The sequence below is a fragment of the Notolepis coatsorum genome (genome assembly GCF_963971535.1).
Source record: "Notolepis coatsorum genome assembly, chromosome: 2".
NCBI classification, from domain to species: Eukaryota; Metazoa; Chordata; class Actinopteri; order Aulopiformes; family Paralepididae; genus Notolepis; species Notolepis coatsorum.
In genome coordinates this window covers 49769261-49913439 of record NC_140166.1, presented here as the reverse complement: position 1 = coordinate 49913439, position 144179 = coordinate 49769261, and the positions used below count along the sequence as shown (strand labels likewise).

The 144179-nt window shown below is 45.1% G+C and overlaps 3 protein-coding genes across 4 annotated transcripts; all 3 read left to right on the top strand.

Moving 5' to 3' along the window:
• Nucleotides 1-13213: 13213 nt before the first annotated feature.
• On the top strand, nucleotides 13214-42490 carry LOC311248947 (ectonucleoside triphosphate diphosphohydrolase 2-like). Its single transcript, XM_084338191.1, has 9 exons — nucleotides 13214-13345; nucleotides 14879-14996; nucleotides 21476-21626; nucleotides 22187-22346; nucleotides 32489-32719; nucleotides 34641-34913; nucleotides 39304-39423; nucleotides 41573-41707; nucleotides 41864-42490. The coding sequence occupies exons 1-9, from the start codon at nucleotides 13226-13228 to the stop codon at nucleotides 42074-42076; spliced, it is 1521 nt and encodes a 506-aa protein (XP_084194317.1). The 5' UTR covers nucleotides 13214-13225; the 3' UTR covers nucleotides 42077-42490.
• Nucleotides 42491-68100: 25610 nt separating this feature from the next.
• On the top strand, nucleotides 68101-92378 carry LOC311222710 (uncharacterized protein CXorf38). Its single transcript, XM_084307321.1, has 6 exons — nucleotides 68101-68349; nucleotides 71456-71590; nucleotides 85688-85807; nucleotides 89806-89955; nucleotides 91009-91173; nucleotides 91477-92378. Exons 1-6 carry the CDS (start codon nucleotides 68146-68148, stop codon nucleotides 91621-91623), a joined length of 921 nt encoding a protein of 306 aa, XP_084163447.1. The 5' UTR covers nucleotides 68101-68145; the 3' UTR covers nucleotides 91624-92378.
• An 8092-nt stretch (nucleotides 92379-100470) lies between these two features.
• Nucleotides 100471-142793, top strand: lman2lb (lectin, mannose-binding 2-like b). 2 transcript variants are annotated; one of them, XM_084307261.1, is made up of 9 exons: nucleotides 100471-100663; nucleotides 101421-101539; nucleotides 103353-103470; nucleotides 108732-108814; nucleotides 109027-109047; nucleotides 111780-111941; nucleotides 114356-114470; nucleotides 136942-137061; nucleotides 139256-142793. In XM_084307261.1, the coding sequence occupies exons 1-9, from the start codon at nucleotides 100495-100497 to the stop codon at nucleotides 139396-139398; spliced, it is 1050 nt and encodes a 349-aa protein (XP_084163387.1). In that variant the 5' UTR covers nucleotides 100471-100494; the 3' UTR covers nucleotides 139399-142793. The 2 variants fall into 2 exon arrangements, with proteins under 2 accessions (XP_084163387.1, XP_084163388.1); XM_084307262.1 differs by lacking the exon at nucleotides 109027-109047.
• Nucleotides 142794-144179: the final 1386 nt, after the last annotated feature.

Genomic DNA, 144179 nt, shown 5'->3' with positions numbered 1-144179 from the left:
CGACGGATTCTCGTTCATGTCTGGGGGTGATGACGGAATGGATCTGAACATATGTAGAGGGGTCTCCCGAACGTCTGGGTGGCGCCTTCTTTTCATGTTAAGATCAACACACATATCTGCCCTTTCTCCTGGAGTAGGCATGTCGGCGTGGTTAGGGCACGGGACTGGTTCTGGTCACGCTGGTCCGGATCAGTTGAACCCGTTGTCCGCCGGGGATGCAGATCTGCTGTTCTGGTACCCTGAGGGACTTGGGCTTTTTTCAGGGGGAAAAATGCCAGGTTGGTCTGGGTGTCACAGGGTTAAGCACTATGGAGACCCTGGTTGGGTACGTTTTTTACTCAGCACTGTCGTAATGGCTTACGGCCATGCCAACCTGTACACGCTCGATCTCGTCAGATCTCGGCCGCTACACAGGTTGGTCCTGGTTAGTACTTGGTTGGGAGACCGCCTGGGAATACCAAGTACGGTGTGGTTAGGGGCGGGTTCTCCATTCTTTTTCGCTCCTCTCTCACGCATGGCGAAGAGGGGCCTGTTGGGGTGGTCTTTGACCTCCTCTGGTGACCCTGTGCTTCCCGTATCGCCAGGCCCGGTCCGAAGTAATGTTTCGTCGACCCGTAGGCCTGGGTTAACCCTTTTTTGAAAACTGAAACACTTGTACGTATAGCCGGTGTATACCCGCAGGTGTGTTTTGGAGTTTTTTCTTGAGGGGTTATAGGAACAACCACCGCATTGGGTAACACCAAGGTGGTTGATTCCCTGGTGTGTTGGAGCAGTGTCAACTCCCGGGTTCACCGGTTGAGGGTGCCCCTGCACATTCATGACGTCTGCCAATCGTGTCAGCATTCTCTGCCTCAACCCCTCTGGGTGGGGGTTTTTAAATGGAGGCTTGGTCATGCAACACCGCCAGCTTACGCTCCTTCCGCCGAGGCGGCTGTGTTCAGCTGTCCCCTCTGGCGCCTGTCTCGTCCGCAGTCTCCAGGCTAGGGTTAACAGCCTGTTGCCTGGTTTTTCCCCGGTGCGCTGCCTGCTTCCGTTGGTTAACCTTTTTTGTGTGCTTACGGCCATGCTGACTGCCTGTTCTGCAGGGTCAGTGTGCCAGGCGGTGTACTATTGGGGGGACAGGGCCCGCTCGGCTGAGGGGCCTTTGTCCGAATACGCTGGCGATGTGGGGGGCGGGGTCACTAAGTGCCCGCCTGGTGGGGTCTTGATGCTGGCATCATGGACTTCCAGGGGGTCCAGTCCCTTTGGTGGGTCTGGGTCTTCCTTCGCGCTCCGCTGCTACGGCCTCCGCTGCTACGGCCTTGCCACGGGGTTGGGTTTGCCCTTGACCCCGTGATTCTGGGGGCAGTAACGAGGTTGTTTCCTCCGTTCGTTCCCGGGTGGCATGCGGGTTGTGCGTGTGTGTAGTCGTGGGGTCAAGCCACGGTCTGCTCACCCTGTGCGTTGAGTTGCTTGAGTGCCTCTTCGCACGGTCAGGTCCGTCGCCCTCCCGTGAAGCCACCAATAGGGGGGGTGCCCTCCATTAGGGTGGGTCGGGGGGGCTCGGCCCTCCCTGATCTGATGGCTGTGGGGGGCCTCAGCGGGGTGTATATGTCGAGCTTCTAGCTCCCGCTCAGCTCCTATTATGCAACAGACGCAGAGCGGGAGCTAGAGTGATACAGAACGTTGGGTTATGAATATAACCAAGTTCTGTTAACACTAGTGGACGCTCTGCGTCTAGACGCCGCTGCGGCCCTTGATTTTTCATTGTGGTGAAATTTGTTGGGAAGGAGATGAGTGTGTGGCACCACCCCTGCTTATAGGTAAGCGGATGGGGGTGTGGCCAGATGAATGCTGGCATTTAAAGGTACATTTTGAAATTTATTCAGTGTATATATGCTGAAGCGAGATATATGCAACAGACGCAGAGCGTCCACTAGTGTTAACAGAACTTGGTTATATTCATAACCCAACGTTATGAATAGAATAGATAATAGATAGACATGATAAAAGGTACTAAGATAAAATACTATACAATGCTAAGCTTACGAATTAAAGGTAATGAGTCCTATATACACTACTATACAATATACTATACAATATACATTTTTTTTTGATCAAATTTTTTTATTATTACTTACATGAAACAAGACAACACATTAATCACAATCACAATACACAGAACTTTACAGGAAAATAACAAAAACAATAATAATACAGAATATAACAATTTATAAATTATAAAGACAAAAAGAAAAGAAAACAGAGTTCAACCTTTTAAATTTTAAATTCAAAATTCCAGGGGTACTATCTAATAGATGACCAAATAGTGAAGAACTAGCTAAACAGCTGCCCCCCAATAAAATCCCTAGTTAAATTCAAGACATCACAAAAGACAAGACAGACAAGACATTTCTATATGTAACCATACTATACTAACTATACTATACAAAAACATACATTTATGTTTTTTAAAGTGACCTTTGCTTTTTCCTAAAGTGACCTGTAGTGTGTTTGTGTGTGAGAGTGCAGGATTGATTGATTGATTGATTGAAAACTTTATTAACAGATTGCAGAATGGGTACAGTACAGTACAGCTCAATACATACAATTGTTAAGGGGATGCAGACCAGAGAAAGACTTTCGTCTTGTTTACATCAGGGTCCCCCATTTTCAATTCATCGTAAATTGTGTGTGTGGTGTTTGTGTGTGTGTGTGTGTGTGTGTGTGTGTGTATGTGTGTGTGTGTGTTTGTGTGTGTTTGTGTGTGTGTGTGTGTGTGTGTGTGTGCGTGCGTGCGTGCATGCGTGCGTGCGTGCGTGCGTGCGTGCGTGCGTGCGTGCGTGCGTGCGTGCGTGTGTGTGTGTGTGTGTGTGTTCATGTGTGCTTGTGTGTGGAGAGATCAGTGTTCAGTGGTCCTCACCCTGGCAAGAAAAGCCCAGAAGTACGACTGGCACATCCTGCACAAAGCCACAACAACACCGGCACCACCAGGCCGGCTAAACTCTCGCCATCCCTACAACAAGGCAGCACAAGAAATGCTACAGTCTATTTCTGAGGACTTGTCCAGAGACGCCTGGCTGGCAGCATCCTGGAAACGATCATGGGAGTCGGCTGGGCCCTCCCGTATACAGCGATACATCCAGGACCCAGGAGGTGGTGTAAAAGGAGACGATTTGCCACGCCATCTATGGACCTCGTTGAACCGTCTACGCACTGGAGTCGGGCGCTTCAAGTCTTCCATGAAGACGTGGGGCCTCACGGACAGTGCGGCATGCAAGTGTGGCGAGCCTGAACAGACTGCCGAGCATATAATCACCGGCTGCCCCCTCTACAGCCCGCCCTCAAAAGCTGGTCTTTTCGACGTAGGACCAGAGACGAGGGCGTGGCTGCAGGACACGGAGTTGGCCATCTGATGATACACGAAAGAAGAAGTGTTCAGTGTTCTGGTGGCCTGGGGGAAGAAGCTGAGTCTGAGTCTCTCTGTTCTTGCAGCATGTATGCGGAGGCGCTTGCCTGACCGCAGCAGCTTGATCAGGCTGTTGTTGGGGTGGTGAGGGTCCTTCATTATTCTGCAGGCTCTGGATTTGCACCTCCTGCTGTATAAGTCCTGCAACAACAACTGTCTTCTACACAATCAATTGTTTTGAGCGTTAAGTTGAAATGTGTGATGTCATTCCTTTGCAATATGGCTTTCTGGAAACTGTTAATCACTGACTTATTTTTCTTTTCTCCATCATTTCATCACTGAACTGTATTTAACCCTTATGTGGTGTTAGGGTCTCCAGCGACCCGTTTCAAGGTTATAATATGTAATAACTACCATGTAGTTGATTTTATTAGATTTTATTGACCTGACTTGACACCTGTTTTGCTCACTCACACACACACACACACACACACACACACACACACACACACACACACACACACACACACACACACACACACACACACACACACACACACACACACACACACACACACACACACACACACACACGTCCCCTCCCGTCCATGGGAACCCAATTTCTAACAATTCCTAACACAACATGAGGGTTAAAGGTGCTATATATAACATTCAGCCACTAGATGTCACACTAGAACACCAGCATGTAATTTAGATTAGATTTACATTTATTGTCATTATACAGCAAAAGTGCAGTACAACGAAAATAAGTTGGCATCTAAGCAGAGTGCAAATGTAACAGTGCAATAGTGATTAAATAAAATGATTAAGTAATTTATCCAACCAGGTGCATTCCACGCACGCAACATGTAAACAACAACATTCATATTTGACCCGCCGAAATGTTTTGAGTATTTGAGAATCAATACTTTTTTGGGCGGGAAAATCAATACTTTTATTCCACACATTTCTAAAAGCTCTGTGGATGTATTATTATTATATTTTCTTTATAAAATGTTTAATGATTACTCTACATACAAATTGTTTACCTTTAACACTTCCTGAAAAATGTGACATAACCAATTCCAACTCTTTCACTCAGTTACTCTCAAAACAAACGAGTTGTGCAAAAACAGTTGTAGCTTTGGGGCCTATGTGTGAGATTATGGGCAGTATTTACAATGTCCCGCCACAAGAGGGCGCATGAAAATGATTGTCACCGTAAGGATGAGGATGTCATGATGATGATTTAATGACATGTCAAACAGCTGCTTAAAATATACCAGGATAACGGCACCAAGTGTGTGTGTGTGTGTGCCGTGTGTGTGTGTCGTGTGTGTGTGTGATGAATTGAAAATGGGGGACCCTGATGTAAACAAGACGAAAGTCTTTCTCTGGTCTGCATCCCCTTAACAATTGTGTGTATTGAGCTGTACTGTATTGTACCCATTCTGCAATCTGTTAATAAAGTTTTCAATCAATCAATCAATCAATCAATTCAATCAATCAATCAATCAATGTGTGTGTGTGTGTGTGTGTGTGTGTGTGTGTGTGTGTGTGTGTGTGTGGTGTTTGTGTGTGTGTGTGTGTGTTTGATTGATTGATTGAAAACTTTATTAACAGATTGCAGAATGGGTACAATACAGTACAGCTCAATACACACAATTGTTAAGGGGATGCAGACCAGAGAAAGACTTTCGTCTTGTTTCCACCAGGGTCCCCCATTTTCAATTCATCAGGACATATATGACATACATGACATACAGATAGTCAGTACTGCTACATCTATACATTTATGACATACCAGATTTGCAAATACAGTACTGTTTGTGATACAGAAGGAGTCAAGAAAAGGGAGTATATACATTTGACGTAGAAACTGTACATTGGAGGAGGTTGGGTGGGGGGGGTTGGGTACACTGGGATATTGACAACCATACTGGGTAATTTACATTGGAGGTGGTTGGGGGGGGGGGGGGGGCACACTGTATAAACAAGCAAAACTGTACATTGAGGGGGGGGGAGACTCTGTACAAACCACAAATCCACAAATCATGTCAAACCCAGATTCGGCTCAAATAAGGGACTAAACACGTTTCGCAATTATGCCACATCAATGTGGAACGCCCTACCCAAAGCTGTAAAGGAATGTGGATCACTACCCACTTTCAAAACCTCTCTCAAGGGACACCTACGGGAGACTGCAATTCAACACTGGCCCCTGTAAATATCCTATAACCCAATCATTCCAACCCACTCCAATGTACAGTCATTTACCTAGTATGGTTTTGTCAATAGTTCACTGTACAATTGTGTTTGTTTGTACAGTGTCTCCTCCCCCCCCCCCCTCAAGGTACAGTGTTACTTGTTTATACAGTGTGCCCCCCGCCCCCCCCCCCCCCCCCAACCACCTCCAATGTAAATTACCCAGTATGGTTGTCAATATCCCAATGTACCCAACCCCCCCCACCCAACCTCCAATGTACAGTTTCTACGTCAAATGTATATACTCCCTTTTCTTGACTCCTTCTGTATCACAAACAGTACTGTATTTGCAAATCTGGTATGTCATAAATGTATAGATGTAGCAGTACTGACTATCTGTATGTCATGTATGTCATATATGTCTATATGAATTGAAAATGGGGGACCCTGATGGAAACAAGACAAACGTCTTTCTCAGGTCTGCATCCCCTTAACAATTGTATGTATTGAGCCGTACTGTATTGTACCCATTCTGCAATCTGTTAAATAAAGTTTTCATTCATTCATTCATTCAAACAAACAAAATTGTACATTGGACTATTGACAAAACCATACTAGGTAAATGACTGTACATTGGAGGGGGTTGGGTTAGGATATTTACAGGGGCCAGTGTTGAATTGCAGTCTCCCGTAGGTGTCTCTTGAGAGAGGTTTTGAAAGTGGGTAGTGATCCACATTCCTTTACAGCTTTGGGTAGGGCGTTCCACATTGATGTGGCATAATTGCGAAACGTGTTTAGTCCCTTATTTGAGCCGAATCTGGGTTTAACATGATTTGTGGAGCTCCCTCTGGTGTTGTGATCGTGGTATTCACTGACCTTTGGGAAGTATTTTGCCATGTACATGGGTACCTTGGTCGTGTAGTGTATCTTGTAGACCAGGCCCATTGCAAGTTGCTGTACTCTGTCATCTACTCTAAGCCATCCTAGGTTGTCAAAGTGGGCAGGGGTGAGGTGGGTTCTAGGAGTAAGGTCAAGCAGTAGTCTGACCAGTTTGTTTTGAGATGTTTGTAATTTTGTTTTTAGCGCCTTTGAGGTGCTTTGGTACCATGAGGTGCAAGCATAGTCGTAGTACCCCTGAATGAGTGCTCCTGCCATCCTGTGTGTGTGTGTGTGTGTGTGTGTGTGTGTGTGTGTGTGTGTGTGTGTGTGTGTGTGTGTGTGTGTGTGTGTGTGTGTGTGTGTGTGTGTGTGTGTGTGTGTGTGTGTGTGTGTGTGTATGATGATCATCATCAGGGTCAGTCTAGGTCTCTACTCCCCAACAGCTAGATCACATCAGTGGCTCGAGATCCAGCGGAACATGACAAGGTGTCTTGTCGTACAGAACTGCTGTCTTGTCGTACAGAACTTGTAAGTCGCTTTGGATAAAAGCTTCAGCTAAATGACTAAATGTAAATGTAAACATGGCACAGCAGTAATGTGGGCCCTGAAAGGAATTAACCTTTTCACTACCACAAAAGTCTGTAGTGTGGTAGTGAAAGGGTTAACCCTCTGTAGTGTGGTAGTGAAAGGTTAACCTTCTGTAGTGTGGTAGTGAAAGGTTAACCTTCTGTAGTATGGAAGTGAAAGGTTAACCTTCTGTAGTGTGGCAGTGAAAGGGTTAACCTTCTGTAGTGTGGTAGTGAAAGGTTAACCACTGCCACATGACAGCAGGTTAACCCTTTCACTACCACACTACAGAAGGTATCACACTACAGACGGTTAACCTTTCACTACCACACTACAGACGGTTAACCTTTCACTACCACAATACAGCAGGTTAACCCTTTCACTGCCACACGGCAGCAGGTTAACCCGTTCACTACCACACTACAGAAGGTTAACCCTTTACTATCACACTACAGATGGTTAACCGTCTGTAGTGTGATAGTAAAGGGGTAACCTTCTGTAGTGTGGTAGTGAAAGGGTTAACCAGATGGAAGAACTGATAATATTCAGCTGCCAGTCCAGGGCGTATGCAAATATACACAGTATAGTCTTTAGGCCTAGTTCTTTTTCTAGTCAGGTAGAGCATGTTTTCTTAAACTGTGGGTTGGAACTTAAAATGGGTCACAGGCCTTCGTCTGGTTGTTCCCCACATGATAACAGTAGTAGCATATGGAAGGGAGGATGTTTAACATAGTCGTGGTCCTACCGCATCTCTTAAATTCTGGGGGATTGGAAAAAGACGTGGAGACATTATCAATAGACGGCTATGTAGAGAAGCACATTTCTGGATCAATGAACAGTTTAACCATCAGGATGGAACTAAGCCTGACTTTTTTCTTTATTAAGCTTAAGATGATCTTTTGATACAAGTTGTTTATTATTGTTACTGAAGTTATATAATAAGAGATTTTGATATAGTTTATATGGTTACTGAGGTAATGTCATGGATATGTATTTGTTTTTCCTTTTTCATTTCTATGATTGGTTGATGACCCTGCCTATATGCAGCCTATACTGACCAACCTCCCCCCCACCCCCCCTCTCAACCCCCCCAATGTACAGTCCCCCCCCCCCCTCCCAACCCCCCCAATGTACAGTTTCCTCCCCCTCAAATGTATATATTCTCTTTTAGAAACTCTCTCTGTAAATAAACAGTATATGTGTATGTCATGTATGTCATAAATGTTATGAATTGAAAATGGGGGACCCTGATGTAAACAAGACGAAAGTCTTTCTCTGGTCTGCATCCCCTTAACAATTGTGTGTATTGAGCCGTACTGTATGAATGAATGAATGAAAACTTTATTTAACAGATTGCAGAATGGGTACAATACAGTACGGCTCAATACACACAATTGTTAAGGGGATGCAGACCAGAGAAAGACGTTTGTCTTGTTTACATCAGGGTCCCCCATTTTCAATTCATAGTGACATTTATGACATACACAACATACATGACATTTATGGCATAGGGATATACATGACATACAGGTATTTAGTACTGTTACATTTGTGACATATACGATAGGCAAATATACAGTACTGTTACCCATAGATCCTGACAGAGTATATACATATGATGGGGAGGGGACTGTACATTAGGAGGGGGTGGGTGGGTGGGAGAGAAATATACATATGGTGGGGAGAGAATATATACATACGGTGGGGAGGAGACTGTACATTAGAAGGGGGTGGGTGGGTGGGAGAGAAATATACATACAGTGGGGAGAGAATATATACATGCAGTGGGGAGGAGACTGTCTATTAGGAGGGGGTGGGGGGGTTTGGACATTTACGATGGCCAGTTTCGAATTGCAGCCTCCCGTAGGTGCTCTTTAAGAGCGGTTTTGAACTCAGGGTATAGACTTAATGTGACGAAGACACAGACATTAGCACTGAACTACACACCAACGATAGAGATCAAAGAAATATACAAAATCAAATGGGACATGGACAGGATCAAGTACCTAGGGGTGAACATCACAAGAGGGGTGGAGGGGCTATACGATGAAAACTATACACAGATAAATCAGAAAATCAAGAGAGATCTAGAAAGATGGACGGTGATGCCCCTAGATTTCAGTTCAAGGATCGAAATCATTAAGATGAACATATTACCAAGGTTACTATACCTATTTCAATCCCTACCTATATTAATACCACAAAAACAATTTAGGGAATGGGATAGACAGATATCAAGATTCATTTGGGGGGGGGGGGGCCAAGGATCAGATATGTGACTCTACAATTACAAAAGGAGAAAGGAGGGATGGCAGTACCCAGTTTAGAAAGCTATTACTATGCAGCACAGCTTAGAACAGTAGCATGCTGGTGCAATGTGAACTATGAGGCCAAATGGAAAGATATAGAAACCAAAAGAGAGGGATTCAAAGTGCAGGCACTGATAGGAGATAGGGAGCTGTTCAGAAGACAGGAACAACTACTAGATCCAATTACCAGATTCACTATAAACATATGGAACACAATAGTAAAGAAATACAAGCTAGAAAAAGAATCTAAGATACTGAGATGGATAGCACACGACAACAAATTCAGACCAGGGATAGAAGACCATGGGTTCAAGAGGTGGGAACGGGGGGGTATAACAGCAATGTGCAAGATGACAGAAGGAGGGGAGACAGACTCTACAAAAATTGAAAGAAAGATACGGACTAGAGAATAGGGACCACTTTAGATATTTACAGATTAGGGACTACTATAACAAGGAAATAAAGCAAGATAGAGACAAAGAACAGAATGGGGTAATTAAGATAATGGTAAAGTCATACGAAGGACGGAAGGGGAGGGTGATATCAGCACTATATCAGGCAATAATGGACAGTAAGGGAAATACAACATTGTATGTGAAAGAAAAGTGGGAAAGAGAGTTGGAAATAGAGATAACAGAGGAGGAATGGTATGACACATGTAAGACACAACAAACAACCACAGGATCAAGGATATGGAGGGAGTTTGGGTGGAAAAATATAATTAGATACTTTATAACACCAGAAATACAGGGCAATTACACACCAGCAAAGAAAACATGTTGGAGGGAGTGTGGACAGGAAGGGGCGAACCATACACACATATTCTGGGGATGTCAGAAGATAAGGCACTACTGGGAAGAGATAGGAGGGATAATAAATGAAATAATAAGATACGAAATACCCCAGGGAGGCCAAGTGTTGTATTTGGGGAATCTGTCACAGGAAGGAATCCAAGGGGAAGACAAATATTTGATTAAGATATTGATAGTGGCAGCCAAGAAAGCTTTAACTAAACTGTGGTACAAGGTAGAAGTGCCGACAAAGGATCAATGGATAGAGTTGGTAGAGGGGATACAGGAAATGGAGAGAATCACACATCTGCTGAGGCTGCAAGAAGAAAAGTTTGAATGGAAATGGGGAAAATGGGAAGAATACAGGAGGGGAAGTAACGACATCACAGAGGTTTGAAAAGGATACAAGGAAATGAATAAAAATGTAAATAAATAATGCAAATGTAGAATGGACCGAAGGACCCATGTCACACTTTTTCTTTACTCATTTTTTGTCTATTTGTTTTAATTTATGTACTGTGTATTGTCTATGAATGTTGTCTATGTATGTTGTTGAAAAAATAAAAATGTAAGTTTAAAAAAAAAAAAAACGGTTTTGAATATGGGTAGGGATTCACAATCCTTTACAGCTTTGGTTAGGGCGTTCCACATTGATGTGGCATAATTGCTAAACGTGTTTAGTCCCTTGTTTGAGCCGAATCTGAGTTTAACATGATTTGTTGAGCTTCCTCTGGTGTTGTGGTCGTGGTATTCACTGACCTTTGGGAAGTATTTTGACATGTACATGGGTACCTTAGTCGTATAGTGTATCTTGTAGACCAGGCCCATTGCAAGTTGCTGTACTCTGTCATCTACTCTAAGCCATCCTAGGTTGTCAAAGTGGGCAGGGGTGAGGTGGGTTCTAGGGGTAAGGTCAAGTAGATGTCTGATCAGTTTGTTTTGTGATGTTTTTATCGCCTTTGAGGTGCTTTGGTACCATGAGGTGCAAGCATAGTCGTAGTACCATTGAATGAGTGCTCCTGCCAGAGTCTTCAGGGTACTCTTGTTTACCAGAGAGGAGATCCGGTACAAGAATCTAGTTCGTTGGTTGACTTTTTTTATTACCTTGGATGCCATTTTGTCACAGGAAAGATTTGCCTCTAGGATGGAACCTAGGTATGTAATTTCATCTTTCCTTGTGACAATATTGTCACCCACTGTGACTGAGAAGCCGTCGGTCTTGCTGAGTTTGTTATTTGAACCGAAGAGAATGGACTCTGTTTTACCCAGGTGTAATGATAGTTTGTTATCAGCGAGCCAGGTGCAGATTCTGCCGAGTTCAGAGCTGAGGGTTTTTTCAACCTGTAACTTGTTCTTGTCAGAGACCAGCAGGGCTGAGTCGTCCGCGAACAAGAACAAGTTGCAGTCACAAGCTGACGACATGTCATTTGCATAAATTAGGAACAGTAGCGGTCCTAGTATGCTTCCTTGTGGAACACCACAGCTCACTGTGAGAGGGGGGGGGGGGTAGAGTACCGTTTACCTCCACCATCTGTTCCCTCCCCTCAAGGTAGGATTGCATCCAGCTCACTGATAAACTATCAAAACCAATTGCTTTTAGCTTGTCAATCAGAATGGAGTGATTGATAGTGTCGAAGGCCTTTTGTAGGTCCAGCATGACCATGCCGCACTGCCGCAGTATTTGCCCGCGTCCACCTCTTGTTTGATGTGGTCATTCAAATAGAGAAGGCATGTGTCAGTGGAGTATTATTGTACCCACTCTGCAATCTGTTAATACAATTTTCAATCAATCAATCAAGTCCTTTTTTCCTCCAGCCTATGCCGTGTGATGAGTCCATAATTATGGGAGGGTGTGTGTACGAGGGTGAATCTCTCCTTAGTTTGACGGATGAAGATGCGTCGAAACGTTAGCCCGTTTACTGCTTTACATCCGTGTGCTCCAGTGTTGTAGTACATTGGACCAAATCGTTTGACGTTTTTCCTTGCACACAGGTGTATGTTTCAATGAGCCTGGGCCCAGATGAGAGAAAGTCCCTGACTTCAACAGTTAAAAAAACAACACGATATTGTAGAGTATTCCCATACACACCTAATTACCATTGAAATACAGCATATTGGACACATGTATATTTACATTTTAGGTACAAATTTACAAGTAATTGTACTCAGTTAATAGTTTCAGTTTAGCTATTGGGCAAGCAAGTCATATTATTATTTGACTCTAAACTTGCCCATATCAACATCAGATGTGAATGAATGAATGAATGAATGAATGAATGAATGAATGAATGAATGAATGAATGAATGAATGAATGAATGAAAACTTTATTTAACAGATTGCAGAATGGGTAGGCCTACAATACAGTACGCCTCAATTACGCACAATTGTTAAGGGGATGCAGACCAGAGAAAGACTTTCGTCTTGTTTACATCAGGGTCCCTGTTGACAGAATCCGGCTATAGGGCGACAATAATGTGGTCAAGAGGCATGGTTTCTATCTTTAGCCTTTAACTGGCGTGGTTTATTTATTCACATGGTATGAGCAGCAGTTCTAGAGTTCTCCTCTCACTGAGAGGCTGGGGGGAAAGAGGTAGAGTAGGAGGAGACATCTCTATTTATACTCGCCACCTTGTGGTGTTCTTGAGTGGCTCGCCTAGAGCGCCCTCTATTGGAAACAGTTATATATGCAGTTAAACAGTTACTAACAATCCTACATAGAACCTCTGACTTCAACAGTCCCCCATTTTCAATTCATAGTGACATAATTTATGACATACACAACATACATGACATTTATGGCATAGGGGCATACATGGCATACAGGTATTTAGTACTGTTACATTTGTGACATATATGCAAATATACAGTACTGTTACCCATAGATCCTGTGTTGATGTGTTGATGATAGGGCAAAAGCTCAGACCAAACCCACATCTGCACTCCCCACGCAACAACAAGCCCTTTCATATCTGTTGCAGCCAGGCAGTGCATGGTTCAGTTGCGCTCTTCAGCTTCAGACTGTCTGTCTGTTGGCACCAGCAGCATCGATCATCAGACTCACTCGACCACCACCGCCATCACCACCATGACCACTAGCCGCTGTTGTCACGTCGTCGCGCCCGCTGTGTTGCTGCTGCTGGGGACAACCGGGATTCTGCTGCTGGTCCTACCGACTGAAGAGATGACAGACGCGCCGGAGAACATGGTAAAGAAACGCCCGTTACCGGTTTAATTGAAAGTGTTCGTTGGTGTGTCTCTATACTCTGCACACCATTCTCACTATGAATTGAAAATGGGGGGACCCTGATGTAAACAAGACGAAAGTCTTTCTCTGGTCTGCATCCCCTTAACAATTGTGTGTTTTGAGCCGTACTGTATTGTACCCATTCTGCAATCTGTGTTAAATAAAGTTATCATTCATTCATTCAGTCTTTCCTGTATGGATGTAAGCCGTGTCGGACTCGGAACGGTCTCTAGCGTTTTAAGCGCACGTTTAATAGCAAAACTCATGGAAATAATGTAATTACCTGGTAATTAAATTTATTAAAGTTTGCATGTCCCAGGCATTCGGGAAATATGGTACAACGTAGGTGCAGTTATGCTTACAATAGGTGATGTATGATCAGCCTGGGATTTCAGCCTCTGCCCTGGGATTTAAAAATGCTATATTATATATCCTATGAAATATTATATTATAGGGTTAGAGTTAACAATTTAATTGATCATTTGGTTTAAAATGTTGTACTTGTATCGGTTGCATTTTTTTTTGTAGACTAGCCAAATACCAAGACTACCATTTTCCTAGAAGTGACCTTTTAAGTGTAGCACTCAATTTTACAGTATACTAAAATCACAAACGCAACAGTAATAGATAAAGTCAGATCAGAATGTTCTGCCGGGCTTATAGTAGGTGAGAGAATGGCATTCACGGAAAACCTTATGGGTTTGTCAGCAATGATTGTTGTTAAATGATGCCATTCACTCATCTTAATGCCCCTGACATGCAAAGTCATCAGCTAACCTCGAAACCATCAAATCATGTGAAAAGGAAGTTACAAAGGAAGCAGTTAACCTCTTAAAATGGAAGAGCAGAGATGGAGAATGGAAAACGGACCGACAAAGTAGTTGCGTCCTTTCTTCTCTTATGATGCTCTTTAATGCTTACTTCAATGACTTATCCCCCTTTGATACAAAGACACTTTGAAGTCATTGAAATGGACATATGAATAGATCTCGGTCAGCATTGGTAATTTAATACTATACTATAGTATTAAAAAGCATTGACAGCTTTCCGTTTTCATTACAAAGGTATAGTCCGTTGAGATATTCCACCTGATGAAACTACTTCAAAAGAACACAAAAGGAGACAACATGAACAATACTGTTGTGGATTAGGCTTTAACCCTTTCACTACCACACTACAGACAGTTAACCCTTTCACCACACTACATAAGGTTAACCCTTTCACTAACACACTACAGAAGGTTAACCATTTCACTACCACACTGTTAACCCTTTCACTACCACACTACATAGGGTTAACCCTTTAGGTTAACCTTTTACTACCACACTACAGAAGGTTAACTCTTTCACAACCACACCACAGACGGTTAACCCTTTTACAACCACACTACAGAAGGTTAACTTCTGTGAAGACAGAAAAGGCCTTCACTGTCACACTGGATCATTTGGTTACTCCGTTTTGCCTTCATTCAAAGCGAGCTCTGTCTCTTCACAGTATGGCGTCGTTTTGGACGCAGGCTCGTCCCACACCACTGTGTACGTCTACAGGTGGCCGGCAGACAAACAGAACGGCACCGGCATCGTCACCCAGCACGGAGTGTGCCACGTTACAGGTGAGAGCAGCATCGTCACCTGCAGCACGGAGAGAGAGCCACGTTAAAGGTGAGAGCAGCATCGTCACCTGCAGCACGGAGAGAGAGCCACGTTACAGGTGAGAGCAGCATCGTCACCTGCAGCACGGAGAGAGAGCCACGTTACAGGTGAGAGCAGCATCGTCACCTGCAGCACGGAGAGAGAGCCACGTTAAAGGTGAGAGCAGCATCGTCACCTGCAGCACGGAGAGAGTGCCACGTTAAAGGTGAGAGCAGCATCGTCACCTGCAGCACGGAGAGAGAGCCACGTTACAGGTGAGAGCAGCATCGTCACCTGCAGCACGGAGAGAGAGCCACGTTAAAGGTGAGAGCAGCATCGTCACCTGCAGCACGGAGAGAGTGCCACGTTACAGGTGAGAGCAGCATCGTCACCTGCAGCACGGAGAGAGAGCCACGTTACAGGTGAGAGCAGCATCGTCACCTGCAGCACGGAGAGAGAGCCACGTTACAGGTGAGAGCAGCATCGTCACCTGCAGCACGGAGAGAGTGCCACGTTAAAGGTGAGAGCAGCATCGTCACCTGCAGCACGGAGAGAGTGCCACGTTAAAGGTGAGAGCAGCATCGTCACCTGCAGCACGGAGAGAGAGCCACGTTAAAGGTGAGAGCAGCATCGTCACCTGCAGCACGGAGAGAGAGCCACGTTACAGGTGAGAGCAGCATCGTCACCTGCAGCACGGAGAGAGAGCCACGTTACAGGTGAGAGCAGCATCGTCACCTGCAGCACGGAGAGAGTGCCACGTTACAGGTGAGAGCAGCATCGTCACCTGCAGCACGGAGAGAGTGCCACGTTAAAGGTGAGAGCAGCATCGTCACCTGCAGCACGGAGAGAGTGCCACGTTACAGGTGAGAGCAGCATCGTCACCTGCAGCACGGAGAGAGAGCCACGTTAAAGGTGAGAGCAGCATCGTCACCTGCAGCACGGAGAGAGAGCCACGTTACAGGTGAGAGCAGCATCGTCACCTGCAGCACGGAGAGAGAGCCACGTTACAGGTGAGAGCAGCATCGTCACCTGCAGCACGGAGAGAGAGCCACGTTACAGGTGAGAGCAGCATCGTCACCTGCAGCACGGAGAGAGAGCCACGTTACAGGTGAGAGCAGCATCGTCACCTGCAGCACGGAGAGAGTGCCACGTTAAAGGTGAGAGCAGCATCGTCACCTGCAGCACGGAGAGAGAGCCACGTTACAGGTGAGAGCAGCATCGTCACCTGCAGCACGGAGAGAGAGCCACGTTACAGGTGAGAGCAGCATCGTCACCTGCAGCACGGAGAGAGAGCCACGTTACAGGTGAGAGCAGCATCGTCACCTGCAGCACGGAGAGAGTGCCACGTTAAAGGTGAGAGCAGCATCGTCACCTGCAGCACGGAGAGAGAGCCACGTTAAAGGTGAGAGCCTTTAGAAGTGATTGACCTATCTTAACCCTTTCACTACCACACTACAGAAGGTTAACCCTTTCACTACCACACTACAGAAGGTTAACGTTGTGAAAGGGTTAACCTTCTGTAGTGTGGTAGTGAAAGGGTTAACCGTCTGTAGTGTGGTAGTGAAAGGGTTAACCTTCTGTAGTGTGGTTGTGAAAGAGTTAACCGTCTGTAGTGTGGGTGTGAAAGGGTTAACCTTCTGTAGTGTGGTTGTGAAAGAGTTAACCGTCTGTAGTGTGGGTGTGAAAGGGTTAACCGTCTGTAGTGTGGTAGTGAAAGGGTTAACCTTCTGTGTTGTCGCGGTGAAAGGGTTAACCCTTTGGTAGTGTGGTAGTGAAAGGGTTAACTGTCTGTGTTGTCGCTGTGAAAGGGTTAACCCTTTGGTAGTGTGGTAGTGAAAGGGTTAAAACCTGCCCTCCAATCACAACTGTTGCTTCCGAGGGAATGCATTAGGGATGCACCGATGCCAATACTGGTATGGTCAGAAATATTTTGACATGTAAGTATAACTCAATAATTTCTGTCCCAACGACCCCAAAGCAATGTTCTATATCTCTGTACTGTTCAGTAAAAGTAATGTGATCAGATTGGCACTTGAATTTTCCACGTTGATTAAAATCACACTTCTTCAATCCATATCTGAATAAAAAAATCTGAACTGAATCTGAACTGTTTTCTACTATTATGTACTATGCTACTAACTATACCTATACGACTACCTACTAGGCAAAACATTTCTATACTACTATGCACTCAACCTCAGCATTGCTGGATGCACATTACCACTTACCCAGAGATGTACCCCTCATGCTGACGCAATTTGTAAGTCACTTTGGATAAAAGCGTCAGCTAAATGACTAAATGACTAAATGACTAAATGTAATGTAAATGTAAATGTAAATGATAGGGCCTACTTCAACTTTAGGACTTGGGATCGTTAGGAGTAGTGGTGGTACCGGGTTTAAGCCCACTTTCGCAATGCTACCTTATTTAGACCTTCTCAAGAATATGGAGCAAAACCATAAACATTTTTACAGAACATCTTGAGAACTGTTGTTGTGAAAATCATGACTAGTGAACCTAGTGGTGTTGGAATAGTTCAACAAATATTTATTCGTCACCTGCTAGCACAGGTTAGCCAATGTCAAGGAAACTATAAAAGGAGGAAGGGTCATCATGTCAGAATACAAGTGTTCTATGCTCTGCTTGGTGCCAGACTTTGGTGTCATTTCTATTGAAGCCTATATTCAAAATATACAAGCTATCAGGGCGGCTGATTGGCGCAGTGGGCAAGGCGCTCGCCTCTAACGCAGGAGACGCTGGGTTCGAGCCCAGCTCTCGGCGTTGCTACCGGCTGGCCGGTCGTTCATACTAACACAATTGGCAAGTTTTAGAGGGTGGGAAAGCCGGTGGGTGGAGATTTGACGTTGTGGACAGCGACTCCTACAGGTCGGTTTGGTGACGCCTGTGCGACGGAAGCAGGAAGTGACTCAGATTCAGATTACTTTATTCGCCATTTTATACAGGTACAAAATGGAACGTGATTTGACATTACAGTGCATACTTTTTCACAATTAAGAACAATACAACAGTAAATAAATAATTTTAAGTAAAGTGCAAAACAGGACAGAACAGTGAGACAACAATAAGACTGTGAAAGTGCAGTGGTTGGGGACATGGATACAGTGCAACACAAAGTTCAAGTCCAGAAGTCCAGCCCTAGCAGCTCGCCATAGAGGGGGGGGGGGGGGGCAGGGGGACACCTGACTCGTTTACCAGGCGAGCTGCTGAGGGGAAGAAACTCAGTCTGTGGCGGGACTTTAGTGTCTTGGGCAGCCGTACCCGCCTGCCGTGGGGGGAGCATGTTGAAGAGGTTGTGACCCGGGTGGGCAGGGTCTGCCATGATCTTCCTCGCCCTCCTCAAGGCCCTGGTGGAGTGTAGGGACTCGAGGGAGGGAAGGGGGCAGCCAATCACCCTCTCCGCCGAGCGTATCACCCGCTGCAGCTTGGCCTTGTCCCTGACCATGGCTGCAGGGAACCAGGTGATGATGGAGAGGGTGAGGATGGACTGGATGATGGCGGTGTAAAACTGGACCATCATGGTCCTCGGCAGCCTGAACTTCCTCAGCTGACGTAGGAAGTACATCCTCTTCCGGGCCTTTTTATTGAGAGCGATGGTGTTCAGCTCCCATTTCAGGTCCCGGGAGAGTGTCATGCCGAGGAAGCGGCAGGACTCCACAGAGGCCACCGGGGTGCCTCCCAGAATGATCGGGGTGGGGGGGGGCTGCCTTCCGCCTGAAGTCCACTACCATCTCCACTGTTTTCTGGGCGTTGAGGTCCAGGTTGTTGCAGCTGCACCAGCTCAGCAACCTCTCGATCTCCCTCCTGTAGGCGGACTCGTCCCCCCTGGATATGAGACCCACCAGGGTGGTGTCGTCCGCAAACTTCAGGAGTTTGACCGAGGGGTGCAGAGAGACGCAGCTGTTGGTGTACAGGGATAATAGTAGTGGGGACAGAACACAGCCCTGTGGGGAGCCAGTGCTGATGGACTTGGGATCGGAGATGTTAATTCCCAACGGGGGCAGCGTGAGCCTCCCACGCGTTACTCCTCGCCACTGAGAGTTCGAGCTGCTGCGGTGAAAAGATGCGACAGGCTGCCTCCTCGTGTACTGGAGGGGACACGTGATGCAAGGCTTCTGTCCTCACTACAACCGACCTGTGGGAGGCATAGTCTAGCAACTCCAAGACAGGGGAGGGAAGAATTGGATATACGAAATTGGGATGGGAGAAAAATTGAAAATGGGGAGAAAAAGTGGATAAAAAAAATATATATATACAAGCTATCTGAGGAAACACCAACCAATATATCAAACGTTATCTAATTAACAATGCAAATTGCAGATGATTCTGACATTCAAGGTAATAACTTGTTTAAAGGTCATAAACGAGGAGATGGCGACCCCATTCAACACAATGTCAGCTGATCTGAACGTTTCCACACACGCTACACAGTGATGTGATGACCCTTCCTTCTTTTATAGTTTATATACCATAGTATACTATCTCCTAATCTCCTAATATCTCTCTTAATCTCCTATAGCAACCAACCACACTGGTCCCATGAATTTGTAATCAAACTGGGAACCTTCCGATTACTGGACGACTGCTTTACCTCCTGAGCCACTGTCGCTCAGAGAGGGTGCACTAAAACACTTATAACAAATCAAAGCTGAAAACATGACATTCGTTTCAACAATACGCTTTTTCTGACTGAATTAACATCACTGTACAGGTTCTTTAACTCTTTCACTGCCACACGACAGAAGGTTAACCCTTTACTATCACACAACCGACGGCGATGCTCCATCATTAGCATCATTAGCTCCGCATCCGCAGAGCTAATGATGCTAATAATGGAGCATCGCCGTCGGTTGTGTGATAGTAAAGGGCTAACCTTCTGTATTGTCACAGTGAAAGGGTTAACTGGCTGTCGTGTGGCAGTGAAAGGGTTAAGAAGCAGACAGTTCTTGTCATGAACAAGGGGCCGATTAGGGGTTTCTGGCACCAGTTCACCTACTTCCCAGGTGCACAAGAGAAGGGAATACAGACTACAAAGGTCAGAACTCCAGCAAACCTGACACAGATGATGGCCACTAGCCGAAACGTGCCAGTCTACCAATAAAAGTTGTTTTATATATACTACAAGTGTTACTGGAGTTTTGACTCCATGAATAAGGGGCCCGCGTGAACAATACAGAAGTGATATGCCAAGGTTCCGTCTTTCGTAATTTCCTGACCATATGGTGTGCTATGTGACTAAACACATTTCGCAATTATGCCACAACAATGTTGGAATGCCCTATACCCACAGCCGTAAAATAATGTGAATCCCTACCCACCTTCAAAACCGCCCTCAAAGAGCACCTACGGGAGGCTGCGATTCGAAACTGGCCCCGGTAAATGTCCAAACCCCCCAAAACCCCCTCCTAATGTACAGTTTCCTCCCCCTCTAATGTATATCGTTTCTGTTAGGATCTCTGTATATTTGTATATCTTGTGTATGTCATAAATATAACAGTACTGTATATCTGTATGTCATGTATGTCGTAAATGTCATGATATATATCTGTATATCTGTATGTCGTGTATGTCATAAATGTCATTATGAATTGAAAATGGGGGACCCTGATGTAAACAAGATGAAAGTCTTTCTCTGGTCTGCATCCCCTTAACAATTGTGTGTATTGGCGGCTACGTGGCGTAGTGGGCAATGCGTTCCCCACGAATGACGGAGACGCTGGGCTTGCCTGTTCGAGCCCAGCGCTCCACATTGCTTTCAGTTTAGCTGGTCGTTCATACTAATACACATTGGCCGCATTAGGGGGTGGGAAACTGATGGGTGGGGATCGGGCGTTGTGGACAGCGACTCCTACAGGTCGGTTGGTGGGCCTGCGCAGTAGAATCAGGAAGTGTCGGGGGCAGCGTGAGCCTCCCACACGTTACTCCTCGCCACTGAGAGATCGAGCTGCGCAGGTGAAAAGATGCGACTGCTGTTACCTCAAGTACCGGAGGGGACTTGTGCTATGTATGACTTAGTCCACATTGCAGCCGGCTTGTGGGAGGCAAGAAACAGCGTTCGTGACAGGGGAGGGTTGAATTGGATGATACGAAATTGGGATGGGAGAAAATATAGAAAATGGGAGAAAAAGTGGATACAAAAAAAAATTTTGTTTGTATTGAGCCGTACCGTATTGTACCTATTCTGCAATCTGTTAATAAAATGTTCAATCAATCAATCAATCAATCAATCTATACCCTCCGAGTGCCCCAATTCAATTGTTCCTCTTGTTTACCTCGGTTTGCTTGTCAGTCGCGTGCCGTCCCCATGGAAATGCCCGCCGGAGGACATGTGCATGAGTCAGACGTGCTCTCAGACAGGGGAAGCCTTTTTTTTTGGAAGGTCGGGTCAAGTACAAGTTAAGTTAAGCAGAAGTAACAACTCCACTTTCGCTCTCTGTCAAGGGGGAGGCATCTCGAGCTATGCGGGCGAGCGTGGGGGCGCTGCGGGCAGCCTGGAGCCCTGTCTGCAGCAGGTGATGAACGACATCCCAAAGAGCAGACACCACCTAACACCAATGTATCTTGGAGCCACTGCCGGTTTGAGGTTGTTGAAGTGAGTGTAGATAGATTCCCTGTAATAACATAGAATGTTATAACTCAATATGCACAGTGTTTCATCAATTGTGTATGGGCCTATGAATCTTGCAGTGCATTCACAGATGCATTGGTATAATATGAATCGATGTCCCCCCCTTTTGCTCTATATGGAGGTGTAGTCTGACGTCACTTTAGTTTCCCGCGCGGTCCACCCGTATAGGGATTTATCCTTGGGAAAATGTATTATCGGCTGTTGTAATAATTCTGCCTCATGAACATTGGCAAGCTTTCCATTTTTGCACAAAATGAGTTCCCTTCTATCACTAACATTATTGTTTAAGCATTTTTGGTTGAAATAAAATTCAACGTAATTATTTTACGAATTAATTGCGAATTGTTTCATGTTGAGCTATAGAATGTGGATTAATACACACAGAAAGGTACACCATGCCAATGTTCATGCTTTATTTGTTTTAAACGAGTCGATTTAGAAATGTGTTGGAATTTCAAGCGAGGCAGACCGGCCAGAAACAACAATGACGTAACCACTACACCTCCCTATTTCTCTTTTTGTAGCATAACTAATCCCACAGAGTCAGAGAAGATACTGCAGGAGGTGGGAAACAAAATGCGCACTTATCCATTCAAGTTCCGAGGGGCGGCCATCCTGAGCGGGCGAGAGGAGGGGGCATACGGCTGGGTCACGGTCAACTACTTACTGGAGAACTTTGTCAAGGTGTGTGTGGCATGGCAGTCCTACTCTGAGCCGTTCTGATACCGGGGAACAGGTTCAGAATGAAGATCTGTTGTTGGTAGGGCTGGGTTCAGATAATGGATTTCCCGATTCTGAATCAATCTTCATTTTAATTAGCGATTCATAAAATCCCAAGATCGATCTTAAAAAAAAAGATTTATATAATATTATAATTTTTATAGAATTTTTTTTTTATCCCCCAATTTAGTCGTTATGCCAATTCCCTTCCTGGTTGTTGCGCTCATTGCCCCACTGTCGGTCTGGGGAGGGTGTAGACCAGGGATCTGCAATTAAGTTTGGCCTCGGGATAGGCATTTTCCATTGGTTCTCCCAGCCCACGTGACCATTTCTAGCATTTCCATTGGCTATAGTGACAGACATAGATAATGATTGTGGAAATACAACAAATCTACGAAACCACTTACTGAGACATCACCCCAGACGTGACATATGCAAAAGTCAATGTTCCAATAAAAAGTACATTCATGTAACTGCTTGAGAGTCAATTCTTAATGTAAACAACTAAACATTGATATTTTTAACAATGCAACATGTTAGAGGGTTCCTTGAACCATTAAAATGGTATAGCATTGAATAGAATTTAATCGGAAATCAAATCGATTCGGGACCTTGTGAATCTGAATCGAATTCAATCGTACAATCGAATTGATTCGGGGACCTTGTGGATCGGAATCGAATCGATTTGGGAAATCAGGGGCGATACCCAGCCCCCTATAGTTGTTGGAAATGTTTTTTTTTCTTTTTTTCAAAACTTTGTTTATTGACGTTTTTTCGTTGCAATATGAGATGAGCACAAGGTCAAATCGTACACATATATGCCAGACGTATTGCACATATCTACATATAAGTAGTCAAAATATAGGTCTGTTGAATGTAGACAATATACATATTGCACAAAGCTACATATAGTTAGTCAAAATATAGGTCTTGTTAGGGTTTGAAACCGCCCCCAACAGCACGGCACAGACAGGTAGTTCAGAGTTAGCCAAACACTAGGGCGTATTTATTACAGAATCAAAAATGAGCCAAATAACAAATCAGAATTAACAAAAAGGAGAATGCTTTCGGCAGAGTTGTCTGCGGCTCTGCAGATCCTCCCGGTTTAGAGGTGGGGAATCGGCATAGGCGCCACTACCTCTGCGGCTCTGCAGATACTCCCGGATCCAACTCGGGGAGGAAACGGAGAGAGAGAGAGAGTGGTCAATAATCAATCCAACTGTACACAGAGGCAGTGCAGTTCAGTCCTCCTTAGCTGAGTCCAGTATAAATCACAAGTGACTTGATCTTCGGTGTACCAACACACAAGTTAGCTGAGTCCAGTACAAAACAAAAACGGTACTTCTTCAGTGTTATCCAAACACACAATCTAGCTGAGTCCAATACAACACAAAAACGGTATTTCTTCAGTGTTATCCAAACACACAAAAAACAGATAATCCAAAAGGTTTGTTTCCAAAAACTCACCAAAGCGCAAACGCGTAAAGCGGGCAACAAGGCACAGCTCCAACGGATGATCGAGATATACTCCAGCGGCGACCTCCAAAGACGTCCTGGAGAAAAAGTAGACGAGGCACAACAACGGGGGGGGGAACAGGCAATAGCAGTAGTAACCCAAAACGACCCGACAACGTTTGATAGAAGGCCCGAGTATATGAAGCCTCTGGAGCGCTAATTACAAACTACAACAGGTGTGTGATGGAAATTGGTAATCGCTCCTGAAGCGTGTGGCGGGGAATGGACCAATAATCACAGTACCTTGAAGAAGCGTGTGGCGGGGAATGGGCCAATCCTCACAGTACCCCCCCCCTCCACGGGAGCCACCCGGTGACCGGAGCAGTGCAGTCCTGGTGATCTCCCAGACCCGTCGGCACCGGTCGAGATGGTCCTGTACGGAGGGAACTGCCACCTCCGACTCCTGTGCAGAGAAAAGAGGGGGTTGGTAGCCCAGGGATACCTCAAAAGGTGAGAGGCCGGTGGCGGAACTGACCAGGGAGTTGATGGCGTACTCGACCCAGGGGAGGAACCGGCTCCAAGAAGCGGGTTTCTCGGCAGCCACACAACGAAGAGCAGACTCCACGCTCTGGTTCATCCTCTCCGTTTGTCCGTTAGTCTGGGGATGATAACCAGAGGAAAGACTGACCGTTGCCCCCAATCCCTTGCAAAAAGCCCGCCATACCTGGGAAGTGAACTGGGGCCCCCGGTCCGAGACGACGTCCTGGGGAAACCCATGGAGGCGGAACACGTGGCGTGTCAGGAGCTCCGCTGTCTCGGCAGCCGAGGGAAGCTTGGGAAGGGCCACGAGGTGAACCCCCTTGCTGAACTGATCCACCACGGTCAGTAGGCACGTGTTCCCCTGGGACGAAGGAAGACCCGTGACGAAGTCCAACGCCACATGGGACCAAGGGCGGCTCGGAATGGGAAGCGGCTGCAATAGCCCGGAGGGTGCCTGGTGGGAGGCCTTGCTGCGGGCGCAGACCGCGCAGGCCAGAACAAACTCCTTGACGTCGTTCCTCATGGTGGGCCACCAGAATCGACGAGCCAGGAAGGAGAACGTGCGATGAACGCCCGGGTGGCAGGCGAACCGGCTGGTATGGCCCCACTGGAGGACCCGGGACCGGACTGAGTCGGGGACGAAGAGGCGACGAACAGGAACATTGCCGGGAGCGGGATGGAAGCGTAGGGCACGCTTACCAACCCCTCGATGCCCAAGGTGACCACTCCCACCACCCTGGCCTCTGGGAGGATGGGAGTCGGATCCTCAGTGGTTGGAGCCCCCTTGGAGTGTAACCGGGACAGGGAGTCGGCCTTCGTGTTGCGGGAACCAGGGCGAAAGGTCAGCGAGAAGTTGAACCGACTGAGGAAGCTGGCCCATCTTGCCTGCCGGCCGTTGAGGCGCTTGGAAGCACGGATGCTTGCATGCTACCATGTCCTCCCTCCTCACTCCCCCCCCACCCCCCCCTCCCTCATCTTTCTCTGCCGAAGACTTTGCGATCTTCTTTGAGGAAAAAGTGGAGAACATCCGCAGCTCCTTCTCCCAACCCCCACCCATTCCAAATGCTGAATCGAGAACCTCATCCTTCACTCTGTCATCTTTCTCTCCCATTACAGAAGCCGAGACCCTGACACTGGTAACGTCGAACCGTCCGACTACATGCCAGCTGGACCGGCTACCTTCCCCACTCCTCCAGACCATAGCACCAGACATCCTCCCATTCCTAACTGCAACCATCAACTCCTCACTCAACTCGGGGGTGGTCCCCACCTCCCTAAAACAAGCCAGAGTCACGCCCCTCATAAAAAAACCATCCCTGAACCCTACCGTCATAGGCAACTACCGTCCTGTCTCTCTTCTCTCCTTCCTTTCTAAAACACTTGAACGTGCTGTATCCAACCAACTTACTGCTTATCTCTTACAGAATGACCTCCTAGACCCTAATCAGTCAGGCTTCAGGACTGGTCACTCCACAGAGACAGCCCTCATTGCGGTCACAGAGGCACTTCACTTAGCAAAAGCGAAAGGCCTCTCCTCTGTCCTGATTCTCCTAGATCTATCTGCAGCCTTCGACACAGTCAACCACCAGATCCTCCTCGCGGCCCTCGCAGGAATGGGAGTGGCTGGCTCTGCGCTGACATGGTTGTCATCATACCTCAATGACCGCTCCTACCAAGTGTCATGGAGAGGGACCCTGTCGGCCACCCGCCCCCTGCGGACGGGTGTCCCCCAGGGCTCGGTTTTAGGACCCCTTCTCTTCTCCCTCTACACTAAATCACTGGGTAACATTATCACGTCTCATGGCTTCTCCTACCACTGTTATGCCGACGATACTCAACTCTTCCTCTCCTTCCCTCCCTCAGATATCCACGTCTCTGAGCGGATCTCGGCCTGTCTGTCCGACATCTCCGCCTGGATGACGACCAACCACCTCAAACTGAACCTAAGCAAAACAGAATTGCTCCACCTGCCGGCCAAATCCTCCCCCCTGACCGACCTTTCCATCACAGTCGAGAATGCAGCTGTGACCGCGTCCCCGACCGCCAAGAACCTTGGTGTTGTCCTCGACGACCAGTTGAACTTCTCTGCTCACATCGCAGCGACAACCAGAACCTGCCGATTCCTCCTGAGCAACGTCAGAAGGATACACCCCTTCCTGACAAAAGAAGCCACCCAACTCCTCGTCCAATCAACAGTCATCTCCCGCCTCGACTACTGCAACGCACTGCTCGCTGGCCTCCCGGCCACTGCCACTAAGCCTCTTCAACTCATTCAGAACGCAGCGGCCCGCCTGATCTCAAACCTACCGAAGTCGGCCCATGTCACCCCACTTCTTAGGGACCTGCACTGGCTCCCCATTGCTGCACGAATCCGCTTCAAGGCCCTCGACCTAGCATACCGTGCGGCAAAGGGAACTGCTCCCGCCTACCTCCGGTCAATGGTCTCTAACTACACACCCTCAAGACCCCTACGCTCTGCATCTTCTGGCCGCCTCAGACCTACTCCTATCCAAGCTCCGGGAGGGTCATCAAAGAGAAGTCGCCTATTCTCAGTCCTTGCCCCACAATGGTGGAATGAACTACCCACCCCAGTTAGGACAGCCGAAACACGTCCAATCTTTCGCCGTCGACTAAAGACGCACTTCTTCAACCATTATCTGAATTAAAAAAAAAAAAAAAAAAAAAAAATCTAACCCTAACTAACCATACTGTCATGCACTTGTCCTAATAAACTAACCTACACTGTAGCACTCAACACTTTGATGAACATTGTTACTCAGCTGATAGAGTTGTGCTCTTCCTGATGGCTTGTCGTACAGAACTTGTAAGTCGCTTTGGATAAAAGCGTCAGCTAAATGACTAAATGTAAATGTAAATGTAAATGTACGTCAAGTTCTTGTGGTCCGTCCAAATGGTGAATGGTTCCTCGGCCCCCTCTAGCCAATGACGCCACTCCTCCAAGGCAGCCATAACCGCCAGCAGCTCCCGATTGCCGATGTCATAGTTCCTCTCGGCAGGGAGGAAACGACGTGAGTAGAAGGCGCACGGATGTACCTTCTGGTCTGTTGCCGACCGCTGAGACAAGATAGCCCCTAGTCCAGTATCCGAGGCGTCCACCTCTACAATGTCTCTTGGGGTCTGGGTGGAGCAAGACTGGGGCGGTGGTGAACCTCTTCTTGAGGGAATGGAACGCAGCACAAGCCGCTGGGGACCAATCGAACGGCAGGGCGGGAGAGGTTAGCCTGGTAAGTAGTTCCGCCACCTGCCTGTAGTTCCGGATGAATCTTCGGTAGAAGTTTGCGAACCCGAGGAAGCTCTGTAGCTCCTTCCGAGAGGTGGGTTCCGGCCACTCCTCCACGGCCCGGATCTTGCGAGGGTCAGCTCGGGTCAAGCCGCTCTCCACGATGAAGCCCAGGTAATCGACGGAGTCGGAGTGAAATCGGCACTTCTCTGCCTTGACGAAGAGCCGATTGTGGAGGAGGCGCTCCAGCACACGGCGGACATGCTGGATGTGTTCCTCGAGGGTCTTGGAGAAAATGAGGATGTCGTCCAGGTAGACCACCACAAACTCCTCCAGCATGTCACGGAGGACGTCGTTCATGAGCGCCTGGAATACCGCCGGAGCGTTGGTGAGGCCGAACGGCATTACCAGGTACTCGTAGTGGCCCCTGGGAGTCTTGAAGGCGGTCTTCCATTCATCGCCCTCTCGGATACGGACCAGATGGTAGGCACTCCGGAGGTCCAACTTGGTAAAGACGGTAGCCTGGGTGAGAGGCTCGAAGGTGGAGTTCATGAGAGGAAGAGGATACTTGTTCTTAATGGTGATCTCGTTGAGTTGGCGATAGTCGATGCAAGGTCGAAGGTCTCCATCCTTCTTCCCAACAAAAAAGAAACCGGCCGCCACCAGGGAGGAGGAAGGCCGAATGAGGCCTGCTTCCAAGGACTCAGAGATGTACTTCTCCATCGCTGCCTTCTCAGGGACGGTCAGACTGTAGAGGCGGCTGCCGGGAAGGGGAGCCCCAGAGCGGAGGTCGATGGCACAGTCGTAAGGCCGGTGAGGCGGAAGGGCCTGAGCCCGGGACTTACTGAAAACCTCCTCGAGGTCGTGGTATTCGGGGGGTATAGTCGAGAGGTCCGGGGGCGGCTCACAAAGGGATCTCCGGGGCGAGGGACAGGACGCCGCCTGAAGACACTGGGCATGACAGGAGGAGCTCCACCCCCTGATGGTACCGGAGGACCAGGCGATGTGGGGCTCATGCAGCGCGAGCCAGGGCCGACCCAGGACTACTGGGACATGAGGGGATCTGGTGATAAAAAACTGGAGTCTCTCAACGTGGTTACCAGCAATGGTGAGAAGGACTGGACAGGTGCGTTGAGTGATGTCAGCCAGGCGGTGCTGGTCCAACGCTAACACCTCCAAGGGTCTCACGAGGTCCTCTAGTGGAATGTTGGCCTGGGTAGCAAACTCGAAATCCAGGAAACTCTCGTCAGCACCCGAGTCAATGAGTGCCTCCACCGTCGCCCGTTGGTCCGCCCAGGCCAGGGTGACGCTCATCAGACGGCTAGGTGGTGCACGGGTGTGGGAACGAGAAAAACGGCTCACCAGGATCTCCCGGGGTCCCGGCGAGCCTGGTCTTTTGGCCGGGTGGGGCAGTTGGAGATACGGTGCCCATCCCGGCCGCAGTAGAGGCAAAGGCCGGACCTGAACCTGGCCTCCCGTTCAGCCTGGCTAAGGTGTGAGCGTCCCAGCTGCATGGGTTCCTCCTCGGGCACCGAACGGGAGGGGAAGGAACCACCAGTTGTGGAGGGAGCAGGACGGACCGCAGTACCGTCACGAGTGCGGGGGGTCTGGGGGACGTCTGGGGGTCCCAGTCGGGCTCTCTCACGCCTTCTCTCCCGGAGGCGTCTGTCGATGCGAATGGCGAGGTTGAATAGGTCCTCGAGGGAATCAGGCTCCTCACGGGTCGCGAGCTGGTCCCTTACAGCATCGTTGAGACCCCTCATGAAGGTGAGACGAAGTGCTTGATCGTTCCAACCGCTCTCCGTTGCGGCCAGTCTGAACTCCAGCATGTAGTCGGTGACCCCGCCACTGCCCTGCCGGAAGGTGCCCAACCGCGCTCCTGGGTCCTGGCCACGAGCTGGGTGGTGGAAAACCCTGCGGAGCTCTGCCACGAAGTCTGGGTAGGAAAAACAAAAATCAGCCCTCATCGACCAGGAGGCAGTAACCCACTGTGCTGCCCGGCCTGAGAGCAGGCTAGTCATGTAAGCCACTCGGGCTCCCTCTGAAGTAAATCGGCTGGGTTGATGAAGAAAAACCAACTCACATTGCATGATGAATGTGGCACAATCCTCGAAGTTACCATTGAACAACCGTGGTTCGGAGAGACGGGGCTCCCGAGGTGCGGGGTCGGGAGACGCGGGGTCCGCCACGGCTGCGGGTGGTGCTCTGGCCGAGACTCCTGAAGCAGGTGGGGTTACAAGCAGGGCGTTAAATGCTTCACTCAACGTCTGTAATTGGTGAAGAATATCAGCCTGCTGATTACCCTGGGCTGTCTGCAGGGTAGCCAGAGAGCCAAGGGACTCCTGAATAGGCAGGACCTGGGCTCGGAGCTCCTGTACAGCAGCCGCAGCCGCACCTAACTGTAGGCTGTGGTCGTTGGTCAATTCGATCTGGACCGCCAACGCTGTCCTGACTCTGTCTGTGTCGGCTGAGGTCGTCATGGTCGGGTCGTAATGTTAGGGTTTGAAACCGACCCCAACAGCACGGCACAGACAGGTAGTTCAGAGTTAGCCAAACACTAGGGCGTATTTATTACAGAATCAAAAATGAGCCAAATAACAAATCAGAATTAACAAAAAGGAGAATGCTTTCGGCAGAGTTGTCTGCGGCTCTGCAGATCCTCCCGGTTTAGAGGTGGGGAATCGGCGTAGGCGCCACTACCTCTGCGGCTCTGCAGATACTCCCGGATCCAACTCGGGGAGGAAACGGAGAGAGAGAGAGAGAGAGTGGTCAATAATCAATCCAACTGTACACAGAGGCAGTGCAGTTCAGTCCTCCTTAGCTGAGTCCAGTATAAATCACAAGTGACTTGATCTTCGGTGTACCAACACACAAGTTAGCTGAGTCCAGTACAAAACAAAAACGGTACTTCTTCAGTGTTATCCAAACACACAATCTAGCTGAGTCCAGTACAACACAAAAACGGTATTTCTTCAGTGTTATCCAAACACACAAAAAACAGATAATCCAAAAGGTTTGTTTCCAAAAACTCACCAAAGCGCAAACGCGTAAAGCGGGCAACAAGGCACAGCTCCAACGGATGATCGAGATATACTCCAGCGGCGACCTCCAAAGACGTCCTGGAGAAAAAGTAGACGAGGCACAACAACGGGGGGGGAACAGGCAATAGCAGTAGTAACCCAAAACGACCCGACAACGATTGATAGAAGGCCAGAGTATATGAAGCCTCTGGAGCGCTAATTACAAACTACAACAGGTGCGTGATGGAAATTGGTAATCGCTCCTGAAGCGTGTGGCGGGGAATGGACCAATCATCACAGTACCTTGAAGAAGCGTGTGGCGGGGAATGGGCCAATCCTCACAGGTCTGTTGGATAAACAATATACCTATTGCACAAAGCTATGTATAAATAAACAGAATATAGGTCTGTTGAATGTAAATAATATACATATTGCACATGGCTACGTATAAGTAGTCAAAGTATAGGTCTGTTGAATATATAGACTAAAGAGAATACACCACAAAATAAATATAGATGTTGTTTCGGACATACAGTCAATTAAACAGATATGTACACTCAGGACAAGCACTGTACAGCAGGAATAGAGGAATGGAACACATTTTTATTTTTTTTTTAAATAAGAAGGTAGACATCGGTTACATTTGCACGTGTAGATAGGTCAATCGACTGGACTGTGCTAGGCTAGGAGTGAGCATTATTTATGGGGGGTCGATTGAACCTTGTTCCCCAACATAGGTAAAGAAACGACCCCATGTTTTATAAAATCTAGCTGTAGAACCCCTTATGACACACCTTATTTTCTCCATCTTAAGGAAGTGCAAAATATCCCTGAGCCACATAGAGTGAGATGGAGGAGTGGGTGACTTCCAATGCAGTAAAATGAGACGTCTAGCCAGGAGAGTAACAAATGCTACCAGGTCAGCTTTATATCGTGGCAAAGACAGAGTAGTAGGGGAGATAGAGACACCAAAGCAAGCAGTTATGGCAGTCGGGCTGATTGGGATCTCAATACTATTTGAGATAGTTTCAAATATTTCAGACCAAAAGTTATGCAGGGAAGGGCAGGACCAAAACATGTGACTATGTGTAGCAGAGGCATGGTGGCATCTGTCACAGGTGGGATCAATGTTGCCATAGATCTTGGCTAGCCTGACTTTAGTAAAGTGTGAACGGTGAACAATTTTACATTGGATCAGTCCGTGCCTGGCACAAATTGAAGAGGAGTGGACCCGGTGTAGAATATCCTCCCACAGGTCTTCTGTGATGTCCTCACCCAGGTCCTCCTCCCATCTCCTCCTGATCTTTTCTAATGAGGTAGGACGCAGTGAGGAAATCAAGCCAATACCCTTTGTGACCAGTGTAGGCTTTAGTAAAGTGTCAATAGGAGTGGCTTCTGGGAGTTTGGGGAACTGTGGGTTGATATTACGTACAAAACTGCGGACTTGCAAGTATCTGAAGAAATGTGACCTCGAAAGAGAAAACTTGTCAGACAGTTGTTCAAATGATGCAAAAATATTTTCTATATATAAATCACTGAACGTTCTAATACCAAGAGGGGACCAGGAGAGAAAAGCTCTATCCATCACAGAGGGGGGGAAAACAGGGTTAGCTGTAATTGGAGCTAGTAAAGAAAAAGATTGTAAACCAAAATGTCGTCTGAACTGATTCCATATCCTGAGTGTTGATTTGACAATGATATTTTTAGAGTAGGGAGAGGTGGGAAAATGTAGAGGTGCGTGAGCCAGAGCAGCCAGTGAATTGGAAGTTGGAAATGTTTTTAATGGTCGTTTAATTTCATGGTCATTCCCCCCCCCCACCCCATCTTTACGTTTCCCCTCCGGCGCTCAGTACGGCTTCGTGGGGCGCTGGCTCAGCCCCGGGAGGGACACGGTGGGGGCTCTGGATTTCGGCGGCGCTTCCACCCAGATCACCTTTGAGACGCCCCCGGACGGGGTGGAGGACCAGAGCAACGCGATGACGCTGAGGCTGTACGGTCAGAACTACAGCCTCTACACCCAGAGCTTCCTGTGCTACGGCCGGGACCAGGTCCTGCGGCGGCTGCTGGCTCACCTCATCAAGGTGACGCTGCGGGTGATGTTGCATGAGAAAACACACATTTATAAAACGAGACATATTTAGCCAAAATATGTTGCCAGAACATTTATAGATTTTTTCTTTTTTACTTGCCAATGCGCGACCCCACTGTCACCTACCCACAACCCCACTTTAGTCTGAGAACCGCTGGTTTAGCCCCACCTCCACTTCCTGATTTTTATTTATTTTTTGATCCACTTTTTCTCCCCATTTTCTATTTTTCTCCCATCCCAATTTCGTATTATCCAATTCTTCCCTCACCTGTCTTGAACGTTGCTACACTATGCCTCCCACTGGTCGGCAGTAGTGAGGACAGAAGCCTTGCATCACGTGTCCCCTCCGGTACACGAGGAGGCAGCCTGTCGCATCTTTTCGCCGCAGCAGCTCGAACTCTCAGTGGCGAGGAGTAACGCGTGGGAGGCTCACGCTGCCCCCGCTACTTCACCGGCGTCACCAAACCGACCTGTAGGAGTTGCTGTCCACAACGTCCAATCCCCACCCACTGGCTTTCCCACCCTCTAACACTTGCCAATTGTGTTAGTATGAACGACCGGCCAGCCGGCAGCAACGCCGAGAGCTGGGCTCGAACCCAGCGTCTCCTGCGTTAGTGGCGAGCGCCTTGCCCACTGCGCCAATCAGCCGCCCCACTTCCTGATTTCTTCACTCTGAGCAGTAGATTCACCAGAACGGTTGTACCGGGTGATTTGGCTGTTCCACTAAGGAAAAGCACATTTAGCCAGTCAGCCCTCTCTGTGAGAGCTGCTAAGACCTGGAACTCCATACCAATACCAATTCACATTTGCAATATTGAAACACACAGATCATTCCAGCACAATCTCAAAACATGATTAATAAATAATTACACATGTGAACACAACAGCCCTTCAGAACCCTAAGCCTGTCTGCTTGCTTGCCTACATGTATGATCGTGTGTACTAATATGACTTATCATTGTTTGTACATGTCGGCAAAGGCAAATATAATTTTCATTCAATCAATCACCGCGCAGTGATGATGTTTTTAATGTTATTTAAATGTTTTTAAATGTTATTAACAGATTGCAGAATGGGTACAATACAGTACGGCTCAATACACACAATTGTTAAGGGGATGCAGACCAGAGAAAGACTTTTGTCTTGTTTACATCAGGGTCCCCCATTTTCAATTCATAATGAATTGTAAGTAAGGGTGCAATTAGCACCGTGCAATCCATTCTTTGTGGATCTAGCCCATAGTGTGGAGAGGGGTATGGCTATGTGAGACTACTGTAAACATGGGGCAGGAGGTTGTTGTAGACGGATATCCAATTTGCTATTTGGGGTTTAGTTTGTTGCAAGGCATGGAAGGGTCTGAGCCTGGATTCTCTCGTGTGTACGTCTGCTATAGGCTACTCCTAATGCAGAAAAAGAGGTCCTGCAGCCTGTGACTATTTTGTAACGAGGAAGATGATTATTGTTATTTGCTTTCTCATATCCCATAGCCCCCTAGCCAGTGTCTGGTGAAGGAGTGCCACCTGGCGGAGATTTGTGCTCTACTGAGTAGGGATGTTTGATATTGACTTTTTTACCGATATCCGATATACCGATATTGTCCAACTCTTAATTTCCGATACCGATATCAACAGATACCGATATATGCGGGGTCCCCCCCCCCCCAAAAACACAACATTATGCATACTTTTCACAATAAATTAAATAAGAATTTGTTCTTACTTGCTTGCCTGGGTAAATAAAGGTTAAATAAATGTAAATAAATTAAAATTAAAAGAAAATTGTGAAAACCGATACCGATAATTTCCGATATTACATTTTAATGCCAATATCGGCCGATAATATCGGACATCCCTACTACTGAGCACAGCTTTCTAGTTCCCATTACCATCCCTTTCATTTCTCCCTTTTCTCAGACTCAACCTCCAGGAGCCACGTTGGTCCATCCCTGCTATCCAGCGGGTTTCAATGTATCCATCAATCTTGGGAAAGAAGTGTTTGATTCTCCATGCACTGCAGATTACAGACCAAGCCCATACGACCCGCGGGTGTCCATGATGGTACAGGGCACCGGGCATCACCAGGCCTGCCTGGGAAACATGTCGGCCATCTTCGCCTTTGATACGTGCGCTTACACCAGGTGCTCCTTCAATGGGGTCTTTCAGCCCAACGTGACCGGAAGCTTCATGGTGAGGGATCCTCTGTCTGTCTGTCTGTCTGTCTGTCTGTCTGTCTGTCTGTCTGTCTGTCTGTCTGTCTGTCTGTCTGTCTGTCTGTCTGTCTGTCTGTCTGTCTGTCTGTCTGTCTGTCTGTCTGTCTGTCTGTCTGTCTGTCTGTCTGTCTGTCTGTCTGTCTGTCTGTCTGTCTGTCTGTCTGTCCGTCCGTCCGTCCGTCTATTCAAACCTCCATGGTGGCTGGTAAAAATTATTTGATTTTAGATTCAGCTGCCACTGTGGCAAGTAGACCAAAGATGTAAGGTACTATACTCAAAACCATATCAAACTATTTAAAACATATATACATTACAGTAATCACATTAAAACTAAGTGGATACTGTGTACAAGGGATTTAGAAGGCCAGGCTGAAAAGATGTGTTTTAAGCAGCGATTTACTGTAGTCAAATTGGCAAGTGACTGGGCAGACCTAATATTAACAGGTAGACTGTTCCAGAAGCGCGGGGCGGCCACAGCAAAGGCTCGATGGCCTCTGGTTTTTAGCCTTGGCTCGGGGGACGTCCAGGAGCATCTGGTTAGAGGACCTCGGAGCTCTGGACGGGGTGTGGACATGCAGGAGATCTGCGAGGTAGGGAGGGGCAAGGCCATTTAGGGATTTCAAAACAATCCTGCACTGGACCGGAAGCCAGTGAAGGGCGGATAGGACCGGTGTAATATGTTCACGCTTCCGTGTGCCAGTCAGGAGTTGTGCCGCAGCGTTTTGAACCATTTGTAGGCGGTGTAAGGTGGACTGCTCTAAACACATCTGTAGGCGGTGTAAGGTGGACTGCTCTAAACACATCTGTAGGTGGTGTAAGGTGGACTGCTCTAAACACATCTGCAGGCGGTGTAAGGTGGACTGCTCTAAACACATCTGTAGGCGGTGTAAGGTGGACTGCTCTAAACACATCTGTAGGCGGTGTAAGGTGGACTGCTCTAAACCTACATAAAGGGACAGTTTACTACATTACAGTAGTCGAGCTGGGAGATAATCAGGGCGTGTATTGCTGTCTCTAGGCCCTTAGGGAATAGGGGGAAGATGAGGTTTAGCTTTTGCCAGCAACCTGAGCTGGAAAAAACTAGCTCTGACAACATTGCTAACCTGCTTCCCAAGCCTGAGGGAGCTATCAAGGAACACACCAATATATGTTACAACAGGATGGTTATGGGAACCTAAGGGGCCAAGGGCATCAGCACAGTCGACGAGGGTGTTTGGGCAACCAAACATAATCACCTCTGTCCTGTTTTGGTTCAAATTTAGAAAATGTAGCTGCATCCAGGTGTTAATGTCAGAGAGGCAGTCTAATAAAGGCAGTAGTGATTCCTTGGAGACAGACTTTAGTGGGAGATCAATTTGGATGTCATCTGCAAAACAGTGAAAGGGGATATTGTGCTTTTCGAAAATAGAGCCCAATGGCGACATGTAAAGGGAGAATAGGATAGGGCCCAGTATGGAACCCTGGGTGGGGGACACCACACGTGAGGGGGGCCAGAGATGATCTGGATTCTCCTAGTTGGACTGAGAAAGGAGGATGTCGTGGTCCACTGTATTGAAGGCAACTGTCAAGTCTAGTTGCTCCTCGGCTACGGCTGCCCAAGACACTTAGGTCCCGCCATACACTCAGTTTCTTCCCCTCAGCAGCTCGCCTGGTAAATGAGTCAGGTGCCCCCCTGCTCCACCCCCCCCCCTCTCTATGGCGAGCTGCTAGGGCTGGACTTCTGGACTTGAACTTTGTGCTGCACTGTATCCATGTCCCCAACCACTGCACTTTACTGTATTATTGTTGTCTCACTGTTCTGTCCTGTTTTGCACTTTATAATTATTTATTTACTGTTGTGTTGTTTTTATTTGTGAAAAAAAAATCATGCACTGTAAATGGCACTGTAAACTCAATGGGGAGCGACGACGCCTCCCTCGCGGACCAGCTCAACACCTTCTACGCGCGGTTTGGTGACGAGAAGGCCTACCGGGAGGAGCAGGGGTGCAGTGCTGGGCATACGCGGTCAAACGACGTTTGGGCTTCGTCACTGAGGCAGAAGTACGCGCATCCTATTATTATGCAAAGTCTAGGTGATACATGCCGGCCGGGATATACGGCGCGACGACACAAAAGACTCGTCGCGCCGTATCGGCCGGCACTTATCACCTAGACTGTGTGTGTGTGTGTGTGTGTGTGTGTGTGTGTGTGTGTGTGTGCGTGTGTGTGTGTGTGTGTGTGTGTGTGTGTGTGTGTGTGTGTGCGTGTGTGGAGTGTTGGGCGTGTGTTATGTGACAAAAGACCACCCGTCTCGTCCCCAGCTCCGACTCATGAAAGAGGAGAGATACATGTATGCGCGTGCGCGGGAGCGCGCGTGCACGTGGCGTTTGGCCTTGGCCCATATTACGACTGCACCACTGGGGAGGAGGTTGAGGTACTGGAACGCTGGTGCCAGGACAACAGCCTGCTCCTGAACATTGGTAAAACCAAGGAGCTGATCGTGGATTATAGGAGAGGACAGCAGGAGACACACACACCACTGAGGATTAACGGGGCTACCGTGGACAGGGTGAGCAGCTTTAAGTACCTGGGGGTCCACATCGCAGAGGATCTGACATGGACAACACACATAGCCTCAGTCGTAAAAAAGGCAAAGCAACGCCTCTACCACCTGAGACAGTTAAGGAAGTTCAGAGTATCTGGGAAGATACTCCAGTCCTTCTACTCCGGAGCTGTAGAGAGCATCTTGACTGGAAACATCACTGCCTGGTATGGAAACAGCACGGCACAGGACAAGAAGGCCCTACAGAGAGTGGTGCGCTCAGCCGAGCGTACCACGGGTATTGCACTACCACCCCTGCAGGTTCAATACAACAAGAGGTGCAAATCCAGAGCCTGCAGAATAATGAAAGACCCACACCACCCCAACAACAGCCTGTTCATGCTGCTGAGATCAGGCAGACGCCTGCGAACACCAGCTGCTAGGACAGAGAGACTTCGGCTCAGCTTCTTCCCCCAGGCCATCAGAGCCCTGAACACTGAACTCTCCACACACAAGCACACATGAGCACACACACAACACACACACTGTACACGCTCACACACTAGCAGCCACTTCAACATGAGCAAGCACACACTCATGCTGCACACGCCCACACTTATGGCCACTAAGGAAAGGTCACTTTAAAAATAGTATAGTATAACCGGAGATTGTATAAATGAACATGTACAGAAAGACACTACCAAAGGACCTAGCATGTCCTCCATGCTCTGTAAATAACCTATGTACATATACCGATATGCCCTAACATGTTACTTGTTTATTGCACAATGTTACTTGCTTATTGCACAATGTTGATTCTATTATATGTTATTTGCACATCGTTGCGGGCAAGACCACCCGCATTTCATTGTATACTGTATACTTTATACTTTATTGACCATATTGATCAAATTGTTTACACTGCCTGTGTTGTTTTTTACTACCTGTATACTGTGTTGTTTTACTACCTGTACCCCCCCCCCCCTCCCCCCATGCTGCTATGATGCCTGAATTTCCCCAAGGGGATCAATAAAGGAATATCTTATCTTATCTTATCTTATCTTGTATGCCGTGACAAATAAATCTCTTGACTTGACTTGACTTGACTTGTTTAAAGCCTTGAAGATAACCTGGGGCCAGTGACTGTTGGTAGTGACATCTATCTAGGTCGTCCTCAGATGGGCCCTCCATCTGTGCTTCCAATCATCCCGATCCTCCATGCATCCGGCTAGCTCGCCGGTGCTTCCTGCTCCCACATCTCTCCTGAGTACGTCCACGTGACGTGGGACGTCCTCGTGATCGATGCCCGTGTGTTGGCTCCCACAGCACAAGTTTGCTGCCTGGCAGCTCATGGTGTCTCTGGCAGTGACCTGCCAGCCTCATTCTCCTGACTGCCACTTTCTCGCTCACCCTTAGCCTCCTTTCCGCACATCTACATGCCTGCCTAAGAGGTGGCATCATTTAGCCAAGGCTCAAGGCGTGGTCTGGTACATCTAGTCTTAAAGGGGAGCAACATAATCTAATATATCAGAGCATGTGGTGTTAAAAGAATGGTGAGTTCCTCAGTGCTGAAATCACCTGAATTTCCAAGTTTAAAAATCACAGAATCTCTAAAAAGTACAGAAAACTGAGATGCTGTATTGGCCCCAATTGCATGCAGGCGGCGTGGGGGGGGGGGGGGGGGGGACTCCTTTTAACCAGAGAGCCATGAACAGTAACAGTGAATAGAACAGGCAGATGATCTGATAAACATGTAGTACAGATTTAATTTATATAGACAGATAAACCGTCCTTAGGTTGGTAAACAGAACTATAATCTACTCTGTCTGTCCTCTGCTCTCCCCAGGCCTTCTCAGCCTTCTTCTACGTACACTCCTTTCTGCAGCGCACCACCGCCATCTCCGTCACATCCCCCCCCCTCCTGGACGAGGCGACCCGCGCCGTCTGCAGCATGAGCGTCTCAGAGGTACAAGCTACTCTACGGCCCGTGGGTTCTCAACCCGCTTTGGTTTGATTTGATTTGATCTTTATTTATCCCGAACAACCATAAACACACAAACTTGAAATAACTAAAAATAACTAAAAATTGATAAAAAATTTAAAAAATTTAAAAAATACAAATAAAATAATATATATCTTCCTAGACATGGAAGCAATTGTCAACATAGCTCAAGATAAATGGTTTTGTTCGAGAAGGGACAGAAAGAAGAAAAGCTTATCTGGTCCTGCCCCTTCCTTACAATATCATATTAATATGTAATAAGTTATCTATCAATATCAAAAATAATATACCTATCCACTACAGAAAAAGATAAATAATTACAAAAATACTAGTTCACATTATTTTCATCATCATCATCATCATCATCATCATTATCATCATTTATTTATTCGTACATGGAATTTTCAAGCTCCTAACTTATACTTGTCCAAGAATTCCTGTTTATATCTGCATTTAAACATTTCAATAGTACTTTTTATTGCTACATCAAGGCCATTCCAAATGGATACCCCACAAACTCCGCCCCTACATACAAGATACAAGATACAAGAGTTTTATTTGTCACGGCATACAGGTATACAGTGAAATGCGGGGGGTCTCGCCCGCAACAATGTGCATAATACAAGTAATAATATAAGAGTCCAACCACTGAGCTAAACCAACGGCGACTAACCTGGGTCGCGCCATTTTCGTCAAGCATAGACTGAATGGGGAACGTTGACAATAATAATTTGTATTCCCCTCCCCCTCCCCCCATTTAACCCTTTCACTACCACTCTACCAAAGGGTTAACCCTTTCACTACCACACCACAGACGGTTACCCCTTTCACTGCCGTAAGACAAAAGGTTAACCCCTTCACTACCACACTACATAAGGTTAACCCTTTCACTACCACACTACAGACGGCTAACCCTTTCACTGCCGTACGACAAAAGGTTAACCCTTTCACTACCACACTACAGAAGGTTAACCCTTTCACTACCACACTACAGAAGGTTAACCCTTTCCCTACCACACTACAGACGGTTAGCAAAAAGGGTTAAAGGAATACGACAACTTTGGGGGAGATTAGACGTGCAGTACAGAGAGAGAGACCCACAGTGCGCTAGATAGTTTACACAATGACTGTAAAAAGTACCGAAATACACTTAACCAACAACTCCAAAACTATCTTATTTACATGTTGTGATTTGTGTATTTACCATGTGTAGAAATAACAGCCTCAGCTGTTGGAAAGCCAATAATGGTTTTCTTGCTCAGAAGTACTTTCTCTTTTTTTTTTATCTACTTTTTCTCCCATTTTCTATTTTTCTCCCATCCCAATTTCGTATCGTCCAATTCTACCCTCCCCTGTCTCGAACGCTGTTAGGCCATGCCTCCCACAAGCCGGCTGCAATGTGGACTAAGCCTTACATCACGTGTCCCCTCCGGTACTCAAGGAAGCAGCAGTCGCATCTTTTCACCTGCACAGCGCGATCTCTCAGCGTCGGGGGTCTGCGTTTGGAGGGCACGCCGCCCCCGTCGCTTCCTGATTCTGCTGCGCAGGCGCACCAACCGACCTGTAGGAGTCGCTGTCCACCACGTCCGATCCCCACCCATCAGCTTTCCCACCCCCTAATACTGCCAATTGTATTAGGATGAACGACCAGCCAAGCTGATAGCAATGCGGAGAGCTGGGCTCGAACCCAGCGTCTCCTGCATTGGTGGTGAGCGCCTTGCCCACTGCACCACATAGCCGCCCTCAGAAGTACTTTCTCATAGGGAAATAAATATCCCATTACACAGCAGGCAACGGAAACGATGTTTGAGCTGGATATGGTTTTCAGTCATGTTGAGTGGTGGGAGAGACTGGCATATAGATGAGATGATGAGATTTCTGCTGAGTGAAGCCTGATTACTGCCTTCGGCAGCTGCATTGTCACTGAAGATCTTCATTTGAGTGTAAAGGGGCTGATCTGATTTTCAGAACCCGCAATTAAATGATTGCCATGGCGATTGGCATCTCTGTCCATTTCTCCCTAATTCCAAGAAGTAAGAACAATTTACAAATGAAGACTTATGATGTGATTTGTTTTTGTTTTAATTCTCCCAATCTCCTTCTATCCACACAGATGCTCTCAAGAGCCCCAGACCAGGGGAAGCGCATAAAGGATTACTGCGCTGCCTCTGTCTTCATCCAGGTGCTCATGGTCAAAGGATATGGCTTCGATGAGTTCTCCTTCCCCCGCATCTCCTTCCAGAGAAAGGTGGGGGGCAGAGTGAAATGTCATAGCGTTTTATCCGCCGCAGCTGACTTTGAAATGTTGAAGCGACGGTGCGGTGGATGGCATCAACATCAATACGGTGGTCTGTTCGTCATGTGCCGGGGGATTTCAGCCGGTGTCTCTTTGTGTCCTGTGCAGGCAGGGGACGCGTCTATCGGCTGGGCGCTGGGATACATGCTGAGCCTGAGCAGTCTGCTGCCGGGGGAGAGCCTGGCGCTGAGGAAGGCTCTGCCTCCAGGGGCCTGGGCCGGCATCCTCTTCATCTTCACGCTGCTCCTCCTCCTCGTCCTGGGATACCTCCTGGTGATGGCGACCTGTCAAAAGAAGAAGGGCAATGGAAGCATCATCTGAAAGACTGATTCGTCAGCCCACCTCCTGTTTTTAACTTCTGTTAGGATGTTGCACTCGTTTTGACCCAGCCTTTCAGTCATTCAGGAAAAAAAACATTTTAGAGATATTTAGGATTTCCCTTGATTGATTGATTGATTGATTGATTGATTGATTGATTGATTGAAAATTTTATTAACAGATTGCAGAATGGGTACAATACAGTACAGCTCAATACAAACAACGGTTAAGGGGATGCAGACCAGAGAAAGACTTTCGTCTTGTTTACATCAGGGTCCCCCATTTTCAATTCATAATGACATTTATGACATACATGACATACAGATAAACAGATGTATATCATGACATTTACGACATACAGATATACAGTACTGTTACATTTATGACATACAAGATATACAAATATACAGTACTGTTTACCAGAGATCCTAACATAAACTATATACATTCTAGGGGGAGGAAACTGTACATTAGGAGGGGGGCGGGGGGGATTGGACATTTCCGGGGGCCAGTTTCAAATTGCAGCCTCCCATAGGTGCTCTTTGAGGGCGGTTTTGAAGGTGGGTAGGGATTCACATTATTTTACGGCTGTGGGTAGGGCGTTCCACAATGTTGTGGCATAATTGTGAAATGTGTTTAGTCCCTTGTTTGTGCCGAATCTGGGTTGAACATGATTTGTGGAACTCCCTCTGGTGTTGTGGTCGTGGAATTCACTCACCGTTGGGAAGTATTTCGACATCATGATAGGTTTGATCATTTCTTTAATGTTATTTTGTGTGCGTATGTGTGTGTGTGTGTGTGTGTGTGCGTGCGTGCGCACACATGTGCAGGTGTGTGCATGTGTAGCCATAAATGTAATTGCTGCTGGTATTTAGGTACTTCTACTGTATGTGAATTTGTGTTTTGATGAGTACATAAATCATTTCTTTCTTAATTATTTAAATGTTTAATACATTTATTTAGTATCGCATACAATATTCCTGGCTCCTATCTGTTATTACTGTAACAAGCCACATGTTTTTCAGGAAATACCAAGGCAGGGCAATATCCCTGATTCCTATCCTATTAAAACCAGATTCTCAAACATAAACATAAAAACGGACAACACGCTCATCACAGACAAGCTGGATGTAGCCAATTACTTAAACATTTTCTTCACAAACATAGCCACAACACTGGTAAACAAACTACCCTCCCACTCAGGGCTTTATGGGGTAGAACACATAGTAGCTTACTACAAAAACCTAGGGGTCCGCAAGGACGACTTCAAGCTGGAAATGGTAACAACAGATGAGGTACTCAATAAACTGAGCGCCCTCCAACCTAACAAGGCCACTGGCCATGACAACATCCCCTCCAAATTCCTCAGAGACTCAGCAGCCGCCATCACACCAATCATCACACACATAATAAACCTCTCCATAAAACAGGGACACGTCCCCAAGGACTTCAAAATTGCGAGGGTGACCCCTCTGCACAAAAAGGGCAGCAAATTAGACCCAGGCAACTACCGCCCTGTTTCTATTCTCACCTCCATCTCGAAATAGTCTACGAACAGGTTGAAAAGTACCTAGCGGAAAAAAATCTAATCTACGAATTCCAATCTGGCTTCAGAACATCCCACTCCACTGACACATGCCTTCTCTATTTGAATGACCACATCAAACAAGAGGTGGACGCAGGCAAATACTGCGGCATGGTCATGCTGGACCTACAAAAGGCCTTTGACACGGTCAATCACTCCATTCTGATTGACAAGCTAAAAGCAATTGGTTTTGATAGTCTATCAGTGAGCTGGATGCAATCCTACCTTGAGGGGAGGGAACAGATGGTGGAGGTAAACGGTACCCTATCCCCCCCCCTCACAGTGAGCTGTGGTGTTCCACAAGGAAGCATACTAGGACCGCTACTGTTCCTAATTTATGCAAATGACATGTCGTCAGCTTGTGACTGCAACTTGTTCCTGTTTGCGGACGACTCAGCCCTGCTGGTCTCTGACAAGAACAAGTTACAGGTTGAAAAAACCCTCAGCTCGGAACTAGGCAGAATCTGCATATGGCTCGCTGATAACAAACTATCATTACACATGGGCAAAACAGAGTCCATTCTCTTCGGTTCAAATAACAAACTCAGCAAGACCGACGGCTTCTCAGTTACAGTGGGTGACAATATTGTCACAAGGAAAGATGAAATTACCTACCTGGGTTCCATCCTAGAGGCTAATCTCTCCTGTGACAAAATGGCATCCAATGTAATAAAAAAAGTCAACCAACGAACTCGATTCTTGTACCGGATCTCCTCTCTGGTAAACAAGAACACCCTGAAGACTCTGGCAGGAGCACTCATTCAGGGGTACTACGACTATGCTTGCACCTCATGGTACCAAAGCACCTCAAAGGCGCTAAAAACAAAATTACAAACATCTCAAAACAAACTGGTCAGACTACTGCTTGACCTTACTCCTAGAACCCACCTCACCCCTGCCCACTTTGACAACCTAGGATGGCTTAGAGTAGACGACAGAGTACAACAACTTGCAATGGGCCTGGTCTACAAGATACACTACACGACCAAGGTACCCATGTACATGTCAAAATACTTCCCAAAGGTCAGTGAATACCACGATCACAACACCAGAGGGAGCTCCACAAATCATGTTAAACCCAGATTCGGCTCAAATAAGGGACTAAACACGTTTCGCAATTATGCCACATCAATGTGGAACGCCCTACCCAAAGCTGTAAAGGAATGTGGATCACTACCCACTTTCAAAACCTCTCTCAAGGGACACCTACGGGAGACTGCAATTCAACACTGGCCCCTGTAAATATCCTAACCCAACCCCCTCCAATGTACAGTCATTTACCTAGTATGGTTTTGTCAATAGTTCAATGTACAATTGTGTTTGTTTGTACAGTGTCTCCTCCCCCCCCCCCCTCAATGTTACAGTGTTTATACAGTGTGCCCCCCGGCCCCCCCCCCAACCACCTCCAATGTAAATTACCCAGTATGGTTGTCAATATCCCAATGTACCCAACCCCCCCCCACCCAACCTCCTCCAATGTACAGTTTCTACGTCAAATGTATATACTCCCTTTTCTTGACTCCTTCTGTATCACAAACAGTACTGTATTTGCAAATCTGGTATGTCATAAATGTATAGATGTAGCAGTACTGACTATCTGTATGTCATGTATGTCATATATGTCTATATGAATTGAAAATGGGGGACCCTGATGGAAACAAGACAAACGTCTTTCTCAGGTCTGCATCCCCTTAACAATTGTATGTATTGAGCCGTACTGTATTGTACCCATTCTGCAATCTGTTAAATAAAGTTTTCATTCATTCATTCATTCATCTGTTGATGCAGTAGCTAACAACCCACATGTCTGTCAAACCATTGCCAAGGGAAAAACTAAAAATGGCAAAAATGGCAAAAATAAAAATAAAAAAGGAATAAAAACCACATATTTTGTGTGACGTGTCCTCCAACAGCAGTGGTCACGGTAAAGGTGTGTACCGTATACCTCTTATAGTCTGTAAGACAAAATAGGAGCGCTGTTCATTTTCAACACAAGGATAGGATAACACAAGGAGGTTCTGCATGTGGGTATCATGGACAGTGAGCTAGCATGGAGGGAAGAGGGGTGGTTTTAGGGTGCTGGAGCTAAAGTCCATTTTAAATTATACTTAAGTAAAATTAGAGAAGTATTTGACACTGATATTCTATATCACATTCTTGCATTTCAGTACTTGGTGTTCAAACCTCCATCAATTGACCTCTGAAGGTAATGTTAAAGTGGTCCAGTTATGCTGCTTTGATTATGTCCTATTTGGGATTGTTGGTTTACAATTTTAAGTGCTTAATCTTCAGCAACATGTGCCATCAATTGTATGCATTTTTTTTTGCATAGATTCTACATAAAATACTTTTATTTAGGGGCGGCTGGGTGGCGCAGCGGACAGTGTGCTCGTCACCAACGCAAGAGACACCGGGTTCGACTCCGGCTGTTGCCATTGCCTCCGGCTTGGGCCAGCCGTCATACTAACTCAATTGGCAGAGTTAGCGGGTGGAAGTCGATGGGTGGTAATCTGGATGTTGTGGACAGTGACTCCTACAGGTCGGTTGGGGGACGCCTACACAGCAGAGACAGGAAATGGCGGGGGTAGCGTGAGCCTCCCACACGTTACACCTCGCCAATGAGAGTCCGCGCTGGCAGGTGAAAAGATGTGACAGGCTGCCTCCTCGTGTACCGGAGGGGACACGTGATGCAAGGCTTCTATCCTCTCTACAACCAGCCAGTGGGGGGCATATGTGAGCAACGTTCAAGACAGGGGAGGGGAGAATTGGCACATTGGAATTGGGATGGGAGAAAAAATAGAAAAAGAGGAGAAAAAGTGGACAAAAATTTTTTTAAATGTATTTCCCACCACTGATTGTAAGGTATGTCGTTATGTACATTTGTAGTGTGTAATAATGTTGGACTTTATTTTGGCAATGAGATTGGGTTTCTTCATTGGGCGCTTTATCTGTATCATTAGGGCATCGCGCACAGCCAGGTATATCGCATTTTATTATAAATAATCAGCTTTCAGATCGTTCGCATGGAAGGGATTTATTTTTTTTTAATTACATTTGGATTTTACATGCACTCTACATTCATGCAAAATGAAGAAGACGCCCCGGAACGTTTGTGCCATCTTGCTTTTGTGTTGATCGAACTGTTGACAGAGTTGTACCGCCGACACAGGAAGTGTGCTTTGACAGCGAACACATCTGATGGTTGCTGTTGTTGGTTTTATTCAGCAAAGTATTTAATCTGCATCCCGACTAATTGATGACATTACTGAAACGAAAACATGTTTGCTGGACTGCCCGAGTTGGGAATCTCCCACGGCGAGGACCTGAAGGAAACTCTCACCAACTGCACAGAGCCCCTGAAGGCTATCGACCAGTTCCAGGTAACAAGCTAACTAACTAACTAACTAACTAACTGTTGGAACCGGCGACCTAAGTTATCATGTGATTGATTGGTGGAGGTAAACGGTACCCTATCCCCCCCAGTGGCGGCGCTGCCACTAGGGGCGCACGGGCGCCGCCCCACCTGCTGTTAAATCAGAGAAGAAGAAAATAAAACTTTTTCGTTTTTTGTTTTATAGCCCTATAAATAATATAAACATGTTTAAAATGAATAATATTTACTCATTTTAAGTATGTTTGTATTTCCAATGCACAATATAACGTTATTATCTCAAATAAAAAACACTCGTTTTCCTGAGCAGGAAGTGACATCACGTTTTTTTAATTTTTTAATTTTTTCGTATTTCTCGGCCCGGGCTAGACGCGATAGCGCTCTGAGTGCGCGTCACAGTTTGATCGCTGTATCCGTCACAGCCAATCAGTGCATAACGCGTTGTGCGTTGAAATATGACTATTATGTTGGAATCCGGGCGCGATTTGAAGCGGTCTAGCCAGTAGCGTCAAGAATTTCTGTAGCCGCATTTCACGGAGACGCTCTCTGATTGGCCGACGCCAGTATTTTTTTCCGTAGCAGAATTTCACAGAGACGATCTCTGATTGGCCGAATCAAATTTCTGATGTTCCAATTCTAGCTTATTCCTAGGTTGGTCCGTTGGTGGTATAGATAGTTGTGTTGTTGTTGATGCAGGCAGCTGTTTGTCTTAGAGCGTGCCGTGACTGCAAGTTCTTTAGACTGTTAAGCTTAGGCACTCTTTCAAAGTTGGTTAAGGTTAGAGTTTGTCTTAGAGCATGGCGATAGAACGCCAGGTAGTTTGCAGTCTGTTCAAGCGGAAATGGACAAAGGAATGAAGTACTTGTGACTGTTGTGTGGTGCTGCTAACTGCTAACAAGCTAACACTTGGCTAACAAGCTATATGGCGGATGCAGTCTGGACACAGTGGACAGTGGTCTGGAATACATCAACAGTGGATTATTATAGCCCTCCTGCCCTGGACGTGTCAACTAAACAGTGAGTCTCTCTCTCTCTCTCTCTCTCTCTCTCTCTCTCTCTCTCTCTCTCTCTCTCTCTCTCGCGTTTGGATTGAAAATACGTGGATTATGGCTTGTTCAATATCGTCTATGTTTGAATGAATGAATGAATGAGAACTTTATTAACAGATTGCAGAATGGGTACAATACAGTACGGCTCAATACACACAATTGTTAAGGGGATGCAGACCAGAGAAAGACGTTTGTCTTGTTTACATCAGGGTCCGAGATTTTCGATTCATATCGATAGTTTAATAGCTAGCCTTGGCTCGTTTAACAATATGCAAAATATGTGTACAGCCCTGTACTCATACTGAAGTTATTCTTAGTATATAATAGGTCTGATTGTGTAACGAATCGATTCCACGTCGCGCTGTGTGTGAGAGAGAGAAGGAGAGAGGGAGAGATCTGCCTGTGTTTGGAGACGGAGCGAGTTTTGTTTCTAACTTTTCTATTTATATATTGTGTTTCAAGTTGTGAATTAGACTATACTTTATTTGACTGGTTGTGTGTTGTTGTAGTAACAGCTGAGCGACTCGTTCATAAGAGCCGATTCATTGCCGTGAGCGTGAGTCGAATCGCTCACGTCTTGCCATGAGTCGGTTGCGTGGTACTGTACATGTTTGCAAAATGTTTGGTATAGCGCCCCTAGTGGCGAAGCATCCACGGGCCGCCACTGATCCCCCCCCCCCCCTCACAGTGAGCTGTGGTGTACCACAAGGAAGCATACTAGGACCTCTACTATTCCTAATTTATGCAAATGACATGTCGTCAGCTTGTGACTGTTCCTGTTTTCGGATGACTCAGCCCTGCTGGTCTCTGACAAGAACAAGTTACAGGTTGAAAAAGCCCTCACCTCGGAACTATAGGCAAAATCTGCATATGGCTCGCCGACAACAAACTATCATTACACCTGGGTAAAACAGAGTCCATTCTCTTCGGTTCAAATAACAAACTCAGCAAGACCGACGGCTTCTCCGTTACAGTGGGTGACAATATTGTCACAAGGAAAGATGAAATTACCTACCTGGGTTCCATCCTAGAGGCTAATCTTTCCTGTGACAAAATGGCATCCAATGTAATAAAAAAAGTCAACCAACGAACAAGATTCTTGTACCGGATCTCCTCTCTGTGTGAGGGCTCGAGGGGCGAGCCAATCAATCAACGTCACACACCTGAGATTGATTCACAATCAGCTCGTCGGGAGGGTTCATATACGCTGACTGCCTGCCACTCGTCGTTGGGTCATTTTGTGTTCACTCATCCTTCTGCTGTTACTCCCGAGCAGGGGCGTAGCTGGGGGGGGGGGGCGGTAATGATTCCAAGGGCCCAGCACTGGGGGGGGGGGGGGGGCAAACATTTTTTTTTTTTTTTTACTAGACATCACTCAGGTGTATTATTGATGCTCTCATTGATTTGTTTCTGAAGTGTGTGTGTGTGTGTGTGTGTGTGTGTGTGTGTGTGTGTGTGTGTGTGTGTGTGTGTGTGTGTGTGTGTGTGTGTGTGTGTGTGTGTGTGTGTGTGTGTGTGTGTGTGTGTGTGTGTGAGATATATAGAGAGAGAGGTGGGGCTGCGTGTTGCTTTCTAATAGCGGAGGAGTGCAAGAATGTGACAATTTGACCATGTGACCGCGGCAACGCAGGAGAGCGGCAGTGCGGAAATAGGCTGTCTATTGCCATTCTCTAAGACAAACGCTAACCTTAACCAGCTCCTTAACAGCGCCTAAACTTAACCGTTCTAACCTTAACCAACTCCGAAACAATGCCTAACCTTAACCTTAACCTTAACCATGCCTAACCTTAACCTTAACCATAGAAAGAATATTGCCATTCTCTAAGACAAACTCTAACCTTCACCAGCTCCTTAACAGCGCCTAAACTTAACCGTTCTAACCTTAACCAACTCCGAAACAATGCCTAACCTTAACCTTAACCTTAACCATGCCTAACCTTAACCGGCGAAAGAATACACGTTAAAAAAAAATTTGATGGGATTCGAACTTGTCAACAACGGACCGCAGGACCGCAGGACCGCTGCGTTGCCAGGTGAGCTGAGCTTCGAATGAAAATCATGGCGGATTAGGGCGGTTACATAATGCCGCAAGCTCTGCCGCTCCGCTCTGCGGTTGCCGCGCCTGCCGCGGGGCGTGTCGCAGCCAATCAGGGAAAACACGGAAGCAACGGCAGCACTGCTCCGCTGTTATTAAGCAATAGGCGGTGGGGCTTTGGTAGACTATTGCATTGGTCCATTCATTGAAGATGAACGCAATGCGACATCCTTTACTAGGCTCACCCACCAACAGTGCAGGTGCTGAACTGCTGATCCGAATGTATAGGTAAAAACCATATTATGCGTTTTCATCAATAAAAAAATTGCCAAAAACAATTCCGCTTGCGCGCTTACGCGCGCTCGCATTCACTGGGGGCCTACAAATACATTCTTTCATGGGGCCCAGAATCTGGAGCTACATCCCTGCTCCCGAGGTCTCCTGTGCGAGATGCTCGCTTCCCGGCCACCCCGAGGAGTTTAGCTGTTAGGTCTCCTGCGCGAGACGCTATCGCTTCCCCGTTGGACCTGTGCTTTTGTTTACCTTTGACGTTGCCCCTGGTGAGTCTTTGATAGGACTTTTTCCCCTGAACATTATCCTGGACTCTGGGCTTTCGTCGGCCTTCGCTTGTTATTCCTAAATCCCTTGGAGGAAGTGTTTAATTTCTTTGTTACTGGACTGGGCCCTGTGCTATTGACATTTTCCCTTAAAGGGGACGTTCCTATTTTTCCCCCTCAATTCTCTGGACGGCTGTTTTTTCTCCAATGCATTTTTTGTCCTTAAAGGAACAGTTTTGCACATTTCTGTTGTAGGAATAAATACGCCCTTTGTGTTTGGCTAACTCTGATCTACCTGTCTGTGTTGTGCTGTTGGGGTCTCATACAAACCATAACACTCTGGTAAACAAGAATACCCTGAAGACTCTGGCAGGAGCACTCATTCAAGGGTACTACGACTATGCTTGCACCTCATGGAACCAAAGCACCTCAAAGGCACTAAAAAACGAATTACAAACATCTCAAAACAAACTAGTCAGACTACTGCTTGACCTTACTCCTAGAACCCACCTCACCCCTGCCCACTTTGACAACCTAGGATGGCGTAAACGACAGAGTACAGCAACTTGCAATGGGCCTGGTCTACAAGATACACTACACGACAAAGGTACCCATGTACATGTCAAAATACTTCCCAAAGGTCAGTGAATACCACGATCACAACACCAGAGGGAGCTCCACAAATCATGTTAAACCCAGATTCGGCTCAAACAAGGGACTAAACACGTTTACCAATTATGCCACATCAATGTGGAACGCCCTACCCAAAGCTGTAAAGGAATGTGAATCACTACCCACTTTCAAAAACACTCTCAAAGAACACCTACGGGAGACTGCAATTCGAAACTGGCCCCTACAAATGTCCTAACCCAGTTGTACAGTAAATGACCAAGTATACGGCTTTGTCAGTATTCCAATGTACAGTGTACAGCCACACAACTAGTTGTAAACCAGTTCACCCCCCAACACGGTGCCGTTTGTGTTTTGTCTTGACTGCAGACAGAAAATGGCATTCTTTTGCCAACTCTCCAGTCTGCTCTGCCTTTCCTGGACCTGCACGGAACTCCTCGGCTGGAGTTCCATCAGTCTGTCTTTGATGAGCTACGGGACAAGTTGAGGGAGCGGGTCGCCACCATCGCAGAGGGCAAGGACGAGGACAGGTAACGTTTGGTTAGCTACATGTCTTGTTGCTTATGAGTTGGCACTATGTTCCTCGAAGCACATTTAAAAAGTGGAACGGTGGGCGCCCCAGTGGCGAACCACATAGCGTGCTCAGCCGCGACACGGCCGACCCGGGTTCGACTCCCGAACCCGGCGTTATTTGCTGAATGTCTTCCCTCCACTCTGTCTCCCATTCCTCCTCTGTCTCTCTCTACTGGACTGCCCAGTAGCAATAAAGCGATAAAAACGCCAACAAATAAATAAAAAAAAAAAAAAAGTGGAACGGTTTCGTTCATATCACAGATTTCGGTTCGGTACGGTTCAGCGGGGGTTACCATTGTTAATTCCTATAGTATTTGTTTTAAAGTTATAATAATACTTTTTAATTGCCTTCGGTTCGACATGTTACCTGAGAACATACAGTCAGTAAGTAACACATACTTATATTACATACATACTATATTCCTTGTTAATTATAAGTGGCTCTTATACTTTCCTTTTTCTGTGTATCTCACTCTGGTGTAGTAGAAGTAGAAGCCAGATAACTTTCCTCTGGACTTTCCTCTGTGTATGGACTAGTAGTGTTTGTAGAAGTGGGCATGTTGGATAATTGACAGTGACAGTTATAGCTTGTGTCTGCTCAAGATTGGGAATTACCTTGTTTCTGAAGTGACTGAGAGGAAATATGAATGTTGTGGCTCGACATTGTGCATTAACACAACAAACCATAGTTACACTACTGCATTGGGCTGCATATACCGTAGTTCACTCTAAACGACAACCGCTGTGGCTACATTGATCCGTCACAGATACAAATTGAATTAGTTAATAATTTAAACATTCCATTGGTTTAATTAGAACCTAACATAATCGTGCCTGCAGAAACAGCAGCTTTGCAGATGGTAACGTATCTGTCATTTCCAAAAGTTCACCCCCTCCAAACTTTTCTGTCCATCAAAACGGACACAAGTCTGGCAGTGATGGACACAGCGTCTACCCTGTCCAACAAATGGATACTTGTCATTTCAAATTAATTACAGACAGACGTAGATGGACAGACACAACAGATTAATGTAGCCTGAGCCTAAGGCATTGGTTATGGATTTTGCCCTGTGTGGAAGGGTTGTTCAGTGTATGATGCTCTTGCCTCCCTCCCCGAAGCTGTCTTTGCACTAGAGTTGTTCCGATACCGATACCAGTATCGGAAATGCCTCCGATACTGCCTAAAATGCTGGTATCGGTATCTGCGAGTACCCTCTTGGTCACCAAGCTGGTGACAACCCCGGAGCTGTGAGCTGGATTCGTCTCCGGGATTGGTGACGAATGCAATCTCCGCTACGCCACCTGACCGCCTCGCCATTCATCATTTTAACAGCAGATACTTTCTTAAATGCCATCGTCCCGAGAGAGGGGTGTTGACGGGGAGCTCTGATGGGTTCGCTTGCTGGTGTTATTAGCATTAGCTGAAGAGTTAACCGAAAAGCTAGTTTTAGCTCCAACGTTACCTTGGCTAAAGTTGGGGCTATTCATAATCCAGTAATAATGGCTGCAGACCTGCAAGCAAAGTACAGCAAGTTGGCACAGGAGTATTCCAAGGTAAATCACTTTTTCACCAGTAACGTTATATTGTCTTGTTTCCATCTAACGTTTCTCTCATGCTAACCTATGCTCACGCTAACGTGGTCACTGATCGACCTCTCGCACACAATTAATGACATGTTGCGGACAGCCATATCGTGACAATGTTTAGCTTTTAGTGCCAAATGATAAGAGTCTGAGGCGGAGTCTCAAAAGAGAATGTTGAATATTTATTGTGCAAAAATCACAACAGAGCCTCTACTACTAACTGAAGTTACCGGAGCCTTCTGGAGTGCAACAACATATAACGTCCGTGCGGAATCAATGTCCCAACAACCATTCCGTGGGTGAACTCATTGAGATAGTTGTCAATTAATGATACTAATACTAATCTATACAATCACCTGTTGTTGAATAAATACCATTACTTTATAGTTATTACTAAAAAACAGTATAATATACTGTTTTTTAGTAATAACTATAAAGTAATGGTATTTATTCAACAACAGGTGATTGTATAGATTAGTATTAGTATCATTATAGAAACTTTTTTTTTACAGCTACTGTTTTATATATTATATAAAACAGTAGCTGTAAATTTTTTTTTTTTATAATTTATATATATATATATTTAATGTATGCACTGGTATCGGATCAGTATCGGTATCGGCCGATACCCAAAGCTTAGGTATCGGAATCGGATCGGGAAGGAAAAAATGGTATCGGAACATCTCTACTTTGCACTGGTAATGGAACCGGGCTGATGCCAACTTGCCCATAGCGCTAATATTTACATTTACTGCAGCGGCACCCTGTATGAGATTGCAACGCCTCAATACCGCCGCCTGGTGGATGGTCGGGCCAAAACCGGAAGTGGCACTGGTGAATCGAGGAAATCCCTCCGGCAGTAATATCTTGTTACGTGGATCCAGACAAACACTATAGTGCATTTGGATCGCTTTCTAAACTCAATAATCGATATGATTTCGGCGTTTATTGCGCAATACAAACCGGAAATGGATCTAGGAGATCAACGTCAAATAATTGGGATCTTTTTCCTCCAGTCTCATTGGCGAACGGTAAGAGGAAACTAACGTTATTTTCAGCCCGATTGTTTATTCATTTCACTGCAAACCATCTGATCAAGATATCAACCCATACTAAATAGCCGTTACTGACGATCAAGGAATTATAAACGACCCCCCCCGTTTCCTTCACGCATGATGAAGCATAATGTATACCGATCATATACATTTGAATTTTTTAATATAGCGTGTATAGGAAAGAAACGTAATCTATCATATGCGTCCGGGCCTATAACTCTCGTTTTTGGAATTACAGCAGAAAACCTTAAAAACATACTTATATTCTAGACGGTATTAACACAACAATGTATGAATGAAGAAATATAACGTTCCCACATCCTGAACGATAGTAATGTCAATATAGAAATAACATTTAAAAAGTTATAGCCCTGCAAAGAAGGTAAACATCTCCATAGGCTTTCAACGGTGGCAGACTGGGTACAATGATGGGCACAACCCCCGGCGCCCAATGTGTTAATCGCATGATTGTCCATAGTTAACTGTGATTAATCACATATTAATCGCAAATTTTGTATCTGTTCAAAATGTACCTTAACTCATTGGGTGCCAAAAACTAGTATACTCGTGTTTCGTCGCCAACACTTGAGCGCCAAAAACTAGTTATCTCGTTTTTAGATCCTTTGATCTTTTTCCTTTGATCCCCATTCTAAACACTCACTCGGAGCTGCCTGTGTCTCCCTGGCACAGCTCCCTACGTTAAAATCTCGGGGTGTAACGATGCGACCTCACAACGATTAATTTCGATTACGATTAATCAGGCAACGATCCAATGCATCATGAAATCTCTTCATTTGACCACGATTTGATTCGATACATTTTTGATACATTTTCTATCAGTTAATTCCCCAAACAATGTTGAATACACAAATGTGGCTGGGGCAACTGATTCACTCAGCATGAATGGACTATAGGTCAATAAAAACAATACAATAATTTCGATTATAATCGATTCTTCTAACATATTCAAATCGATGCATCGATTCTAACACATTAGAATCGATGCATTTCGATTAGTCAATGCATCGTTACACCCCTATTAAAATTACAATGACAATCGAATCCTGCCAGGTGGCAGTATCACCTTCCTTTTGAACTGGGGATATCAGTTGTCTTCCAGTACTGAGTTACCGGCTGCTTCCCCTTCAAAGTGGATCAGGACATAGCAATAGGTCAGAGATTTGATGCCTCAAACCTATTGTTTCCCGTATGATAGCCATGCCCAATATACACAAGTAATTGCGATTGCGATGGGACGACGGGATTTATTCATTTTGGAGTACCTTCTGACTGAGGTAAGGTCTATTTTAGGTAACCTGTTGGTATTTTTTTTAACCTAAAACATGCTTTTGTACCGATCACAGTGTCGTATTTTACCGGACCTAAAACATGCTTTTGGTAACGATTGTAGTTTCGAGGTAAAACGACCCCCCCCCCCCACACTGTCGAATCTAGAGGGTGTATGTATGGTTGTAACTAACTGTAACTGTCCTCTACTGCTCCCATGACTGCATATATATCTGTGTCCACTGGAGGGCACTATAGGCGGAGCTTCTACAGTCTACGCCAGGTTGGGAGTATATAAGACTTGGCTCCCTCCTACTTTTTCTTCTTCCCACAAATGCCTCTCCCGGAGAGGAGCACACATGAGCTGTTGTGGTATGAGTCAATGTGAATAAAAACGCTGTCAGCAGAGCAAGGCCACAGACGGAAACCATGCCTCATGTACATATTATTGTCGCCCCATAGCCATTTCTGTTAACAGGTTATGGGCCCAGATCTCGCAGGGGCGAAATAATAAGGGTAGCTAACTTAGCTGACGTGTAGGCCAGAGTAGCACCGGGAGTACCGCGTGGCTAGCGTACTAGGCCAACGAAGCTTAAGCTACACCAACCACCAACCACCAAGAAAGAGGATGGCGACCAAGGGAAGAAGCAAATGGCCCTCATTTAATGGGAAAGCGGAGGGATATGAACTCTGGGAAGAGCGCATGCTATGTTGCATGCACGGCGCGGGACTCAAGGCGGTGATCTTGGCGGCCCCCGCGGGACCACTGACGGCGGAGGAACAAGCCCAAGACGACAAGCTTAATGCGGACGCATACTGTGAGTTGGCGCCGCTGCTCGACGATACAAGCTTGGGGCTGATATTCCGCGACACGAAGGACAAAGGCCGAGAAAGCCTGGGAGTGTTGAGGGAGCATTACATCGGATGGGGAAGGCCCAGAGTAGTGTCCCTCTACGTAACGTTGACGGCCCTGAAGAAGGGGCACACAGAGACGATGACAGAATACATCATCCGAGCTGAGCAGATCATGACGGCGCTCAAGAGTGCGGGAGAGGCACCCGGCGAGGGGTTAATGATGGCAATGGTGATGAGAGGACTACCGGAGTTGTACAGGCCGTTCGCGCTACTGGTTACCCACGGTTCAACGGACATGACATTGGGGCAGTTCAAAGCCAAGCTGCGGAACTTTGAGGCCTCAGAGGATATCCACCCAGACTCCGCGGAAGCGGGGGGGATAGCACTGAAAGCCCGAGCGACACCGAGGGAGAAGGCCAGGCCCACGACGGAGCTGACGTGTTGGCGATGCGGAGAGAATGGGCATCGGAGGGATAACTGCAACAAGACGGTCTGGTGCAACTTCTGCAGATCATCGGGGCACACAGACAAAGAGTGCCGAAAGAAACGAGACCAGAGCGCCCGATACGCACATGGGCAAGATGTCGGCCAGAGACGAGGCGGCGCCTATGGACAAGATGGCGGCGACGGACGAGGTCGCGGCCACAAACAAGATGGCGGCGATGGACGAGATCGCGGCTATGGTCAAGATGGCGGCTGTGGACGAGATGACGACTACAGACAAGATGGCGGCAACGGTGACTGTAACTGAGGGGTACAATTCCCTGACTGTATTGATAAGTATGGTATCATTAAACCACTACCGCTTTATGTACTTTAACTACTGGCCATACAGTACACAATATCTAAATATGATGAACACTTTCCCACCATGAAACCAGGTCCACACAAAGGTAATAATCCAATATTTAATATATAGCAAAGGGTACATATAATATTCACCATTACATTTATGATTTGAATGCTCTTGTAAGGCAAATGAGTACTCGTAGGCAAATCAACGCTGAATGTCCAATCTCTGGTTACGCAGGAAGCAAGTATACAACCTGGCTCTTAGGGAATTATATCTATGGTCACTTAATGATTATAGCTGGATATACTAGGGGTCCTCCCGGTTGTAGGCCGGTAGGGGGGGTAGGAGAGCCGTCGGCAGTATCCCGTCTGGTCAACGATGTCTAGAGAGACTTCATGTACAGAAGACAGTGCAGTAGAATCTTGATCCACAGATGAATACACCTTGGCTCTCTTGTAGGCTGTAGCTGTAGCTGTAGCTCCACAGTGAAGAAGAAGCGAGGCGACCTCAGTCTGGTCTGAGCGCCGTCTCACCTTGACTCCTCTCGGGGTAGATCCAACACTCACCGGTGTTGGCGATTATCCGCTCCACAAATCAAAGTACCAAAGCAAATATATATTCCATGCCGCATAGGGCTCAGCAGTCGTCGGGTAGGTAATCCAATGTACAGGTCCACTCGGTCCTCGCCTAGAACTCCTCGGATGAAAGCACCACGTGTGGTCTGCCCAACCTGGTTAAGACTCTAGATAACACGAGGAAGCGATGGGGGTGCTGCTCACTTTAGAACTCTAACCGCACGATGCACCATACATAATAGACTATTATTACTTAATAGAAATACGGTGCCAAACTCTGGCAATTCAGCTATTAATTCGCACGAGGTCTCACTGCTATTCGAAGGCCAAACAGGCCATACTACACCGCACGCGGTATCGTGGGGTGAGGCTTCACGTTCTGTTACTTAGTAGAGGGGTAAAGGACTAAGAGGAATTCTACATTTCTTGCGCCATATTTATATGCACGGTGGACAAATAGTGCCACTCTGCTTTCGGTAGCCGTATTCCTGCGCGGAGCCGGGGCTAGTAAGGGCATGTCTCGTCGGTACCTTTGAACTTGAACGCCAGGGGCTGGTCCCTGGCGCCTGGTCCTTTTGTCCAATAAGAGAATGAACTATTATGGGCTGTAGTAGAATAAAGGGATATTCCGTGTATATGTACAAGGAATATACAAGGGATATCAAACGATATACAAATACTATTCAATATATATCCATAAATAAATATATATATTCGGTTTAATCTGATCCTTCACAACAGCCGCCCCCTAATTAGTCCCACCTAATTAGCTAAGCAGAGACAGATTAACCGCACTGTCCACTACTCAATGTCCGCTGTAAGGGTCAGTCAACTCACAAAGTCATAGGGTCATGGTCGTCATCGATAGTATCGGGGAGCCTTGGCAGTTCTATTAGCCTCGCCACGGGTCGGGTGTAAGTCCGTCCTTGGACGAGCACTTCAGCTGCTCGGACCTTTCCATCGGCACCGGTGATCACTTTGCTTACGCGGCCAGCCGGCCACATAGCTCGGGGTAGTGACTGGTCGATAATCATGACGACTGTTCCTTCTGTCAAATTGTCTCTCTCTTTCACCCACTTCTGGCGGGTCTGTAGAGACGGTAGGTAGTGGAGTAGGAAGCTGTTCCAAAACTTGTCAGCCAGTACTTGACTGTACCTCCACATTCTTCGGCCGTTCGCTTCTTCAGGCCTGTACATTGTCTGGGGTAGCGCGGGGTCCAGCCGCCCCATCAAGAGTGTGTTGGGGGTGACTGGGTCGACATCTGCTACATCACTTGAGACGTAACCGAGGGGCTTTGAGTTCAATACTCCCTCGATCTCCGTGAGGACTGTCATTAGGACTTCTTCCGCCACGGTCTGGGCCCCAAGCACGGCGTACAGGGCTGTCTTTATGGAACGTACTTCTCGTTCCCAGGTTCCACCGAAGTGAGGTGCGTTCGGGGGATTAAACTGGAAGTCAATCTGGGATGGAGCGAGGTGGGTCTTAAGTTCTGGGCCCATAGCTTGGAAGCTCTCTCTCAGCTCTCTTTCTCCGCCTTTGAAGTTTGTCCCGTGATCAGACAACAACGTAGACGGTTTTCCTTTCCGTGATGTGAATCTTCGGAAGGCCATAAGGAATGAGTCTGTGCTCATGGTTTGGAGGAGTTCGATATGTATCGCTCTGGTGGTCATGCATTTGAATACAATACCCCACCGCTTCTCGGTTCCTCTTCCTCTCTTTATATACAGCGGGCCAAAACAGTCCATACCGGTGGAGTGAAAGGGCTTGTCGCCGAGTCGGAGGCGACAGGGAGGTAGGTCAGCCATCCGGGGTATACTGGGCTGCGCGCGCCACTTACGGCACTCTAGACAGGTTCGCTGGAAGCGCCGCACTGCTTCTCTCCCTTGCAGTATCCAATAACGACGTCTGATCTCCGCGAAGACTCTCTCTGCCCCTGCGTGGTGCACATCCTCGTCGTATTTCTTTATGATCAGCTCTGTGACCTTGTGTCGGCTGTTCAAGACTATCGGGTACTTAACGTCATCCGGTAGGTCTGGGGCTCTCCGCAGACGACCACCCACTCTGATGAGATTATGGGCGTCACTCTCGGGTGCCAGGTGGAGCAGTCTGCTGTCTGATGGGACGGGCTTTGCTCCCTGTAGACAGGCTAGCTCATCGGGGAACGAGTCTCTCTGGGCTCGTTGTAGTAGAAGGAGTTCTGCTTCTTCGTAGTCAGCTGCTGAAATGTCAGTTGTGGGCTGAACCTCTGGGTGGTGCCACAGAAATGTCTTTAGCTGCGCACTCTCTAGGGTGAGGCAATCGTCTAGAACCAGGTCTGTGGGGACGAGTGTGTGTGTCAACCCACAGAACATAGGTTTCTTGTTCTCTGCCTCCTCTTTAATCGCCTCCCGTGGGGTGGGTGTAGGCCACTCTTCTTCGGGGAGCTTGAGGAACTCTGGCCCGTCACTGTAGAGGTTGTGACGGGTGAGGTCATCCAGGGACATTCCCCGGGTGATGACGTCAGCTGGGTTGTGTTTGGTGTCCACATACCTCCAGCTGGTTACTTCTGTTAACTCTTGAATCTCGGTGACTCTGACTCCCACGAAGACCTTGTATCTGCACGAATCAGACCGGATCCATATGAGTACGGTCGTGGAGTCTGACCACAAGATTGTTCTTTGCACCGGGATGGTGAGTTCACGTTGGATTAACGTGGCGAGCTGCGCTCCTGCTAGGGCTGCGCAGAGCTCTAGACGCGGGATAGATTGTTGCTTGCGTGGGGCTATTCTTGAGCGAGCCAGGATGAAAGCAGTATGTATTTCTCCTCCCTCCTCTCGGGCACGCAAGTAAGCCACCGAACCGTAGGCTACTTCGGAGGCGTCGCTGAATACGTGCAGGTCGATCTTGCATGTCTCTGGCCTCACTGTGGGTGGGAAGTAGCTGCGGCGTATATTAACACCTGGGAGTGAGCGGAGTTCCATCTCCCACTCTCTCCATGTGGATGCAAGGTGTTCGGGTATGGGATCGTCCCAGCCCTGGTCTTTGTCCCATAGCGCTCTTACAATCATCTTTGCCCTGGTGGTGTAAGGTAGAATACATCCCAACGGGTCATATTGTCTGGCGAGTGTTCTGTATACACTCCGTCTGGTGGTCGGTATTGCCGTCGACCTTCCCTGCTCCTTGGTCAGGGGTTTGTGTCTATAATGGAGCGAGTCTGTTTTGAAGCGCCAGACTAGTCCTAGTGTCATTTCTTGGGCTTCTCCTGGGATGGTCGCCATCCAGGTGTCGCTGCTCGCGGCCTTGTCCTCGGGGGAGAGGCTGCGCAGTACTTGCGGGTCGCTGCTGGCCCACTGCCTGAGATCAAAGCCGCCTTTGATCAGGGAGGCGCGGAGCTTGAGTAGGAGAGCCTCGGCTTCTTCTGGCGTCGAGACGCTTTGTAAACAGTTGTCCACGTAGAAACTATTTGTCACACTTTGTCGGACCTCTTCATCTGCTGCTGGGTCCTCTGCGACGTGGTTTCGCAATACTGGGGGGTCGCTGCTGGCCCGCTGCCGGAGATCAAAGCCGTCTTTGATCAGGGAAGCGCGGAGCAGCGCACGACGTCGCCAGTCAATTTTCTTTATGTGTCCCGCTGTGATTAGCTTGTTAATCTCAGCGCGGTACACAGCCTCTTGAGCGGGGTCTTTGGCTAGGCGCCGCTCTGTGTTCAATAGATACCGCTCCGTCGCCTCTTTTGTGGCGTGAAAGGTGGGCATTCCCTCTCGCCTCAGGAGTGGAGTTGCGTATCTCATCACTCCGTTGACGTTGACTCTCTTTGTCCCGTGCTCGAGGAGGGCTATAGCGTAGATATCTTCCTTAGAACGAATGTCTTTCTTTTCGTTCTTAAAGGGCATTGTCTCTAGTGTCCATAGCCTCTCGACATGCTGCAGGAGTGTGGTGTCTCCTTCTGTCGCTCTGGAGTGGAGGCAGCTAGTGGCTGCTGTTCGGTTAAGAGACTTGGCGAGGGGGCCTTGTAATGTCCATCCTAGGCGGGTCTCGACTGCTGCAGGACAACCTCTGGGTCCTGTATGGACCCGGTCTATCGGGACTATGAGGTCTGCATGGTCGGAGCCTATCAGCAGGGTCGGGGTGGCACCGTCTATGAGCGGGATAGGGAGTTGACGCAGGTGCACATATTTATCCATCAGCTTGGCGATGGGGTAGGTGTACTGCGATAGTCCTATTTCTTGGCTGGTGAAAGCATTAGTAATCCTGTACCGTCTCTCGGGCTGCCCGCTTGCTGCGATAGTGAAGGAGACATTCTCGCCCTTTATCGTCTTTAGATCTCGTCTTATTGTCCGAATAGTCATCTGGTTCTCGCTCCCCCGTAGCCCCAGCTGGGCCGCAGCGGACGCGAGGAGAAGGGTCTTCTCTGACCCGTCATCAAGGACGGCGTAAGTGTCCATGATCTTATCTTGGTAACTCAGTGTTACACGGACCACCTTTAAGAGCACCTGGGCGCCGCTGCTGCTAGTGGGGTCAATGTACATAACACTTGCCTTTGTGCTGCTGGATGGTGCAGGCTTTCTTTTGTTACTGTCGTGTAGGACATCTAGATGGGCTCCGTCACACCGACTACACCTCTTCTTTAGGCGGCACTCGGCTGCCATGTGACTGCGCGCACATCGGTAACAGCGCCTGTTGGTCTTTATCCAGTGACTCACTTCTTCAGCGGTCATCCTCTTGAACTGGTCACATTGTGACAACCAGTGTTCTTTCTCGCAGTACGGGCACACCATCTTCCACTTCTCTTTCATCGAGGGGGTACTGTGGTTCTTGCTGCTCGGTACTGATTCTGATTGGTGCATGACAGTCACCGATCTTCGGCCATCGTTTGCTCTCCTAGGTCCCTCTCTGGAGCTGGGTGTGCTCCGCACGAACGTATCCAGCCGTAGGCTGCTGACTTCTCTCGCCAGGAAGTCGGCTAGGTCTAGGAGGGATGGCTCGGGACCGTTAGGATCACGGTGGTCTCTTTGCTGCCTGAAGCGCTCCTGTCGGGCGGGCGGCAGCTTCTCTAAAATCCTCTCGACGTTCGAGTTTGCGTATAGTTCGTGCATACCCTTTTCTCGTTGCGCCCCCAGCATCCCTACCAGGGACTGTACTTTTATAGACAGGTCGTCTAGTGAGCGATTGTCTGTTGCTGGGGGTAGGCGGTCAATATGCCTTATCTCCTGTATTACGTAATCCCATATTCGTCCATATCTCTGGTCCAGCGCTGCTAGAGCCGCGGTGTATGGGGTCGTAGAGGTGGCATAGGCCAGCGCTATGTTGTGCGCTCGGGGCACTTTCAGGTGCTTCAATAATATTGCATACTTGTGGCGTTCATCAGCGACATCCACCATCATTGTCTCTAAGCACATCCGGAGCTCCGTGTACTGTGCTCGATTCTCATGGGTGAAGTCTGGAAACGTCGGTGTGCCAATGTATGACGCCATGGATGGCTGGCACATCGGTGAGCGTTGGAAGAGAGGCCTCCTGGGCGAGTCTCTTCTTACTCCTCTCGGTGGACTGGTACTGGCAGGGTACCATGGCCCGCTGGTCCAGGTGCTATTCCGCGGGACTGGTCGTGCGTCATGCTCACCCGTGAATCGAGTCGGGGGTCTGTAGCGCAGAGCCGCGGGGGTATAGCCTGGGCTGTACTGGACCTCCTGGTCCTGTGGAGTAATGTGCTGCTGTCGGGCTTGACTCTCCTCTTCTCCCTCTTCTTCTTCTGCCAGGTCATCTAGATCCTGTAGTCGTCTATTTAGCCTCTCCGCGGTGTCCGCCGTTCCTTCCTTGTAGCTGGGTCTCACTTGGACCGGTCGGGGAAGGAGTTCGGAGGGGGGTGTAGGCTCTCTCGGGTGGTCGAGTTCAAGGTCGCCTGCTCGGTCAGGGGAGGGTGCCCTTGACACGTGTCTTGACGAGGCCCTGGAACCCCTTGTGGAGGGAGGGGGTGTTGCCCTGGTGATCAGCTGCTCCATTAGCTGCGCTTGTAGTCTGTCGCGCTCGGCTTGTAGTCTGTCGCGCTCGGCGTCGCGCTTGGTGAGATCGGCTTCTCTTTGGGCACCGGCAGCGGCACGCTGGGTGTCGGCCCGGTCTCTTGCCATATTCTCTTCCGTCTGAAGGCGTCTCAGCTCCAGACGTATGTGCTCTTCTTCGCTCCGTTGCTGCGCTTGGAGTTGTTCGCGCTCGCTAAGCGTCTGTGCTTGGAGTCGATCGCGTTCACCCTGGAGTCGATCGCGTTCACCCTGAAGTCGATCGCGTTCGGTAGAGGCTGTCAGGCTGGCGAAGAACGCCTGTGACAGCATCCTCTCCGCCTCGCTGGGGGAAGACGCTTGTAGAGGTGAGCCGCTCCTGGCTGTACCGGTCGGGGATGCGTTCCCCTGCGGGGAGTCCTGGAGCTCTATCTCCTCGGCGCTCTCCTCATCTTGTTCCGTGCAGGGTTCCATCTCTGGAGGGTTGTCTTCCTCCCGGAGCTCTGGGGGGACTACTTCTTCGGTCTTGGCGGGGGGTAAAGTCGTGTCAGTTCCCTCCTGGTCCCCACCGTGAGCTTGGTCAGTTACATTAGAACCCACTAGGGCCTCTGTGGTCGGGGTATCCTGGTTGATAGGGTCGGACATAACTTTACTTTCTACTTTTACCGCGTTTACTGTTTGTAGAAGGCTAGGTAGTATACTGGCAGCGTAATCCTCTAAGTACTGAGGTGGCTGTCGTCTACGCTGCGGGCGTTCTACTTTAGGAGGACTGTTTCGTGGAGTGTTCATCATAGGCCATTTCAATATTAGTACCACTATATTAATATTACACTAATTACCCTCCGGCTCGAAGGACCAATTGTAACTGAGGGGTACAATTCCCTGACTGTATTGATAAGTATGGTATCATTAAACCACTACCGCTTTATGTACTTTAACTACTGGCCATACAGTACACAATATCTAAATATGATGAACACTTTCCCACCATGAAACCAGGTCCACACAAAGGTAATAATCCAATATTTAATATATAGCAAAGGGTACATATAATATTCACCATTACATTTATGATTTGAATGCTCTTGTAAGGCAAATGAGTACTCGTAGGCAAATCAACGCTGAATGTCCAATCTCTGGTTACGCAGGAAGCAAGTATACAACCTGGCTCTTAGGGAATTATATCTATGGTCACTTAATGATTATAGCTGGATATACTGTAGGGGTCCTCCCGGTTGTAGGCCGGTAGGGGGGGTAGGAGAGCCGTCTGCAGTATCCCGTCTGGTCAACGATGTCTAGAGAGACTTCACGTACAGAAGACAGTGCAGTAGAATCTTGATCCACAGATGAATACACCTTGGCTCTCTTGTAGGCTGTAGCTGTAGCTGTAGCTCCACAGTGAAGAAGAAGCGAGGCAACCTCAGTCTGGTCTGAGCGCCGTCTCACCTTGACTCCTCTCGGGGTAGATCCAACACTCACCGGTGTTGGCGATTATCCGCTCCACAAATCAAAGTACCAAAGCAAATATATATTCCATGCCGCATAGGGCTCAGCAGTCGTCGGGTAGGTAATCCAATGTACAGGTCCACTCGGTCCTCGCCTAGAACTCCTCGGATGAAAGCACCACGTGTGGTCTGCCCAACCTGGTTAAGACTCTAGATAACACGAGGAAGCGATGGGGGTGCTGCTCACTTTAGAACTCTAACCGCACGATGCACCATACATAATAGACTATTATTACTTAATAGAAATACGGTGCCAAACTCTGGCAATTCAGCTATTAATTCGCACGAGGTCTCACTGCTATTCGAAGGCCAAACAGGCCATACTACACCGCACGCGGTATCGTGGGGTGAGGCTTCACGTTCTGTTACTTAGTTGGGTAGAGGGGTAAAGGACTAAGAGGAATTCTACATTTCTTGCGCCATATTTATATGCACGGTGGACAAATAGTGCCACTCTGCTTTCGGTAGCCGTATTCCTGCGCGGAGCCGGGGCTAGTAAGGGCATGTCTCGTCGGTACCTTTGAACTTGAACGCCAGGGGCTGGTCCCTGGCGCCTGGTCCTTTTGTCCAATAAGAGAATGAACTATTATGGGCTGTAGTAGAATAAAGGGATATTCCGTGTATATGTACAAGGAATATACAAGGGATATCAAACGATATACAAATACTATTCAATATATATCCATAAATAAATATATATATTCGGTTTAATCTGATCCTTCACAACAGTGACCGTGAGGCGAGTCGAGATGACGCCCGGAGAGCGGCAGGGCGAGAGGACTTCGTTTTCGGGGCGCGGACTACGGGCGTCGCCCGGCCAACGCAGCACCAGCTGTTCCCGAGGAGGGGACTGATCGTGGACACAGGTGCGTCGTCTCCCACATCATCAACGACAGGAATAGTTTCAAGAACTTTGATAAGTCCTTTGAGCCGGAGGGACACAGCATGGAGCTGGCGGACGGGAAACGCACCTACGGGTTGGCGCAGGGTTGTATAATGTATTTTAATTTGGGTCCTGTGACTATTTCAGCCTATTTCCAGAGACATATATCTCTTGTCTTGTTATCATATTCGAGGGTTAGGCTGGTCATAAACAACAGTTCATAGTTACAATCACTTTCTCTACTGTATATTTGTATGTCTTGTATGTAATAAATGTCTTGATGAAACAGTACTGTATATCTGTATGTCATGTATGTCATAAATGTCTTGATGAATTGAAAATGGGGGACCATGATGTAAACAAGACGAAAGTCTTTTTCTGGTCTGCATCCTCTTAACAGTTGTTTGTATTGAGCCGTACCGTATTGTACCCATTCTGCAATCTGTTAACGTTTTCAATCAATCAATCAATCAAACTCTCTCTCTATATATATGTACAATACATGTGTGCGCGTGTGCCGGTCTCTCTCTCTCTCTCTCTCTCTCTCTCAATTCAATTCAATTAAATTCAAATGGGCTTTATTGATATGGGAAACATACATCTAAATGTCCAAACCCAACCCTCTCCAATGTACAATTCCCCCCGACCCCCCCACCCCACCTACCCAAACCTCCTCCAAATGTAACAGTACTAAATACCTGTATGTCATGTATGTCCCTATGCCATAAATGTCATGTGTTGTAATGTGTATGTCATAAATGTCACTATGAATTGAAAATGGGGGACCCTGATGTAAACAAGACAAACGTCTTTCTCTGGTCTGCATCCCCTTAACAATTGTGTGTATTGAGCCGTACTGTATTGTACCCATTCTGCAATCTGTTAAATAAAGTTTTCATTCATTCATTCATTCATTCATTCATTCATTCATTCATTCATTCATTCATTCATTCATTCATTCATTCATTAATTCATTCATCCAATGTACAGTTTCTTCCCCCTCAAATGTATATACTCTCTTTTTAGACTCTTGTTGTACTCATAAACAGTACTGTTGTAGATCTGGTATGTCATAAATGTCTAGATGCAACAGTACTGTCTACCTGTATGTCATGTATGTCATGTATGTCATAATATTTTATGATTAATTGAAAATGGTCTGGTCTGCATCCCCTTAACAATTGTGTGTATTGAGCTGTACTGTATTGTACCCATTCTGCAATCTGTTAATACAATTTTCAATCAATTACATTGCCAAAGCCAAACAAAACAAAACAATCAAACAGAGAAAACAAAAGAAATCAGTACATTACAGAAGGAATGTATTGTATGATTGACAGTCTTTATGGTGGTTGTATTCCGTTGGATGTCCTTTTCTTGCCACAGCAGCTCACAAATATTGCTGCTGTGTTTGCACATTGTTGTATTTCTCCCAGCAGGTATGGGAGTTTTGAGTTATTTTCTCTGTCTCTCTCTCTCTCTCTCTCTCTCTCTCTCTCTCTCTCTCTCTCTCTCTCTCTCTCTCTCTCTCTCTCTCTCTCTCTCTCTCTCTCTCTCTCTCTCTCTCTCTCTCTCTCTCTCTCTCTCTCTTGCGGGTAGTCAGGGTCCCATTGTGCTTCCTATGTTGATGGCGCCATCTTGCGGCCACTGCTGCACATGGCATTTATTTGTTATTGTGAGTCGAGCCAAATTCAAGACGAACGCGGAAACACTTGTTTGTTGTTCGCTTTTGGTGATGATAACATGGTTTTTGAAGAATTGATTCTCCGTCTTAATGATAGCGGCTATAAGAACTGGCTCAAAGCAGGCCACTGTCTCCGCATATTGAAGGACGTATTGCATCCTTTCACTAATAACGAGATGAAATCATTCCACGGGGATTTACTCAATCAAAACAATCTGCTACGGCGTCCGTGTCAGAGTTCATGTCGTCCAAAGGGGAATAAGGTGAATCAAATGTCGGTTTTTTGGCAATGTCGCATTTATTTTCTTCAAACAAAACATCCAACAGACAATGAATTACAATAATCAATGAATATGATCAATCTATATGAATTGAAACTGGGGGACCCTGATGGAAACAAGACAAACGTCTTTCTCAGGTCAATTGTGTGTATTGAGCCGTACTGTATTGTACCCATTCTGCAATCTGTTAAATAAAGTTTTCATAGGTAAAGAACCTATTTTGGGGAACAAGGTTCAATCGACCCCCCATAAATAATGCTCACTCCTAGCCTAGCACAGTCCAGTCGATTGACCTATCTACATGTGCAAATGTAACCGATGTCTACCTTCTTATTTAAAAAAAATAATAATGTGTTCCATCCCTCTATTCCTGCTGTACAGTGCTTGTCCTGAGTGTACATATCTGTTTAATTGACTGTATGTCCGAAACAACATCTATATTTATTTTGTGGTGTATTCTCTTTAGTCTATATATTCAACATACCTATACTTTGACTACTTATACGTAGCCATGTGCAATATGTATATTATTTACATTCAACAGACCTATATTCTGTTTATTTATACATAGCTTTGTGCAATAGGTATATTGTTTATCCAACAGACCTATATTTTGACTAACTATGTAGCTTTGTGCAATATGTATATTGTCTACATTCAACAGACCTATATTCTGACTACTTATATGTAGATATGTGCAATACGTCTGGCATATATGTGTACAATGTGACCTTGTGCTCATCTCATATTGCAACGGAAAAAAACTTCAATAAACAAAGTTTTGAAAAAAAAAAAAAAAAAAAGTATTCATTCATTCATTCAATGATGGTTGATATTGATTTAATAGACAGTCAGTCTCCTCCCCACCGTATATATATATATTCTCCCTAATGTGTACAGTCTCCTCCCATCATATATGATCCGTTAGGATCTATGGGTAACAGTACTGTATATTTGCATATCATATATGTCACTATTGAAAATGGGGGACCCTGATGTAAACAAGACGAAAGTCTTTCTCTGGTCTGCATCCCCTTAACAATAGTGTGTATTGAGCTGTACTGTATTGTACCCATTCTGCAATCTGTTAAATAAAGTTTTCATTCATTCAATGATTCCAAATGAGAGAGAGTACAGCAACTTGCAATGGGCCTGGTCTACAAGATACACTACACCACATACCCATGTACAGCCAGGGTGCAGTCGTAATATCAGAACTGCCTGTATGCTGTTTAAATGACGCCACGCGCGCGCATGCGCATACAGGCCTCGCGTGCGCACAGAACAGATGATTATTACCGTATGCATAAATAGTAGGAAACATGTTTGTATAGGAAATTACTAGTTTTAGTTTAGTTTTTGTAAATATTGCGTTGAATAGAGAAGCTGAAAAAGGTAGCAGGATGTAGCCTTCAAAGCTTCAATATAAAGAAATTATATTGTCAACAGATATGGTTGAAAAACAATGTTTTAAATGTAATTGTAGATACAATATTGTAGTTACAATTTCTTTAATTGAATTAACTTAACACTTTAAGTGCCGGAAACGTGTTTAGGCGTCTTTCCTAGCCATGCTCAAGTTGCCTAGGACGCCGTAACTCGTCTTTGATATCAATATTTCAAAAATCTGTGATCGGAATCATATTTCCCCTCTGCAGCCTTCACACACAGTTCTGAGCTCCTCTCAATCCTCTAGCGGTTCAAGAGCGCCATCTGGTGGCCGATCGGCAGAAGCGCCAAACAGGAAGTCATGTGGATGAAGTGGTGATCACCCATATTACTTCCGGGCACTCGCTATAGGTCCCGGGACTCGAGCTCGACACAATACATAGCGATCCGTTGCCAATAACTCGATAAACAACATGATTTGGACGTATATACTATTATACAACCTGGAAATGGACCGGGTATTTTGACATCCCATAATGGAAAACTGTCTACCCCACGCTGATCGCCCAACGTTCCGAGGAGACTGGGGTGAGTTTTAGCGTGTAATATTACCGTGTTCGATACTAACTGATCTGATGAACATATGACCCACATTAGATTAATGGTATAACGCTGCCCACGGAATTATAAACGCCCCCTCGCCCATCCGGTCAACATCAGATGACGTGTAGTAACTTCCAGAAGTACGTCCAGTTGGAATTTTTTATATCGCGCCGATTGCTATCAAACTGTATTTCATCATCAATATAATGCATTTGGGGCTATAAATCACGTTCTGGAGAAAGCTGCAGAAAGAGATGAAAACATACTTATACCTTAGACCATATTTTAGTATGAATATGTGAATGAAAAAGTTTAACGTTGCTACACCATGAACAATACATATAGGACCTTGAATGGGCCCTAATAATGGCAATCTAGCAATAGAATTTAAAAAGTTATAGCCCTGCAAAGAAGGGGAACTTCTCCATGTTAAATAGAGCTGGCAACAGATGTTATATCATGAATTTAGCCTTAGGCAATCAAAGTGTTAAACTAGAAAAGTAAATACAAACTAAATTAACAATGTAACTTAGTTTACAGAAGGACAGTTTCCTTCTGAAGCACAACTTAATGCCTCATCCTTCCAGTCGGGACCATTTGTCACATAATAGTGAGAGCTCCACAGATCAAGCAAACCCCCACAGGGCTTGTATTTTGGTTTTGCACTTCTCGTTCTTTGTTATGTTATTGGTATCCTATTATTATGCAAAGTCTAGGAGGTGATAGATAAGTCTTGGCGCACGGCGCGACGAGTTGAGTGAGTTGTGAACGCATTTTTGTGTGCGGGCGCGTGCACATCCGTGCGCATACTTCTGCTCAGAAAACTGCTGGGACGGCGTGGGACCACCACTGCACCACTGCCCATGTACATGTCGATGTAAATGAGGGACCCTGATGTAAACAAGACGAAAGTCTTTCTCTGGTCTGCATCCCCTTAACAATTGTGTGTGTTGAGCTGTACTGTATTGTACCCATTCTGCAATCTGTTAATAAAATGTTCAATCAAGCTCTCTCTCTCTCTCTCTCTCTCTCTCTCTCTCTCTCTCTCTCTCTCTCTCTCTCTCTCTCTCTCTCTCTCTCTCACGTGTCTGCATAGTTGTCCATTGTGTGCAAGTCGTGTTCAGAGTGGCAGAGGATGCTCCTCAAGCACCACAGGCAGCCTGATACCACGGTGAACTGGGACAACTGTAGACCTTCCTCCTGGAGACATGACCACTGGGAACTGGCCAAGGTATCTGGTCTATTGGGCAGTTTTATACTAAAGTTAGGGCTGCCATCCATTTGGTTCCCCTCCATGTGATACAATGTTATATTCCTGGTTTGTTGGCCAATGAGTAGAAGGATGGGATGAAACTGGACAACATGGACATAGTTTGATTATCTGGGAAGGGAATTAGGGATGGGACTTTCTAGCAAAAGTGCCTTTCGAATATTCGTTTTTCATAATTTCGAATATTCGATATATTGTTATTTTTTCATTTCAGTTTGAATTCAGTTAAATTGTTCAGTTTCAGTTAAATTCAGTTATTCTTTTGAACACTTTCAGTGCCGTTCATGTAGATCTACAGTTCTGTCATCCGATCGTTGAGTGCCGGAAACGTAGATCTACGTTTCTGTCACGGTATTTCTTTTATTATCTATATCCATTCATAATTCAGCGGGGCACCTTGTGCATACTGTTCTGAGTGTGTCTAAGCTGGCAGACGGTATTATACCGGACCTTCGGCCAGTAATGCACCCGGTTAGAAATGGGTTCGTTTATTTTCTATACCGAGCTGCGGCGTGGGGGGCGGGTCCTAAACACTCTGGCAAAACACACGCTTATAGGGATGGCTTGGACAACTGACCCGGCCCGCCCGTTGAAGAGCAATGCCCAATAACGTCGGCGGGACGATCGCTGTGGATAACTGGAATGAGATTATTGGATTTTTTTTTTTTTCATTACTTCAGAGTAATGCATTGCGTTGATCTGATATTTATTTCTACTGCGATTGAAGCTATATGTGTTTATGTGTCTGGCTGTTCTGCCGTTGGGATGCAGGAGGGGGGGGGGGGGGGCGCCAGTCTAAACCACATTGCATGCGTGCACCACAAAGGATAATAGTGATGATCTAGCGTTGATTTCAGGAAGATCCGATAATCAGGCGAAAAATGACAACGTGTTTATTGAATTACACAAAAACGCTGTTTTCGTGTCTTTTCCCTGGAATTGCTCAGAAGCGGCCGGACTATGTTCATATTCAAAACGGTATCAAACGGAAATGTACGGATGAAAAAATAATCAGTTTTTTGCACGTTGACCAGAAGTAGCTCAATGAAACTCGAGGGCGTTATTAGACCCATAGCAATACTATACAATATAGGTTTAGTTCTACAAACTACTACTTCGCTGATCGGGTGGATGGCTATCATAACAAGGCCTGATCAGCATGTAATTTATGTGAAAAAAGATCTTACCGTGGGCTGGTTGGATCCCCCAAAGGATTTCCCAGTTATCGATCGCCATCTGGTAGATCGATATGTCCATTGGCTGATCATATATTCCTTTACTGCACACTGAAATCCGTGTCCCAAAACGTATTCCATGTAACAGGCTACAGGCATAGCTTCAGGTTAGCAGAAAACTACATTAGAGATCCAGAAAAAACAAGACAACTTCTGCCACAGGGAACACTGCATTATCAAGAGGATCTGGCCGGTAATGCACTTTTTCGAATTCAAAGAGTAGGGTACTTCTGCAGTGCTGCTCGGTGACATCGAGTAGGATATTACAATGGAATAAAAGCCAAAACAACCTTGCCACGTGGTTGGTCCTCAACCGTTGGATCCGAAACACGGACATCTCCGTGGTTGGCCGGGAAACGGTTAATGGGCGGCACGGAAGTGGTCACTTCCCGGAAGGGGCGTGGCACTCAATGTGTTAATATAATGGATAATTCAAATCAAAGGGTATTGCACATAAATATGCACTTCTATCAACCGGTTTTAATAAACAAACGGAAACAGTAGCATCTGCATCCTTTAGATCAATTAGGCTATGAAAATTAGGCTGCCCCTAAATATAAAAAGGAATGAAATAAGAATGGTTTGCTTAAAAAAATAAAAATAAAAATGATTATTATTATTTTTTCGATTTTCTGATATGAAAATCGAATGTAGATCTGGGATCGAATATTCAAATATTTGGTCCCATCCCTAATCGCCACACAAACATAAACAAAATGCAGTCATTGCTACCGCAAAATTCTATCTCTATTTCAACTCCAGATTCGTTGAGGGCAAGCCCTCCTTAAAGGAACATGACTGTTTTTTTTTCTGTTCAGAGATGGCCTACGAGTAGGAACTAGGGCTGGGCGATATATCGAGTATACTCGATGTATCGCGGCTTGTTCTACATGAGATGTAGTAAATTACTATATCGCGAACATCGAGTATATGTTGTCACACCGCGGCTGAGATGAGGCTTGCTTTAGCGCAGAGCTTTCCTCTCATTTCATTACAGACAGACCAGCGCGGACCTTCAATGACATGCAATTTAATTGACGCAAGCAATGGGCTAACGTTAGCTGCTAACTAAGCTAACGTTAACTAAGTTAGCCCATAACTAGGCTAAGCTAACTAGCGTTAGCTGCTAACCCTGAAAACGCTCAAAGCGGACTCCACAACACCAGTTCCATTATATCGGGCATCCAGTTTCCATCTGTGTGTGTGTGTGTGTTGACGTTCGAGTGTGACATCATCGCCTACGGCAGCTTAGGCGCTCAAAACGCAAACCTAAAACAAAACCCGGGGGGGGTGGGGCGGCTGGCTCTCTCTCTCTCTCTCTCTCTCTCTCTCTCTCTCTCTCTCTGTCTCTCTCTCTCTGTCTCTCTCGCTCTCTCTCTCTCGCTCATTATCTGAAATATTCTAAAATCATTAAGTCTGCTATAAGCCATTATCCCTTTGTGTGTGATTATTATTTTCTCACAGTAGTGTGTATAGTATATATATATATGTGTGTGTGTGTTTGGCTAAAGTGGATAGAAAACACAGTACTGTGCAAAAGTCTTAGGCACCCAAGAGTTTTTATATAAATTGTCTTAGTTGTCTTAAACATTTTTATTAGTGTGTCAGTAGACTACTCTTAGTACATTTTCATTTAATAATTTTTTAAAGCATCTTCATGGTTTAATAATGCAAACATATGTTGCAGGGACTATTATAATCATCATATTGGCGTGACTATGCATCAAAGGGTTAAATCAAGCATTTGTAAGTGCTTTAGAGCAGTGTTTCTCAACTGGTGGGTCGTGACCCAAAAGCGGGTTGTGGGGCCATTTTGAATGGGTCGCGGATGTGTGTGTAAAAAAAAAAGTAAACCATGTCTACCATCACCCCAGACTTTGAGACTCTTGTCAGGAGCAAACAACATCCCCATTAATCCCATTAGTTCCCTGGGATGTTAAGCTAAAAAGTCTGCTAAGAAGGATATATTATTTATTATTATTTTATTTCATTGTGTTTTTAGCCCTTAGTTGCACTTTTGTTGCAACCCCAGCTATCCCATTAGTTCCCCCAAACTTACTGTCGGTCTGTTATGTTAAGCTAAGAAGTCTGCTAAGAAGCATAATTATTTATTATTATTATTTTATTTCATTGGGTTTTTAGCCCTAGTTGCACTTTTGTTGCAACCCCAGCTATCCCATTAGTTCCCCCAAACTTAGGTCTGTTATGTTAAGCTAAGAAGTCTGCTAAGAAGCATAATTATTTATTATTATTATTTAATATCATTGGGTTTTTAGCCCTAGTTGCACTTTTGTTGCAACCCCAGTTATCCCATTAGTTCCCCCAAACTTAGGTCTGTTATGTTAAGCTAAGAAGTCTGCTAAGAAGCATATTATTTATTATTATTTTATTTCATTGGGTTTTTAGCCCTAGTTGCACTTTTGTTGCACTTTTTTGTGTTTATTTCATGTTTTGAAAGATTGCGTATTACTGCAATTCTTTTTCTTTTACATAAATCATAGTGGTTAAAAATGTTGGGTCGCGACTTAATGACTAAGGAAAATGTTTGGTCCAGAGGCTAGACCAGTTGAGAACCACTGCTTTAGAGGAAATGTCAAAATATCGCAATATGTATCGTGATATGGCCAAAACATATCGCAATATCATTTAGACGCCATATCGCCCAGCCCTACGTCAGCGCGCAGCCATTTATTTATTGATGAACACGCATATGGTTTTTACTAGGGATGTCCGATATTATCGGCCTACCGATATTATCGGCCGATATTGGCATTAAAATGTGATATCGGAAAATATCGGTATCGGTTTAAAAAAAAAAGAAAAAATAAGTTTAAATTTTTTTTTTTTGTAGATTTCTATAACCTTTATTTACCCAGGCAAGCAAGTAAGAACAAATTCTGATTTTATTTATTGTCAAAAATATGCATAATGTTGTGTTAATTCCACAACAAGAGATATGTAATGTTAATTACCTGAAATTATTCCGTTTTTTGGGGGGGGAACCCTGTACGGTTGATATCGGTTGATATCGGTATCGGAAATTAAGAGTTGGACAATATCGGTATATCGGTATCGGTAAAAAAGCCAATATCGAGCATCCCTAGTTTTGACCTATACATTCGGATCAGCAGTTCAGCACCTGAACTGTTTGTGGGTGAGCCTAGTAAAGGATGTGGCATTGCGTTCATCTTCAATGAATGGACCAATGCAATAGTCTACCAAAGAACCTTGAGTAGCACTAGGCTGGGAACAACCCTGGGTCAAGTGATAGTAAACTGGACTGGACGGACTACAGGAAGGGACACGTGAATACTTTCCCTAAGCCAGTTGTACTTTTGCGCGATCTGATTGGCCACTGACGTTTCTGGTCATGTGACATGTGCGCCAATCGTGGGACGGCAAGTTCTGCGCCTATTTCCGGGTATAACAGCCTGCAAACTACCTAACGCCTAGTTTATCACTGGTTAAGCTTAGGCGACTCTTTCGAAGTTGGTTAAGGTTAGAGTTTGGAATCAGGGCTGGTGTTCTATCGGCCTGCTCTAAGACAAACTCTAACCTTAACCAACTTCGAAAGAGTGCCTAAGCTTAACCGGTGGCAGAACTTGCCGTCCCACGATTGGCGCACATGTCACATGACCAGAAACGTCAGTGGCCAATCAGATCGCGCAAAAGTACAACTGGCTTAGGGAAAGTATTCACGCGGAAGGGACAGAGCAGACTGTTCTTCCTGAGAGGGCTCAGGTCTTTTAATGTCTGCAGCAAACTGCTGCAGATGTTCTACCAGCAGTGGTGCAGTCGTAATATGGGAACTGCCCGGACGCCACGTGCACACGCGCATGCGCACAGAACAGATGATTATTATGCAGAATAAATAGTAGGAAACATGTTTGTATAGGAAATTACTAGTTTTAGTTTAGTTTTTGTAAATATTGCCTTGAAATAGAGAAGCTGAAAAAGGTAGCAGGATGTAGCCTTCAATATATAAAGAAATTATATTGTCAACAGATATGGTTGAAAAACAAACAATGTTTTAAATGTAATTGTAGTTACAATTTCTTTAATTGAATGAACTTAAACTAGAAAAGTAAATACAAACTAAATTAACAATGTAACTTAGTTTACAGAAGGACAGTTTCCACAACTTAATGCCTCATCCTTGATCCTTCCAGTCGGGACCATTGTCACATAGTGAGAGGTTCCACAGCTCAAGCAAACCCCCACCAATTGGTACAGGCTTGTATTTTGGTTTGGCTCTTCTCGTTCTTTGTTATGCTATCGGTATCCTATTATTATGCAAAGTCTAGGTGATAGATAAGTGCCTGCTGCCGGGTACTTGGCGCACGGCGCGACGAGTCCAGTGGAAATTGTGAATGCATTTTTGTGTGCGCGCGTGCACATCCGTGCGCGACTGCATGTACACATCCGTGCGCGATTGCGCGTACTTCTGCTCAGCGAACTACTAGGACGCCGTGGTACCCTGTGGTACCGCCACTGCATCCCTGTCTACCAGTCTGTGGTTGCTGGTGCCCTCTTCTTCGCTGTGGTATGCTGGGGGTGCAACACCAACACAGACAAAATAAACAAACTGGTCAAAAAAGCAAGCTCTGTGGTGGGAGCGGACCTGGACAGTCTGGAGGTGGTGGGGGAGGACGAGGAGGAAGCTGTATGCTATCCTTGAGAACCCCTGCCACCCCCTCCATGATGAGCTGACCGCAATGCGGTCCACGTTTAGCCACAGACTTATCCCCCCCCCTGACATAGCACAAAGCGCTTCGGGCAGTCCTTTGTGCCGGTGGCAATCAGGCTCCACAACCAGGCAGGGCCAGGACGGGCCAACTGCCGTGGACTGGAGGAGCTGGGTTGTGGACTGTAACCAATTAATTGAATGATTTAACATCATGATTGGACTTGTTTCTTTTTCTTTTCACCACTTTTAGCTCTATTTTATCCCTATTTTAGCTATTTCTATCCCTATGTATTTGTCCATCTTGTTTTTAACACATACTAATAAGTGTATGTTATGTATTAACTGTTTCCACTAACTGTTTTAAAATTTCTGTTATGCTGTAATGGACATCTGAATCTCCCCTCGGGGATAAATAAAGGTTTTCAATTCAATTCAATAGCAGATCTTCTACCTCAGACACCACTACAGGTGGCTCAGTATCTGTGGAATCCTGTGTCGGAGCCTCACGTTGTCCCTGACATTGACTGTCCATAGCTGCTTCCTTCTCATCTGTGCTGCTTTCATGGTCCTCAACTTCTTCTTTTACTGGTACTTCTGCCTCTTCACCTCTCCTCGTTGGCTGCCTTGCTCGAAGGCCCCATAGTGTACATAATTTATAAAATGCCCTATAATAGTAACAACACAGTACAGCTAGAGCTATCTCTTAATTGTTATAATAATAATAATAATAATAATAATAATAATAATAATAATAATAATAATAATAATAATAATAATAATAATAATAATAATAATAATAATAATAATAATAATAATAATAATTTGTATAGATCTTTTCCAATTGCTCAAATCTAGCTATAGCTACTGTAACAACCTCAATGTAATAAGATAAGATAAGATATTCCTTTATTGATCCCCTTGGGGAAATTCAGGCATCATAGCAGGGGAAGGGGGGGGGGGTACAGGTAGTAAAAACAACACAAGCAGTGTAAACAAATAGGTCAATATAATTTACTATCTAACTAATTGAAAAATATATTCACAGTATTCACAGTGGTATAAGGTGCAGTATGCATAAGGTAGTGTTATAATTTACTATCTACTGAAATATACATTATTCACAGTATCACAGTATCCACTGAAATATACATTATTCACAGTATCCACATAAGGTGCAGTATGCCTAAGATAGTGTTATTGTCCTCCTTGGGTTCCTATTAGTCCCAGGTCAATGTCTGGCAGCAGTCGTTGCCCCCTGTTGTGGAGCCTGGAGGCCGCTAGTCGCTGCCCACTGTTGTGGAGCCTGATGATGGCCGCTGGTATGAAGGACTGTCCGAGGCGGTTAGTTGAGTGTCGGGGGGGTATGAGTCTGTGGCTGAACGAGCTTCTCATCTTGACTAGCTCGTCGTAGGGGTTCTCCATGATGGCAGCCAGCTTCCTTCTCATCCCCCTCTCTGCCATCACCTCTAGTCTAGGTAGCTCGACTCCCACCACGGAGCTAGCCTTCCTCACCAGCTTGTTGAGCTTGCTGGTGTCCCTTGAGTTGATGTAGCCTCCCCAGCATGCCACAGCATAGAAGAGGACGCTGGCCACTACAGACTGGTAAAATTACTGCAGCAGTCTATTGCACACGTTGAAGGACCTGAGTCTCCTCAAGAAGAACAGCCTGCTCTGTCCCTTCCTGTAGAGGGCCTCTGTGTTATCCGACCAGTCCAGTTTATTGTTCAGGTGTACCCCAAGGAACTTATGAGTCCACCACCTCCACCTCCACCCCTCGGATGGTGATGGGAATCGGGGGGGGCCTCTTCTTGCCCCTCCGGAAGTCCACCACCAGCTCCTTGGTCTTACTGGTGTTGAGTTGGAGGTGGTTGCTGTCGCTCCACCCCACAAAACTCTCCACCAGGGCTCTGTACTCCTCCTCATCATCGTTGGTGATGTAGCTTACGATGGAGGAGTCGTCTGAGAACTTCTGCAGGTGGCACCCGCTTGAGTTGCGGCAGAAGTCTGAAGTATAGAGGGTGAAGAGGAAGGGTGACAGCACAGTTCCTTGGGGGGCGCCGGTGTTGCTCACCAGTACGTCAGACTGACTGTCCTTTAGTCTGACGTACTGCGGCCTCTCAGTGAGGTAGTCCTTGATCCAGGCCACCAAGCCGTGCTCCAGCTGCATCGCAGAGAGCTTCTCCGCTAGCAGTGACGGCTGGATGGTGTTGAAGGCGCTGGAGAAATCAAAGAACATAATCCTCACTGAGCTGCGTGGCTTCTCCAGGTGCGTGTACGCTCTGTGGAGCATATAGATGATGGCGTCCTCCACCCCGATGTTAGCCTGGTATGCAAACTGCAGGGGGTCGAGGGAGTCACGCACCAGGGGCTTGAGGTGTTGCAGGACCAGTCTCTCAAAAGTCTTCATGACGTGTGACGTCAGAGCGACTGGCCTGTAGTCGTTGAGGGTGCTGGGTCGTCCCTTCTTGGGCACCGGGACAATGCAGGAGGTCTTCCAGAGCTGGGGCACCCTCTCCAGCCTCAGGGAGAGGTTGAAAAGATGTTGGAGCGGTGCTGCCAGCTGCTCCGCACATGCTTTGAGCACCCTGGGATTGGTGTTGTCCGGTCCTCTGTAATGTGCCAATGGTCAATGGTATTGCAATTACTGGAAGAACTAGAGTAACTAAATGTGAATATTACCTAAAGTTGTATTCAATGCATGGTAAGCATATTTAAAATCTGTGTGTTAACCCCAAGCCCTGCTGCTTACCTCCCTCTCCTTCAACTGGGAGCTGGCCTGAGGGAAGGGGTACTGATCCTGAAGTCGCATCTGTGCACAATGCATGGTAAGCATATTAAAATCTTGTGTTAACCCCAAGACCCTGCTGCTTACCTCCCTCTCCTTCAACTGGGAGCTGGCCTGAGGGAAGGGGTACTGATCCTGAAGTCGCATCTGTGCATTAGAGCAGATGTGATTAGCATGTAACATTATACAGGTTAGGTTAGCTAGCCATAGCAAAAGGGCATAGCTACTGGATACAAATCACTGGGCTCATCTACACTCATCTAATTTTGATAGAACCGGTAGCTAACGTCAGCCACAAAATGTTGGCCAAGCTGTAATGGGCTTCAAAACAAGTTCTGTGAATAAATACCTTTCTGTGAAAATACTTGGTGACTAGCTGTCGACCTCTTTTATTATTTTCCTCTTGCAATGCTGATGTTTTTTCTTTCGTTTCTGAGCTCCTGATTCATGAGCTGTAGAGAGGACATGTTCCTTGTCAGTCTGACTGTTCACGCTGCAGGCGCGGTGCTGTGCATGGACTGAACCATCATGCAATGAATGAGGGAGGGGTGCTCATTCTGTCAAACAGAGTAACAAGCACAGTTTGTTTTCTTTTGACGTTTTCTTTAATACAGCAATTATACTTTTGAGTCAACTACATTAACTTACTTTAGGATAATAATAAAACCATATTAATAAAAATATAATGTGTTCTCTGCCCCTCTGTCTCTCTCTCTCTCTCTCCTCTCTCTCTCTCTCTCTGTCTCCTCTTTATCTTCCTGTCTCACTCTACCTCTCTCTCTCTCTCTCTCTCTCTCTCTCTCTCTCTCTCTCTCTCTCTCTCTCTCTCTCTCTCTCTCTCTCTCCTCTCTCTGTCTGCCTCTTTATTCCTGTCTCACTCTACCTCCCCTCTCTCTCTCTCTCTCTCTCTCTCTCTCTCTCTCTCTCTCTCTCTCTCTCTCTCTCTCTCTCTCTCTCTCTCTCCTCTCTCTCTCTGTCTGCCTCTTTATCTTCTGTCTCACTTACCTCCCCCTCTCTCTCTCTGTCTGCCTCTTTATCTTCCTGTCTCACTCTACCCCCCCTCTCTCTCTGTCTGCCTCTTTATCTTCCTGTCTCACTCTACTCCCTCTCTCTCTCTGTCTGCCTCTTTATCTTCCTGTCTCACTCTACCCCCCCTCTCTCTCGTCTGCCTCTTTATCTTCCTGTCTCACCCCCCCCTCTCTCTCTCTCTCTCTCTCTCTCTCTCTCTCCTCTCCTCTCTCTCTCTCTCTCTCTCTCTCTCAACTGGCCCGGTATTCACTGACATATTTAACCTGTCCCTTAGAACAGGCTGTCATCCCCACCTGCTGAGAAGTCCACTATTATCCCTGTACCCAAAAATCCAAGCCTGCTTGCCTCAACGACTACCGCCCTGTAGCTCTCACCTCCATAGCCATGAAGTGCTTTGAGAAGCTAGTAAAGGGCTACATCTGCTCCTCCCTCCCCATCAACATGGACCCCCTGCAATTTGCATACCGCCCCAACAGGTCCACGAGGACGCCATAGCCCATGTGCTGCACACAGCAGCATCACACCTGACAAGAGGAAGGGGAACTATGTGAGAATGCTATTCATCGACTACAGCTCGGCATTCAATACCATATAGTCCCCTCCAAACTCATAGCCAAGCTCAGGGACCTGGGCTTGAACTATGACCTCTGCCAGTGGGTCTTGGACTTCCTGACGGGCAGACCCCAGTGTGAGAGCAGGCAACTGCACCTCCTCATCCATCACCCTCAACATAGGGCCCCCCAGGCTGTGTTCTGAGTCCCCTCCTCTACTCCCTGTACACACACGACTGTGTGGCTCAGCGGAGTAGCAACACAATCATCAAATTTGCTGACGACACAGTGGTGGTGGGCCTGATCTCTGCCAACGACGAGAGGGCCTACCTGGAAGAGGTCAAGGTCCTGGCGGGATGGTGCCAGGAAACAGCCTCTCCCTGAACGTCAGCAAAACAAAGGAGATGATTGTGGACTTCAGGAGGTCGGGGGTCAAGGACTACAGCCCCCCGCAGCATCGACGGGCACCGGTTGAGAGAGTGAACAGCTTTAAGTACCTCGGAGCCTACATATCCGAGGACTTGACATGGACCACACACATTGACAGTGTTGTGAAGAAGGCACGACACGCCTCTACTTCCTCAGGCGCCTAAGGAAGTTCCAAGTCAGTCAGAAGATCCTTAAGAACTTCTACTCATGTACAATAGAGAGCATCCTGACTGGCAACATCACCTCCTGGTTTGGGAATAGCACTGCACAAGACCGAGCAGACTACAAAGAGTGACACGTTCAGCCGAACGCACAATGGAGGGGGGCTCCCCACCCTCCAGAACATTTACAACAAGCGGTGCAGGGGCAAGGCTAAGAGAATCATAAAGACTCCAGTCACCCGAACAACTGCCTCTTTGAACTGCTGCGGTCAGGCAAGCGATACCGGAGTCTCAAGGCGAGCACAGAAAGACTCAGAAGAAGCTTCTATCCCCAGGCCATCAGGCTGTCAACGAACAATGAACACTACACAACAACCATCAAACGCACATAGCACACACATCCACACGCACACACTCATTTAAAAACAAACCACTGTAGCACCCACTCCCACACTTTATAGCACACACTCACTTTAAAACAAACACACTGTAGCACCCACTCCCCACACTTTATATTTATGATGAAGGATTGCACTACAACTCGTACACCTTACTGTAAATTGTACCTAAATTGTACCTCATCCCATTTCTGCTTTGCACTATATAGTATTGTACATTAGTACACTGCATAGTATTGTATATATATGGTAACTCAGTTACGTCTATTCTGCATCGAACATGTACATATGTCTATACTGAACACTGTGACCTCATTTTCTACTTCTAATTTACATGCTATACTATGTTATTTGATACTATCTTGTCTAGCACAGTCTCTGGAGCGTAACAGTAAGAAGCATTTTGTATGAAAGTATTCTGTACTTCTGTATGACAACTATAAGAAACTTGAAACTGAAACTCTCTGTCTGCCTCTTTATCTTGTGGTTACACACAAGGCTATTCGTTTAGTTTTCAGGGTCAGTTTTCGCTTTCCAGAACGCAACGGCAGGCAAGTTAGACATTGGTTTTGCCTCCTGAGCACAGTGATGTAGTACAATGCCAAAGCAGTAGGTGGCGAACATGAAGGCAATTTTCAACCAATCAGAAGTTGAGCCAATACACTTCCTGCACAAAAAAAAAAAAAAACACCATCTTTAAATGGCTCACGTGAGCCATTTAGCCAACGGTAGCATTTATTTTTCAGCAAAGAAAGTGCAATAAAAGTGCAATAAACAAAACGGATACATTCACTGTGTGTTCTGCCTCATTTGTTGATGAAACAAAACTAACATCAACACAATTGACCACCAAGAGCGGATAGTTTAGTCTCACAAAAAGATCTCTGATGTTGTTAGCTACATGCTAACGTGAATGGAATATGCCAGTACAACAGTATAGCATTGTGGCTAGCAGCTAACATTAGCTCACGTTAGCCAGCCAACACCAAACTGATGATATCAGGAGCTATCAGTAGCTAGATAACAGTAGACAACGCCTCATGTATTAAACAAAGGTGAATAGATGACTGGGCCATTTTGTTTAATGCTTGTTAAGATTGAAAGAGGAGCTCTGAGCTAACAGGGTCTGGTAGCTAGGTAGCTACGGCAGGTAGCTAACATTAGCTCACGTTAGCCAGCTGCTCATGCAATCGTTAATGCTAGCAGAATGAATGGATGTAAACTTTATTTAACAGATTCTAGAATGGGTACAATACAATACGGCTCAATACAAACAATTGTTAAGGGAATGCAGACTGAATGCATTATCCTGCCAAAACGGCATTTCTATTTAACTAGGACAGCAAACGTAATCATTCAGCAACAAAAACTAAAACCCCAGTGTAACCATGGCCTCACTCTACCCCCTCTCTCTCTCTCTCTCTCTCTCTCTCTCTCTCTCTCCCCCTCTCTCTCTCTGTCTGCCTCTTTATCTTCCTGTCTCACTCTACCTCCCCCTCTCTCTCTCTCTCTCTCTCTCTCTCTCTCTCTCTGTCTGCCTCTTTATCTTCCTGTCTCACTCTACCCCCCCCCTCTCTCTCTCTCTCTCTCTCTCTCTCTCGCTCTCGCTCTCGCTCTCGCTCTCGCTCTCGCTCTCGCTCTCTCTCTCCTATCTCTATCTCCCCTCTCCCTCTCTCTGTCTGCCTCTTTATCGTCCTGTCTCACTCTACCCCCCCCCCTCTCTCTCTCTCTCTCTCTCTCTCTCTCTCTCTCTCTCTCTCTCTCTCTCTCTCTCTCTCTCTCTCTCTCTCTCTCTCTCTCTCTCTCTCTCTCAATTCAATTCAATTCAATTCAATTCAAATGGGCTTTATTGACATGGGAAACATACGTTTACATTGCCAAACAAAACAAAACAATCAAACAGAGAAAACAAAAGAAATCAGTACATTACAGAAGGAATTTCTTGTACAGTCTTTATGGTGGTTGTATTCCATTGGATGTCCTTTTCTTGTCACAGCAACTCACAAATCTTGCTGCTGTGTTTGCACATTCTTGTATTTCTCCCAGTAGGTATGGGAGTTTTGAGTTATTGTCCATGTTTTCAAAGTCTCTTTGGGTGTTTGCAATTTGTGGGAAGTATATGTCTCTGATGTCTTGGTATAGTGGGCAGGTTGTTAAGAAGTGGAGCTCGGTTTCCACCTCATCTTGTGTGCAGTGGGTGCATAGTCTGTCTTCGCTTGGGAGCCAGGTCTGCCTATGGCGGCCTTTCTCAATGGCTAGGCAGTGCTCGCTGAGTCTGTACCTAGTCAAGGATCTTATTAGTTTTGGGTCAGTCACAGTGCTCAGGTATTCTGCCACTGTGTACTCTCTGTTTAGGGCCAAATAGCATTTAATTGGCTCTGCTTGTGTTTGTGAGCAGAGTCCCAGAACCATCTGGCTGAGTGGGCATCTATTGAGGGTCTCTCTGTGGGTGAGGGCTATGTTGTGGAGTGTGTCTGGGTCACTTTCTTTTAGGTGATTGTGGAATTTGAATGCTCTTTTTTGAATTTGGATGATTAGTGGGTATCTTCCTAGTTCTGCTCTGCATCATTTGGTGTTTTCCGTTGGGTGCGGAGGATGGATTTGCAAAATTCTGCATGCAGTCTCAATTGGGTGTTTGTCCCATTTGGTGAAGTCTTGGTTTGCAAGTGGGCCCCAGACTTCACAACCATATAGGGAAATCGGTTCTATGACGGAGTCTAATATTTTGAGCCAGATTTTTATTCTCTCTCTCTCACTCTGCCCCCCCCCCCCCCCTCCCCCAGGCCTACATGCCGCGAGGTCAGAGGGTGAAGGGTGCTGTACAGTGTGACGCCTCGGCTCTTCTCAACCTCATCAACTACTGTGATCACTTCAACTCCATAGACCCCAGAGTGGTTAGAGAGGTACACACACACACACACACACACACACACACACACACACACACACACACACACCTGGACGTGTGTGTGTGTATTAGCCATTGTTCAGGCATCTCTACAGAGTACATTACTTGCCCACTGCCCCACCGGTATATGCTTTTTTTTAATTTTAATTAAAATTTTACATTAATTAAAAAATAAATTAAATCCATTTAGTTTATTTTCGCATAATCAGTGCCCACATTCAAATAAAACATGCTAACTTGTAAAATACGAAATGTGTTGTCAAGCGTGTAAATCAGACATTATAATAGCATTGAATGTGCGGACAGCAGCTATTTTTAGGTTTCACTTTCACTCTATAGCGCTCTCGAGACGACGCCTTACACAAGGACAGCGGAGGATTCTGAAATATTTCGGATTTAACCCTTTCACTACCACACTGCAGAAGGTTAACCCTTTCACTACCACACTACAGAAGGTTAACCCTTTCACTACCACACTACAGAAGGTTAACCCTTTCACTACCACACTACAGAAGGTTAACCTTTCACTACCACACTACAAAAGGTTAACCCTTTCACTACACTGCAGAAGGTTGACCCTTTCACTACCACACTACAGAAGGTTAACCCTTTCACTACCACACTACATAAGGTTAACCCTTTCACTACCACACTACAGAAGGTTGACCCTTTCACTACCACACTACAGAAGGTTAACCCTTTCACTACCACACCACAGAAGGTTAACCTTTCACTACCACACTACAGAAGGTTAGCCCTTTCACTACCACACTACAGAAGGTTAACCTTTCACTACCACACTACAGGTTAGCCTTTCACTACCACACTACAGAAGGTTAACCTTTCACTACCACACTACAGACGGTTAACCTTTCACTACCACACTACAGATGGTTAACCTTTCACTACCACACTACAGAACGTTAACCTTTCACTACCACACTACAGAAGGTTAACCTTTCACTACCACACTACAGAAGGTTAAGCCTTTCGTGTGGCAGTGAAAGGGTTAACCCTTGGTAGAGTGGTAGTGAAAGGGTTAAAAACGAGCGAAAGATCGACAGGCAGCAAAAGTATGTTTTTGTGACGCACTAAATAAGGCTGCAGCTACATCGGTCCGTCCGTCGATGAACAGATGACGGAAGGTATTACTGTCCGTTTTTTTTTTTTTTTTTTTTTTTTTTAAACCTAATTGAACCGTCTGTCCAACAAATGGATACTAATCATTGGAAATGATTTCAAAAACAGATGTAGCTTGACAGACGCAGCGGATCAATGTAGCCGCATAACGTTAAAGATCAAAGTAAGCGTTCGACAGATATTGAGCGTCATTTTGTCAAATGTCCGGTCGCACCGGTAACACCTGTGTTGTCATGAGTTTATTACTATAGTCATAGGCGGTGTTAATTTAGTCAACAAAAATGATGACTAAATATGGTCGTCAACAAAGCTTTTTCCCCCGACGACAACTAGACGAGACGTCACGTTAATGGAGATCATGTGACACTAACGTGACTAAATGATTCATGCAATGTCGTAAAAACGACGACACAAAATGTAGTTTGCAAAATTAAATCTTGCTAAATGTTTATTTATCAGGTAGCTGTGTTGTGTATGAGAAGGGAAGTATCAACCTGTAAAACCCCATATTGAGCTGGAAATAAAGCACCACACAGAAAAGGAAACTATCATCTTTCTTCCATACATTAATAATAATAATAATAATAATAATAATAATAATAATAATAATAATAATAATAATAATAATAATAATAATAATAATAATTAATTTATTTTGTATAGCGCTTTTCAATGACCCAAAGTCGCTGACAATAGGCCAAAAAAAAAGAAACAAAGAAACATGGAACCACAGGGAAACGGAGGACAATAAGAATACACAGGAACATAAAAACCATGAGTAACGGATAACAAATACGGGAGTGAGTAGGGGAGACAGTCGGAAGGAGAGTAAGGGAAAACCAAGGGGGGTGGGGGGGGCAGGAAAGGAGAGAACGTGGGGCAGGGGGAAATGGTGGCGAGTTGGAGGAGGGTGGTTATGGGTAAGGAAGGTTGAATGCTTGGGAGAACAGGTAGGTTTTGAGTCTGGATTTGAAGGTGGAGAGTGAGGGATGGTCTCTGATGGTCTGAGGGAGGGAGTTCCAGAGTCGGGTGCAGCTCGTGAGAATGCCCGGTCACCAAAACCTTTGAGTTTGGATGACGGGACAGTGAGGGAAAGAGTGGAAGAGGACCGGAGGGAACGGGTGGGGCGGTAGGGGAGAAGGAGGTCAGTCAGGTAGGGGAGGGGGCAGGCTATGGAGGGCTTTGAAGGTGAGGAGTAGTGTTTTGAAGTGAATGCGTTCCTTGATCGGGAGCCAGTGGAGGGAGTGGAGGACAGGAGTGATGTGTTCGCGTGACCGGGTGTTAGTGAAGAGGCGGGCGGCTGAGTTTTGGACCATCTGCAGTTTATGGAGGGAGCGGGAGGTGATGCCAGTGAGGATGGAGTTACAGTAGTCCAGGCGGGAGGAGATGAAGGCGTGGATGAGGGATTCAGCAGCAGGGGGGGGGGGAGGCAGTGACGGATTTTGGCAATGTTGCGGAGGTGAAAATATGAAGTTTTGACAATGGAGCGGACATGGGGGTCAAATGAGAGGGTGGGGTCGAGGATGACACCGAGGTTGCGGACTAGGGAGGAGGGGGTGATGGTGGAGTCATTGATGGTGAGTGTGATGGGTCCGGATCTGGTGAGGGTGGTGTTGGTGCCGATGATGAAAAGTGCTGTCTTGTCGCTATTTAATTTGAGGAGGTTATGGGTCATCCAGGTTTGTAGTTCAGTGATGCAGGATTCAATGTGACTGAGGGGAGGGCTGTGGGGGGATTGTGTGGTGATGTAAATTTGGGTGTCATCAGCATAGCAGTGGAAGTTGAGGTTGTATTTGCGAATGATGTGACCGAGGGGGAGAATGTAGCAGATGAAGAGCAGGGGGCCTAGGACTGAGCCTTGGGGGACCCCCTGTGTGACTGTGGAGGGGGAAGAGGTGTGGCCGGAGAGGGAGATAAATTGATGTCTGTCAGTGAGATAGGAAGAAAACCAGTCAAGTGCTGTGCCCTCAACACCCAGTTGGTGCAGCCTTTGGAGGAGGATGGAGTGACCCACTGTGTCAAAGGCTGCACTAAGATACTGCATGACGGATTGCTACATTATGTTGATCCACCACACATACATTAAATAGCTTACATAAGTCTAACCAGCTAGCACTAACGTTGGCTTTTTTTGTTTAGAAAAAGCTCACGCAAGTCGCCAACTTATGAGGCTGTAACTTGAGTGGCGAGGCTAAACAAAAAAGACTAAATCGAAACTAAACAAAAAAGACAAACGAAAATGCTCAGACCTGTAGTTGACTAAAACTTGACTAAACTAAAAATAGATAAACGTGACTAAATATGATGAAAACTAAAAAGAGCATTTGAGACATGACTAAGACTAAAACTAAAATAAAAAATATCTGACGAAATGTACACTGGCCATAGGAAATGTCACATTGTGTGTAGGGCTGTACCGAATGCTTCGAAGCTTCGATCATAATGTTGACATTCAATTCTAAATCAACATTCGAAAAAAAAAAATTATCTTTTTTTCTTCTTCTCTCTATTCAATCTTTTTAAACCAATGGGGGTTTTCTTCACAGTTGCAGTTAAAGATTAGGCTACACTAATATTATAATATTATACTATAAGACGTCAGTCACCATCACTTTAAGTTTCATACCAACCGTGTCCTTATTGGATTATTTATGTTGATGAAACTGATAAAGAAAGTTGATTTAATAAAAGAAAAAGACTCATTTAATCAGATTAATCACTTTATTCAAATTGAGGATTTAGTTTTTTAATAGACATTTCGAAGCTTCGTTCGAATACTTCAATAGAAGCTTCGAATGTTAAAAAATGACATTCGGTACAGCCCTAATTGTGTGTGTGTTTGTGTCGTCCCAGGTGATCCGTTGCAGGAATGAGCTGATGCATTCCAGTGAGTTATCTGTAGACGCCAGGTGGATGAGGAGCTACCAGGCCAGTCTGGAGAGCGTCCTGCGGCAGATCAGCTCCGTCACCGAGGTGGCAAAGGCCACGCGGCAGATACACGAGGTTGGTTGGTAGTGCTGTGTGTGTTCAGGTTATTTAGGGGCCAATACATCAGACGAGGAATAACCAACATATGACTCCGTTTTAAGTTTTCAGGGGAACAATGTTTTGAAACTTTATTATTTAAAGATGGTAAGTTAGTGTCATGGACATTCATAGTTAAATGAACACGCCGACATTATGGGAAATGCGCTTTACCGTCTTCTTCGGAGTCGGGCAAGAAGGTCAGATCGGTTTCCTCTCTGTGCGTTCAGTAGAAAGCTACCCGGCTGCAAGCTAGCCTAGCTTAGCACGAATGAATGGAAGCAGATACGGAGTGGCTAGCCTAGGCGTTGGCCAAAAACACCCCTCCCGGAGTTTTAAGCTAGGCTAGCTGATCCGTATGCGCTTCTATTCATTTGTGCTAAGCTGGGCTAGCTTGCAGCGGGATAGCTTTCTACTGAACGCACAAAGAGGAAACTGATCTATCTTCTTGTCTCTCTCTGGAGAAGACGGTTAGCGCATTTCCCATAATGTTCCTTTTTTAAAGACGGTAGAAGTTGAGTACTTCTTGGTGATATATCACATTCACACTCCCAATTGATTTGCATTGACTTTACGACTGCAAATACATGGGCATTCAAATGTGTTTTATGATAAATTCCTTGAGATTATATTTTTTTATGGAATAAAGCAATACTTTTATTCTGCACCTTTCTAAAAGCTCTATGGATGTATTTATTTTTATGATTACTCTTCATAAAAGTGTTATTTATTCTACAGCACCTTTGACTTATTTATTGAGTGACTAAAATTGCTGTGTGGCGAATTGTTGTGATGAAAATTATGATGCATCTCTCTCTCTCACTCTGTGTGTGTGTGTGTGTGTGTGTGTGTGTGTGTGTGTGTGTGTGTGTGTGTGTGTGTGTGTGTGTGTGTGTGTGTGTGTGTGTGTGTGTGTGTGTGTGTGTGTGTGTGTGTGTGTGTGTGTGTGTGTGTGTGTGTGTGTGTGTGTGTGTGTGTGTGTGTGTGTGTGTGTGTGTGTGTGTGTGTGTGTGCGTGCGTGCGTGCGTCCAGATGCTGACAGTTGATTGGTCAGTATTTGTCCCAGGGGCGGACCAAGTGGATACCACTATTGTGGATGGACTGGAGTCAGACTCTGTGAGCCAATGGGAGCCCAGGGCTGATTCTGTCAGCCAATGGGAAGTTGAGTTGTTACGGGAGAAGCTGCAGGAGACGCAGGTGTGAAGGAAGCGTGCGCGCACACACACACACACACACACACACACACACACACACACCCGCACCCGCACACACACACACCCGCACCTGCACACACACAGAAATATCATTGTGTGACTTCCACTAACCTCTCTCTCCATCTCTTTCTCTTTCTCTCTCTCTCTCTCTCCATCTCTATCTCTATCTCTATCTCTCTCTATCTCTCTCTCTCTCTCGCTCTGTCTCTCTCTCTCTCTCTCTCTCTCTCTCTCTCTCTCTCTCTCTCTCTCTCTCTCTCTCTCTCTCTCTCTCTCTCTCTCTCAGGACACTGAGCAGTATCTGAAGCTGAGGGAGTTCATCCAGGCCAACAGAGATCTGGACAAGCTGTTCTCTTCAGAGCTCCAAGCCATCAGCTCACTGGAGACCAAAGACGAGGGAGAAATGGTTGGAGAGGAGAAGGAGACCGTTTGATAGAAATGCCTCCCTGAGGCATTCAAGTATTCACTTTAAAATAAAGAATAGAACAGGTTTGGGGGAAGAAGAAAAAACTGAAAAAGAATCAGTGACAGATCATCTGTGCTCAGTTATTATGACCATGGAGAGGAGAAGAGAGAATGGAGTTAAACTATACCTGCTACAGACAGGCTATATAATGAAACTATCTGGCTACAGACAGGCTACAGAATGAAAGTACCTGGCTACAGAAGGAAAGTACCTGGCTACAGAATGAAAGTACCTGGCCACAGAATGAAACTACCTGGCTACAGAATGAAACTACCTGGCCACAGAATTAAACTACCTGGCTACAGAATGAAAATTGACGGTGACGTTTGTAGAGAGAATGTATTCATGCTCACTAACTTTGTTTGCACTTTTTAGTTTTTTTTTTTTTAATATATATATATTTTTTACATTTGACAAATGCAAACAGACGGTATTTGCATCTTATTTACCTTGCGTCCTGCTCTATTAAGTAACCTGCGGACAGTGTCCAAGCTGCCCGTTCCATGGTCAGTAAGTCCAGATGTTCCTCCAGCACACGAATCCCTAGAGAAGCAGACTGGTTTACACTCCTTCCAGTTTAAAATAATTAGTCTCTTGTGGACAAACAACCCAATGTCCAGAGCCGGACAACAGCGACTCCCACACTATTATCAGTTTGTTGTCCCAGCAGACATACACAGGGATGTCATCCCACCTCCAAATTGTAGTGCACTGAGAAGCAGTCCGAGATATGTTAACCCTTTCACTGCCACACTAGGTAGTGTGATAGTAAAGGGTTCACCTTCTGTAGTGTGGCAGTGAAAGGGTTAACCTGCTGTCGTGTGCCAGTGAAAGGGTTAACATTCTGTGTATTGTCGCAGTGAAAGGGTTAACCGTTTGGTAGTGCGGCAGTGAAAGGGTGACGCTCCCAAGTAGGGCCGCAGCACGATTCTTGCTAAAATGTGAATCACGATTTTTCTCTTAAGAATTGAGATCACGATTCTCTCACACAATTCTTATTTTTTCAATAAAATCATTTATTACATAACATATATCAAAGTGCTTGACTTAAACTTAAACATAACATTATATGAAAGTGCTTGACTTAAACTTAAAAGTCTCTTGTAACATACAAAATAACTCAGAATCGTCATAATTTTAAAAAGTTAAGTAAAAAGTAAGTTTAAAGATTTTTGTTATAAAAAAAAATCATCATAATTTAGAAATGAGATCGCATAGGTCTATGAATCGAGATCGTGATTTTTTTTTTTTTTTTTCGATTAATCGTGCAGCCCTACTTCCAAGCCAGCTGGACAGAAGAATATGCATTAGGGGCAGAAACATTCAACTATAAATATGAGACCAAACCTCTTGACAAGGTGCCTTCTTAAAACTCATCCCACTCATAAATGGTAAATGGTGCATTTATATAGCACTTTTATCCAAAGTGCTTTACAATTTTATTCCTCACATTTTACCCATTCACACACCGTGCCGTTTCCAAACATGCAAGGTGCCAACCGGTTTGCAACCATGCAAGGTGCCAACCTACTCAGCGGGAGCAGTTGGGGGTTAAGTGTCTTTAAAAATGTGTCTTAAAAAAAGTGTCTTTCTCAAGGACACTTCGACACGCTGCCCGGCAATCGAACCGGGAGCCACTGTCACCTCAGGTAGAGGCAGCTAGAGCCCTTTCACTACATCTTTCATTCATAACGGACGCCTTTCACTACATCTTTCATTCATAACGGACACATTTCACTACATCTTTCATTCATAACGGACGCCTTTCACTACATCTTTCATTCATAACGGACACATTTCACTATATCTTTCATTCATAACGGACGCCTTGGCTTTCACTACATCTTTCATTCATAACGGATGCTTTTCACTACATCTTTCATTCATGACGGACCATAATTGTGCATATGTTGAAAAGGAAGGAGTCCAAAAGGCCAAACAGATCTTTAAGTAATGGTAACATTTGGAGGGCGGCTACGTGGCGTAGTGGGCAAGGCGCTCGCCACGAAATCTGGAGACGCTGGGCTTGCCTGTTCGAGCCCAGCGCTCCACATTTGCTTTCAGTTTAGCTGGTTGTCCGTACTAATACACATTGGCCGTATTAGGGGGTGGGAAACTGATTGGTGGGGATCGGGCGTTGTGGACAGCGACTCCCACAGGTCGGTTGGTGCGCCTGCGCAGTAGAATCAGGAAGTGTCGGGGGCAGCGTGAGCCTCCCACGCGTTACTCCTCGCCACTGAGAGATCGAGCTGCGCAGGTGAAAAGATGCGACTGCTGTTACCTCAAGTACCGGAGGGGACTTGTGCTATGTAGTTTCAAGTTTCAAGTTTCTTTAATAGTTGTCATACAGAAGTACAGAATACTTTTATACAAAATGCTTCTTACTGTTACGCTCCAGAGACTGTGCAAGACAAGATAAGTATGAAATAAAATAACATAGTATAGCATGTAAATTAGAAGTAAAAAAATGAGGTCACAGTGTTCAGTATAGACATATGTACAATGTTCGATGCAGAGTAGACGTAACTGAGTTACCATATAATATACAATACTGTGTAGTGTACTAATATACAATACTATATAGTGCAAGGCAGAAATAGGATGAGGTGCAATTTAGGTACAATTTACAGTAGGTGTACGAGTTGTAGTGCAAATCCTTTATCAATAAATATAAAGTGTGTTTGTGTGATCTAAAGTGTGGAGAGTGGGTGCTGCAGTGTGTTGTTTGTTTAAGTGAGTGTGTGCGTGTGGGTGTGTGTGCTGTGTGCATTTGATGGTTGTTGCATAGTGTTTATTGTTCGTTTAGCAGCCTGATGGCCTGGGGATAGAAGCTTCTTCTGAGTCTTTCTGTGCTCGCCTTAAGACTCCGGTATCGCTTGCCTGACCGCAGCAGTTCAAAGAGGCAGTTGTTCGGGTGGCTCGAGTCCTTAATAATTCTCTTAGCCTTCCCCTTGCACGGCTTGTTGTAAATGTTCTGGAGGGTGGGAAGCCCCCCTCCAATTGTGCGTTCGGCTGAACGTGTCACTCTTTGTAGTCTGCTACGGTCTTGTGCAGTGCTATTCCCAAACCAGGAGGTGATGTTGCCAGTCAGGATGCTCTCTATTGTACATGAGTAGAAGTTCCTAAGGATCTTCTGACTGACTTGGAACTTCCTTAGGCGCCTGAGGAAGTAGAGGCGTTGTCGTGCCTTCTTCACAACACTGTCAATGTGTGTGGTCCATGTCAAATCCTCGGATATGTGGGCTCCGAGGTACTTGAAACTGTTCACTCTCTCAACCGGTGCCCCGTCGATGCTGAGGGGGCTGTAGTCCTTGACCCCCGACCTCCTGAAGTCCACAATCATCTCTTTTGTTTTGCTGACGTTCAGGGAGAGGCAGTTCTCCTGACACCACTGTGACAGGTTCTCTACCTCTTCCAGGTAGGCCCTTTCGTCGTTGGCAGAGATCAGGCCCACCACTACTGTGTCATCAGCAAATTTGATGATGGTGTTGTTGTTCCGCTGTGCTACGCAGTCATGTGTGTACAGGGAGTAGAGGAGGGGGCTCAGAACACAGCCCTGGGGGGCCCCTATGTTGAGCGTGATGGATGAGGAGGTGCAGTTGCCTGCTCTTACCACCTGGGGTCTGCCCGTCAGGAAGTCCAAGACCCACTGGCAGAGGTCATAGTTCAAGCCCAGGTCCCTGAGCTTGGCTATGAGTTTGGAGGGGACTATGGTATTGAATGCTGAGCTGTAGTCGATGAACAGCATTCTCACAGAGTTCCCCTGCCTCTTGTCCAGGTGTGATGCTGCTGTGTGCAGCACATGGGCTATGGCGTCCTCCGTGGACCTGTTGGGGCGATATGCAAATTGCAGAGGGTCCAGGTTGATGGGGAGGGAGGAACAGATGTAGCCCTTCACTAGCTTCTCAAAGCACTTCATGGCTATGGAGGTGAGGGCTACAGGGCGGTAGTCGTTGAGGCAAGCGGGCGTAGATTTTTTGGGTACAGGGATGATGGTGGACTTCTTCAGACAGGTGGGGATGACAGCCTGTTCCAAGGTCAGGTTGAAGATGTCAGTGAATACCGGGGCCAGTTGGTCGGCACAGACTTTTAGGACGTGGCCGGGGATGCCGTCCGGTCCTGCTGCCTTTCTGATATTCACTTTTTTAAAGATCCGTCTCACCTCATGCTCTGTTACCATGAACACTGAGTCTCCATCAGCAGACCCCCCCCCCCCATTGCCGTGGTTTGTAGGCTGGTGTTGTTATTCACAGCCTCAAACCTCGCATAGAAGGAATTGAGATCATTTGCTAAGGAGATGTCATTATTCAGTTTGAGGGAGGTGCCTTTGTAATCTGTCATTGTTCTGAGGCCCTGCCACATGCCTCTAGAGTCAGCCTGTTCGAACTGAAGTTCAACTTTATCCCTGTAACGCCGTTTTGCCTCTTTTACTGCTCTCCTGACGTTGTATCTTGCCATCTTGTGTTCTTCCATGTTGCCTGTCTCCAGCCCGGTGTTGTATGCTGATGTGCGCACTTTCAGAGCCTCACGGACGGATTTGTCTACCCAGGGCTTTTGATTTGGGTAGATTTTAATTGTGGTGGAGGGGATTGTTTCTTCTACCAGAGTACAGACATAGTCAAGCACCGTTTCAGTGTATTCGTTAATATTGGCTGTGTTATCACGGAATACACTCCAGTCTGTGCATTCAAGTGCAGCTTGGAGTGACTCCTCTGACGTCACGGCCCAACGCTTAACCTCTCGCGAGACCACCGGCGTTCGCTTGAGACTTTGTTTATACTTTGGCAAAAGGAATATGGCGGCGTGATCGGACTTACCGAATGGACTAAGAGCCTGTGACTTATACCCATTCTTAAATTGCGAGTATACATGGTCTAATATGTTCTCGCCTCTGGTGGGACAGGTCACATGCTGATAGAAATTCGGCAACACCTTTTTAAGACGCGCGCTGCTGAAATCACCCAGAACCAAAATGGCAGCGTCAACGCTAGCTATCTGTTGTTTGTTTACCTCGTCGTGAAGTTTTGAAAGTGCGACCCCAGTGTTCGCGTGTGGTGGAATGTACACTCCGATGAGGATGATGGACGTTAACTCTCTTGGGAGGAAGAAGGGTCGACATTTTATCGTGATAAACTCCAGGTCTGGGGAGCAGTGGTTAGACAGTTCCTTTGCGTTGCCTATATCGCACCACTCCTTGTTTATCATGAAGGCAATGCCGCCTCCTTTCTTCTTTAGTGACTCTTCTGCCGTCCGGTCCTTGCGAAGGACGAAGAAGTGGTCTGCCGGTTCTATTGCGTGATTCGGGACATCTGGACTCAGCCAAGTTTCTGTGAAACAGAGGACGTTACAATCCCGAATGTCCCTCTGGAATTGGATCCGTGCTCTGATGTCGTCCAGTTTATTTCCTATCGATTGCACATTGGCCAACAATATGCTGGGCAATGTGGTTCTGTGTCGTTTGGACCTCAGTCTGTTCCGGACCCCGGCTCTCTTCCCTCGTCGTCGTGGCGTCTCCTGGTTTTGGCCACGGCCACAACAAAGGATCTCCGCTGGCCATTGTTGTTGTTCTGCAATCCGATCCAGAGAGCAATCCAATCGGTAAGTTTTCTTTAATCCAATGTCAATGATTGACTGACGGTCATACACGTATAATGCACCAACAGTAGGTGCAAATAAAACTCTTAATACTATAAAAATTAACAAAAGAAAGCACAGTATGACTTAGTCCACATTGCAGCCGGCTTGTGGGACGCAAGAAACAGCGTTCGTGACAGGGGAGGGTTGAATTGGATGATATGAAATTGGGATGGGAGAAAAATATAGAAAAATGGGAGAAAAAGTGGATCAAAAAAAAGTAATGGTAACATTTGGTTACTTTTGCACTTTGCTGCTACATTTGCACTCGGTTTGGATGCAAGTTAACCCTTTCACTAACACACTACCAAAGGGTTAACCCTTTCACCGTGACAATACAGAAGGTTAACCCTTTCACTACCACACTACAGAAGGTTAACCGTCTAGTGTGGTAGTGAAAGGTTAGCCGGTAGTGTGGTAGTGAAAGGTTAACCTTCTGTAGTGGTAGTGAAATGGGTTAATATTAAATCTCCTGTGCAGCTGCTTCACAATAGAGCATGAAAACAAGCAATAGATTATCCAATAGAGGTGGTGGTTTTGGACAAGACCACAATGATGCCACGGTTATGTTCTTATTCCCAAATATGAAGCTCTTCTCCAGACATTCCCTGCTGCCTACCAGCGAGTCAGGTTTACAGGCCCAAGTCAGATAATACTGAAAAACATCTCCTAGGCCCTGGATCTGGTTATAAAATTAATTTATTGAATGTGATTCTGAACCAATTTTGAGGAGACTCGAGAGGAATGGAGACAATAATATATTATTTGTATATATATTTATAGAGTTTTGTGAAAAGCGGTAAATTAGATGTCGGAAGAAGCATTGAAAGGCAGTCAGTGGATTTGTTTGAGGACAGAAAAATGTCAGCTTGGGGCCAAAGTAAACAAAGGGTAAGGGTGTTCCTTCTCTGTTGTTGGTGTTTCATGTGTGATATTGGTATCAGGAATTGTTTTATTTTTGACATAGGATAACATAGGGAGGTTTGGCGTGTGGGTATCATGGGAAAAGGGGAGGTAGCATGGGTGGGGGGGGGGCGTTCTGGGACACTGGAACTAACTGTTGAGCCTTCACGAGGTGTCGAGGGCCTAACTTGACGAAACACCAGTGAAGGCAGGTGCCCACTTGATAACCCTGGTGATATGTTGGCTCTCGCCGCCTATACTGTATCTAAATTCTAAAGGTTGGGTTGTGGGGGCCATGTGGTAAGTTGTCAATACCTGGAGCTCACATTTGAACCATTTCTTCCTGTACCCACACCCCTTACCTTGAACCGGGTTTGAATCCTACTCCCTACCCCTACACCCCTTATACCCTAGACAGGTAAGTATCCACGTTTCAAGTTTCTTTAATAGTTGTCATACAGAAGTACAGAATACTTTTATACAAAATGCTTCTTACTGTTACGCTCCAGAGACTGTGCTAGACAAGATAAGTATGAAATAAAATAGTATAGCATGTAAAATAGAAGTAAAAATAGAAGTCAGTGTTCAGTATATACATATGTACAATGTTCGATGCAGAATAGAAGTAACTGAGTTACCATACAATATACAATATACTATGCAATGTACTAATATACAATACTATATAGTGCAAAGCAGAAATGGGATGAGGTACAATTTAGGTACAATTTACATGGGTTGTAGTGCAAATCCTTTACCAATAAATATAAAGTGTGTTTAGGTGTTTTAAAGTGTGGAGAGTGGGTGCTGCAGTGTGTTGTTTGTTTAAAGTGAGTGTGTGCGTGTGGATGTGTGTGCTGTGTGCATTTGATGGTTGTTGCATAGTGTTATTGTTTGTTGAGCAGCCTGATGGCCTGGGGATAGAAGCTTCTTTTGAGTCTTTCTGTGCTTGCCATGAGACTCCGGTATCGCTTGCCTGACCGCAGCAGTTCAAAGAGGCAGTTGTTTGGGTGGCTGGAGTCCTTGATGATTCTCTTAGCCTTACCCCTGCACCGCTTGTTGTAAATGTTCTGGAGGGTGGGAAGCGGTAAGATTCATATCCTAATTCCCCCTCCACACACACACACACTCAATGATATTCTGTACCCGCAAAAAAATAAAACAAAAGGCTGTCTGTCACAAAACAGTCACATCTAGGGACCTTAAAACCTACTCTAGTGAGGCCTTTAACCAAGAACTGGAGAGCCTGGACTGGTCCGATGAAGAAACATGGCTTGGCTTCAAAACCAAATTCTCATCAATACTTAACAACATGGCTGCCCTGAGCAGGGGTGTAGCTCCAGATTCTGGGCCCCATGAAAGAATGTATTTGTAGGCCCCCAGTGAATGCGAGCGCGCGTAAGCGGATTTTTTTTTGGCAATTATTTTATTGATGAAAACGCATAATATGGTTTTTACCTATACATTCGGATCAGCAGTTCAGCACCTGCACTGTTGGTGGGTGAGCCTAGTAAAGGATGTCACATTGCGTTCATCTTCAATGAATGGACCAATGCAAATACCAAAGCCCCCCCTCTCTCTCTATATATCTCACACACACACACACACACACACTTCAGAAACAAACATAGTATCAATGAGAGCATCAATAATACACCTGAGTGATGTCTAGTAAAAAAAAATAAAAAAATAAAATAATTTGGGGCCCCCCCTCAGTGCTGGGCCCTTGGAATCATCCTAAGCTACCCCCCCCCCCCCAGCTACGCCCCTGGTCGTGTGTGTCATATATGTTATGATGAATTGAAAATGGGGGACCCTGATGTAAACAAGACGAAAGTCTTTCTCTGGTCTGCATCCCCTTAACAATTGTGTGTATTGAGCTGTACTGTATTGTACCCATTCTGCAATCTGTTAATAAAATGTTCAATCAATCAATCAGTCTGTGAAGCCTTGTTTATTCACTGTGTCCATGGGAACGATGGACGCAGCCATAAAGGTCCTATCCTTACGCAGAAAAGATAAATCCGTTTGCTTTTCCGATAACTACATAACATAACTCGTAAATGTATTAACCGAAGGATATATGTTTGGTTGTGATATTGGTTCTCTTGGAGTAGGAGTGTGTTTCTTTCGGTTTATTTTGTATCGATCGTGAAGGACGATGACAGTCCATTTCTGAAAGGTTGCCTTGACCAATGATAAAAGGGTTAGAGAACAAACTGGCCAATAGGAAATGTGGGCGGGATTAGAAGTAGGAGGAGTAAAATGGCCGCCACCAAGATCAAGTCTAATCCGAGTCGGATGAGAAGTTTCTCGCTTTTTGATTCAATGTTTAATTTTAGAAACACTCGTGAATTAACATATTTGTTTGTCACAATTGTTATGTTGATGGACCCCTCGTTGGCAGACGACGGATACGAAGTGGACGAATTCCTGAAGAGGGAATATTCGCTGACCAAGCCATATCAAGGTAACTATAAGCTAGCTAGCAAAGCTAACGTTTCAACTAATTAAGCTCATTAAAGTTAATGCTTAACGTTAAAGTGACGACAAATCAATTGATCTGTAAGGCACTTCCCTTTCAAATTACGCTGCAATACATGCAAGGTAGTTATCCGAGGTCAAATGGGGGGGAACGACATAAACGCACGATGAACGAGTTGGGTTTGGCTGCCAGCCTGCCACTTGTGTGATTGCATAATAACGACACTAATTTAACTAACGATAACAGTAGGAAGCTGACCGCCTTCTCTGTCTCTTGTATCTCCATCTGTGACTTGATACAGAGATGATCATGTCACGAACCAGGGTAGTACTGGACAACGACACTATAATAACCTGTGTTACCTTTGACTCTAGCCCCTTTCGCGACGGTGTCTAATGGGGGACCCTGATGTAAACAAGACGAAAGTCTTTTGATTGATTGATTGAAAAGTTTATTAACAGATTGCAGAATGGGTACAGTACAGCTCAATACATACAATTGTTAAGGGGATGCAGACCAGAGAAAGACTTTCGTCTTGTTTACATCAGGGTCCCCCATTTTCAATTCATCATTCATTCTCTGGTCTGCATCCCCTTAACAATTGTATGTATTGAGCTGTACTGTATTGTAATTTGTACCAATTCTGCAATCTGTTAATAACGTTTTCAATCAATCAATTCAGTGCATCACCGCAGCATACTTTTGCTACGAGTCTTCATTGTTTTGGTTGTTGTTTTGTAAGGGGTGGGCTTCTCCAGTTCCTCCCATTGGGACCTGTTGGGCACTGCCATGATCACCCCTGAACACGTGAGGCTGACCCCTGACCTGCAAAGCAGACAAGGAGCAGTGTGGAGCCGCGTCGTAAGTTCACCACAACACACACACACTGTACAACACTTGACCCTGTATAGGTCTAATCACAAACTACTCCACAGAGGGTTACATTTGAATGGAAGTTCCCTGGGTCGGCAACACATTTTATTTTACCATCTAAATCATAGAACAGGACAAGAATCATTGACGGGAGGTTCACATTTCTAAACATTGAATGAGTAGGGCCTCTGTGATCCTATTAAACAATTAGCCTTTGGACTCTGTATATCATTATGCCCTTAGATGTATCACAGTGGTGACAGTTACGGTACCCGTCATTGTATCCTATATGATAAGGTCTGGTGGTCCTCTCAGCAGAGACGTGACTTGCATTGGCATCTGTTTCTGTATAAGTTCTTATTGGTGATCTCCCACCCTGCATCACTTCATTACCGGACTGGAAGTCCAGACCCAACACGCTTGTTCTGGTGATTGGCTTACACTTAAGGTCCCCAGAGTTTGCACTGAATTAGTCAAATCAGCTTTTAGCTTCTGTGCCCCAGATACGTGGAATGCACTTCAAAACTCAATTTATTAGTCTCCATTGGCCAGTTTAAATATTTTTAATATTTAAACCATTTCACCACAATCTGCAGTTTAAATTTTATTTTATTTTTAAATGTTTAACTGATTGACTTGTGTTTCTACATAGTTTTTTGTATGTGCTGTATTTCTCGACATCATTAAGTGAGAGCTTGCTCTCTGATTCTTAAAAATTAAATAAATATTTTACTTAATTACTGCCCTCTATGTGTGAGGAATTGAGAAACCTATTGTTGGAAAGCAAACATGGATGGGACAGGTTGACATTTTATAGCTACTGCAGGGTAAGGGAAATGTTAGCAGAGTCCATGTGCACCAGCTAGTCTACATGCCCCCCTAGAGTAGAGGCCCTAAACTGCTTGTCTTCATTCTGGAGTAGCCTGCAGAAGGATTTGAAACTATAGGAGTTGGTATTTAACTGTCTGAATTTAAAGCACTAGTAAGCTCAAGGGTGAATCTATTGGTAATCGTTTCTGTTCTTATGTTTTAATATTTTCTTTTTGGATTGTCAATGCATACCAATCTCCCTTCTCTATGTTTCTCTTTCATAATTGAGTACCTCAGATGAAGAACCATATAAGTCAGTTTTTCTCTTTCATAATTGAGTACCTCAGATGAAGAACCATATAAGTCAGCTTTTAAGTTTTCAGAGGAACAATGTTTTCAAACTTTATTATCTAAAGATGGTAAGTTAGAGTGTTGTGTTCACTGATAAAGGCAGTAGAGCTTGTGTACTTCATTATCTGAAGATGGTACATTTGTATTGTGTTCACTCATAGTTAAAGGCAGTCAAGGTTGAGTAGTTTCTGTAGATCTATCACGTTCACACTCCCACGTGATTTAGATTAACTTCACAACTGCAAATACACGGGCTGTCCAAGAAATGTCAAAACAGACTAATATGGTTCTTCAGTGCAAGGGTTCAATTAGTATTGTCCTGTCTGTGTAACTTTTTATGCTGCGGTCTTGGACAGGTCTCCCTCGCAAAAGAGATCCTTGATATTTGTATATCTTGTATGTCACAAATGTCTGGATGTAACAGTACTGTATGTCATGATGAATTGAAAATGGGGGACCCTGATGTAAACAAGACGAAAGTTGTTCTCTGGTCTGCATCCCCTTAACAACTGTGTTTATTGAGCCGTACTGTATTATACCCATTCTGCAATCTGTTAATAAAGTTTTCAATCAATCAATCAATCTCAAGGGATTTGACCTGCTTAAAAAAAATGAAGATGAATCCTCTTTGTGTTTCTAGCCTTGTTTCCTGCGAGACTGGGAGCTGCAGGTGCACTTTAAAATCCACGGGCAGGGCAAGAAGAACCTGAACGGAGACGGGCTGGCCTTCTGGTTCACCAAAGAACGCATGCAGATAGGCAAGTAGAGAGTAGGGATGGGCATTTGAATGCATATCAATGTTTGAATAATCACTTTTTTTTTAAAGAAAATAAAAGTGTGAAGCACACTCATAATATAGCCTGAAGGGCTTCTGTGATCCTTGACTTCACTAAACAAATAATCATAATTGTGACTGTTTTCCATTTTATTAGTCAAATAAACAAATAAACCAAATCCAATTTGTAAAATGTACGGATTATCCTTACTTTATGAGAGTAGATGTACACTGTCACCAGGTAGTGGGAACGCAGCAGATCTGGGTCCGGGTGAGTCTCGACTGTAGTGCAGGAGTATTAGAATGGAGATTTAGCAGAGGGAGTGGATGGGGCCTAGGATTTACTAACCTAAGGGTGGTGCGCTGGTCCTTCTTGCCCTCCAGGGCGACTCGCTGTAATTCCCCACACACCCACACTTCCCCTAATACTTCCCGCACCCTCCCACACCCGGTGGCAGTAGTGATCGATGATATACTTTCTCCCCAAAGCAGTACCTTTCCTTGCTGATGAGCAGAGACCTGTCCCAATGATGTATAGGCCGTGGGTAAGAAGTAGGCTTGGGCGGTATGACTTTTTTCATACCGTTATACCTTGATTGCCTAACACCGCGGTGCACGGTATATGACGGTATGACTTTCATTCATCAGCGGGGGGGGGGGGGGCAACCCAACCCGAGTTACCAAGTAAACAAATCATCGTCAGCTCTCAGAATGGTAGTCTCGCACCGGTAGAAGCCTGCACCGTTTTAGCGTTAGCATCTAGCCATGGCAGACTATTTGATTCCTTAAGGCATAGGTGTCAAACTCACGGCCCGCGGGCCAAATGCGGCCCGCCACGTCATTTGATGTGGCCCCCCAAGAGCTCTGGTAAAAAAAAAAAAAAAAAAAATTTTTTTTTTTTACATTAATCTTGGGTTAAAAAAATAGCGGTGTTAAAATAATTGTGGGTTAATGCGTTAATAAAGCGTTGACAGCCTTAGTTATTACACATTCTTACACATACATGTGTGTTGAACATCTGAGGTATTGATGAAGTAACAAAGGAAAAAAGCCAAAAGCACTTACTCCTCAGACATTCTTTGACAATTTTACAGCCCAAAATACAAAAAAGATCCAGGCGGAATAGGTAACAAAGGGTTGAAGAAATATTGTCTGAACTTTCAGATGCAAGCTGGCTGTGTGACATAACCGAGCATCTTGCTCAATTGAATAAGAAGCTGTAGGGACGCAAACAAGTCCCACCCAAAACTTGACCAATATAGTTGTGAACTGAGACAACCCTTATTTTGTTATTTTTTAGTACAGTTACAGTTGTGTGTTCATGCAGACACATAATAGCAATTTCATTACGAATTGAAAATGGGGGACCCTGATGTAAACAAGTCGAAAGTCTTTCTCTGGTCTGCATCCCCTTAACAATTGTGTGTATTGAGCTGTACTGTACTGTACCCATTCTGCAATCTGTTAATTAAAGTTAATTAAACTATCTTCCATTAGTTGGATGTATGGCCTCTGCAAGGTTGTGTGCAGCCATTTGTTTTTGTAACATCTGCTACTTCTGTCCCATGTGTTCTTTGCAGCTCACAGGTGTTAGTTCTGCCCCTCTTGACTGTGACAAAAAGGTTTTGAACAAACTTAATGTCATAGCTTGTATTTGATGATATTCTTCTTTGTTATTTACTTGAATGGTTTGATCATTGATTGATGGAGTAATATGGGGTTCTGATAAACTAAAATTATTTGTTAAAATAACATAAGCTAACATATATTTTTACATCTATGCATATGCAATATGTATAACTTGAATAAGTAATAAATACAGAAACAACATGTTTAACAATATGTAAATGAGTAGCTACATTTATTTTACATTACATTAACATGTATACGGTCTTTGGCCCTTTGAGGGCAACCATAATGCTGATGTGGCCCTCTGTGAAAATGAGTTTGACACCCCTGCCTTAAGGGCTAGAAATTGCCTGGGTTTTGGTATGCTCCCGAAATGCTCCCGTTGTTTGGCTACTTCTATGTGCAGTGAAAACTACTCGAATGCTTTATAACCTAGTCATTGATTTAGTTCAGGGTAATCTAAGATTAGCCGCAGAGCTAACGCTACTTAACGTGAGCTAACGCTAGTTATTCAAGCTCAGTAGCTCACAGAGAGAGATAAACAGCTGACAGCGGATAGTACAGGACGGTACAAATACAATAAAAAGGCGGGTGGGGGCTGTTGTGTAAACCTTGTACTCTTTAGTTCACATATAATAAGAGACGGATTATTTGCTTGCTCCACCAGTGCACCACTCGACAACAACACACACCAACTCTCGTCACAACGCTTTACGGTATTTTCACAGCACTGTCGCAACATTACCGTAAAACGTGAACACCGTTGTGACCCACTCGCTCCACTAGAGCGGTCTCGCCCTCTGCTGGCGCATGTGTGCACTACACTCAGTGTGTGCACTACACTCAAAACTCTGTTTCACTGTTATAGAAACTGAAGCGCATCTGTGATTTTGACGGTGACGGACGGTATTGAATCAATACCGTCGGTATCTCTAAATACCCTAGTATACCTTAATACCGTCATACCGCCCAAGCCTAGTAAGAAGGGGTTAAAGAATAATGAGCATTACCCGGAAAGGAAGGGGTTAAACAGAATGCACATTAACAGACACGCACACAGTGTTCCCATTTAGCTCTCTTTACTGAAAGATGTATCCTATTAACACAAGGAACAAAGCTCTTTCCACACTGGTCACCATACAGTAATGCAACCCGTCCCTTTAAGGGTTGAAACACTGGGCACCTACTAGTGCTCTCACTCTACGGCAATGAATAAAGTTCTTCCCACACTGGTCAAGATACAGTAATGGAACCCGTCCCTTTAAGGGTTTAAATACCTGTTCATTCCCCCGTAGGTGGGGAGAGAGGGGAGGAAGAGGGAGAGGGGTACTAGAGCTACTCAATGGGATTTTATAAAGGAACACACGTTATCGTAGGGCTGGGCGATATGACCAAAAACGTTATCGCGATAAAATTATAAAATTATTTTCATATAATTCGATGTCGATATAATGTCTGTCAAGTTTAATTAACTTCTTATGCTGCTGCGAATGTCTCGAGTCGAGTTGATGTCGTCATCAGTCCGCGCACGTTAGCAGTTAGCCGACAAGCGGAATATCTCATGACAATGTAATAAATATGACACTAAAATACTCTCTTCCGCCACAATATATTGAAACAACGTCCACTGTATAGCCCACACTACTATAAACGTGGCCTCAGAATTCACGCCACACACATACTCTGCACGTAAATATATAAAACATCGCCGTGCAAGCTAATTAGCCTAGCAAGCCTTGTTGTTGAGTGAATGTCTCGAGTCGAGTTGATGTCGTCATCAGTCCGCGCACGTTAGCCGACAAGCGGAATATCTCATGACAATGTAATAAATATGACACAAATACTCTCTTCCGCCACAATATATTGAAACAACGTCCACTGTATAGCCCACACTACTATAAACGTGGCCTCAGAATTCACGCCACACACATACTCTGCACGTAAATATATAAAACATCGCCGTGCAAGCTAATTAGCCTAGCCAGCCTGTTGCTTCTAAGTGGTGTATTCCATGACAATGTGCTAAATATGACATTAAAATACTCTCTTCCGCCACAATATATTGAAACGACGTCCACTGTATAGCCCACACTACTATAAACGTGGCCTCAGAATTCACGCCACACACATACTCTGCACATAAATATATAAAACATCGCCGTGCAAGCTAATTAGCCTAGCAAGCCTTGTTGTTGACTGAGTCCTACCCCTGGGTCTCCTTCCGGGTCTCCTTCGCTCTCGGCCATCTCCTTCACCGATTGGTTGTTAGTGCGTGCTCATATCCAAGCTTGGAAAATCGATATATCGAAACTTTGCGACCACGTTTCATGTTTATTTCGAGGAAATAATTTATCGCGATAGTTATCGTTATCGTTTTATCGCCCAGCCCTACGTTATCGCACCACATTTAACCAAAAGACAGTGGGCCCACGTTGAAAACAAAAGTCCTATCTATAGCCGGCTTCCCCAAAATAATAAATGTCAGGGCGCCCCTAATCACTGCTACCAGTGTCTGTTCAAAGTACTGATTCTCTTCGCCCTTAAAGGGCACGCTCCGCACAAAGAGAATGTCTACCGATAAAGTTCCAGCACTCGGAGCGCTCACTGTAACTGGCTTGAGTGTACTTAACCAAGGGCTGGCCTGCTCTCACCACCGAACGTCCGTGTGGTGAGATGGCCGTCGAGAAGCCCCGTGATAGCAGGAGGGTTGATGTTAGGCAGGTGCCTGCTGGAGGTCAACGGCTCGGAGGGGCTGGAGGTTTGTGCAGCGCGGCGACGTCTGTTGAGGGGTCCGCTGCTGGGCTGGAGAGGTGGAGCGACACGCGGGCTAAACTGTGGTGCTAGGCCTAACTGAAGCTAAGCTGTGGGTCGGAGCGACCCCCTGTCCTGTCGCTCATACTTTGACTAAAACGCAACGTGTGCAATATCTACAACACTCTTCGGCAGTAGCACGTCTGCTTCTTTGCTCCCAATGTCTCTTTAGCATTAACTGGAAGCTAAGCTATTGCATATTCCATTACTAACCCGCCTCGTGACTGGGTTTATATTCCGCGTGCTTAATGTCTGGAGCTCCAGCTCCAAGCGACCTCTTGCTTCTCTGGAAAACGATGAAGAGGAAGTTCCGCCGCAGGCGCCGCGCCCTGAGCCCATCCTTCTTCACCTGTGTCTCCCCTGCCCAACGTCGCCACCAGCTCCCCCTGGCGGTACCTGTATCATGTCCCACTATTAAGTGTCAATGTTAGGATATGGAGGATCAAGAGGGGTCAGCAAGTTACACAACGTCATCGTGAACACAGTAGAATGCAAGGAATTAAAGTTAGACACATTGAATTATTGTTAGACCTATTCAGGTGTCTACATATAGAAGAAAACTAAATAAATCGGTAGGCGGAATCACTACATCGCCATCAGCTACAGTCAAATACCTAAGTCATTTTGAATATTTGAATAACTGTGCCCATTCTTAGCGGAGAGCCCTTAATAATTTACACCTCAAACCTCACCCGATGGAAAATACGGTAACTCCAATGCTCATAACGACTCTTATGTTGGTGAGAAAGTGATGTGATAACCTGCTGTAAACACTTAAAGAATGACAGACTATGTGTTTTGCAGGTCCTGTGTTTGGCAACATGAACCAGTTTACTGGACTTGGGATCTTCGTAGACACCTACCCTAATGAAGACAAGAACCATGAGGTGACTCTCTCCTCTCCCCTCTTTCTCTCTCTTTATCATATTCAATACATAAACGCATTCCACCTTCAATCAACTGACTCATGGAAATCCCCCCCATTCCCAGTTAATGATCCCATTCCCAGTTAATGATCCCAGTGTTCATGGTTTTAAATGCTAAGTGTGTGATCAGGCTGCATTCTGTTTCTCCCCTGCCCTTCCTCTTGGATACACAGAGGAGGAAAACTGGAATTCAGGTAGCTACTGTAGTATCTAGTAAGTCAGCCTGTTAGTTATGTGATGTGAATCATTTAACCTCTCCTAGCCATATTTTCAGAAAAGATTGCTCCACTTCTACAAGGCTATTTGCATGTTCTTGGTATCTAGGGACATCTATGGACCTCAGGGAATGTATTCCCAGTGTCATAAATATTGTGTCTGTTACTATGCTTGAGTAAATTGTAATGAACCAAAGGAGAATATAAATTATACTATCTTTGATCGTGAATAACAGTAAAAGTGGAAAAAAATCTAAGCATTCAGCAGATGATTTACATGTTTTTTTGTAGATACAGTACTGAATTTTACCATCCAGAAACATGCTATTTGAAATATGAATATAGAATATCAGGCATATAAATTACCTTATTAATTTATGACCAAGTCATACATCTATGGATCGTCCCAAATCTCCCCTTTCCAATGGCAGAGTTAAATCGGGATTTAGTACCACCAGGTTAGAGCCATATGAAATTCGCGTTCACGGAATCGCGGACGGAATCGCGGAATTGACCAATAAAAATGGAATCAACTGCAAAACGTGGAATATTGCAGAATTTGGCCTAATCTGGACTGAAATTCCGTTTTTTGGGTGGAACTTTTGGTGCAAAGCAAACATGACCGGGCAGGCGGGGACGCTAGAGCGGGTTACACACAACACGCAGCAGTGTCCAAGCGTCTGGCTGCTTCATTGTTAACATCGTCAAGAAGCTAAGAAATTCCGCAATAAGCCCTCAATTCAGAGCAGAACAGTATCCTAATGACTTTTTTTTTTTTTATCCACTTTTTCCTCCCATTTTCTATATTTTCTCCCATCCCAATTTCGTATCATCCAATTCAACCCTCCCCTGTCACGGACGCTGTTTCTTGCCTCCCACAAGCCGGCTGCAATGTGGACTAAGTCATACATAGCACAAGTCCCCTCCGGTACTTGAGGTAACAGCAGTCGCATCTTTTCACCTGCGCAGCTCGATCTCTCAGTGGCGAGGAGTAACGCGTGGGAGGCTCACGCTGCCCCCGACACTTCCTGATTCTACTGCGCAGGCGCACCAACCGACCTGTAGGAGTCGCTGTCCACAACGCCCGATCCCACCCATCAGTTTCCCACCCCCTAATACGGCCAATGTGTATTAGTACGGACGACCAGCTAAACTGAAAACAATGTGGAGAGCTGGGCTCGAACAGGCGAGCCCAGCGTCTCCGCATTCGTGGCGAGCGCCTTGCCCACTACGCCACGTAGCCGCCCATAGTATCCTAATGACTTTTATGCCTCTGGCGATAAGGTGTTTTGCTAATTCTGTCAACGTTCCGTGGACTGGACCCGCAAAAACAGCAGCACTATTGTGATTAAATAGCTATGTAACGTTACAGTACTAGGACTATAGATGGAAATGATGGCTTCTAGCTAAATCTAGTGCACCCATCCATTTGTTTAATGCAAACGATTGTCATTATACACTGTCCTTTATAAACGAAATAAACGAAACTAAAGGTGCCTAAATTATGCATTACTATTTCATCACAATATAATAGATATAGCTAGGCTACTGACATTGTGATAATATCGGTAGTAGCTAGTTGTATCTATTGTTTACACTTGAAATGTGTATTTTTATTTTGTCACAATATTATTTGAAAAATATTGTGTAAAATTGAACTGTATTTCTGAGTTGCAGCACTTAAAAACATTAAATGGACTGTTATATCTTAGTCAATTGTGGACATTTATTCATAATAAAAAAAAGCATAAAAAGCAAAATACAGAATTCTGAAATATTAAAACGGAAAAAACTGAATTTGGGAAAAAATTAAATGGAATTTGGAAAATAATAAAACTGATTTCATATGGCTCTACACCAGGTGCCCGGTACAGGGCAGCAAAGACAGTGAATGAAATCTACTGGAAGTACAGTTACTTTTGTATAATGTCCATAGCTCCGAAATTTCTTACTGGATTGAGACGCCGTTCTTTCCTAGACGTTCACAGAAAGGTAAAGAAACAATAATATTGTATTTGATGGCAATAACCTTGAGGTTTGTTCGACCTGTGAGATATAAACACAGTTTTCATGTCAATATTTGTAAGAGAGAAATGGTTGGGCTTCGTTTGTCTGCGGCTGGTGTGAGCTGGGTAGTAGTGTAGTTTTATGAAATGTATACGTCCATCGAAAGCCCTGGGTTTCCTCTTTCTTAGGACTATAGCGATTTCATTACTGCTTCCTGTCATCGCGTCTAAATCGTCCGTTTTCCGGTGCAATGCACAGAGATTTGTATGAGCTCATATTTAGCTAATAACACTTAAAATCATTGGTAAACAAACGTAGTGCTGAAAATATACATTGACTGCTGTTTTGATAGGGTTAGGGTCTTTACTCTTGGCTACATTTGAAAATGAAACACAACATCACTTAATACGGACTGTATTGATCTATTTGTGACGTGAAATAAATCTCGGGCTTAAGAAGTTAAGTCAGCCTGATAAGACAAATTCCTTGTATGTGCAAGCTTACTTGGCAATAAAGACTTTTCTGATTCTGAGTCTGTTAGAGGTATATGTGATATGAATCATACTGTATAAATCAGCCTGTTAGTTATATGTGACGTGAATCATCATCAGTCACGGTAGTACGGTCCCTTTGGTTACATGCAACGTAAAACTTAGACGACAGTGTGACATTGTCGTTTGTTCTCCCTCGTTTCTCTCTCATAGAGGGTGTTCCCACATATCTCTGTGATGCTTGGGAACGGGACTCTGACGTACGACCACAATCGCGACGGACGGGCCACTGAGATCGGGGGATGTACAGCTCTGGTGCGCAACGACAACCACGACACCTTCCTCCTCATCAGATACTCCAGGAACAGGCTGACGGTGAGAAGGGTCAAGCCCCGAATATACTCGAGAAGTTGGCACCCATATCCGCGTCGTGGTCACAAAATCTAACAGGCACGCGTATACGGTGCGGACAAGAGCGGTGACGAAAATTACGCAGTTTACGTCCCGCGTACCAACGTGCATTCCACGGGTGCGGGAAGTATATTCAGGCGTTTAGGGTTAGACGACCACGATGCCTTCCTCCTCATCAGATACTCCAGGAACAGGCTGGCGGTGAGAAGGGTTAACGGAACGTAGACTAATCTCGGTCACTCTCTTTGTCTGGGACCAAATTCGGTCACCCCCCATTTTGCGGACATCCAGGCTTTTTTTACCGTCAGCGTTTGGGAATTTCATGTCGACAGGTAGATGAAGTGAAATTATACTTATATTAGAATATATATATATCAAATTTCATGAGTATTCATCTATATTTAGTCATCTAAAGACTATTAGATATGAACGTATGTACCAGTAAAAAGTGGGAATCTCTAGAATGGGTTTTGGGCGACGGTGTTTACGGAAGTGCCGGGAGCCTCAACTTTACGTTATACACAACACTTTCTGTTGTCAGTAGATGGCAGCATTGGTTTAAAAGGTGAAAATGGTATGACTACAAAATGAAATACAATTCCCAAGACCTTTAGCACCTAGTTCACAGGTTGGCACCGGATTAGGAAAACGTGATCTGAGGAGCGTTAAACTATTATTAATGCGACCTGAATATATAGTGACCGAGAATGGTCACCTAATTATCTTAACAAAAGTGCATCATTGGCATTATGTTTGTTGTCTAAGGGGAACATAATGGTACAATTTTAAGATTTTAATGTTATTCCACATATAAAGGACAAATAAAACATTGTTAAATTGTAAGAAACCTCCATGAAAACGGCGCAGGGTAAGTTCTATTCGTAATTGTTATGAAAATGTGATAGAATCCTATAAAAATGTGGACGCATTTGGTCACCGTGACGTTAGGGTTAGAGGACCACGACACCTTCCTCATCAGATACTCCAGGAACAGGCTGGCGGTGAGAAGGCGCTCCCCCAGTCGCAGACACACACGCATATCGGTATCAAATACATTTTCCACCAAATCCACAAAGAATGTGCAGGAATCTGTCTGTAGAATGATACAATGACAACATCAGGTCCTCGCATAGCGTGCATAGCGACAGCAAGACAAACGGTGGACAGGAGGCTATGTGTGCATTCATACATTAGTACTAGATTATTGTCATCATCAGTGTTACACTTGCATACCATGCACCTGCATACAGTACCATACACTTACAATTCCCCCTGACCTTTATTTTAACCTCTTAACACTTTCAGAGCCCAAGCTTAATCTTGAATTACTGCTTGAATGCCCACCATCCACTTCAATGCTAGCGCTAAAAACACCTAATATGTTTTAAATTATGGCTATGTGTCTAATCTGCTCGTCGCTTATCAATGACTCGTTTTCCAGTCAACATTGTCGAAGCGGATTGTTTTTTTATCGGTTCATTCTCGTTTTATAGCATCTTGAAAAGCCCTAGTTTTCAAGGAAAAGAAAAAGATTCCATGATAAACGGAATATTCTAGAATACACAAAAACGTTGTCATTTTTCGGCCTATTTATGAATCGTTTTCAAATAAACGCTAGATTATCGATAGTATGTCTACGTATGCACGCCGGGGCCGCGAGCTGAAAATCGATTATCTGATTTCCTCAACATCACACACACACACACACACATGGGGGACATGTTGATATCTCAGCGAATACAACTCTGATTATCCCAAGACTGGTAAAATAGACTCCTTACCTCAGATCAGATGTTCTCCAAAAAGAGCATTCCAATTCCTGATCGCCATTCCAAAAATCGATCACTACTGTCTACTATCGATTGGCTACTGTGAATACATATTCCAGGCATTTTCCCGTCCCGCGATGACTTCCATGTTGAACAGACGGCTTGCCGGCTCAGGGAGCCAGCTGGCCCCGCCTCTACATATCACTGATCCCAGGTCAGTCTAAGCGACTGACGTGCAGTTTTCAGGGATTGAATTGAACGATTGTCCATTCTGAGCTGCTGATGGGGCTGGTTTACCAACGGGAGACTCGGTTGATGAAATATGAATTCAGATCGCTAATATAAAAAAAAAACTGATTTAAAAAAAAACGATAATTGTCGTGGTGGGCATTCAGGCATTGGGCTGATAAAACTTCTTATCACGTGGTGGGCACTGAAAGATGTTTAGTTACTAATGCAAAAAAGGGGTGGGGGGATCACTTTTAGTGCTAATGAAATAGAGTAACAGAGGTCATGTTCACAAGTATTAATTTAACTTTACTTGGCCATTCAAATAATAACACACACAGGAATTCATCATTTTGCTGGTGTTCCCCTCAAATGCTCCAGCTACTCATGGACATTGACGGCCAGCGGGAGTGGAAGGACTGCCTCGACATCTCGGGCGTGCGGCTGCCGCTGGGATACTTCTTTGGTGCCTCGTCTGCTACAGGAGACCTCACAGGTACTGAGCTCTATAGACTGACCTCACAGGTACTGAGCTCTATAGACTGACCTCACAGGTACTGAGCTCTATAGACTGACCTCTCAGGTGCTGAGCTCTATATAGACTGACCTCACAGGTGCTGAGCTCTATATAGACTGACCTCACAGGTGCTGAGCTCTATAGACTGACCTCACAGGTGCTGAGCTCTATAGACTGACCTCACAGGTGCTGAGCTCTATAGACTGACCTCACAGGTGCTGAGCTCTATAGACTGACCTCACAGGTACTGAGCTCTATATAGACTGACCTCACATGTGCTGAGCTCTATAGACTGACCTCACAGGTGCTGAGCTCTATAGACTGACCTCACAGGTGCTGAGCTCTATAGACTGACCTCACAGGTGCTGAGCTCTATAGACTGACCTCACAGGTGCTGAGCTCTCTATAGACTGACCTCACAGGTGCTGAGCTCTATAGACTGACCTCACAGGTGCTGAGCTCTATAGACTGACCTCACAGGTACTGAGCTCTATAGACTGACCTCACAGGTGCTGAGCTCTATAGACTGACCTCACAGGTGCTGAGCTCTATATAGACTGACCTCACAGGTACTGAGCTCTATAGACTGACCTCACAGGTACTGAGCTCTATAGACTGACCTCACAGGTGCTGAGCTCTATAGACTGACCTCACAGGTGCTGAGCTCTATAGACTGACCTCACAGGTGCTGAGCTCTATAGACTGACCTCACAGGTACTGAGCTCTATAGACTGACCTCACAGGTGCTGAGCTCTATAGACTGACCTCACAGGTACTGAGCTCTATAGACTGACCTCACAGGTGCTGAGCTCTATAGACTGACCTCACAGGTGCTGAGCTCTATATAGACTGACCTCACAGGTGCTGAGCTCTATAGACTGACCTCACAGGTACTGAGCTCTATAGACTGACCTCACAGGTACTGAGCTCTATAGACTGACCTCACAGGTACTGAGCTCTATAGACTGACCTCACAGGTGCTGAGCTCTATAGACTGACCTCACAGGTGCTGAGCTCTATATAGACTGACCTCACAGGTGCTGAGCTCTATAGACTGACCTCACAGGTGCTGAGCTCTATAGACTGACCTCAGGTGCTGAGCTCTATATAGACTGACCTCACAGGTGCTGAGCTCTATAGACTGACCTCTCAGGTGCTGAGCTCTATAGACTGACCTCACAGGTACTGAGCTCTATAGACTGACCTCACAGGTGCTGAGCTCTCTATAGACTGACCTCACAGGTACTGAGCTCTATAGACTGACCTCACAGGTGCTGAGCTCTCTATAGACTGACCTCACAGGTGCTGAGCTCTATAGACTGACCTCACAGGTGCTGAGCTCTATAGACTGACCTCTCAGGTGCTGAGCTCTATATAGACTGACCTCACAGGTGCTGAGCTCTATAGACTGACCTCACAGGTGCTGAGCTCTATAGACTGACCTCACAGGTGCTGAGCTCTATATAGACTGACCTCACAGGTGCTGAGCTCTATATAGACTGACCTCACAGGTGCTGAGCTCTATAGACTGACCTCACAGGTGCTGAGCTCTATAGACTGACCTATCAGGTGCTGAGCTCTATAGACTGACCTCACAGGTGCTGAGCTCTATAGACTGACCTCACAGGTGCTGAGCTCTATAGACTGACCTCACAGGTGCTGAGCTCTCTATAGACTGACCTCTCAGGTGCTGAGCTCTATATAGACTGACCTCACAGGTGCTGAGCTCTATAGACTGACCTCACAGGTGCTGAGCTCTATAGACTGACCTCACAGGTGCTGAGCTCTATATAGACTGACCTCACAGGTGCTGAGCTCTATAGACTGACCTCACAGGTGCTGAGCTCTATAGACTGACCTCACAGGTGCTGAGCTCTATAGACTGACCTCACAGGTGCTGAGCTCTATAGACTGACCTCACAGGTACTGAGCTCTATATAGACTGACCTCACATGTGCTGAGCTCTATAGACTGACCTCACAGGTGCTGAGCTCTATAGACTGACCTCACAGGTGCTGAGCTCTATAGACTGACCTCACAGGTGCTGAGCTCTATAGACTGACCTCACAGGTGCTGAGCTCTATAGACTGACCTCACAGGTGCTGAGCTCTATAGACTGACCTCACAGGTGCTGAGCTCTATAGACTGACCTCACAGGTACTGAGCTCTATAGACTGACCTCACAGGTGCTGAGCTCTATAGACTGACCTCACAGGTGCTGAGCTCTATATAGACTGACCTCACAGGTACTGAGCTCTATAGACTGACCTCACAGGTACTGAGCTCTATAGACTGACCTCACAGGTGCTGAGCTCTATAGACTGACCTCACAGGTGCTGAGCTCTATAGACTGACCTCACAGGTGCTGAGCTCTATAGACTGACCTCACAGGTACTGAGCTCTATAGACTGACCTCACAGGTGCTGAGCTCTATAGACTGACCTCACAGGTACTGAGCTCTATAGACTGACCTCACAGGTGCTGAGCTCTATAGACTGACCTCACAGGTGCTGAGCTCTATATAGACTGACCTCACAGGTGCTGAGCTCTATAGACTGACCTCACAGGTACTGAGCTCTATAGACTGACCTCACAGGTACTGAGCTCTATAGACTGACCTCACAGGTACTGAGCTCTATAGACTGACCTCACAGGTGCTGAGCTCTATAGACTGACCTCACAGGTGCTGAGCTCTATATAGACTGACCTCACAGGTGCTGAGCTCTATAGACTGACCTCACAGGTGCTGAGCTCTATAGACTGACCTCAGGTGCTGAGCTCTATATAGACTGACCTCACAGGTGCTGAGCTCTATAGACTGACCTCTCAGGTGCTGAGCTCTATAGACTGACCTCACAGGTACTGAGCTCTATAGACTGACCTCACAGGTGCTGAGCTCTCTATAGACTGACCTCACAGGTACTGAGCTCTATAGACTGACCTCACAGGTGCTGAGCTCTCTATAGACTGACCTCACAGGTGCTGAGCTCTATAGACTGACCTCACAGGTGCTGAGCTCTATAGACTGACCTCTCAGGTGCTGAGCTCTATATAGACTGACCTCACATGTGCTGAGCTCTATAGACTGACCTCACAGGTGCTGAGCTCTATAGACTGACCTCACAGGTGCTGAGCTCTATATAGACTGACCTCACAGGTGCTGAGCTCTATATAGACTGACCTCACAGGTGCTGAGCTCTATAGACTGACCTCACAGGTGCTGAGCTCTATAGACTGACCTCACAGGTGCTGAGCTCTATAGACTGACCTCACAGGTGCTGAGCTCTATAGACTGACCTCTCAGGTGCTGAGCTCTATATAGACTGACCTCACAGGTGCTGAGCTCTATAGACTGACCTCACAGGTACTGAGCTCTATAGACTGACCTCACAGGTGCTGAGCTCTATATAGACTGACCTCACAGGTACTGAGCTCTATAGACTGACCTCACAGGTACTGAGCTCTATAGACTGACCTCACATGTGCTGAGCTCTATATAGACTGACCTCACAGGTGATGAGCTCTATATAGACTGACCTCACAGGTGCTGAGCTCTATATAGACTGACCTCACAGGTGCTGAGCTCTATAGACTGACCTCACAGGTGCTGAGCTCTCTATAGACTGACCTCACAGGTACTGAGCTCTATAGACTGACCTCACAGGTGCTGAGCTCTATATAGACTGACCTCACATGTACTGAGCTATCTATAGACTGACCTCACAGGTGCTGAGCTCTATAGACTGACCTCACAGGTGCTGAGCTCTATAGACTGACCTCACAGGTGCTGAGCTCTATAGACTGACCTCACAGGTGCTGAGCTCTCTATAGACTGACCTCACAGGTGCTGAGCTCTCTGTAGACTGACCTCACAGGTGCTGAGCTCTGTAGACTGACCTCACAGGTGCTGAGCTCTATAGACTGACCTCACAGGTACTGAGCTCTCTATAGACTGACCTCACAGGTGCTGAGCTCTATAGACTGACCTCACAGGTGCTGAGCTCTATAGACTGACCTCACAGGTGCTGAGCTCTATAGACTGACCTCACAGGTGCTGAGCTCTATAGACTGACCTCACAGGTACTGAGCTCTATAGACTGACCTCACAGGTGCTGAGCTCTATAGACTGACCTCACAGGTGCTGAGCTCTATAGACTGACCTCACAGGTGCTGAGCTCTATAGACTGACCTCACAGGTGCTGAGCTCTATAGACTGACCTCACAGGTGCTGAGCTCTATAGACTGACCTCACAGGTGCTGAGCTCTATATAGACTGACCTCACAGGTACTGAGCTCTATAGACTGACCTCACAGGTACTGAGCTCTATATAGACTGACCTCACAGGTGCTGAGCTCTATATAGACTGACCTCACAGGTGCTGAGCTCTCTATAGACTGACCTCACAGGTGCTGAGCTCTATAGACTGACCTCGCAGGTACTGAGCTCTATAGACTGACCTCACAGGTACTGAGCTCTATAGACCGACCTCACAGGTACTGAGCTCTATAGACTGACCTCACAGGTACTGAGCTCTATAGACTGACCTCACAGGTACTGAGCTCTCTAGACTGACCTCACAGGTGCTGAGCTCTATAGACTGACCTCACAGGTACTGAGCTCTCTAGACTCTGTCATTAACCTCTTCCACCCGTGGAATATTTTCAGAAAATCCGCCTAAAAAATATATACCTAGGTAAATGGAATATTGCTCCACTTCTACAAGGCCCATTTGCATATTCCTGGTATCTAGGGACATCTATGGACCTCGGGGAATGTATTCACAGTGTCAGAAATATTGTCTATTACTAGGCTTGCTTAAATTGTGATGAAACAAAGGAGAATATGATTTTATGATTTTTATTTGCATCTTTGACAGTGGATAACACCATGCTAATAATGACCAAACATTAAAAACTGCCACTGATCTTGTTCAGTACCTTCTTGAGATAATGTGTAAAAAGAATCTAAGGAAATTAATAAAGGGAAGATTATTAAACAGAAGGTTCTGTAGATACAGTACTGAATTCTCCCATCCGGACCAATGCTATTTGAAATATTATTATAGAATATAGAATAGGAGGCTTATAAATTACCTTATTATAGCCAATTCGCACATTTATATATATATTAAGGCTGTCAAAGTTAACGCGTTATCGCCCGATTCTATTAACGCCACAAATTTTTTTAACTCACAATTAACTTTAAAAAAAAATTAATAGCGGTTTAGCTATAGAATGGAGTAAGTCACATGTGACACAGCAGCTCACCCGTTTTTTTTTGTTTTCGTTTTAAAAACATATTTATATACCACCAATGCGTTTAAAACTTGACGCATATATCAACTGAGATTACCAACTAACTATATTGACTGAAAGATTTGAGATGCCATTAACAAGGAAAGATAAAACGATTGCAAAACCAAGCACAGAGGACCCGCCTATGGTCGCGGGATACGTGCGCAAAATAGCAGAGGATATTGACGAGATGGCCTCCTCCTCAACCCCTATAAACACCTCCGCAGATACAGAATATATCATCCGGGAAATGAAAAAAATGGAGAAGACAATAACCGAAAAAGTAGATGCTATCAAAGAATCTATCGAATGCAAAATAGAAGCGCTAAGGGTGCCGTAGCACTGGAAACTGGTTTGGAAGAACACCAACAGAATTTCAGTCGGATCTACAAAGACGTAGCTGATATCAACGATAACGGCTGAGATGAAGGGAAACTACAAAGAACTCAATACGGAGCTCAACGATATAACGGCTGAGCTTAAGCGAATCAATGAAGGACAAAAAGCTAAAATATTCGAGATGGAATATCAAAATCGCAAGTTGAATATTCGTATAGTCGGACTGGACGAGTCGGTGAGCTGCACACATCCTGAAGCGTTTGCGACAGAATTACAGAAAATCCTGGGACCAACAATCCTTCCTACGGTACCTGAGGTGGAGCAGTGTTACAGATTGGGGACCCGATCCAACGACAATAACGTCAGACCCAGAGTGATCATGGCTGTCCTGCATCAAGTCAGAGTAAAATAAATTATCATTCGGGAGACTCGCAGGATGAAAGGCAATCTGAAACACAAGGATATGTCAATACACTTCTTTGAAGATTATTGTCGGGATGTGGTGATCTTGCGGGCCAAGTACAAGACGGTGATGTCTCAACTCTATCTGGAGAAATAGTGTTGTCACGATACTGGAATTTCGACTTCGATACGATACCTTGAAAAGTATCGATACTTCGATACCATTTCGATACCAAAAAAAAAAAAAAATATATATATATATATATATATATATTTTTTTTTTAACAAATTTAGCTTTTGTTGCTGGTTGATTCTCCTCAGCTTCGAGTCTGATACTATAAGAGAAGATAAATATAACACTTTTAAAACCCTTTGTTTATCTTTAGATCACACATTTAAAAATAACTGTTCATCTCACTTCAATCATTTTTATTGCAAATGCAGAACATGGTATTTTCTCAAGCAGACAGATGTAAACACTGTAATCTGTGTTGCATGTACCTCACAAACTGAACAGTTAGTAACAGTTTTTATTTAAAGATAACGAGAGCAAGCGAGAGAGAGAGAGAGGTATCGGTAGATAGAGAGAGAGAGAGAGGTAGCGGTAGATAGAGAGAGAGAGCGAGAGAGAGAGAGAGGTAGCGGTAGATAGAGAGAGAGGTAGCGGTAGAGAGAGAGAGAGCGAGAGAGAGAGAGAGAGAGAGGTAGCAGTAGATGGAGAGAGACAGAGAGGCTATGCTCGGAGCATTTGAGTAATGTTACATTTTCAACAAGATTGCTGCTATTTAAACACTTGGTGGAAACGGGGTAACGTTAACCTTATGTCGACTGTAGTATTGTATGACCTCGACATAACGTTTACACGTTAACGTTACTCCGTTTCCATGCAGTATTTATAACTGTGGCCAGCTAAGCTAAGGGGGCTAACTTTAGCTGGTAGCTGTAACGTTACAACGAAGCAGCTGTTGATATTATGCGCCATCAGTAGACAACGTATCATGTATTAAACTAGAGTTAATGGTTTAATGCTTCAGTCACAGTGACGTTGAAAGAGCAGCTGTCACGAACCTCTTTCATTTCTTTATGGAGATCGGCGCTGGCACTGCTATAACCGCTTGCAAATAGCATTGGGGCATTTGTAGCTTGTCCTTCGTTGTTTACTTGAAACCCGAAGTACCTCCAAACAGCACTTCTGCTGCTTTCTTTATCCACAAGCACAAGTTGCGGAGGCTCTGCATTTACCATCTTCAGCTAAAATGTTTGTTTACTAACTGAAGAAGACGGCTCTCTGTGACTCTGTGAGGGGGAGGGCTGGACTCGGAGGAGCCGGGGGGGCAAGCACGCTGAGCGCTCTGAACAGCGCGTCAACAACTTGCGGTAGAACACTCGCCAGCTGGTGGTACCGATAGTGCAGAAAGTATCGGTACTTCGGGAAATGAGTATCGAAGCCTTTTTAAATATTCAGTATCGATATGTATCGATACTTCGATATTTTTGACAACACTAATACAAACTCATATTAATATACCCTGCAAGACTTCGTATCGTCGATAAACAAGGAGAAAGGGTTTTCCTCAACTCGCCTGAAGATGCAGTCAAATATATGGCAGCACAAAATGCAGGATAGTGTATAAACGGCCTTTTAATCTTTGTTAGGCATGGACACCATATCGTATAAACTTTAATGAACCGCTGATTTGGGACAGAGAGACCCACGAGCTCTGAGTTATTGAATGTTTTCCCCGTTGGACTTTTATTATTGCGGACATATTGGATTTAAAATTGGAGCGATACAGAGAAGATGAGCATGACGTCGAAGCGGTCCTTATTTTAAGAGTATGGAATTCTAACAACATTCCGGAACATACTGGAACATTCTAACACTGTAAAAACGACATATTGGAATAATCTAGAACATTTAAAACATTCTTTGATATATGGAACATTCTGGAATAACAGCAATATGTGGCCAGACATACAGCCAGAAGACCTTCGGGGGAATAACCAATAGCATCTAGCTGCAGAACCACAGAACCATCACAGCAGCGGCTGGCTGAGGACCGGTGGGCCCATCTCGGAATAACATTCTTCACAACGGATCATCGCCCACCCCTGGCCAGGGGAAATGCTGCATATACGTATTTAACAGCTTTTTATTAATTGGAAATATTTCCACTACTTCTCCAATTTATACTCTAGGTGTTTAAGCATAGTAAAGCTCTTTCAAGATCTAAGTTAATGTTTTTTTTTTTTTTTTTTTCTTCTCTTTTCTCTGATTTATTGAGGTTCTCTTTTCAGTTCAATACCTCTATATTATTCATGGGTTATTATAAATTACACAAGTTCTTATAAAATGTAAGTGATTATGGTATGATAATTGAAGCTTATTTTTGGTCTTTATTTTTAGTTTTATCTTATTTTAATTTGTATTTAACGGGAGAGGGGCCAAGCCACAGTTGACATTCTACTTATGGTAGAATTTAGAATGTTAGATCCTATGGTATACATAGGAAAGTTAAGGATAATTGGATCATTCTGGGATATCCGGTGGTTTAAGGGAGGGAGTTATACGCGAAGGTTGTGTTCATGGAACACAGTCCTGTACGATTCTCGGTGGGAGGGGGGAATAGGGGATTTTTTATTTGTATACATGTATGTTTTAAGCTCGGCTCTCAACGGGACCTCAATAGTTGGATGTACATCTATTGTTGCTTCGCACTCCAGAAGCATTACCAACAACTACACAACAACATGTATAGATTATGGCTAGTTTGAATATAATGATCTGGAACACTGGTGGAATAAATAATCAACACAAACGCAAAAGCGTGCTCACACTGATGAAAAAAGAACAGGTGGACGTGGCTCTGCTAAGCGAAACGCACATTTTAGAGAAAGACATAGATACGTTAGCGGACAACACATATAATAACATTAGTCACTCTTCCTTTGGAACGAGAACTCGGGGAGTAGCCATAGTCGTTAGACGGAAGTTGAATATTGAATTGAAGGGAGTATGGTCTGATGCAGATGGTCGGATAACTATAGCTAAGATTTTACACAAGAACAGGAAAATAGCGTTGGTAGCGGTATACGCCCCAAATTTATACGAAGTTAGTTTCTTCACTACACTTACCAGAGCAATGTTAGACCTTCCCGAATACTCATTTATAATTGGTGCGGATTTTAATGCCATTTGGAATCCAAGGATGGACAAATCAAACCCCTCCTTTTCCCAACGAACAAAAAAATGCATCTAATGCATTAAAGCAGGGGTCAGCAACCTTTTTGACATGGAGTGCCTATTTGAAATATAGTTGTAACTAGTGTGCCTCAACAATATTCCATGCATCGTATTTTTTTTTTCTCTCATAATCAGGTCTTTTTAATGATAATTCTTACATTATTACATCATTATTGTTATTGTTATTATTAACAATATTATTATGATGGTTGTATCAACCCTAAATCTGAGTTGGGGAGGGGGGGGGGGGGGGTGCAATGCAGACAAACAGCTGCATACAGTGCGACCATTTCACTCACATTTGCCCATTCATTTTTGGACACAGCACACACCATAGCTCCACCTACAGGCCTAATGGAGAACTGTACAAAAATAAATAATAATAAGTTACCCAAACTTAAAAATATTGAGTTCAGTTACTGTGCTCAGTTTTCAATCCATAATAAGTTAACAGAAAAATAAGTACACAACCACATTATTTCAACCTAATAAAACTATGTTTATTGTCATTGTTTTAAGAACACAAGTTGACTTGGTAATACTCACATTTTGAGTAAGAAAAATGGCTTTTAACATGTTCAATGAAATAATAGAAAAATAAATAATAAAATGTGTTGATTAAGCACTGGTCACAATGGTGACCGTAATAATGTTTTTGTTATAAGGCTCTGCAAATGTTACTGAATGATGTAGCAATGTATTTCCAGCTAAATTGAAATAATAAACAAATAAAGGGTTTCAATTAAATATGTGTACTATTGTCACATGACACAGCTCAGAAGCTCAGAACACCTCAGAACACAGCTTCATCTAATAATAATAATGTAATAAGTAATAATATATGCGCGATTGTGCGTATGATCTATTATGCGTAGAGCCCTGCATATGCACGTTCAAGTTCAAGTTAACATGCAAACCGATGTACAGGAAAATAAACAGCAGCCTACCTGTCGCGTCAGTGTTTTGCCTGGCTGAGCTCCGGTTATTTGGGGGGTGTAATTAGTCACTTTAAGCTGGACACATGCTTCGGAGTGGTCGGTTGTCAATCGACTCCGGGAGGGGTTGAGCACGTACTTCATGTGCGAAAAGATCTGCTCACAGAGGTATGTTGACCCGAAGACCGTCAGCAAAGCCATTGCAACGTTCCGTTGACATGGTGGGGATATCTTTTATCCTTGCTTTTATTGTCTCTTTATTTGGCAAGCCTTCAAACAAAACATATGAGGTACAGATAAAAGCCTATATACGTCGCCATCCGTGAATGGCTTTCCACGTTTTGCAATGCAATGAGCAATGCGATAGCAATTGCTTCAGTTGCGTGTTTTTGAGCGCGCGTGAACACTTTGAGGGTGCTGGCTTGCTTCCCATACCTGGCGACGGCACGTTTAATGGATTCTGCCTTATCCGCCTGATCCTTGAAACTTGTTTTCTGCTTAGTCTCGAAATGGCGTTTCACAGATGATGTTTGGCAAACTACATTTTCCAAACAGAAAGAACACATAGCACGGTCCTTCTGACGGTCCACAAACCCGTAATCGTCTGTCCACGAGGGCTGGAATGTGCGAATTTGCTTTGATTTCTTAGCGGGGGTTGATCATGACACTGCACAGAATGCAACCTCAGCACTGTGTGTTACCTGGCGCGACTGCTGCGGGAGGCCGGCGGGAGGCCGGCTACAGCGGAGCACATGGGAACAGCTGATTGCTGTCATAATATAGGGGTGTGCAGAACAGTCGACTTACAAAAAAGAACCTGTGGGAGGATTTCAACAAGAGATATGCGACAACAGTGCAAAACATTTCACAATAATATTTCAAATAATAATAATAATAATAATAATAATAATTTTTTTTTTTTTTTTTATGCTGCCCCCCCCCCCCCCCCCCCGCGTGCCTATGGAAATGGTCCCGCGTGCCTAAGCAGGCACGCGTGCCTAGGGTTGCCGACCCCTGCATTAAAGGATTGGTCGAAGATTACAGGTGTAAATGACTTATGGCGATCACTCAACCCCACAACCCGGAAGTACTCTTGTCGATCTGTGAGACATAACACATTATCCAGAATAGATTACGTTTTTACATCCCGAGACTATTTGATAACTACGATGTGGAAATGATACCCAATGCATTATCAGATCACTGTTATTTACTCCTAAAAGGAACATTTGGTATACTATCATCCCGAGCCCCAAGATGGCGATTTAACACGATGCTGCTTAATAACAAGGAATTCATTACACAAATCAAAGAAGCTCTTACGGTATTCCTACGGATGAATGCGAATTCGGTGCAGGACCCCAGAATATTATGGATGTCGACAAAGGGAATGATCAAGGATTTCACTGATAGCTTTTCCTCCCAAATACGCAAGAATCGATGCTCAAAACTGGCTGAACTGGAAACGCTTTACTCAACGTTATTTAATTCTTTACAATACAACAACTCGGTTCGACTGGAAAATCAAGTCAATATACTAAAAAAAGAGATTAACGCCATATACAGACAACAATCTGAAATGCAAATACGTAGCACAAGACAACAGCAGTACTCCCAAGGTTCCAAACCAAGTCACCTATTAGCTATGCGATTAAGAGTCAACGCAAAATTTGCAGATATAACTACCATTAGAGCACAACAAGGACTTGTTACAGAACCCAAAGAAATAAACACTACATTCAAAGAATTCTACTCCAACTTATACAAATCAGAAACGACCTTCGATCAAAACAAAATGGACACATATCTTAATCAAATTAACCTCCCTAAACTTTCAGAGGATGACGCTAAACAGTTAGAAACACCGATCACACTAGATGAACTTAGGGAGGCCATATCTGAAATGCAAAATGGTAGGGCTCCTGGAAGAGACGGTATCCCACCAGAAATGTACCTCTCTTGTTGGGACATAATTGGTCCCTTATTACTAAATATGATTTTATACTCAGTCAAGGAGGGGAACTTCCATAAGAATGACAATATTGCACTCATAACAGTCCTCCTTAAAAAAGACAAAGACCCCACCGAGTGCGGTAGTTATAGACCTTTAAGCCTCCTCGGAACCGATATCAAACTGTACTCTTAAGGTATTAGCCATCAGACTACAAAAGCATATGACGTCTTTAATTCATCCGGACCAAACTGGCTTCATAAGAGGCCGCTTGATCACTGATAACATAAGACGATTACTACACGTACTAGATGCTAACAAGGAAGACAACACACCTAAGGCGATGCTGTCCCTGGATGCAATGAAAGCTTTTGACAGGTTGGAATGGTCGTATCTATGGGCAGTATTAAAGGATGGGGTTAGGAAAAGGATTCATTAATATGATTAAAGTATTATACAAAGACCCATCGGCCATGATTACAACAGGAACAATCACCTCCGAAATCTTTCCGGTATCACGTTCTTCCAGACAGGGTTGCCCTCTTAGTCCCGGACTATTCGATCTATCATTAGAGCCTTTAGCACAATATATAAGACAATCCCAATCCATAGAACCAATCGTAATCAAGGGCACACAACACAAAATTAGTTTATATGCAGACGACGTAATACTGTTCATGCAAAACCCCAACACCGCATTGCCTCATCTTCTCAAGTTGATTGAGGACTTTGGAGATTTATCGGGATTTAGGATAAATTGGCCGAAGTCGGCCTTCTTCCCACTTAACGCCCCTGCAAAAAGAAATATAACCCTCCCAGTAGAGATACCTATGGTAAAACACTTTAGATGCTTGGGAGTTGAAATATTTCCTACCATAAGCCAAACGGTGAAGCACAATTACATAAAAATCCAAAAAAAAATCAAATACGACCTTGTCAGGTGGTCAAAACTTAAAAACTCAGTACAGGCACGGATATCAATAGTTGAGATGGACGTCCTACCTAGAATCAACTTCTTCAGCTCAATGCTACCGTTACCCCCTCCAAAGGGTTACTGGAAATAATTACACTCCTCCACATACAAATTTATTTGGAATAACAAACCACCATGTATAAAAAGATCCACCGCACAGAAACAAAGCAGACGGTGGTATGGCATTTCCAGATTTCTACCACTATTTTAAGGCGTACACTTTTTTTTTTTTTATCTACTTTTTCTCCCATTTTCTATATTTTCTCCCATCCCAATTTCGTATCATTCAATTCAACCCTCCCCTGTCACGGACACTGTTTCTTGCCTCCCACAAGCCGGCTGCAATGTGGACTAAGTCATACATAGCACAAGTCCCCTCCGGTACTTGAGGTAACAGCAGTCGCATCTTTTCACCTGCGCAGCTCGATCTCTCAGTGGCGAGGAGTAACGCGTGGGAGGCTCACGCTGCCCCCGACACTTCCTGATTCTACTGCGCAGGCGCACCAACCGACCTGTAGGAGTCGCTGTCCACAACGCCCGATCCCCACCCATCAGTTTCCCACCCCCTAATACGGCCAATGTGTATTAGTACGGACGACCAGCTAAACTGAAAGCAAATGTGGAGCGCTGGGCTCGAACTGACGAGCCCAGCGTCTCCAGCATTTCGTGGCGAGCGCCTTGCCCACTACGCAACCTAGCCGCTCCCAGGCGTACACTTTAAGACCACTGACAACATGGTTTGATCCCTAAGCATCAGTATCCTGGAGAAATTTAGAAGAAAATATAGTAGCTCCATATAGGCTGAAGGACATAGTATACACCAAATTATCAATTAAGCAATGCGAACGGAAATTTGGCCCCATAATCGATCATGCGATCCGGATGTAGCGTGAAACACAAAAAAAAGATTATATCCCACATAAATGGCATAATCATACTCCCTTATTCAATAACAATGCACTCTTGATTGGAAAACAACCTATAAGATTCCCTAGATGGGAAAAGCAAGGCATACACTCATTAGGAGACGTTTTCAACAAACAGGGTTTTTGTAGTTTCGATGAAATACGCAAAAAATGTAATCTCACCAAGTCCACATACTATTTTTACGCACAGTTATTTGCATGTTTGAAGGCTCACGGTGTTCCATTAACGATACCAATTGCACACCACAGATACCACACATTTTTCTATGAAAGAGAGATATCGAGAGGTTTTGTATCAGATTTTTATCATCAATTACTAACGGCCTCGTATGAAACCCTCCACCTAGACTCTATTTGGAGGAGGGATATACCAGACCTGGAAATAGATTTTGAGTGGCAAGAAGCCTGGGCAAATGTTCGACAGTGGTGCAGTCGCGGTCACACCCGGTTACACGCCGTGTTACCAGATCACTGAGGCAGAAGTACGCGCGATCGTGCACGGATGTGTACTCGTGTGTACGCGCACACAAAAATGCGCTGTATCCATTCGTTGTGACTAGTACCCGGCCACCGTTTTACATAACAAAAAGCGCAGGTAGACTAAGTGTCTGGGTGTTGGCTATCTGAATGCATCTCCCCCTTCATTCTGTGTGACACAGGCAGTGGAGGTGAATACTAATGTGGCTCGGAATTCGTGATGGGGTCTACCTGCTTATGATATTGAATCAAGCGTCTGTGCTGCGCGCCAGCTTTCCACGCGCACATTCACACAAATAGAGAGCAAGAAGAGCTTGTATGATAGAAAGATTGCACTTGCGTATATGCGCTTGCGTGTGTGTGCGTGCGTGTATAAATCAGTTATGTGCGCATGCACGTACCCGCGCGTGCACGTGGCGTGTTACCAGTTCCCATATTAGGACTGCACCACTGATGTTCGACTTGCATCAAGGAACCCGGACCATCAACAAATCAATCTTAACTATATCTGTAACTGAGGGGTACAATTCCCTGACTGTATTACTAGATATGATACTTACTACCACTACCTTTGTACTTAATATTCGGCCACCCAGTACACGGCATAAATATATTATCATGAACACTCTCACGTAGATGAAACGGATCCAACACAAATGTACGAATTAGAAACGGGTCTTTATTGCCTACACAGCGATGGTGTGTAGACTAAACACTTAATCACTTAATTACATTTATGAATTGAAATAGTATGCACTTTTATGGCAAGGAGTATTCGTCGGTATATCAATAGATAATGTCCAATCTCTGAAGGCGCAGGTGGTAAATATACGACCTGGAATAGTTAAGGAATAACAGCAATGATACTTTAATGATTATAGGCTGGATACACTAGAGGGGGTTAATCCGGTCGCTTGTAAGCCGACAGGAGTAGGAGGGGGGGGGGGGGGGGGTAGAATCCAGCTGCCTCGTCCGGCCAAGGGTATCCCAGGAGAACCCACTGTAGTGCCGTTCAATGCGCCGGCGATCCTTGGACCACAGATGAAAGCAGGTGGACTCTTTGTGGGCCGGCTCTCTCCGGTCCACGGGGGAGAGATGTGGAGAGACCTCGTCTTGCAGAGCGTCTCCTCACCTTGTGTCCTCTCCAGGGGGGGGGGGTTCCAACACACGGTAGTGTCGGGGGTCTTTATCCATAGAATAATCAAAGTATCCAAAGCATAATCCGTGCCTGGGAAGGCGGGCTGTCGTCGGTAGAATAATCCGGTATACAGGTCCACTCGCTCGTCGGCTCTGGGGCTCCTCGGGTGCAGCTTCACATAGGGTCAACCACCCTGGGTAAGCAGCCAGTTCTCTGCCCGAAACGATGGGGTACTGACTACGGTAGTATTCTCACCGCACGAAGCACTATATATTAACAGACTATTATTAGCTTAATAGACTACGTCCAACTCGACGATATAGTGCCAAATATGACTATTCAAATATTAATATACACAATGTCTCAATACCGATGGTAGGCGAACTTGGCCTTACTCCCACACGTGGCATCGCGGGGAGGCTTTACGTCTGTGACTCTATTGGAGGGTAAGAAACTGGACTGAAAAGAAAGTCCTACTTTAGTAGCGCAGTATATATACGCACTATGAACAAATAGTCCCATTAGTGGTGCGGTAGCCAAATTCCTACGCGGAACTAGGACTTGTTCGTACATGTCGAGCGGTACGTTTGAACTGGGTCTGAGGGGTATGGCAGCCTGGCACCAAGGTCTCGACCAATAGTAGAATGGAGACTATTATGGGATGTTCAGTAGGCTAGAATGGATATTCAATGCATATTGTACAAGGAATATACAAGGGATATCAGGGAATATTAGAGAATATACAAATACAATTAAATATATATATATAAATAAATATATATATTCGGTTTAATCTGGCCCTTCACAACAATATCCATAGGACATACTTGACTCCTATAAGACTGAACAGAATGGGTCTTAAACAAGAGTCCAAATGCTCCTTATGTACAAATGGGGACGAGGGGACATTTATGCACATGTACTGGGACTGCCCACCAGTTAAAATATTCTGGAAAGAGGTGACTCAGCAATTATCAAATCTCTTAACTCTGAATATACCTGTACACCCCTCTGTATTACTGCTGAATGATGTTTTTGAGAATGCAGTACATCCACAGCTAAAGAGATTGGTTTTATCGGGTATCACAGTGGCTAAAAAGCTGATAGCATCACAATGGTTCCAACCGGAAAAAATTTGCCGAAAGGTCTGGATTATTACATATCTCGATGTGATTTATCAAGAAATATCTACAGCAAGAATTTTGGGTCTCAATTAATAAAAAATGAAAATGTGGTTAGAAGTGGTGGAGATAATAAAAGCTAGCATATAATGGTAGTGTTAGGAGCGAGGGATAATGGATGGATTATCCAATGGGGGGTCCGGGAGGGGGGGGTACGAGCTAGAGCATATGTGTGTAGGGTATTAGATAGCAGGTATTGGGGGTATATCCTGTATAAGACATTTAACTATATGGTGATTTCATTGGATGTGCACTGTTAATAATGCTTGTATATCTTATCGTGTGTTGTCATGTTTGTTTATATGTTTGTTTAAAAAATAATAAAAAAATAAAACACAAAAAATTAAATTAATAATTTTTTTTATTTTTTATTAGATTTCATTCAGGTGTATTATTGATACTCTCATTGATACTATGTTTGTTTCTGACTCAAAGTGTGTGTGTGTCTGTGTGAGAGAGATAGAGGGAGAGATAGAGAGGGGGCGTGAGAGAGATGAGGAAGGGGCAAGAGAGAGAGAGCTGGGAGAGTGTGAGAGAGAGGGCAGGGGGGGGGAGTTCTCAGCCCTTGTGTGGGTTAATGTAACAAGTTCCTAACGTTTTCTTTCCCCTATTATTTCATGCACTTTATTCATTGTTTTAAATTATTTTCTTAAGTTATTTTGTGCATCACTCTGTTTTGAATTTGATGCAAATTTGCAATGCATGAGGGTCGTCCTTTTGTGTTAAATGGCTGCATAAAGCAAGCATTTGTTGACTCATGTTGATAAGAGTATTAAAACTTGAAAAATATCAGTTTATGGTAAAAAAAAAAAATGCGATTAAATTGTGATTAATCGCGCGTTAACTATGGACAATCATGCGATTAATCGAGTTAAATATTTTAATCGATTGACAGCACTAATATATATACATATATTATCTTTCAAATGCCCGAGTTCAATTTGGATTTAGTATCACCAGGCGTGCATAAGAACAGATAATGAAATCGACTGTACTTTTTTATTTTCCCCACAGTGCAACCGTTTTTAAACAAATTTCAGATCTAATTGTTCCTACATGTTAACAATAGAGAAGAGAAATGAACTGCCTTTCAATATTTGTCAAAAATGTTACCTTTTGTGGCTTATTATCCCGAATAATAAGTTATTGAAATAATTCATACAGAACTCTGAACCTTGAACCCCATAGAATCTTCCAGGAAGTTTCAGTGGAAGTCTGCTACAAAATGGCAGTAAAAAGACTACAATTCCCATGGTTCAAAATATCCAAAATGCTCACCCTCGTGGATAGAATTGACCAAATCGAAAAGTCGATTTCGAAAATCGAATCGTGAATGTTGTACAGTTACTTTTTTATAATGTAAATCTCCGCCATTTTTCATCCGATTGCAATGCAGTTTTTTGCTAGACGTTCGCAGAAAGGTAGAGAAACAAACTGCGTTCTAATTTATGGCAATAACGTTCAGGTTAGTTCCTGCCGTGAGATATGATCCCCGGAAAAGAAATTACTGAAAAAGAAGTCTGATGATGGACAGGGGCTGGCGTGAGCTGGGAAGTGTAGTTTTTTGAAATTCGAAAGGGATGCCCCGATCACGTTTTTTTCCACCGATCATCTGTTTTTGGTTTTGTTATAGCAGCTGGCAGTATTATACTGTAGGTCTAACACAGGCATTCTCAAAGTCCAGACTAAATTATTTAATCTAATCTTAGAAATTAAGTAAAGTAGGGCAGCTCACCATGAACACTGGAGACGCTGGGTTCGCCTGTTCGAGCCCAGCGCTCCACATTGCTTTCAGTTTAGCTGGTTGTCCATACTAATACACATTGGCAGTATTGGGGGGTGGGAAACTGATGGGTGGGGATCGGGCGTTGTTGACAGTGACTCCTACAGGTCGGTTGGTGCGCCTGCGCAGTAGAATCAGGAAGCGATGGGGGCGGCTCCCCTCCAAAGCGCAGACCCCTGACGTTGAAAGATCGACTGCTGTTACCTCGAGTATCGGAGGGGACTCGTGCTATGTATGACTTAGTCCACATTGCAGCCGGCTTGTGGGAGGCAAGAAACAGCGTTCGAGACGGGAGGGTTGAATTGGATGATACGAAATTGGGATGGGAGAAAAATAGAAAATGGGAGAAAAAGTGGATTAAAAAAAAAAGAAGAAATTAAGTAAAGTGAATAGTACTGGGTGTTAAGCATAACAGCATCTAAGTTAATTTACTTCTGACCATTCTAGTCAAAGTATTTTCCGAGTATCTTCGGAGCGAATGAGAGGATTTGTTGACAAGACGTGTCTGTGAGGGGGAGGGGAGGGGCAATGCGTGCACTGCCCACTCACAGCATGTGTGAGTAGTAGGAGAGAAGACGGCGAGATTCCAACTCTGTTGAGAATTGGATCATGTTTTTCATGCGCGTCATCGATCAGTTTTCGCAATCAACAACTAGAAAGCATTATCGGAATTCCCCAATCTCATATTTATGCTGAATATCGGCCGATACCGGTCGCTGGCCGATCGATCGGGCCATCCATCAAAAGCCCTGGGTCTCTTCTCTCAAAAGACTACACTCAAGTTAGGCTCTGAAAGTGCGCACATCAGCATACAACACCGGGCTGGTGACAGGCAACATGGAAGAACACAAGATGGCAAGATACAACGTCAGGAGAGCAGTAATAGAGGCAAAACGGCGTTACAGGGATAAAGTTGAACTTCAGTTTGAACAGGCTGACTCTAGAGGCATGTGGCAGGGCCTCAGAACAATGACAGACTACAAAGGAACCCCCCTCAAACTGAACAGTGACATCTCCTTAGCAAATGATCTCAACTCCTTCTATGCGAGGTTTGAGGCTGTGAATAACAACACCAGCCTACAAACCACGGCAATGGGGGGGGGGGGGGTCTGCTGATGGAGACTCAGTGTTCAGGGTAACAGAGCATGAGGTGAGACGGATCTTTAAAAAAGTGGATATCAGGAAGGCAGCAGGACCGGACGGCATCCCCGGCCGCGTCCTAAAAGTCTGTGCCGACCAACTGGCCCCGGTATTCACTGACATCTTCAACCTGTCCTTGGAACAGGCTGTCATCCCCACCTGTCTGAAGAAGTCCACCATCATCCCTGTACCCAAAAAATCTACGCCCGCTTGCCTCAACGACTACCGCCCTGTAGCCCTCACCTCCATAGCCATGAAGTGCTTTGAGAAGCTAGTGAAGGGCTACATCTGTTCCTCCCTCCCCATCAACCTGGACCCTCTGCAATTTGCATATCGCCCCAACAGGTCCACGGAGGACGCCATAGCCCATGTGCTGCACACAGCAGCATCACATCTGGACAAGAGGCAGGGGAACTATGTGAGAATGCTGTTCATCGACTACAGCTCAGCATTCAATACCATAGTCCCCTCCAAACTCATAGCCAAGCTCAGGGACCTGGGCTTGAACTATGACCTGTGCCAGTGGGTCTTGGACTTCCTGACGGGCAGACCCCAGGTGGTAAGAGCCGGCAACTGCACCTCCTCATCCATCACGCTCAACATAGGGGCCCCCCAGGGCTGTGTTCTGAGCCCCCTCCTCTACTCCCTGTACACACATGACTGCGTAGCACAGCGGAACAACAACACCATCATCAAATTTGCTGATGACACAGTAGTGGTGGGCCTGATCTCTGCCAACGACGAAAGGGCCTACCTGGAAGAGGTAGAGAACCTGTCACAGTGGTGTCAGGAGAACTGCCTCTCCCTGAACGTCAGCAAAACAAAAGAGATGATTGTGGACTTCAGGAGGTCGGGGGTCAAGGACTACAGCCCCCTCAGCATCGACGGGGCACCGGTTGAGAGAGTGAACAGTTTCAAGTACCTCGGAGCCCACATATCCAAGGACTTGACATGGACCACACACATTGACAGTGTTGTGAAGAAGGCACGACAACGCCTCTACTTCCTCAGGCGCCTAAGGAAGTTCCAAGTCAGTCAGAAGATCCTTAGGAACTTCTACTCATGTACAATAGAGAGCATCCTGACCGGCAACATCACCTCCTGGTTTGGGAATAGCACTGCACAAGACCGTAGCAGACTACAAAGAGTGACACGTTCAGCCGAACGCACAATTGAAGGGGGGCTTCCCACCCTCCAGAACATTTACAACAAGCGGTGCAAGGGGAAGGCTAAGAGAATTATTAAGGACTCGAGCCACCCGAACAACTGCCTCTTTGAACTGCTGCCGTCAGGCAAGCGATACCGGAGTCTTAAGGCGAGCACAGAAAGACTCAGAAGGAGCTTCTATCCCCAGGCCATCAGGCTGCTAAACGAACAATAATCGCTAAACGAAAATAATCACTATGCAACAACCATCAAATGCACACAGCACACACACCCACACGCACACACTCACTCAAACAAACAACACACTGCAGCACCCACTCTCCACACTTTAGATCACACAAACACACTTACACTTTATATTTATTGATAAAGGATTTGCACTACAACTCGTACACCTACTGTGAATTGTACCTAAACTGCACCTCGTCCATTTATGCCTTGCACTATATAGTATTGTATATTAGTACACTGCACAGTATTGTATATTGTATGGTAACTACGTCTACGAACATTGTACATATGTCTAAACTGAACACTGTGACCTCTTTTTTACTCTTTTTTACTTCTAATTTTTACTATGTTTTTATTTCATACTTATCTTGTCATGCACAGTCTCTGGAGCGCAACAGTAAGAAGCATTTTGTACAAAAGTATTCTGTACTTCTGTATGACAACTATTAAAGAAACTTGAAACTTGAAAACTTAGGTTGCGCCAAATCCTCTTGTCAATCCTCGCCTTTTTCCGACTCGATGCCCAGAGTTTTCTATAAACTAGTATTTCCCTAATGACACTTAAAATCATTGGTAAACAAACGTAGTGCTGAAAATATACACTTTGACGGCTGTTTTTGACTGTTAGGGTCTTTACTGTTGGCTACATTTATAAATGTTTTTATTTTCAATTTTCAACATAGAACAAGACATCACAATACAATACCATTAACAATAATAATAATAGTGACACTAACAACAGTAATAACCGCACAAGACAGGCAAACAAGAAAGTAAAAAAAATTTAAAATAATAATAAGTGTGGCTCTCATGTGTGTGCATTATCTTGTGTGCTATATATATGTGTTCTACCTACCCATATGTGCGTGTGCCTTACCTATGTATATGTTTTATGTGTGAATGTATATGTGTGGTGTGAACGTGTGCATGTGACCGTGTATACCCTCTGCAACAATGCCAGTACAATCAGACAAAACAAGGCAGCAGTGGTCCATTGGGAGGTTACTGGTAATGGGGAAATCCGGCGAGTACAGTGGTGGACAGCGCAGGTTACTGTTGGCTACATTTGAAAAAAAAATGTATTCATACATTCTGTAGAGATGGATTTGTGGCGTGATGTCATTGTCGGTCCGGTACCGGACCACTCTGGCTTAAGAGGTTAAAGTGTAGGACTTGGGAGTTGTTATTGGCGGTGAAAGATCTATCCATCCTTACTATAAGGAGGGACTTTCAGGAGGGTGAGTTTGATTTGATTTGGTGTTTTCCAGATAACCATGACCTGATCTCCATGAAGCTGTACCAGCTGACTGTGGTGAAGACTCAAGAGGAGGAGGAGGAAAAGGAGGCCACCATCCCCAGTGTGGACAACATGGAACGCTTCGCCACAGGTGGAGTTTCCACACAGCTCTTGATGAAAGGATTGGACATTTTTTGAGTCGTTTCCAAGTCTTTAAATGTATGGTGTAGGACTCGCCCCCCCAAAAAAGACAAATATTGGTCAAATGAATTATTCGTTTTTTGTTTTATTTATTAAAACAATACATTTTAAATATTAAATGTTTTATTTTCGCGTGTGTACAGCGCAAATTGAGACCACAGGCACTTCAATATGGCCATTATCTGAGCTGCTCTAGCCTCAAATGGTCTGGTGAGACACAACACTAGTAAGCACAGCTTAACCCTTTCACTACCACACTACCAAAGGGTTAACCCTTTCACTGCCACACTACAGAAGGTTAACCCTTTCACTCCCACACGACAAAGGGTTGACCCTTTCACTACCACACTACAGAAGGTTAACCTTTCACTACCACACTACAGAAGGTTAACCTTTCACTACCACACTACAGAAGGTTAACCCTTTCACTGCGACACTACAGAAGGTTAACCCTTTCACTACCACACTACAGAAGGTTAACCCTTTCACTGCGACACTACAGAAGGTTAACCCTTTCACTACCACACTACAGAAGGTTAACCTTTCACTACCACACTACAGAAGGTTAACCCTTTCACTGCGACACTACAGAAGGTTAACCCTTTCACTACCACACTACAGAAGGTTAACCTTTTCACTATCACACTACAGACGGTTAACCTTTCACTACCACACTACAGACTGTTAACCCTATCACTGCCACACGACAAATTGTTAACCCTTTCACTACCACACTACAGAAGGTTGACCTTTCACTACCACACTACAGAAGGTTACCACTTTCACTACCACACCAAAGACTGTTAACCCTTTCACAACCACATTACAGAATGTTAACCCTTTCACTACCACACTACAGACGGTTAAGGTACGGTCGAGAATTTGAACAGGGATGTGTCTATTTATCGACGGACCTATTTATCAGCCAATTTGGGCTTTAAAAACGACAATCAGAATCTGTGCGTCTCCATTTTCATGGCTGATTGTTGGCCAATTGTAGAATTATTCTTAACCTTGCTTACAGTTGCCAAGGGAACAACAGAATAACACTAACAAGGACCTTTTTAGTTCAAAGAAAATATATTTCAGTTCATTCTTCCATTTGATTTTGAGTTTTGTAACTTGGCTGACGATCAACTGCACTCAAACTAGGGATGAGTTAGAATGTTCCAATAGTCGTGCCAGTCTCACATTCGATTTTCATGTCTGAGTCGGAAAAAAAATATATAATTAATAATTTTTTAATGTACATTTCTTTATTAACTTATTTATTTTTATATTTAGAGGCAGCCTAATTGTCATAGCCTAATTGATCTAAAAGATGCACATGCTACCGTTTCTGTTTTGTTTATTAAAACCGGTTGATAGGCCAATGCAATGCTGTTATTATAGGCTACGATGGTGAATGGTGTCAGCTGAGCCAATCAACGTTCTGAAGGATTATCTGAAGTGCCTATTTATGTGCAATACCCTTTGATTTTAATGATCCATTCTATTAAAAAGAATAACTGGCGGTCAGGTGGCGTAGCGGAGATTGTGCTCGTCACCAATGCAAGAGGCTGCGGTCTCGACTCCCAGAGAGTCGGCATTGCCTTGGCTTGGGCTGATCGCTATACTAACTTGTTTGGCTGAGTTAGGGGGAGGGAAGCCGTGGGTGGGTCCTGGGCGTTGTGGACAGCGACCCTTACAGTTCGGTCGGGGCGCCTGCACAGCGAGGGTAGGATCTGGAAAAAGGTAGTGTGACGTTACACTCTCCCGGTGAGAATCTGCGCTGCCAGGTTGGCTGCCGGCTGGCTGCACATGTGTCGGAGGAAAGCATGTGACAGTCTCCGGCCTCCCGGACCAACAGTAGGGGGGGGGGGGGGGGGTGCGCAACAACCAGGAAGGGGGTTGGGAATTGGCATAACGACTAACAGTGGGATGGGAGAAAATCGGAAAAATGAGGGGGAAAAAGATAATAATAAAATAAAAAGAATAACTGAAACTGAATATTTAACTGAATTTAAACGGAAACAAAAATAACAATTTTGTGTTTTTATTTTAAATTTATTTTCGAATATTCGGTCCTAAGAACGGTAGACTATTGGAAGATGATTTTGGTCAGTCATGCACATCACAAACTCAAACCGTTTTCTCTTTGTTAGTGGAGCTGGAGGAGGACGGGATGAGTGGCGTCCAGTTCTTCTTCACCCTCCTCTTCTCCATCATCGGCCTGGGGGTCCTCGGGGTTGTGGCGGTGGTCCTGTACAGTCGCTGGAAGGACAACAGCCGCAAGCGTTTCTACTGATAAAGACTAGAGAGAGACTGATAGTCCGTGTGCACACAGGGAGGAGTGAGTTTTCACAACCTAATTTTTTTTTTATCCATGTACAATACTAGTGATATACTAAAACCCTCATCGAACTGGATTTGTTTTACTGGTGCGAGGTCCTGTTCTGGAATTTTTAGGTGCTATGCGTGTAGTTCTCATTTTATATGAGATCAAATCCTGTCTGTGATTTCATTCAAGTTTACTGCCCTTAGCATGGATGTAAAATGTCATGATTTACACTACCAGCAGCCAAAAAGATTGATTGATTGAATGAACATTTTATTAACAGATTGCAGAATGGGTACATTACAGTACGGCTCAATACACACAATTGTTAAGGAGATGCAGACCAGAGAAAGACTTTCATCTTGTTTACATCAGGGTCCCCCATTTTCTATTCATAATGAATTGTAAGTAAGGGTGCAACTTGCTCCGTGCAATCCATTCTTTGTGGATCTAGCCCTTAATCGGTAAAGCCAAAAATCACAAGGTGTCTGAATTTACATGTTCAAGTAACCTTTCTGCATTGGCCTTTTTGTTGTTTAAATGAACTAATTAGGAGAGTTAATATTAGATATCAAGTGTACATCACTCTTATTTAGTTGATTCAACAACAAACAATACAAAAAGGGTACTTGAAATGTACGTATTTTTTCTTCCACAGTGTACAGAGATGTCAATTCAAACTGATATATATATATATACAATATGAAATAACCTCTTTTCGTTTGCTGAAAGATGGGAGATGGTTTGCTCTGGATATTTACCTTTTCAGACTTGCATGGTAGATTTGTACTGGATTAAAACTACAGCTGCAGTTACAGGACCTCGCCCCAGAAATGAATCCAGGTAAAGGAGGGGCTGCTGCCATAGCTTTACCGAATTTACCTCAAGACAGTCAAAACGACACAGTGGTGGGCCATCTCTGCAAAACACACAAGGCCTTCTTTTGACTTTGGATTGTTGTCTTCAGTGTTCTGGAAGGTAGAAAAGGCATCTTAATGTTGGCTGCTGTGTCTTCAGTGTTCTGGAAGGTAGAAAAGGCATCTTAATGTTGGCTGCTGTGTCTTCAGTGTTTTGGAAGGTAGAAAAGTCATCTTAATGTTGGCTGCTGTGTCTTCAGTGTTCTGGAAGATAGAAAAGGCATCTTAATGTTGGCTGCTGTGTCTTCAGTGTTCTGGAAGGTAGAAAAGGCATCTTAATGTTGGCTGCTGTGTCTTCAGTGTTCTGGAAGGTAGAAAAGGCATCTTAATGTTGGCTGCTGTGCAGACTTAACGGTGTCCTGTGGATCTGTGACCCAGTCATCGGCAAACTATTAATTTGCACTGATATCAAATACCCATTAGGTTACTTTTATTCAACTCCATCTAAACGTGGAATAGAGAGGATGGTGTTGTTGGGGAGGGGGAGGGGGTGGCACTTCAATTCAGCTTATGTAACAAGTTTGGTGGTTCTATGGTTGTGTATTATAGGTGTCACTATACACACTACTCACCCAGGCCGTGGTAGAAGCACCGCTATGCCTCGCTGGCTTATATCACAGCTGGGCACATTTACAGAGACTGAAATGCATGTTTTATCTCATGGGCGACGGTACATAATGTAATTTCATTTTGATCACTCGGAAGCATTTTACATGACTTAAAAATAAAATCTGCTGCACTTATTTGTTAAAGACTTATCCCGAAGTTGTTGAAATGTGTCCAACTTCTCAGTCTGTTTTCGGAGTGCATGCTGACATGTTGAATTGAACATGGCTTTGAGTCAATGAATTGAACGTTTTATTTTACGTTCTAATCAACATGTCCTGAAAATCTACATTTTGATAAGTTTGACCATTTCAACAACTTTGGAGTAAGTGTTTGAGAAATGACATGATGTACTCTCGTCTGGGAGATGTAAAGTTAATTTAGTCTGCTAAATTGAAGATAGCAAAGCATAGCGGTGCATCATACTTTTAAAGAAGGAGTGGGGTAGCCAATAGGACCAATTAAGACTAAAGCTAAGATGGGGTTGCACGGACGAGGATTAAGCCTAGCCCTGGATTTAAAAGTTGCTTTCAGTGGGCATCTCTATTGGGGGGGAAAAAGTAGGGATGCACCGATCCGACTTTTTCAGTCCCGATACCGATACCTGGGGCTTTTGGTATCGGCCGATATCGAGTACCGATTAATTAATAAACTGTATGCCAGGGGGGGCAGGTGGCGCACGGAGATTACGTTCGTCACCAACACCGGGAGACACTAGGATTCGCCTGTTCGAATCCAGCTCCCGCCGTTGCTATCAGCTTGGCTGGCCTCTCACACTGATACAATTGGCTGTATCAGGGGGTAGGAAAGCTGAAGGGTGGGTCCTGGGCGTTGTGGACAGCGACCCCTACAGTTCGGTCGGGGCGCCTGTTCAGCGAGGGTTGGAACTGAGGAGAGATAGTGTGGCCTCCCACACGCTACACTCTCCCCGGTGAGAACCTGCGCGGCCAGGTTGGCCTGCCCCAGGCTGCACATGCGTCTGAGGAAAGCATGTGACAGTCTCCGGTCTCCCGGACCAACAGTAGGGAAAAGTACGCAACAACCAGGAAGGGTGGGATTGGAGAAAAATCGGGAAAAAGGAGGGGAAGAAAGATAAAAAAAAAAAAAAAAAAACTGTATGCCTCACTGTGTGGAAGAGACATGGGATCATTATTTTGTGCAAGGCAACATCAGGCTTGACTTAAAACATTACTTTCCTAACTTAGTGAAAAGAAATGTAACAAATTAACACATAGATATAAATGTACTGAATTGTTATTTATTTAAATTAAATAACTACAAAAAAAAATGTATAATAAAATTGTCTCCCATACCCGATCTAGCTATTTTAGTCATATCAATATCGGATCAGTGCATCCCTTGAAAAAAGTCCTTACTAGGCCTAATCCAAGTCTGAAACCAGCCCTAGATGTTATGTCCTAGTATTAAACATTTGGGCTACACCAACATTTTCTATCAAATATTCACACTACTCACCTTTACTGAAGTCAAGTTACTGCCAGTTAATCAATTTATGTGATTATCAATGTTTTATCCTAGATACATTTTTAACAATAATTTAACCATGTAGCCTTTTTGTCTAGCGCACACCGGACTCTTAACTAAAAGAATAAACTATGATTAGTTTGGCACTAATTTCATCAGACCTGTGAATAAGAGAAATATTTATTCTTGGCTAATTCATGTACCCGTGGTCTTAGTTTTCTTTGTTTTCATTTTTTTTGTTTTGTTTATCTGTGTAACATGTCAGCCATTTGCATTTGCTAGTGATTAATTGTTTTTCTTTGTTGATCGTTTTCATTTTGGCGTGGTCTTTTTGTAAAAAAAAAAAAGCAACAACAATGCTCATGGTCTTCACTGTCCATCCCCATTGTAATTGAGTCAACTGTGAATTTGAGCGTTCATAAAAGAATGTATGAACGCTGTCGCTGTGTAAAGGTCCAGCTGCAACGTAGCGTGGTTTGCAAAAGAAAACTGTTAGGGTTTTTTCAGTTTGTTTTGTTTTTGCTGCCTCTTGCATGCTGCTGCCTTCATCTGAGATCCAAGAGCCGTATGCACAAAGAAGTCCATGTTGTCGTCACTCGAGTTTACTTTCAGGGTTGTTTTTGTTTTTTGTTTTTGTAGTTGTTCACTGTATGTTGAGGATAGTGTAAGTAATTTATTGTGCCACAAGCCATCTCAAAACTATGTAGACATACAAGTACAATGCTCACTGTGTAAATGGTGATGTGTAGTTGAAGTACAATGCTGACTGTGTAAATGGTGATGTGTAGCTGATGAAAATGTGAATGCTGTGCAGCTTTAACCCTTTCACTACCACACTACAGAAGGTTAACCCTTTCACTACCACACTACAGAAGGGTAACCTTTCACTACCACACTACAGGCGGTTAACCGTCTAGTGTGGTAGTGAAAGGGTTAACCCTTTGTCGTGTGGCAGTGAAAGGGTTAACCCTTTGTCGTGTGGCAGTGAAAGGGTTAACCTGCATTGTCGCAGTGAAGGGGTTAACCCTGTGGTAGTGAAAGGGTTAAATCAAAGCTCTGAAAACTTATATTTTAATAATCTATCGAGTATAAAGTGGTTTCTTGTTGGTGTTTGTGAAGAGTATTATGATGCACTTTTTGTGTCAGATCTTTTTGAATAAAAGTTTCTATGATCTTGTTAATTTTGAATTTTTTTTACACCCCCTCTGTCTATACAGTACATAGACATTGCAAAATTAGGCTTAATAGATCAAATGCAAATTGCAAAACAAGGTTTACATTTATATATATGGATAAATATATATTGTGGTTGGAAATATCATGTTCATAGTTCTGTTATAAATACATATTCTCTGCACAGCCTGGACTAGTTAATATAGTTAACTAGTATACAGCTCAGACACGAGGGCGACAGTCTTAACAGTGTTCTTAAAACAACGGCCAAGGCCCAAGACAGCTTGACTTAGATATGACATTTGGCCTTGTCTCCAGTCTTGTGTGAGACACGACAAACCCCCTAAACACATCTTTGTTTACTTTTCTTGCCGTATCTGTTATTAATTTGTCATCTTTTGTTCGTCATGTCAACTATGTATTTATTGTAAGTCTGACCAGAGCTCGCTCTCACTTTTCCTGGTCAGAGGCTTTTGTTACACTTGTCTCTGATTTGTAAACTGAGGACATTTTCTGTGATCACGGAAAATAAACCTATGTTCATTTTTTACAACTTGACTCATCTGAATT

Coding starts and splice junctions, on each gene's coding strand:
- LOC311248947 (XM_084338191.1), top strand. CDS start 13,226: ATGACCACTAGCCGCTGTTGTCACGTCGTCGCGCCCGCTGTGTTGCTG. Junction 14,997..21,475: donor CGGAGTGTGCCACGTTACAG/GTGAGAGCAGCA, acceptor CTCTCTGTCAAG/GGGGAGGCATCTCGAGCTAT. Junction 39,424..41,572: donor GCAGCATGAGCGTCTCAGAG/GTACAAGCTACT, acceptor CTATCCACACAG/ATGCTCTCAAGAGCCCCAGA.
- LOC311222710 (XM_084307321.1), top strand. CDS start 68,146: ATGGTTTTTGAAGAATTGATTCTCCGTCTTAATGATAGCGGCTATAAG. Junction 89,956..91,008: donor CCACGCGGCAGATACACGAG/GTTGGTTGGTAG, acceptor GCGTGCGTCCAG/ATGCTGACAGTTGATTGGTC. Junction 91,174..91,476: donor AGAAGCTGCAGGAGACGCAG/GTGTGAAGGAAG, acceptor TCTCTCTCTCAG/GACACTGAGCAGTATCTGAA.
- lman2lb (XM_084307261.1), top strand. CDS start 100,495: ATGAGAAGTTTCTCGCTTTTTGATTCAATGTTTAATTTTAGAAACACT. Junction 100,664..101,420: donor GCTGACCAAGCCATATCAAG/GTAACTATAAGC, acceptor TTGTTTTGTAAG/GGGTGGGCTTCTCCAGTTCC. Junction 114,471..136,941: donor TGCTACAGGAGACCTCACAG/GTACTGAGCTCT, acceptor GGTGTTTTCCAG/ATAACCATGACCTGATCTCC.